General features: G+C 49.7%; 3 protein-coding genes, 2 long non-coding RNA genes and 1 other non-coding gene across 16 annotated transcripts in view; 3 read left to right on the top strand and 3 right to left on the bottom strand.

Moving 5' to 3' along the window:
- Window positions 1-11,941: 11,941 nt before the first annotated feature.
- On the top strand, window positions 11,942-93,892 carry Pitpnm3 (PITPNM family member 3). Of its 3 annotated transcripts, XM_052196564.1 has the most exons (20): window positions 11,942-12,085; window positions 27,441-27,536; window positions 35,684-35,791; window positions 53,601-53,648; window positions 70,645-70,721; window positions 71,062-71,297; window positions 74,037-74,226; window positions 74,607-74,729; window positions 75,117-75,304; window positions 78,354-78,526; window positions 79,485-79,655; window positions 80,843-81,046; window positions 81,871-82,019; window positions 83,491-83,607; window positions 86,042-86,158; window positions 86,465-86,613; window positions 86,827-86,976; window positions 88,694-88,877; window positions 92,894-93,022; window positions 93,494-93,892. In XM_052196564.1, the coding sequence occupies exons 1-20, from the start codon at window positions 12,064-12,066 to the stop codon at window positions 93,797-93,799; spliced, it is 2,937 nt and encodes a 978-aa protein (XP_052052524.1). In that variant the 5' UTR covers window positions 11,942-12,063; the 3' UTR covers window positions 93,800-93,892. The 3 variants fall into 3 exon arrangements, with proteins under 3 accessions (XP_052052524.1, XP_052052525.1, XP_052052526.1); XM_052196565.1 differs by lacking the exon at window positions 74,607-74,729; XM_052196566.1 differs by lacking the exons at window positions 92,894-93,022; window positions 93,494-93,892 and adding an exon at window positions 89,014-89,161.
- Window positions 34,476-38,193, bottom strand: LOC127694846 (uncharacterized). The gene is made up of 3 exons (XR_007979870.1): window positions 38,093-38,193; window positions 37,527-37,719; window positions 34,476-35,559 (listed from the first exon to the last, which is right to left on the bottom strand). It is a non-coding gene; the product is annotated as an uncharacterized LOC127694846 (long non-coding RNA).
- A 3,581-nt stretch (window positions 93,893-97,473) lies between the features above and the next one.
- Pimreg (PICALM interacting mitotic regulator) lies at window positions 97,474-102,677 on the bottom strand. 2 transcript variants are annotated; one of them, XM_052197008.1, is made up of 6 exons: window positions 102,258-102,677; window positions 101,468-101,785; window positions 99,589-99,866; window positions 99,073-99,168; window positions 98,473-98,526; window positions 97,474-98,144 (listed from the first exon to the last, which is right to left on the bottom strand). In XM_052197008.1, exons 1-5 carry the CDS (start codon window positions 102,465-102,467, stop codon window positions 98,493-98,495), a joined length of 936 nt encoding a protein of 311 aa, XP_052052968.1. In that variant the 5' UTR covers window positions 102,468-102,677; the 3' UTR covers window positions 97,474-98,144; window positions 98,473-98,492. The 2 variants fall into 2 exon arrangements, with proteins under 2 accessions (XP_052052968.1, XP_052052969.1); XM_052197009.1 differs by having other exon boundaries at window positions 97,474-98,251.
- A 4,571-nt stretch (window positions 102,678-107,248) lies between these two features.
- Aipl1 (aryl hydrocarbon receptor interacting protein like 1) lies at window positions 107,249-115,534 on the top strand. The gene is made up of 6 exons (XM_052196941.1): window positions 107,249-107,344; window positions 107,894-108,073; window positions 113,074-113,262; window positions 114,023-114,199; window positions 114,290-114,431; window positions 115,332-115,534. Exons 1-6 carry the CDS (start codon window positions 107,249-107,251, stop codon window positions 115,532-115,534), a joined length of 987 nt encoding a protein of 328 aa, XP_052052901.1.
- An 8,893-nt stretch (window positions 115,535-124,427) lies between these two features.
- LOC127695734 (U6atac minor spliceosomal RNA) lies at window positions 124,428-124,553 on the bottom strand. The gene has a single exon (XR_007980093.1). It is a non-coding gene; the product is annotated as a U6atac minor spliceosomal RNA (small nuclear RNA).
- Window positions 124,554-128,720: 4,167 nt separating this feature from the next.
- Window positions 128,721-140,479, top strand: part of LOC127694962 (uncharacterized) — a 12,249-nt gene continuing 490 nt past the window's right edge. Inside the window, exons 1-6 of one of the 8 annotated variants that reach the window (XR_007979877.1) lie at window positions 132,806-132,959; window positions 133,455-133,584; window positions 134,838-135,892; window positions 136,515-136,681; window positions 137,486-137,758; window positions 139,955-140,479. The exon at window positions 139,955-140,479 is cut by the window's right edge and continues 490 nt beyond it. This is a non-coding gene — a long non-coding RNA (uncharacterized LOC127694962). Of the gene's footprint in view, window positions 128,839-132,805; window positions 132,960-133,454; window positions 133,585-134,837; window positions 136,055-136,514; window positions 136,682-137,485; window positions 137,874-139,954 lie in introns of those variants that run through there. The other 7 variants (XR_007979882.1, XR_007979880.1, XR_007979879.1 and 4 more) reach the window with 7 other exon arrangements.

A 140,479-nucleotide genomic window follows, 5' to 3' on the forward strand; every position in this document is an offset into this window, starting at 1 on the left:
CTTCCATCTGGGCACCTGACATGATTTCCCAACGTTGCCTTTTGCTGCCCTGGGCAGCACATCTGGGGCCTCATGGTCACCAAAACTTTCTAAACTGGGTCACAGGTGTAAGCAGTAGATGCAGTATCAATCCCATTTTACAGATGGAGAAATTGAGGCGTATGGCGAGAACCTTGATTAGGGCCATCTAGACAGAGGGACAGATCTAGAACTAGCTGTCTTCATCTGTTATCCCAGATCCAGTGTTGCTCTGTTTTATCACAGTTGTCGGGATACCAGAGTCCAGGGAAGGAAGGACACTGGGTGCTGGAGGGCTTCAGGAGTGAGGCCTCTCCACAGCGGCTCAGGGCAGGTGAACAGGAGAGCTTCATGGCCTGAGGAGGCTGACTCAGAGTTTGGTGGCAGCAATGGTTTCAGCCTTATTCATTTCTTCCTTCTGGAAGGAATTTCATCCAACTTCAAGACGATGCCCTTGAGCCAGAATAGGCAGCTTTCTCCACCTCTAGTCCCCCCCTTCCCTTGAAAGCAAGGTTTGCCCTAGATTGCCCTCCAGCCCTCTAATCTTTATTCCTTGTCTAAATGGGGGAGTATACTGGGAGCCCCTGCCCTTGCCAAGTGCTCCTTCTGTGTTAATCAATCCCTGTGAAACCAGACCCGGCACACACTCCAGCTTCACAATAAACGTGGAACTTGTCTGCAGGCCCCTGGCGTTTATAGTGAATGAGAAAATGGATCGAGAACAATGGGAACTGTGGAAGTCCCTGTAGAGGGGCAGATACTGAAGGCTGAATGGCTCTGTCAGGGGCAGGTTAGGCTGGTCACAAGCCTCCCCACCAGCCCCTGCAGGCATATCCTGTTTAGTCTTTGGCTTGTGCTTCTGCTCTGTGTGATAGAGGAGTCTTGGCAAGACTCCGACCTGCCCAATCTCCTCCCAGCCCTCCAGCCTCTGTCACCCAGTTAGAAGACTCTCCGGCTAGCATTTGCTTTCAGAAATTCCAGGCCTGTGTGCTACAAAAAAAAAAAAAAAAAAAAAAAAAGGTGGAGCCACCTGGATGGCCAGGTTTTTGTGTGACCGGTTCAGGGCTTCAAGACCTGAGCTTTCTTTTGTCAGTGTGTCTGGTCCCCCTTCCATTCTGAGCTGGGGCCCGATACCAACAAGGGAATGTTCATTATTGTCTTATGACTTACGTGTGTCATAGGCCACCTGAGCCTGGGAGATGGGTTGCTGTCCAGAGAGCTTCCCAAGAAGCTTTTAATTAACTGGTGCATGTTCACAGCTCTAGTCAGGAGCAAGACCCAGATTCCCCGTGTGGACTAAAGGGACTATTCCATCTGAACAAAGGGATTGAAGCAGGGGTTACTGCTAATCTGAAATGTCAAGATTCCTTAAAACCTGATCAAGCCTGATGTGCTGGGGTACACCTGTAATCCCAGCTACCCGGGAGGCTAAGACAGGAAGAGCACAAGTGGGAGGAGTCTCGGGCAACACTGAGTTCATAGCCAGTCTGCACAACTCAGCAAGACTCTGTCTCAGAAGCAAAGAGGGATGAGGGAGACCTCAGTGCTAACCAGAGCCGTTCCCTATCACGCGTGTAACAGTCAGGGTTCTCTAGAGGCACGGAACTTATGGAATGTCCCTGTGTAGTAAGGGAATTTATTGTAATGACTTACAGGCTGCAGTCCAACTAACCCAGAAATGGGCAGCTGGGAACGGGAAGTCCAAGATCTAATAGTTGCTCAGTCCCCAAGGCTAGTTGTTTCAGCTGGTCTTCTGGATAATTTGGAATCCTGAAGAAATAGGCTCCAACAAATGTGCTGGCAAGTAAGTGCAATCAAGAAAAGTGAGCCTTCTTTCTTCCAGTGTCCTAATGTGTAAGCCTCCTGCAGAAGGTATGGGCCAGATTAACTGCGTACCACCACACCTGGATTTGGAACTTGATCTGTCCCAGGCTGGTCTTGAACTCAGGATCTGCTTGCCTCAGTCTCCTGGGATTAAAGGTGTGTACTAACTTGCCTGGGCCTAAGCTTTTCATGGCCACTATGCCTCAAGATCTGGATCAAAAGCATGTATCATCATGTGTAATAATCTGGGTCAGAAGCCTGTGTCTTCCAGCCTCAAGATCTGGATCACAGGTGTGCCCTCCATTTCTGGATTATAGTTCATTCCAGATGTAATCAAATTGACAACCAGAAATAGCCATCACAACATGCAAAGCCCTGGGTTGGATGACAATGCTGAAAAACAGACAAAAATCTGACCAAAGCCCTAGATTCTTAGGAAACACACACATACACACACACACACACACACACCATGTACAAATAGTGACATAAAAATATCCATATATATAACATGGCACATGCAAAAATATATATGCAACATGAATACATGTGTTTATATATATATATATATATATATATATATATATATATATATATATATATATATATATGGCCCAGGTAGGCCAAGCCCCAGGTTATGCACCAATGATTCCAAGTCCTGGCCCCATCCCTTCAACAGTCTGAAGTTATTTATTCATGTCCTCTGCACCCTGAGGATAAAGCACTCAGAGGCAGAGGGGAAGTTATTATCTTCTTGTCTGCAGATGAGAACAAAAAACCCAGAGTGGAGTGGGATTCCCAGGAAATCACAGAAAGTAGTGAAGTGTGTGTGTGTGTGTGTGTGTGTATGACAAGACCTCCAGTCTTCTTCCCAGCTTGTGGATGGTTTCTCTGCCTCACAAGCATTTCCTCTGACTGGTTAGCTATTGCTTACTCTCCATGCACAAAACAAAAACCACTTCATACCCCTACCCAGGAATTTATCATGTTTTCACTAACAGGAGAGCAGAGTGGGGGTTGGGGGAAAGGAACAGGAGGGAGAAATCTACTTCCCAGTTGAGGCCTACAAGATCTTGGCTGAGGGCTTATGATTAAGTTCTACTTCAGACAGCTTGACTCTGAAAGTCCTATATGCTTTTATTTCACAAAGAGGAACTATTACAATGTCCTGATAATAAAAACTTCGCAGCTTGGAGGACTTCAACATAGCATCCATGGCCCCTTTGCTGGTCACGCTAGGGTGACAGGTGCTAGACATTGGAGACCTAGATGTGGCAGCAGTTTCCTGGAGTCATACTAGATTCCTTCCTGCAGAGGGCGCTGTTGCGTGCCCACTGCAGGCTCAGAGTACCTGGCTCAACTCATAAGCCCTGCTATAAGGCAGGGGCTGCTGTTGAAGCTTGCCGTGACCTTCAGTCTTGGCAGGACTTTGGGAAATTGTTGGGTCTACATAATGAACCTACCCACAGTGTCTTCTGTTTGGAATTCATGGCTAGCTCCCATCACAGTTTGAATGGTCATGGCTGGACTCCTCCCTCTTTATAGCTCCAAATTTCCAGGTCCCCATCCTGGAATGTGCTCATCCAGTCTAGCACTGAGCAGCCAGGCCTGGCCTGAATGAGCAATGCAAAAACGATGCTCCTTTCTGAGCCACTGGCTTTCAGATCCTTTCACTGGCCTGGTGTGGTGAGGAGAGGTGCTATCTGACCAACATCTTTATTCAAAGATGGCTGCAGAGCTCTGGCTCCTGGCCTTTTCAAGCTGCCTCAGTTAAGCCAGTTTTGTGGGCTTCCTTTTACTCTCTGTGAGACCCTGACAGTTCCTTTGGGTTCCTGGGGGCCTGAGAGTGGTCCTTCCAATAGGGGGCACACATGTCATCTGGACCACCCATGACTGCTGCAAGCCAGGTAGCCTGAGCACCAGTACACATGAGGCGTCTCCTGCCAGCAGGGGCTGGAAAGTAAACTTCTTGGGGATAGAGAGGGAAGAAAGGAGAGAGGGAAGGAGGGAGGGATTAGATAGATGGATAGACAGACAGAGACAGAGACAGAAATATCAACATCAGCCAGGGCTGCCTATTACAGATTCATGGGTAGGTGTGAGCTAGAAGACTCTTCTCTCAGATACTGTGGTTTCATTGCTGGGGAACCTAGTTCCAGTCCTCAGCATCAGCCAGGGCACAGCAGCACCTGGTCCCCATGCGTTTTGCCGGCAGAGCTGTCTCCCCAGCCTCAGGTTTGATTTGGTTTACAGTCACAGCTTGCTCAACCATACAGCATGGCGCTGGGCACAGTGGGCTGGGGTGAGATACGGTGGGCAGAGTCAGGCTATTTATCCTTACTAGACAGCTCCCTCATTAGTGTGTGGAGGAGGCCTCCCCTGCCTACAAGGGATTTAATCACCAGGTGCTCTGAGCCAGTCAGAACACAGGGCCCCTCCTCTCTCTGTGTCCCTCGTAAATTCTGTGACTGAGATCTGAAGCGCCGGCACTTTCTTTTTAGCCTTGCTTCCTGCCCTTAGAGACAGATTTATATAAAATAACCTGGAGGGATTTCTAGAACCACATCTCTATTCCCCAGCAGCCTTTCTGGGCCAGGATGTTTCCTTGATGGACTATGATCCTTCAGCCTACAATTTAATTGGCACCTGCTTGGTGAAATGTCTCCCACCGCTTACAGAGTGGCTGGGAAAGGGGTGTTTCCATCTCCATGATACCATAAGTCCCTAGGGTGTCCTTTGCCTCGACATGTAATCTAGTATATCTTTAATAAGTGGAGTCAATTCACTCTCAAAACCCTTGTAAAATTCAGCCTTTTAGTCATTCTGACCAGAAGCATTAAAATTGCAATATGAATAGATAGCCCTGCAGCCCGGGAGATCTGCCTGGGAGACGGACTTGGCAGTTGCATTGATAGCCCTGGGAGGCCTCTGCCCAGACAAAGGCACTCACGACTGTGCTCCAGAGGATCCTGCTGACTCAGAGCCCCTACCTGCCAGGGCACCTCCCCTGGGGATTCAGAAAACCGCAGGATTGTCACCGAGCTGCCAAGGTTCTGAGAACCCTGTGGGAGCAGTGGGCTCGCAAGCAAGCACAGACAGGAAGCACACAGATGCTGCACACATGGGGTGAGCAGCCCAGGCTTCAGAGGAGCTGGTGGCAGAGCCCTAGCTGCTTGGTTTCCTGTGTAGTGTGTGTGTGTGTGTGTGTGTGTGTGTCTGTCTGTCTGTCTGTAGGTTTGGAACAGGTGTGTGTGGAGATCAGAGGGCAACTTTCCATCTCAGATTCTGAAGACTGAACTCCCGTTTGAGTAAGTATGCAGCAAAGGTGTTTATATGCTGAGCCATCTCACCGGTCGGTCCTCCATCTTCTTCCCTTCTGTGGCTAAAAGGAGAGTGAGCATTGGAAGCTTTGGGTTTGCTTTCCTCTGAGTACTGACTATCTTATCTCTAAAACGAGCCTGGTCAGGATGCCTATCTCATTTCTTGCTATCAAAATTAAAAGAGATAAAAACACTCTTAAAACATGATCTCTTTACCCACAGACACCTGTTACTCTTACTGTTTTTATTACATAAAAATGTGTTGTTACAGTAGACACTGTAGAACAAACACAGCCAAGAGCATCCCAGCTGGCAGAGTCAGGGACCCAGGACAGGCTCCGTACAGGTGAAGGGATTTCTTCCCCAACAAAGCTTCAAGGTGTGTGCTCTCTCTTCCCTATCTTAGATTAGTGTTTGGTTTTGCTTTGTTTTTATCCCCTGTCAGACTCTAATGTATCTCAAGTCGGCCTTGAACCTAACAGGTCTTGGAGGATGACTGTGAACTTCTGACCCTCCTGCTTCTGTCTATAGAACCACACCCCGGGCCTTCACACATGCTAGGCAAGTTCTCTGCCAGCTGTTTTCATTTGTGGAAGGAGAGAACCAGCTCTGGAAGCTGGTCTTCTGACCTCCACACTTTGTACCGAACAAGCATGTGCATATCCACATACACTGACTAAAGCTGTGTTAAAGTGAAAGTCCGAGGCAGACGGTAAAGCAAGAGGTATCCCTATAAAATGTCCTCCTTCCTTCCTTCCTTCCTTCCTTCCTTCCTTCCTTCCTTCCTTCCTTCCTTCCTTCCTTCCTTCCTTCCTTCCTTTCCTTCCTTTCTTTCCTTCCTTCCTTTCCTTCCTTCCTTTCTTTCTTTCTTCCCTTCCTTCCTTCCTTCCTTCCTTCCTTCCTTCCTTCCTTCCTTCCTTCCTTTCTTTCTTTCTTTCTTTCTTTCTTTCTTTCTTTCTCTTTCTTTCTTTCCTTGTTTGCTTTTTGTTTGTTTGTTTTTAGGACAGGGTCTCACGCTATAGCCATGGTTGGCCTGGAACTCATGAAGATCTGTCTACCTCTGCCCCCCCCCCACCCCACTGTCTATGTCCTGTCTTAATGCTTGATTGTATAGTGTCTCTGCATGTATATGGGGAAAGCTTTTGAAGTCAGACTAGAAAGCATCACACCTCAGAATGTGGGAGGGGATTTGAAGGTAAGGAAAAGAGGATGCCCAGACTGCTGGGAGATGCCAGGCTGCCAGAAAGCACCACAGATCCTATTCTACCCAACCATACTCATCTTGGGCAAATGCAAAAAGACTAACAGTTCGTTGGGCCTGCATAGTCCCCTGGGTTCCTCCATTCTTAGTGTCCCTGTCCTTAACAAGAACAGTCAGAGCTTGAAACAATGGAGGAACCCCGAGCAGCAGAGCCAGAGAGGCAAGCCTTACCTGAGGCAGGTGGACGGGAGCCATAATGTATGTAGATAGCATAACACGTGCTGATAAAGCCCCATCTGTTATGCAATCTATTTACATAATCTGATAGTGAATTCTGCCCTGGCTGATAGTGCTGTATTAGTAAGCACCCCCTCCATTTATGTACTGTCTCTTCAGTGCCTTATCATCTACAACTACCTTTGATTTTCTGCATTCTGGAATCCATAATAAATAAGTGGTGTGTGTGTGTGTGTGTGTGTGTGTGTGTGTGTGTGTGTGTGTGTGTGTAAGAGAGAGAGAGAGAAACGATGCAGGCTGGGGGTGGGGGTGGGGAAAGTGTGATGTCAGATGTCAGAACACTTAGATGTGTTGGTCCCAGCACTGTGCTGCTGGGTACTTCCAGGTGTACACAGTAGAAAGCCCATGCTGCCAGGATTTTGAGATTTTTACCCAGCACCAGACATAACTGGAAGACAACAGGACTTGCCGGAGGCCAGTTTTAACATCTGGACCTTAAACAAATGCAAAACAGAAGCCCACCTGCAGAAAAGCATGAGGGGGTAAAACTGTGGGAGTCATTCCGTGGGCAGGGGAGAGGGCATCCTGGCACAGCCAACTGGACAGCTGCGTGAAGTAAACTCTCCCCTGCCCTCCCTACCATCCTTTATTTATGACTGCTGCATCCTTCTACCCCTGTCTCCCTGGACACCTCTTGTTTTGAAAAAACTCACCCATCACCTCTTGAGACCTCCTCTCCAAAATCTTATCTAGCAGCACCCCCCACTCACTAAGATGGAAGCCCACTGATGTGGAAAACAAATCCCAGGTCCTGAAGTCAAAACCTGACAGAGCACAGGTGAGATGGGTAAGAGAATGCTTGCTGGGTAAGCTGGGTGACTGCAGTGTGATCCGTGGACCCCGCACAATGGTGGAAGGAGAGAACTGTCTTCGGATTCCCACGGGGTGTGTGGCATAACCATGACAATTAAGAATATTTATGTGAAGCAGTTTACACTTACTTTCATTACTTTATTTCATGAGTGTGAGTGTTTTGCTTGCACGTGTGTGTGTGTGTGTGTGTGTATGTGTGTGTCTGTGTACTATGTATATTTGTGGTACTCACAAAGATAAGAGGGCATCAGATCTGCTGGAAATGGAGTTATAGTTGTGAGCCACTATGTGATGTGAGTGCTGGGAACCTAACCTGGGCCCTCTGGTCATATATATATATATAAAATATTATATTATATATATTTTAAAATCTGACAAGATTCAGCTCAATGGATCCATATTCCTTCCCTTTCTTTTTCTTTCTTCTTCCTTTCTTCCTCCACTATCCTTAAACTCTTAGGATGGTAAACACATTTGGCCAGTTCAACAGACTCATCAGGTTGTCCCCAGCATCCTTTGAACACAAAGGTGCGCATGTAGCTTCTAGTGTCTGTAGTCCACTCTGGTGGGAACAGTGTGAAGGAAGACACTAATCAGAAAGTACATTTGGCCTCTCTGTGAGGTAGGGGTCTGCCTTGCCTGCAATCCTCACACACCAGGATCTTGGTGTTGACATTAAAGAAAAGTTTCTGCTTCTTCAGAGGCCCCTGGGTGCCACACGTATCGTTTCTGCCTTGAGGGTAAGTCCATGGATGCCCACATAATTAGGGAGATGGCCCCGACCATGGAAATTGGGACAGGCATGGTTCTGTCCTTTGGGATGAAGATGGACACACACAGTAAGTCCTAGCTGCCAGGAAGGAGAGGAAGGCAGGGCACAAGGATAGGACACACTACACTGTGTCCTGGACTCCAGGCAGAACCAGGGCAGCCTAGAGTGGGAGACGAGCATGAGAGCAGGCTGGCCACCCCAGAGCTGAGCTAGGAGTCTCTGAGAGCTACTCAGTGTGGGGCCGTTCTGTGACTGAGGCAGTCCCCATAGGCATGGATGGTCATGGAAGGATCTGAAAGCACATGAAGAGCAGTGAAGAGAGGCTGACAAGGCCTGAAGCCGACTAGAAGAGCCCTGAAGGAAGGGAGCTGCCAGGGATGTGCTACTGGCAAGGAAGGTCACTGGGGGAGATGAAAAAATGGGTCTGTGGAAACTTCCAAGTGGCAGCACAAGCTGGGAGTTTGGGGGAGACATGGAGAAAGGGTACCAGACCTCAAATATGCTTGCCTCACCTTGCTGGTCTCATCTTGTCTCTGGCTCAGAGTCCCAGCTGCAAAGGCCATTGTGAGTTGCCATGAATCTGTCACGTGGCCTCCTACTTCCTGGTCGGGTAGACTTTTGCTAACAGGCATGATGGGCCCCAAGGCCACCATCCACTAAAGCCCATTCCAGGGTGACAGAGTCACATCATGAAACATCTTGTCAGCTGCTCACTGTATTGCTCTTGAAAGTTGCCATTGGAAAGTTGAGCAGATGCTGTGGCCAAGCCCAGATGGTGTGGTAAGGCCCAACTCTTCTCAACCTTTACAACCAAGTCCAGAAAGAAAATGAGCTAGACCCAGCCTGGCTGGCTTTCCTTGTGGTCCTGCTGGCTCCCAGCTCTTGCTTGTTATTCCAAAGGCTTGAATACCGTTTCTCCAGGACTAGTCGTCAGGCCTGGAGTCTGGCTAGTGGAGGAATCTTCCTGACACCACATCTCCCTGCCCATCTACCTGGATCTCTACCTTTGGATCACATCTGTGCCTGAGTCTAGTCTGGCCCTGTTCACTTTCCCCAGTTATCCAGGTTTTAATATTTGCTTGGGCTGGCTGGAGAGTGGCTGGCCACTACCTTGGCAGAAGCACTGTGAACCCAGAGAAGGAAGCCCAGACACAGCCGTTCCCCCTTTTGGAGCTGGAGGCCTAGGAGACACCACAGGCTCCTGCTCCTCTCTCCACCGGGCTGTGAGGTCAGCTGCTGCAAATTGCTAGTTCTTCTTTTCTTCAATTAAGGACAATTCTTGTGATACAGGAAGTTAACTCCCACTAGCTAATCTACCAGCCGTGAGGCTCGATGTGTCTGCTAGGTTTGAAGGCAGGCTGAAGCTGCCTGAGAGGCCAGGCTGTGCAAGACGGGCACCACACCCACCTCTCAGGGGAGCTTCACACAGGGTGGGGTTGCAGGGGAGGCTTAGAGGGGAGTCAGGTAGCTAGCTTATAGAATGGGAAGGGTAGACTGTGAGATGCGTTGCAAGTACCTATCTGCTTGGTCATCTGTATGGTCTGCCCAAGGTCAATAGTCTAGGATTTGGGATGACCAGACTCAGAAGGGAGAGTCTTAAGGGGCTCCTATCACCAGTAAGCAGATGTGATTTTCTGGGATTGTGTCCATGTGAATATGCACACAGATATTCCTATATGCATCTATGCATGTACATACATATGCACGTGTAGACACGCGCGCGCGCGCGCGCGCGCACACACACACACACACACACACACACACACAGAGCTATGCCAGGAAACAGCCTGTGGTCACTGTTCCTGCTGAGAGCCTCAATCTGGGGTAGTACTTAGGCCTAATTGTGTCCTTTCTAAGACAGGTTCATTATGTCTTCTGTAGTCAGTGGTGCCTGCTGTCACCATTTATGGACCTACAGACCAGGTGGCCAAATGGAGACATTGTACAAACTGCTAAGCTTCTGAAATTCCCAGAGCCTCAGGGAAATGTAAAGATGAGGAGACCCAGAAGGTCTGAAATGGAATTTGGTGGGACAGTGAATTTTCTTAGCCTGTTTCCTCTGCATAAAGTAGGGATGACACAATACACCCCAGAGGGCACATCCAGACCTAACAAAAGTTCCCACAGGAAGCCACACCCAGACTGCAGTTCCAGTATGGGGAGCGCTCCAGGGTTAGGGGTGGAAAGGAGGTGGGTATCCGCGTCCTCCCTGGTGGTAGCCATTGGCCTGAGGTGATGAACAGCTTTGAATTCATGACTTTGGGGCTTGTGAACTTCCATGTCTACAGGATGTGTTGCTGTCCCGCTCTGGAATCCTTGGGACTAAAGGGTTTCTTGAGAGTCAAGACAGCCACAGCTAAAACTAAGATGGACAACATCTTTGTCAAAGCGTGGTGGCCAGCTGTCATGAGTAAAGGCATGTTTGGTCTGCACAGAGGTTCCTAAGAAACTCTGGTGTGGCAGATGAGGCATCAGAAGGCAGGGAGAGGTCTTGAGTAGTTGATACAGGATACAGACTTCTGCTGAGGTGAAGAACAGTTTTGCTGCTAGCTCTGCAAAAGTTCTGAGAAGGCTCTTGCCTGAGGGACTGAGCCTTTGATAGAATCAAAAGGGAAAGTAGGGTTGATTAGCATGGATAGACTGAAGGAGTCAACGCCCAGAAGTGGATGTGTCCGTGAAGGCCCCTGTGTACTTTGTTTCTGTGGGACAGTGGACACTAAAGTCCTGGCTGGCCCAGGGGTGGAACTGTCTAGTGCCCAGGATGGGTGCTTGGCTGCAGACTGTGGGAGAAAAATAAGCTTCAGGGAAGGCCCAACAGTCCTCTGAGGAGCCTAGCCCTCACCCTAGCAGGGAGGACGTGGCTTAGCCTGGAACTGAGCTAGGGAGAGGACTGTTCTCTCCAGGATCCTACCTTCTGGGCCCCATCTAGAATGACTGACCATCTCCTGTGGGTCACCTGACTGCAGTGGGCAGAACCCACAATTTAAATATCTCAGGAGGCCTGATGATTAGAATGTCTGTACTGTGAGGAAAGTGTTAGGGAGACACTGCTTTCTGCCAGGTCCCCCATATGCCCTGCTTAGCATGGACTTCCAGGTGGGGTTTGCAGGTTTAACAGGTCCTTTGGTGCTAAATAGGACGAAAGCTTTCCTCTTTTGAGACTACAAGAGATCCAAGCATCCAGCACCCCTGGAGTTGGGAGCTGATGGAGAAGTCCCCTCTCATCTCTGCTGAGACTTCATTCTAGGTTTCTAGGTCTCTTGGGTCTTCTTTGCTCTCTCTGTCCACACGGACTCAGCTCCAATTTCCTTGAATTTCTCTCTCTCCCAAGGGTGTTTCTGCCCTAGGAGCGTCTCTTTCTGTTGGCGTGTCTCAGGGTCACTGCGCCCCAGGCTCGCAGTCCACGTCTCCATCCCTGCCCGGCCCGCAGCGTCTCCAAGCTGTAATCCGGAGTCTGTCTACGTCCGTCCTTCCGCGAGGGTCGGGGTCTCAGTGGCCGCAGCCAGTGGGCTGCGCCTCCCGCGCGCTGCGGTGGCCGCGGGCTCGGGCGGGGGTGCGGGCCCACGGGGGCGGTGTCGGGCGCCTTCCGTCGTCAGTCCCTCCCCGGCGGCGCGGAGGGGGGCGGCGCGGTCGCCGCTCGGCTCCTTTAAGGGAGCGGGAGGGAGCGGCGAGGCGGCGGCGGTTGCGGTGGAGGCGGCCGAGCGAGCGGGGCGGGGGCGCGGGGCGCGGCGCCCGGAGAGTCGGCTCCGGCCGAAGGCGCCGGGGCCGGGCCGGGAGCGAGCAGCGCCGGCAGCACAGCGGAGCCCGCCGCCCGGGACATGGCCAAGGCAGGCAGCGCAGGTGAGCGCGGCGCGGGGCGCGCGGCGGGTGGCAGGAGGGACCGCTCGGCCCAGGTGAGCCACCCCCCCCCACCAGGTGGGCGGAGGCGCAGTGACCGCGGCGACCCGCCCGGACCCCGGAGCGTGCATAAGGGGCTCCGCGCGCCCTGCGTCCTTCCCGCGCCCCCAGTCACCTCGCGGGACACTGCATCCCGTTTGCCCCGCTGCACTGGGTCAGGGCTGCGGCTCCTCAGTCCAGTACCAGTTGGGAGCTGTCGCTGCCCTCCGGGAGACCGGGGAGTAGACCCCGGGACCGGAACCCAAAGGGGATGTCCCGCGGCCGCCGATCCATCCCACGCCCAACAAACCAGGACGCGCCCCCTTGTCCTGTCACTCTGTATTCTGGATGCGACAGTCCCCCGCCCCTGCCACCAGCTGGGTCAGGAGACCCAGATTACTGGTCCCGCCGCTGGAGGGGTACTCTACGCTGAGGAGCCGCCCCGCCCCCACCGACCCAGAGGCAGAGCCTCAGGTGCCGGGCTAGGCAGGCGGGGCCTCTGTTGGGGTCCCATGGGCTCGGCTCTCCTGCAAGCTCAGAGCGGTAGCCCAAGGTTCGCAGAGAGTAGGTGTTAGTCGTCCCTTCATTCATCCAGTCAGGCGTTCATTCACCAGTATCTGATCTGATGTCAGGCCCTGTGAGTTGGCTAGGACCTGGAGGGGACCAGATTTAGCCCTCGACTCCCCACTCTGTGCCCTGGATCCCCCCCCTCCCCTCAGTGCGCTAAAAGGCTAAGTTAAGGAAAGCCTATGTTCATAGGGCTGGCCACAAACGGGTGAGGCTGGTCTCAACACTCCTGAGCTTGGGAGCTCTGGCGTGTGAGAATCTGCCATGAACTCACACCCAGCCTGTGACGTTGGCAGGTGCCATGCCATCCCCGTGGGGCCTGGTGTGAACCCCACTTCTCCACCCATAAGCATGGCAAAGATGGAATGAACATGGTCACCTGCCCACATTCTAGATGTGAGTGCCATTGAACTGCCTGCGACCCTGGGACAGGTCCCAATCCTTGCCATGGACTGGTCTTGTGACTCAGGTGCCTGCAATTATGGAGGAATCCTGTCAGGGAGAGGCTGGTTGTGTGAGACAGCATAACCAAATGCAACCAAACACCCCTTTTCCCACTTCCCTCCTCCCCCACCCCCACCTCCTGAGGGAGGCACAGTGCGATGACACCAGGAGGCTGGAAAAGGCTCTCTGCTCCCTTCTTTCTCTTGCCTTGGTCCCTCCCCACCCCTGCTCTTCATAAGGGAAGAGCATGTGTCTGGACCGCCCATTCTACATGTGCTCGTGTGTAAGCACAGGTCTGGATGCCTGGATCCAGGCCCCTTGCCAGGGCACCACAGTAGCAACAGTCATTGAAATCTCTTCTTGACCTGTGTACCAGGTAATGTACTCAAGCTCTTTACTGCCCGATGATCCTGAGCAGTAGGAAGGCACTCCCCTTTTAAAAAACCGGCTGGAAGCAAATTGCGCCCTAAAGGTGGCTGGGAGGGCAGGGTCTAGGCAGTGTCTGGATCCAAGACCAAGGTTTGTTTCTTTGGATGCTAAGGAATCTCTACTCCCCTCCTCATGCTGGGGGAGGGGCAGCCCTAGGTCCTGTGCACTGGCTTGTGGGTCTTTTGGTCCCTGACTGAGATCCATGGGAGAGTGGCCTGTGGAAGGTGAAGAAACAGGCCAGGCCTTCCAGCACTGCTGCCTGGGGCTGCTCTACAACTTTTCCATTTCACACTCTCAATCCTTTCCCTCAGGGCAAGCCAGACTTCCCTCCTCTGTGACCACCTGCCTGGTGCCTCTGTCCCTTACTCAACTGCCACCCCAGGAGCTCTGCAGATGACCTCTGGCAAGATCTGACCACTCTTCCCTTCTCAGCTCTTCTGGTCATCTTGGCACCCTGCAAACATCCCCTCTTTTCTTTGGCTGCCTTAAACCCAGCGACTTGAAAATGCATAGTATTGAAAATGTCTGGTCTCTCTCACCAAGCACATTTATGTTGAATTATATAGTTAAGCTTTACTACAAAGGTGGCCAAGTTCTTCTATTCATAGCTGGGGAAACTGAGGCCCAAGAGAGAAGGATGGCAGTTCAGTACCATACACAGACTAAAAGGTAGAAGGATCAGCCTTCTACCCTGAAAGGAGAGACTAGACTAAAGGAAGGTTGTGGGAAATCTTGCCGGCAAGTGAGGGGGTCTCCTGATTCGTGTGGGATTTCCTATGAAAACTGGCCAGTGGTGCAGCTGCTGGGGGAGGAGATGGGCTTTGGATCCTGGGGCTGCTGTGTCGACTCCAGGCTGTACAGGGTACAGTTCCACCATTGCATCGTGGTGAATGGTGGTGCTGGAGCGGCACGGTGTATATCCTGAGCAGCCAGCCAAGGCTACGCCAGCTGTGCCAGGCAGGCAGTTCAAGGACTTTCGTGTAGCTAGGAGAATCCAGGCACAAGAGAAAATGTAATCAGATCCCAGACAGGATGAGACTCATTTGCAGAGAGTGGATCCAACTTGATTATTACCAGTCTTCAAGCTTTGGGGCAATCTCAGCTGCACAGAAATCAGAACAGTTGGCCATCTCCAGGACTTGGAAAGGAAGAGCGCTCCTTGGTCTTGCTCTGTGGACAAGAAAAGACAGGATGAAAACCAGAGAAGGAGGTGGGGAGAAGAACAGGACTGGGACTCTATAAAGGAAATGATAATTCTCTGCATAGAGCCACCCATGGCCAGAGGAAGTAGCAGGTTGGAGCAGCCGAGGCTGGATCTTCAAGGCTAGCAGAGTTTAGACAGAATGGTGGCAAGGCCAGGCTTCCTGTTTCTGCAGAAGCTTGAGCAAAAGCTGGGAGTCTGGATAAAGGGGAGAAGAGTTGAGTTGCAGGGGCTGCTACAGAAAAATCCAGCCGGTCTGGGGTGCCAGGTTCCTAGAGGCTTGGAGCAGAGGTTAGAAGGAACTCCAGAGAGCACAGGGTGGAGGGTTCAGCAGAGAGGTGGTAAGCCTTGTGCGGCTGGATAAATCCCTCTGGCACAATGTGAGGGCTCTGGAGGCTGGAGGGCTGCCAGCCTGGGTGCTGCCTCTGTTGGGAAGGGCTTGCTCTGCCTCTGCCAGAGTCCTGCCCCTCCCTTCCTGTGAACCTTGCAGTGGCCCTTCTCTCTGTACCCCAGCGGGACAGCAGGGTTGTTTTGTCCCCAGCCAAGTGCGAGGAGGAGGAGTCAAGAGACCTGGATCCTTGGTTGGGCCAGGCAGAAACACAGCAGACAGCCAATGGAGTTTGTGAAGCTCTAGGAGAAGGGCAGGAATGTTTGGAGAGCCCAGAAACCATGCTACAGGGCTGGGCAGGAATTCCAGGCTGGAGGAACCAGCTTATGCCATTTCCAGGTGTTGGCCTCTGCTCTCAAGAGGAGGAACTGGCTGAGGGGGACAGCAAACCTAGTCACCAACAGCAGAAAGGAAAAAAAAAAACAAAAACCAATCTGATGTGTGGGGACTGGGCAGGGGAATCACTTGCAGATCCTAAGGTTCAAAGCCTTGATTAACAAGGAGGATACTGAGGCCTAGGTGTGTGCTCAAGGTCAGAGGAAAGGGTGACAGCAGGCACGAGTGCTCTAGGAGGCAGACCTGCTCTGTCTGGCAGGGACCAGGGGGTCTGTGGCCCAGGAGAGGAAACAACCAGAACTTAGGGGAAGGGACCAGGCCTGGGATTCTTTGCACTTTGGAAAGATGCCAGAAGAATTGAGGCACATGGAGAAACTCCCAGGCCTAGGGTACCAGGATAATGTCTCTGAATGTCTTGAGAAGGCCATCACCTCTGCAAAGGGGACTGCAGTCCCACTTTAGAGTGTCAGACTCCAGGACTTCCTCAAACTCTGCCTCCAGGAAGCCCTCCAGGACTTGCTGAGGTCAGGCAACATATAGGTTCACAGCGGCTGACACACAGGCTGCAGTTTGAGACCCTTCCCAACCTCTTGGTCCTGGCTCTGCTTTTAGCATACCTGGGCGTGGAGATCCTCAAGCCCGTTGGAGACTCCTGTGCCTTGGTCTGCAGAATGGAGGCCAGGACTAGGGGTTTGCAATTGGCTTTGTTTTATGGAAGCCCTCAGGATTATTTACCTTTTGATGGCCTGACAGCATCTCTTTGCAGGGGTGGGGGGTGGGGTTAGGAGGGGTACGGACAGAGGGGTGGATACACATACAACCCCAGTGTTGTTCCTATTTCATAGTCGGGAAAACTCAACTCCAGAAAGGTTCTAGATTCACCGGTAGACTTGGAGGCAGACTGGAACGAGCAAGCAGGCCTCTTCATCCGTGTCTAACCTGCCCTGGATTGACCTTGGACTGTCCCCTCTGAGACTTAGCCTTTGCATCTGTAAGAAGGAATGGGGAAGGAGAGCGTGGGTTCAGGAGAGGCTGGAAGTTCTGCACAGCTCTAGCTGAGTTCTTTTTTCTCTACCCACCCTCTCCCTGGGGTCTGTCTATCTTTGCTGCTCTGGAAAATGGCCTCGCCTCTCACCTCATGTGGTTGGGATTTGGGGGAGCTGAGGATTAAGGAACCCTGGGGAATCAAGGACTTTCACAGCCTAAGTCTTCTAGGGGGTCTCAAACTAGCCTGTCACCAGGGCCTCAGGGAAGGGTGTGGCTAGCCGCCCTGTGCCCCTAGGGAGAAATTTAGGGGTAGGAGGGGGGGTAGGAGAGAATGCATAGCAAATAAGTTTGGAAATCAAATGAGATCTGAGCTCCCCACCCACTCCCTCAAATCTCTCTACTCGCTCTTTTTAAAAATTCTTGTTTTCTAAAGAGAAAGAAATGCGAAATTGCACCCCCTTTCCCAAGGAATGGGAGCCTTAGTGAGTCACTCCGGAGGTAAATGCCACCTCCAAGGTCCCACGTGTGCCTGAGGAGGCCTGCACAGCTGTGTGGTCACAGCCCCCAGCTAGGGTACACATGTGGGTAGGGTGACAGGGACCTCCTGCTTGTCTTGGCTCTGGGTGGGAGCTGGGTCCCTGCAGGGGAACCTAGTCAGCTGGCCTGCTTTCTGCAGTATAACCCAGATGGGGCCAGGCTTGGAGCCAGTGTGGCAGTCAGCATTCAGTTTGAGGCTGGTGAGGTGTGTTTGGTGGGGCTGTCTGTGGCTGGAGAGGGTTGCGGTATGGGTACATCTGAGGCGCCAGGGGATGAGAGACTGGCCCATGTTTCTGGCTGTGGGAGACTGCTGGGGGTCTCCTGGTATCAAGCTGGCCTCAGCGAGGTCTTGTGTCGGGGTGGGCGGGGCCAGCGAGGAGGTGTGCCACCTCCCCGTGACCCATTATTCTGGAGGGAGGAGAAGTAGTCCGTCTGTTGGCTGGGGACGCCAAACAAGGGTTGAAAGCAAAAATAGAAACTCACTGGGCCCATCTGGGAGGGGCGCTGAGTTCTGGTGGCTAGAGAGTCCTCTTCTGAGCCGGCTGTTGCTGACGCTGTGTTTGTTCGGCTCTGGGTATTTACCAAGTACGTCACTGCCCTCCTGCCCTCCTCAGGGAGAGACTTAGGTCTGCAGACCTAAGGTTTGTGAGTGCGAGTTTAAGGTGGGCTGGCAGCTGGAAGGCTCTGAGCATGTTCTAGGAGCTGTCTTCATGCATGTATTGGTTATACATTTGACCTTTCCTGGATTGTTTCTACATTGGTCCCCAGTGCCTTCCTCCCTGGACCAGAACTCCCCAGGGTTGTGCTGTGGCTTCCACGCGTGAGCCTGGTCTGAGCTAAGCCATTCTGGAGTCACCCCTGGTAGCATACAGAGCTATTTTGAGCCTCCTTTTAGGGCCTGGTGTCGGGAATGTGTTTATCCTTTGCGGTGTTTTGTTTCCTTCTTGTGTATTATAATCTGGGGCAGAGATGGCAGCACTATCCCGCCTGCTGTCAGGGCTTCCCTGCCTCGCTGGCAATTCCTGGCACTGTGATTTGGCACCAAATCGAGGGGCCTGAGGGCAGAGAGCACCTTGAGCTTCATCTTTACAATCTGGGAGTTGCAGGTGGAATGGGGCAGGGGGCGGGGGGGGGGGGGTCCATGTGAGATCACATTGGCTGTTGCTGGGGTGTGTCAGGGAGCCTGTCTCTCCTGTTGTTCGCTTGCTGCCCATGGCAGCCTTGGATGCCCTTATCAAAAGCTCACTGAGGTGGTGGTCCCCGCGAGATGTGCAGCATCCGGAGTCTCTGGCTCTGCCCCGGCTTCCTTGTCCACTGACTTGGTGCATAGATGTCAAATTCTTATTCTCTGGCCCCCACAAAGGGGTCCTGGGATGATTAGGGAGAATGCCATCTTCTGTCTCAGCACTCTGGGCTATCCCATGTCTTCCCACCTGTGGGACAGTGGCAAGTGCTATGGAGGGTTCCCTGTGGGGTAGAGGAGACAGCGTCTGCCTTCTGGAGCAAGAATCTGGCGGGACATAGGGGGGACATCTGGGCCTTGGGGAAATTGTTCCAAAGAATTCAGAACTGTCGGGAGCCTAATTGGCAGAGCAAATGAAAGTACAATAGATAGCCAAAGCTATTAATCACTCATTATCTCCTAAATAAGGTAATTAAGGGGTATTTAAATGGCATATTTATAAGATACCAGCAGGTCTTCAAAAGCACATCGTTCCCAAAGCAATTGGTCTGGCCAACTAGGCCAGGCAGAGACCAAGGTTCTAGTCCTCACGTTCTTCCCACTCCCTCCCTTCCCCCTGAACTTTAGGGATCCTGAGCCCTTCTGCAGGGGCACTGTGGGAAGGTGATAGGTCACAGAAACCCCTGCAGTTATAAAATGTAGTACAGTATCCAGAGTGTGCTGCAAAAATATTCTTTAGGCATGTGCAACCATAGCATGGTGGCATGGCGTTGTCACCAACAAAGTCAGAGATGTGTGCTTGGGATCTATGTGATGGGGTTACAAAATAAAAGTCTCCTAATACGTTTACAATTCTGCCTTAGCACATAATCATAGCTCTCAATTGGCCACTTGTGGTTTGTGGGCCACAGGTTGGATATGCCTACAAATTATTTGATATGGCCCTGGATCTAGACTGAGTGCCATGGCCCGGGCTGGGTTTCTCCTGTACCTATGATTGTCACTTGTCATGTAACTGGATTAAGACTAGGGATGCAGTCTTGGTCTAGTTTGAGGCTGGTCTGTGTTATGGCTGAGGTCACAGTTTAGGCGATGGTTAGTTTAAGGACTCCAACTGCTGTCAGGATGATTCTGTATCTTGAGAGCTCAGCTCCCTTCCTTGAGTGTAATCCCCATGGAGTGGGTCTAGTTGGTTGCCCTGAAAGTGGATCCTTCCTTGGCTCCTTCAGGATGCTGGCTCCGGAGCCTGGGTACCATGGCAGACAGTCCCTTTGGGGTTCCTGGCAGTCCCCTGAAAGAGATCAGCACACAGCTCATCAGTGGCACATCTAGCATTTTAGGAGATAGTTAGGACTGTTTCTATAGCAACCAACCCCCGACCAGCACTGGCTTCCTTCAATAATGCCTTTTTCTGGAAGCAGCTTCTCCTGGCCTCTCATCCTTCCCTGGGTGGCCACACAGCCCCTTCAAGGCCATACATAAGTTGGTTGGCCCTGGATTGTACGGTCCCCATTCTTACCCTGACCCACAAAGGGCACCTGAGGGCACACCTTGATGTCTGCTCTCCAGAGCGCAACCTTCCTCAGGTCCTTCCCGTGCTGTTCCATGTGGAGGCCCAAGAGAACTCTTAACATGCAACCCTGTGCAGCAAGAGGCGATGAGGCCTGGAGAGGGTTCCTGCTAGTGTCTGCTTTGGGGGAACCCGTAGTCCAGAGGGCAGGATGACAGAGATGCAGACGTTAACTTCTATAGAACACTGGTGAGAAATCAGGTACCAGTCTGGCCTGGAAACAGGAAAGATCCCCCTCCCCTTCATCTAGCAGAAATGGGGTGGAGAATGGAGGTCCCAGTAAAGGGCCAGAGGAAGAGGGAGACACATGGAGGATTCTGGTTGGGGCCAGATGGTGGGAGGATGGGCTGGGAGCAAATGGAATGAGGGGAGGAGGAGAGGAGCAGCTCCCATTCCAGGGGCCCCAGGAGAGTGGCCTGCACTTAAAAGTTTCCACTTAAGAAATAAGCAAAGCAAAGCCCTTTGGATAATCACGGTTTCTTATTCCACTTAACACACTCCTTTACTTACTCATTTTTCATCTTATTTATAGTGCATGTGTGCGTGTGCATGCGTGGGTATGTCTGTGTGTGTGCATGCATGCGGATTTGACATGTATGGAGATCAGAGGACAATTTGCAGGATCTGGTTCTCTCATTCCATTATGTAGGTCCTGGAGATCAAACAAGAGTCATCAGGCTTACACAGTAAACTAAGCCATCTTGACAGCCCCTTAACAAGCCCTGTTATGGCAGCAATGGAAACTGGGTACTGCGCTGTACCTTTTTCAAATGAATGAATATTCATTTACTGCCTTTATTACTTGTGATGTAGGCATGGCCATTATCTCTGTTTTCCAGAGGCAAAACTGAGGCACAGAGTAATTGGTAAATATCTAAACTGGGAACCAGGCCAATGGAAGTGGGCAGGTTCCCTGGAGAGAGAGAAAGATAGCAGAGAAAGAAGAGGATGGGAGGAGGAACAAGAAGAGGAGGAGGAATAGGAAGAGGAGGAAGAGAAAGAAAAGGAGGAGGAGGAGAAGAAAAAGGAAGAGGAGGAGGAGGAAGAAGAGGAGGAGGAAGAGGAGGAAGAAGAGGAGAAGGAGGAGGAGGAAGAGAAGAAATGGCAGCAGAACCAGTGGTAAGGAGGCAGCTTCCTTGGAGTTAGTCACCTGTCAGTCTGTGAAGCCTCCCCCAGGCCATACTCCACAAGCCGCCTCCTGACTTTGAGGCCCCATGTCTGTCATGAAGATCAGTGATATGTTTCTAAGTGTGTGTGTGTGTGTGTGTGTGTGTGTGTGTGTGTGTGTGTGTGTGTTTTCCCAGGCCTGATCATTTCAGCTGCACTAATAGCCAGGAGTTAGGTCCTAGTACTGGCCTATAGAACCCACCCATCTGTGTGTGTGTGATGGTGGCTCTGGGTGGGTGTCTAAGGCCTGTAACTTCACCTCCCTGCCACCTTCTCTGCTCACTCACTGGTGCTCAGTTATCTGTGCCACCAAGACAGTTTCAGTTGCAGTGGGGCAATAGTCACTGCCAGGCCAGCAGTGTAGCCCAGACCATGCCCAAAGGCTCTTGCTTCACCCTGGGATCTAGGAATCATATATGTTATTTGGATACCCTAGCAAATGTCCATGGTCCTTCCCTTATTCTGACACACTGACTGACTGGGGAGTTCTATGTCCTCTTTGCCTAGAAATGGCTGTCACTGTGGTCATGCCTTTCCCTGGACCCACTCTGCCTCAGCCTGGTTTGTCTATTTGCTTCACTTTTTCCTTTGAGGTTCAGCTTGGATCTCTTCCCCAAGAAGGGATGTGGTCCACCCCTGTGTGACCCTGCCTGCCTAGGGACTACTAATATGGAATCTGGCCCAAGGACCAAGCACCTTGCCCTGTGCTGTGTGCAGGGCAGAGCAGGGCTGAGCCCTGAGCTAGCACTCCCAAGGGCCAGGATGGCTCCAGTTCCTCTCTGCTCTCCCTTCCTCCCCACAAGCGCCATCTGGCCTAAGGTCTGTCCCAGGAAACACTGGCCTACACTTCTGCTGCCTTCCTGTGAGGTGGCTTCCCCTCTAGACAGGGCTCCTAAGTACAAGGCAGTGCATCCTGAAAGAGGGGCCTCTGCCTTGAGCAGGGCTGATCTGAGGTACTTAGGACAGACCAGAAGGCTCCTGTCTGGCCGTGTGTCTGCCTGTCTATTATAGATGTGGAGCCAGTGATCTGGGCTGGTGTCTGGCTTCATTCATGTAGGGGAAACCCAGGCCTTTCATAAGTTCTAGGAGACCACACTGGACCTGAGGTAAGGGGCTGATGGGTCTGAAGGCAGATTGGAGATGGCTCGAACAGTCCCCCTCCTGCAGGGCCAGCTCCAGGCTGGGAAGCAGCAGTAGTTACTCTATAGTCAGTGCTTAGGTAGCCTCTTCTCCTTGATGCTCATTTTTAGGTAATTGTGGTCCTCAGACAGAGAGACAAGCTGAGCCTTGGCAGACATAAGCAGATATAAGCCTGAGGAGTCCCCTGGCAGCAGCTAGAAGCTTCTTAGATATTCTTTTCCTGCTTCAAGACGTGGTTCTATGGATGACAAAGCCCCCCTCCCCCCAAGCAGTCAGCTAGAAACTCTGGTGGCTGATGTTAAATTTAAACCTTGTAATGGTGAGGTAAAGCTAATGATACCCATTTTAGAGATGAGGAAAATTGAGGATCAGAGAGGTTAATTTGCTTTGAACTATAGAGGAGTGAGTGAATAAGAGGTCGTATCACTCAAAACGTCATGTTCTAAGCTCTGCAGAACTTTTACACACACACTTCGTGTGTCTGGTCCTCCTCATCATTCAGCTCCCAGCTTGCCAAGAGGTCTCCTCCACAGATGACCTCATGGGCTTTTTTTCTTCTTTGAAATATCTTTACCATTTGCTAGAAGTCAAAGTATTGGAGGGTCAATCAAAAGACTGTCTTCTCCCACCAGAAGCCAGCTGCTTCTTTTTCGTATAATTATTCACGTGTATATGTATATACACACAGGCATGCACATGTATGTGTGTAGGCGTGCGTTTGCCATAACTTTGAGGCAGGTGATTCTCTTCTATTGTGTGGGGTCTGAGATCAATCATAGGCTGCCAAGCTTGATGGCAGTTACCCTCACCGGCTGAGCCGTTTTGCTGGCCTTGCCAGTTGCTTCTTAACATGTATGTTGTTATAGGTTTATTTTTTTATTTTTTTAAAGACAGGATCTCTCTAGGTAGCTCTGGCTGGCCTAGAGCCCACTAAATACATCAAACTGGTCCAGAAATGACAGAGATCTGTCTATCTGCCTCTGCCTCCTGAGTACCCAGAGTAAAGGTACACTCTCACACGCTTAATTAGCACCCAGGTTTCTTTTATATTAGGTATATAGAGCTGGGGTTCCCTGTTGCTTTTACAGAGATTGTTTTGTGTAGGCACCCAATGGGAGAGAAGAAAGACCCGGTGATTTCTTTAAACAAACTTACAGCACTCATTAAAAAGCGCAGGCAATGTAGTTTGAAAGCAAGGCGGGTAATCATAAATAAGTCAGAATGTGCAATTGAAAATAAGCCCAGAGATGTATTTTGAACTCAGAGGAGGCGAACGACTCATCAGAGAGGAGAGTTGCTGGGAGCTGCAGAAGAAGGGAGCGGCCGGGTTAGTTCTCAGGTAAAACCAGCATGGGCCACCAAGTGCTTTTGATGAGCAAGGCTGGGTGGGTGACAGACCCATGCATGTGCCTGTCAGTTTCTCGGGCACTGATGGCACTGTAAAAAAACACTTGTGGAAGGAAGAGTTTGAAAGGGACAGCTCTAAGTTGGTAGCACCTTTTCCCACAGGGGTGAGCTTTGTTCCTCAGGCGATCCAAGTGGCCTTTCGGCAGCCTCCAGAGAACGTGTGCATGATGGAAGTCCAGTTTATTCATCTCAGTGTCCCAAGCAGTCCTTGCAGTGCCTGTGGCAGGGAAGCTTCCTTTGATACCCACCAGCCTCTTCATTGCTCTGTTCCAACTAGAAGAACTTGCTGCATCTGAAAGAGCCTCCCTGCCCCCACCCCAGTGTTCTCTGGGGACCTTCAGAACGAACGTTGTCGTGACCACCGCTGAGCTGGCTGGCACTGGGGGCTGCCGTGAGGATGATGAGCCCTCTTCCCTTTTTCTCAGGCTGTAGCACACACTGGAAGCAGGAGGTTGGCAGGAATGCCCATGCCTGTGCACTTGTGCATATGGTATGCGTATGAGAGCCTCCGTGTGCAGAGAGGCCTGTCACTCATCTCTGGCTATTCAAACTCAGGAAACACAAAGACCCTAGCAACTCTCCAGATGGTGACGTCACCACACAAGCTCTTTCTGTTCTTTGTTGCAAGTACAGGAGCTGAATAGACAAGGCTGACACTTTTCTTACCATCTAAGCAAACTCTTCCTTCTTCAGAAGGAAATAGACTTGGATAGGAAGGGATGTTTGTATATCAGTATGTGGTATGTATTCATATGGGCTATAGGATAATATTAATAACTCACATCTATTAAGAAAATTGCATTAATTAAGTTAATGTAAGTTTGGGACAAATTTTAAATGATTTTTTTTAAATTCTTAAATTTAAATCATTGATTTTTATTTGTGTGTGTGTGTGCACACGCAGGGCCTTTGCAGGGCAAAGGAGTCAGATTCCCCTTGAACTGGAGTTATAGGCAGTTGGGAGCCTTCTGCTATGGGAATGGAAGTTGGGCCTTTGCAAGAGCAATATGTGTTTTAAGTTCTTGTGCATCTCTCTAGCCCTATTGGCTGTGCTTTTGAGTCACAAAACTCTCTACAAGTATTTGAAGATGAAAAGACATTTATATATCACAAAAATATTTAACTATAAATCAAATTCCAGCTGTTCACTATTAGAGTCCAGGAACACAGCGGGTTCTTGTGGATTACTACCCATTCCCGCCATCATGGTGTTTATACTCAGGCATTAGTTCTAGTAGATTTCCTGTCTGTAGAGTTTTGACCTTCTGTATAGACAACCATTCGATCTCACAATAAACACGGGTCTGTTTCTTGTTTTTCAGTTTATATTTTCCATTTTTCTTGCCTTATTGCACTAGCTGATAATTTCCACATACATTTGGAAAATAGTCTCGGATGCATGGTAAAAAGTCACAGTTATAGCACACCTAATTCAGACCTCCTCTCAGTAAATGCAGGGTTTACTTTAGGGGGGGTGGGGTGGGGTGGGGGGTGGGTGGGGTGGTGCAAGTGCCCCTGCCCTGCTGAAGTTTCAAGGGGTTCTACAGAAAGTATGGGGCAGACATAACTTTGCATCTAGAGGTAATCCCACACTGGTGCTTCCTGTGTGTTGTAGAATGTTCTCTCTCTCTTGGCTGCAAACTATAGAGCATGATCTGGGTATGTGTCTGGGAGTCTGTGCTGGGCAGGGCAGGAGGGCTGGCCTCTCCCAAAACTGTTCATGCACACAGTAGGAAGTGGTGCTAGCATCCTGGTGGGTAGGGTGAGCTGGGGCTTAGCAGGTCTCCACAGACTGCATCATAAGATGCCCCCTGCCTGAAGCTGGGGAGATATCCACCTCTCACAGTTTTTGGTACCTACTGTGTGCCAGATGGACTCGAAGATCCAGAGTTCATTCTTCCCCCATGGGGGAGGCTCTATTAGGTTTTTCATTCATCATGGGGTAGTGGAAGCAGGGGCATTGTTGATACTTGCACCTAGGTCTCTGTGGGAACAGGATGTGGGAATCTGAAGGCCAAGGCCTCTACCTGAGGGAAGATGTACCCAGGGGCATGGTGATTTCTCTGTTTTTTATTGAACATGCACTGACTGCAGGATGCAGCCTTATTTAAATACCAACAAGGAGAAGGAATAAATGATGCTACTTAGCTCATGGTGTGCCATCACCTAAGTCACCACCCAGTTCCAAAGATGCTAATGTGGGGAAGGTGCCTCTTAGAGCTGATACATCAGACTGAAATCTTGATAGTCATATAAAATTACATATGCAGCATCAAAGCTGAGTTTCCTTTTTCCTCTGCCTCTTATCAAATTCCACTCTGTAGAGATAATGTTTATAAATGGCATCTTGGTGTGTGTCTTCCCAAACATTTTAACAGCTTGGGAAGTATATTTATGTATTAATTACTGTTCCAAACACTGTATCTTTGCAAGACACGATGCTAAGCTTTTCAACGCGTTTTGTTTAATCTTTGCAATAAATTCCTAAGGCTGGCATGGGCTAGCGCCACAGCAGAAGTGAGGAAGTCAAAGCACAGAGAGGAAAAGCAACTTACCTGCCATCACACAGTGTCTAAGAAGCAAGGCCTGAACTTGAACCAGGCCTAAGCTCCTTAAAAAAATGTCGCACATACTCCTCAGTATGCAGGTCTTTGTTATTTTTAAAAAACAAGGTTAAAAAATGTTCTGGACCCTTCTTGTGTGTATTTCTGCTAACCATATTCCATAAGCATCTTTCCATATCAATGCCTAAAGTACTACTTCATCTTTTCAACCATTGCTGGAAATCCTCTGGTATGACTGTATATGGAGTGTAGCTCATCTGCAGATGAACGAACACTGGGGTTTCTCTTGCAGTATAGGTATCGCTGAAATACTATGACAATCAATTCACACCTGTGACTTTTAGCACTTCCCCAGGAAAATTACCAGGTTGTTGGGTTTATTTTTTCTACCTCTTCCATTGTTTTCATTGGATAATGAGATTGCAATCTCCCTGTAATCTCTTGCTTCTCACACACCTCAGAGTGTGTATGCAGAGGACTTCACATGCATGGTGAGCCCATGTGAGCCCCGCATGCTAAGTAAGGAGGACAGAGAATGGGGGTGGGTACCAGCTGTGTTCTTGCCCTACCTCCCTTTGGAAGTAAGTCGGAGCAGAGTTTGGTGTAAGGGACCACACTCGCTGCCCGGTATGGAGGTCCTTTAGCCCTGCATACTCATCTCTGAGGCCTGCATGTTGCTCTCTGAGGAGACTAATAGAGTACCTGCTGCTATTTCTGAGCCTCCTAAAATTCAGGCACATAACTTCTTATCCATTCAGCTGGAGACTGACAGGGCAGTCTCCTCAATCATGCCCCTCCTCACTTGGATGTGTGTAGTGCTGAGTGTTGCTGCGGCCTGCATGTGCTGTGTGTGACTGACATCTCTGTTGGTCATCAGGATGTCTGGGTCTTTCCACATGACTTGCGTAGGCCAATGAACTGTGAGCAAAGCATTCCATTTCTGAGCAGAAGAGTTTAAAACCGGGCATGATTTTCCATTTCTTTGCTTCACTGGACCTTGACATCTCCTTTGGAGATGCTGACATCATAAGGTGGTGGCCCGTCCGAGGGAGCATGATGAAAAGAGCCTTCTCTGACCCATGAAGTGGAAGTGTCACTGTTGCTGTAAGCAGCTGATGATTTCTTACCCACAGTTCAACTGCAGACCCATACACCATCCCCTTGGCTGAGTCTCTCAGCTGCTACCCCCAACTCCTTCCCCATGCAGCTTCCTCAGAGAGAGCTTTTGGACTTAAATGAAAGCACTGTGGTGAGGGGAATTAGTATGGTTGGAGGCTACAGAGAGGGGAGAACTCAGCTCTGGAGGATGGAGCGGACCTTTGTCTGAGGGGCCTGGGCTTGGCCCCATCATACTGGGACACCCCCTCAGTCTTGACTAACACTCATGTTCTTTTTGTAGGTTGCCCTTCCCCGGGTGGCGGTGCCCCCTGGCACCTTCGGAATGTCCTCAGTGATTCGGTGGAGAGTTCAGATGATGAATTCTTTGATGCTAGAGGTGAGTGAACTTCATCTCCACCCCACCGGTTGGGTAATCTTTCTAGAAGTCCTGCAAAGTGGATCAACTGCTGAGGACTAGAGCAGTCTCCACCCATATTTGCAGTTTCATACTTCAAAGACAGTTGGTGGGACTGGGGGCTCAGTACTCACCAGTTCACTCTATGAAATATTTTCAAAGCTCCTAATATGTGCCAGGTGCTTGGGATACCGTGGAATACATTGGGTTTGTTTGATGCTCTTGTAAGCAGATAGTCTAGCTCGAGAGCAAACCTTCCAAGAGGATACAGAGGAAACCCAGTCACTGGTGGGAATGATGTCAACTAGCCCAAAGTACCAGCTGACATGGGAGAAAATGTATCCAGGGCACTGGCTTGGATTTGGGTGAGATAACCTTTCTGTAGAGACAAGAGTTTGGAGCTTGTCAGGTGAGGAAGGAAGGGCCTTCTAGACAGATATGGCAGTAGGTATGGTGACTCTGACCTAGGAAAGACTGAAGAATGTTTCCAGCTCTTAAGGAAGCACTATGTGGTGGCAGTGGGAGGTGTGGTACACCAGGGGAAAAGGAATGAGAGATGATACTGGTTCAGGATGCTAACAGTATCTATGTGCCTTCTAAGATAGGCTTCACAGATATGGAGAGAGCCACCAGTGCTACTCAGGGGAGCTGTGACTGATAGTGGGGATCCAAATGGTACCCAGAGGGACCCCAAGAGTGATATTTTAGGTAGAGAGAACACAGGAGCCAAGGTGTGATTATACTAGGCAGATGCAGGGGCAGGAGGTTAATCCATCTGGATTTAGGAGAGAAGACAGGGTAGCTGTGCTGGGCTAGGCTGGGTGGGAACAGGTCCTAGTGCCTTCTAGCCTTATGAGTCTTACTCTGGGACATCACCACGATTAGGGGGTTGACTTATTTGAGATGGGGCTAGTTTGCGATACTTGGTAAGTATAATCTTAAGGACAGGCAGATGGTGATAAGCAGCATGTGAACCTAGGACAGAGCAGCAGGCACTAGTCTGAACATGACCTCCATTTTGGCTCTAGGCATAGTGTTCCCTTTCTGGGATCTGAGTTTCTTATCAGCTCTGTATGTCCCCAGTTGGAGAATATTCCTCAAATATTTGGGTTCAGGGGATTTCTAGGGAAGCTTGGCTGGATGCCACTGGGAAGCCCCCACTTAAACTTTCCCCATTCTTGGCTCTGGTCAGAGAAGCCTCTCCCCAGTAATGTCCCTCAACCAGCCCGTTGGGGGCTCATTTCCCATCTTCCCTTGGTGTCTGATTGGAGTGGCTGCCAGGGCTGCTATTCTCCATAGCAACTAGCCCACAGTGTGACAACATAGCTTCAATATTTTGATACGCAGAAGAGCTTCATTTCAATATTTCTGCAGTTCATCAGGGCTGTTTGTCCTTAGCTGCTATGGTGGCACGCTGCAGGGGGCAAGGACCTGTGGGTGGCCTGGGGTCAAATCTGCCTTGGGCCTGTCTTCCCTGTGAGCAGCTGAGGGACCTTCCTGTTCCCACCCCTAGGACCACTGTCTCTCTCAGTCTCCCTCAGCTGTGTCTGCCCTCCCTCCCCAGTCTCAGAGAACTTGGCCTTACCATGTGCTCCCAGTCTCCACAGTGCGGACACCTGTGTGTTCCTCCTCCCCTTGCCTTACCATCTCCTTCTTTGCCCTCTCCATTCTTCCAGGATCCTAGACTTTTCCTCAGGGTGTGGCTTCAAACCCAGATCATGTAAGAGCTGGGATGTCCCTCAAGAGTGTGTGTGTGTGTGTGTGTGTGTGTGTGTGTGATTCCTCAGGTGCTATCTACTTTGATTTTTGGAGACAGGGTCTTTCATTGCCCTGGTATAGACCTATCAGGCTAGCCAGGCTAGTCAAAGAGCCCCAGAGACTCTTGCCTTCACCTCCCCAGGTCTGGACTTACAAACTACCCAGCATTTTATGTGTGTGTTGGGGATCAAACTAGGTCTTCACACTCACACAGCTAGCACTTTACTAGCTAAGCCTCTTCCCAGCCCCCAGCCCATTTTACAAGGTGAGAAACTCTGGCAAGGGATTTTACTTAGGGCTTCAGACTATAGCAGAGCAGGAGGTATAATCCTATTTCATTTATCCCTTCTTTCACAAGCATTTATTATCTGTTCAACCAGTGTTAGCTCCCATCCTCAGTGTGGAGACTGAAGACAGGTCCCATTCCAGGCCATATGGGGAACAAGAAGACAGTGCATGAGCAAATGACATATATTGAGAATTGCTATAAAGACAACATAAAGCAATAGATATTTCACTGCAGAGGATGTTTGAATGGCAAACAAACACGTTGCTCATTGTTACTAGTCATCAAAGAAAGGTAAATCAAAACTGCAGAGAGGGGTTGGAAGGGTGGCTCAGCTGGTAAAGTGCTTGCCTTGCCAGCCCAGGGACCTGAGTTCAATCCCTAGCACTCCCATGAAGACACTAGGCATTGTTGTAGTCCTAGAACCAGGGAGGGACGCAAGAGTCCTCAGTGCTCACTGGCTCGTGGGTCTAGTCTAATTGATGTGCTCTGGGACAAGGAACTGGATGATAGTGTTTCTGAGGGTAATGCTGAGGCTGTCCTCTGGTCTACACACACACACACACACACACACACACACACACATGAAACAAAACACAGTTGGTGAGATGACTCAGCAGGTGCAGGTGTTTGTTACCAAACTTGATGACCTGAGTTTGATCCTGGGAGCCAGGTGGTGGAATAGAGTACCCCTCCTCCATATGCATACAAAATAAACAAATATAAATATAAAAAAGTTGTTTGAACTGCAATAATACCACTATGCACCTATTAGAATAATTCGTTGAAATAAATGGCTGCAGTGTGGAAGAACAGGGTCCTTTAAAACTATTCTTGGGGGGCAATGGACATTTTCAGAAAATTGGTGGCAGTTTCTAAAGAAGGGTGGGGAATGCAGCTCAATGTGAGTCTCCCAGCATGCACAGGGGCCTAGGCTTTCCCCCCAGTCCTGTGACCCTTTTATTGCTAGGTGTTTATTCAAATGAAGGGAAATGTTATGCCAGTTTGATTTATTCTAGCCTCAGTCTGAAAACATCCCAAATGAAAATCGGTGAGCGAATGGGTAGGCAGAGTCTGTTTTAGAAGAAAGGGGTGAACCGAAGCATGCAGGAGTGTGGACAACATCAGAATAAGTCACTCTGACAGAAAACAAGTCCGACTGAAGCAGAGCACACTGGATGACTGCCCTGACAAAAAAATTCTAGAAAATGCCAAGCAGCCCACAGGGACAGGAGCAGAACAATGGTCCCAGAGTGGGAAGGAGAGCAAAAACAACAGGAGAGAACTGGGTGTGCTCACTGCCTCGCAGCAGCATCTACACCTGTCACAACATTACATTGGGATTTCATTCATTCATTCATTCATTCATTCATTCATTCATTTCCCTCACATTTTTATTAGGAGATTTAAATTTACACAATACAAGCTAATGAAAGTTGAAAAGTATTAAGATCAAAATAAAAATGGCTAGGAATTACCATTTTTGCGGCCTGTAATGCCCAGGCATCTTCCCTCACTGAGAAGGGACGTGCCTGATCTCTTTGGTTCTCCTCTCTCGCTAAGTACCTCCTTCTATGAATATGCATGAGCAAGCTGAGCTAGTGGCTGGGGAGATGAGGGGACTGGAGCCTGATTATTTTGAGGTACACAAGCACTGGGAAGTCTGGCCAAGAACACAGAAAAGGGACACCTTCCCCCTCACAGGTCACCAACTTTCTGTCCTTTATCCACCTCGGTTCTCTTTTCCTTTGATGTTCCCTGCCTTCCATAGCAACTAGGAAAAGATGGTGCTCAGATTAAGAATCTGAATTTTATAGAAGACTAAGGCAAAGTCAGGTCCCATAGCCGATGAGGGACTTAGACCAGATCTTTCCTCCTTGGTTGGGTTTCTGCTGTGAGCACATGGCTTCCCAGAGACTCCAAGATGGGACAAGAGGAGACAATATAGAGTGGAGTCTGAGGGCCCAGGTCTTCATCATGGTAGTGCCACTGAATGGCTGCCATCTGAGCTCAGACATGTCTCAGATCCCTGGCTGGAGTTCTCCTCTAGAAGATAATAGGGATGTAGCCATTAGCCAATGGGTGAAGAAGAAGAGTGGAGTGGAGTGCTGATCGCTGGACACAGGAGCTATTAGAGATACAAGTCACAGGGGTCTCTAAGGTCCTGCCCTCACCCCACATTAGGGGAGGTGAGAAAGGAAATGCCTTTATGTGTCTGAGGATGGGTGGAGTGGGGACCATTCTCAGTGTGAGAGAGAATTAGCAGAGTTCAGAGAAGCCCAAGGGATGGGTCTATGTTAGGGTTGGGTGAAGGCGAGGAGGACCAAGCAACAAGCACTCAGGTCCTTGGAAAGACTGGTTCTTTGGGCCTGATGTGGATGATATTGGACAACCATTTAGAAATGGTGACAAATAATCTGGTCTATGAGCTGGAAGAACAGGAGAGTCGCAAGCCCTGGGAAGGAAGACAGGCTCCCTAACAGCCCTGGAGACTGGGATTGCAGGGCACTCCCAGGCATTGGCTTAGAGCAGTCATGCTGGGTTAAGGTTAGTGTTGTACTGATGGTGAGTGAGGCTCAGCATGGAGTTTACCACAGAAACAAAAAATACCCCAGGCAGCCATCCAGATGTTCTCTCTGGGGTTCTGTGTATGCTGTGGGGAGGCAGCTCTACTGGGAGAGAAAGAGGAGGGAGGCTAGGAGTCTTGTAGCACCCCTGTTAGGAAACACTTTAAGTGAAGTCATTTTGCATGCTGTGCACGCTCTTCTTGTGTGTGTGTGTGTGTGTGTGTGTCTGTGTTTGCGTTAGTGTGTGTTTTCTCTGTGCCTCACAGGGGACAAAGCCTATTGTTTCCAGAATGAAGGTCTGAAGGATGAATGTGAAGAGTGGGAGGGGCCAGAATTCCAGAGGGAGGGAGAGGCAAGAGACCAAGCACTTTGGAGGGATAGGCTTGAGCAAGTGGAGAGGGAGAACAGAGAAAGATTCCAGGAGAAATTCCAGATAGCAGAGGGAAAGGAAGCAGGAGAGAGGAACACACACACACACACACACACACACACACACTCACACACACACACACACACACACACAGGGGGGGGGGTTGGGGGACTTGGAGAGAGAAAGAGAGAACAGCCTCACACTCCTGGGATGAAGTTCCATGCATTGTAGGAGCCACTAGCTTGTACCGGGCACCTACTGCCTACTTGGCACCAGACCTCACACCCCGCTCTCTCATCTTCCCACACTGGAGTTCTTTATGATGGTATCCTTCACATCACTGGCTTCCTGTGGGACAGAGGTCACAGTCACATCTTAAATGCACAATATGTGCTTAGGAGTCTCTTTGCTGCAGGGTAGTTGTTGGAATGGGCAAAAGAATACCTACTTGCTTTGATAACCAACTGAGCCAAGTGACAGAATTAAGGCCTGTACCACGGTGCCCGGCTTTAACCTCTTTGTGATTCTGTTTCAAGGATAAGTCACCTTATATTTTGCACACTGTTTTTAGCTTGTGTAGTTCTTTCGAATTTATTATATTATTTATCCCTGTGGCAGCTTGCTAGAGGACTTAGAGAGCTAGACATTTTATTGCCATTTAAGGGACAAGAAAACAGAAACAGCAGTGGGTGGAGGGGCATGGACAAGCAAAGCTCACAGCTTGTACAGTCTGCACTGTAACCTGGTCACATCTCCGCCCAGTGTTGGATGCTGCTTACAGGTTTGAACTCATCCCCAGAGGGAGCACATGTGGCTGAGGAGCCTTCCAGGTGTGTGGGGCCAACCCAGGACAAGATGTCCAGGACAGGCTATTGGAGGGTGGGATGTCAGGGCTTTCTTTACTTTTGTGAGACAGACTCTCACTGTGTAGCCTAGGTTGGCCCCAAACTTAATGATCCTCCCACCATAGTCTTCCCGGTGCTGGAATTGCTGATGTATGACACAATAGCAGGCTTAAGGCTATCTGAGCTTACCCAGTACCCAGAATCCTGTTCGCTAGGCAGAACTCTTCAGCAAGGATTTGTCAGCTACTGCTTGCCTCAGTGCCCGTGTCTACAAAATAAAGATAGTAATCATTGTTCCTTGGTGTGTGTGTGTGTGTGTGTGTGATGTTGTGTTGTGTTTGTGGCATGTATATACTTGTTATTGTGGCTTTGTTCATATGTGAGCATGAGGTGGTCAGAGGTTGACATTGGGTGTCTTCTGTGATGACTCTTCATCTTTACTTTGTGAGACAGGATCTCTCACTATACCTGAAACTCAGCCTGGCAAGGCTGTCTGGTTAAACAGCTTCAGAACCCACCTGTCTCTGCCCCACCACTCCAGGCCCGGGGCCTGCAAGCATGTGATGCCATTAATCTTTGTTGTAGGTCCTGAACTCAGGTAGTACGCTTGTGTAGCAGAATTTACTGACAGAGCCATCTCCTAGCCCCATCATTTGTCCCTTTTTTTTTTTTTTTTTGGTTTTTTGGATTTGGTTTTTTTGAGACAGGGTTTCTCTGTGTAACCCTGGCTGTCCTGGAACTCACTCTGTAGACCAGGCTGGCCTCGAACTCAGAAATCTGCCTGCCTCTGCCTCCCAGAGTGCTGGGATTACAGGTGTGTGCCACCACCACTAGGCTCATTTGTCCCATTTTTATGAGAATACAATTAGTGTTTTTTTTCCCTTTGTTTGTTATGGTTTGAGAGAGGATCTTTTGTAGCCCAGGCTGGTCTTAAATTCACTTTGTAGCCAATGCTGCCTTGAACGTAGGACCTCTTGCCTCCACCTCCAGAGAGCTGGGATTGCTGACATGCACTACTACATCTGGCTTAGGAATTAGTATTTGTAAATCACTTGTACCAGTTTCACTTGTAAAAGTTTTATAAGGACTGTTAAATCAATCAAATAAATAACACAATAAGACAGGGATTGTTAGAGATGGGATCTGGATTACTGAGCACTGGTGTGAGTCAGAACGCTGGACAGCTCCCAGAGTTTTTTGGTCTACCATATTGGTTGCTGGAGAAACCCTCTGCTAGAGAGGCAGGTAACAGTCGTCATTCTTCATTATCCCGAACTCGGGGATTCTCCTCAACATCCTTGCTGTCTGTGATGCGAAGGAAGGCACAAAGCTCTTCACCATGAGGGCTCATCTTGAGCTGGAAGGTGGACTGAGAACCAGGTCGACCCCCACAAGTGCTGTTATAGAAACATTCTCAGGATGAGGGACTGTGTCTCGTGTGTGGTGTTGGAGACAGGGTACCCTGTCTGTGTGTCGTGAGAACAGGAGGTACGGCCTCATAAATTCTTCTCAGAATAATCATTAAAGACAGAGTCAGGGATGGAGGAGTTGAGCAGGAAATAGAGGCATTAAAAGGTTCCTGTAGTTGAGATGGAAACTAAGGACTCCATAAAGCTTAGACAGCTTAGAAGCAGAAGGATTTCCCTACTATGCTTACCTCAGAGCTGCTTCTGTACCCATCCAGCTCCAACCAGCCTATGACCGCTGGTGAATTACTTGTCAGGAGAAGAACTGAGCCCAATGGCTCTTATCTTTGGGCCCCCTCTGTACCCTGAGGCTCTGACACACTTCATCTCATTTGATCCTTCCCAGAACTCTATGAATTGGACGTTGCCTGTCTCATTTTACTGTTGGGAAAATGGAGGTTCATAGAAGTCCAGACACATTCCTAAAGGGAAATAATGGGCAGATAATGAGGTTTAGACTTTGGTTCTTTCTTTCCAAGAAATGCTGGTTTTAGTGTCAGCAGTGGATGACCGCCTCCTTCTCACTTTCTCTTGCTGTAACATTCAGGACCCCTGTGAGTCACACAGCATCAAGCCCTTATTGCGATGACGAATTCCTCAATAGTTTAGTCTTCTTACTGAAGTAACTTTCAGCAGCTAAAGTCTTGGGTGGAGGATGTAGATCAGTGGTAGAGTACTTGTCTGGCATGTCAAAGGCCCTGGATTCTCAATTACTGCAAAAAAAAATGTTGAAGTCTATTTCAACTTACGGGTGAATATGTAACCCCTCAGATACCAGCTCTGGTTAGGTCTACCTAACGAGTCTGTCTGCTAACATCATCTCTCCCCATCCCACAGAGGAGGTGGCTGAAGGAAAGAATGCCATCCTTATTGGAATGAGTCAATGGAGCTCCAATGACCTGGTGGAGCAGATTGAGACCATGGGGAAGCTGGATGAACATCAAGGTGAGTCTCTGCCTCTCCCAAGCCCTGGCTGAGCATGTGTGTTACAGGGTAGGGGTGGGGTTGCCTATTGTGCCTGGGACCTAAAGGAACTCTCTGGGTGGCAGAGGGTTGGGGTGAGGGTTGAGGGGGTGGGGCTCTATGGGGCCTGCCTGGTGGTGGTGGTGAGGCAAAACAACTCCAGGACACATCCACAGGATACTTCCTTTGTTCATCCAGATACATTCAGGAGCATGGATAATTAAGGGCAACTGAGACCAAACTGCTAAGTTCCAGGTCTATGGGACTGAGATCATTTAGATATAATAGGCTGCAAGGAACTAACCAACTCACAAAACTTGCACAAATCTCTTCCCAAAGTAGTCACAGCCCAAGCACTTCTTACCAGGCTCCATCTTTAAGAGGTTCCACTGTCTCCATGCTATTACATTGGGGACTAAGCACCCAGCATACGAACCTTTGGGAAGAGACAGACCCTATCCATAGCACTCATTTTCTTTCTGTCTTTTTTTCTATCCTTTCTTAGCCTTGACACTAGAAAATTTTAATCTGGGCCAGAGTGGCTAAGTGGCTATAGCCATCCTATCAGGGGCTGTCTAGTAGAGGTGGCATTGACCTTGCTCAAGAAACTGGTCATCTTGCCCAAGCACCCAATCCTTTTCTTATCCTCCATCCTCTTCACTTTTTCACAGAGCTTGTCCCATGCAGAAGAACCCATCCTGAGAGATGGGTAGGCTCAAGCTGTTGTTTTCACTTTATGAATGAAGAAGCTACAAGAAGCTGGGTCTGAGTCTTATTTAAGGTCCTTCTAGTCTAGGGCACCATCTCTAAATTGGCCTTCCTTGCATGTGACAGTGGTCTAGGCAATATTTAAAGTCTGGGTCCTATTAGCTTGACTTGTGATCTGGGAGATAATGCCCCAGCCACATATTTGCAGATGGCTCCTCAGTCTGCTCTTTGCTTCACAGCCCCAGGAGCTCAGAAGGAGTCCAGAATGGGTCACATGTTCTGGATCCTCCTCTCCAACCATGCTTGGTAGCCACAAAAAAGACAAAGCCAGGCTTGTAGTCATCACTCAGTTGGCCTTCCTTCCCTACTCCCACCCCCACCTGTCTGCTAAGGCTTGTGTGACTCAGACCCAGTGTGAGCTCAGCAGGGGTGAGGGAGAGGCAGGGTGAACTGTGAGGGTGGTATGGTGGTTGGGGGAAGGGTGTAAGGAAACAGAAGGAAGGTCTATTGGACAGGCAGAGCCTCAGAAGTCTAAGGTCTGGACAGGAGCCTCAGTGTCTCAGCACCTTGGTTTCTTCAGCTCTAGTGTGGGATATGATGAGTATTAAGGGTGTGAGAATTATGAGATAATACTTGCAAAAATGCACCCAGTCACAGGTCATTGTAGTGGCGGCGTGAACAATCTTGCATAAGCATAGCTGTAGCATAGCAAACACCTTGTGCTGGTGCTAGATGCAGGGGGAATAGAGATGGGCAAGACTGCATCTTCATCCTTGGGGCCTGCCCCACAGTGGGAGGACACTGTGCAGTGGGCGAGGCAGGCTGAGCAAAGGGTTGAAGAACAGGCTCTGGGGACTGTTCCAGGCAGAAGGACTCCTGAGTGTGCTTGCTGGAAAGAACTGATGATCTAAGGAAGCTGATGCTCCTGCCTGCTCCAAGCCTTCTTCCCTTCCTTCCACCTCATCCCAGGGACCCCTTTCATGGTAGTACCTTGGTTGGCCCACCTTACCTCAGCTAAGGCCTCTTAGGAGCTCCAGACCTCTGACTGTTGGTAGCATCTCTCTGGATGACTCAAAGACCCCTCATGCTCTTCAGCTTCAGAATGCAGTTGACTTTCCTCTGTTTCCGTTCATCGCCATTTCTGTCACACTACACAAGCCCTCCCCAGCCATCTGAACATCCAGTCCTTGAGGGCGCTGACTCTGAGGAGAGTGCACCGTCATGCACATGTTCCATAGTCCCCCCCCCCACACACACTCTCTGTTCCTTCCTTTTGTTCATTCTTTTATTGTGAAAACATCTTGGTCACCTCATTGTTCTGTGAGTTTCTTCATGTCCTAGATCATGTACATGTTCCCAGAGAGACTGGTTTTGTCTATCCTTCCTTCCTTCCTTCCTTCCTTCCTTCCTTCCTTCCTTCCTTCCTTCCTTCCTTTCTTCCTTCCTTCTTTCCTTCCTTCTTTCCTTCCTCCCTCCCTCCCTCCCTCTCTTCTTCCCTCCCTCCTTTTTTGCTTGTTTGTGTTTTGTTTTTGAGACAGGGTCTTTCTATGTAGCTCTGGCTGTCCTGGAACTTACCATGTAGAACAGGCTGGCCTTGAACTTACAGAGATCCTTCTGCCTCTGCCTCCCAAGTGCTGGAATTAAAGGTGTGTGCCACTGTGTCTAGCTGGTCTTGTTTTTCTTTCTCTGAACTGGAGGGTTTCACTCACCTAGAATATTCTTTTGCTAAATTTATAGTTCACAGTTTCTTCTCCCCATGGGTGATGCAAATTTAGACCCCACACCCATATGTGGCACAGGCTTAGGGTGTTAATTACTCATGTGTGACTTTTTCTTTCTCACTGTCTGTGAATGGCTTTTTTGCTGCTGCCCCAAAGGAATGGTGTCTGAGTGTGCATGTATGTGTATGTGAGTTTGTTTGTATGTATATTTGTATATGTGTACATGTGTATATTTGTATATATGTTTATGCTGTGTACATTTGTGTATATGTATGTATGTATTTAAGTGTATGTATGTGTATGTGTGTGTGTTTGTAGATGTGTGTATTTGAGTGTATATGCATATATAAGTGTTCCTTTATGGATATAATATCCCTTCAAGGACACACTTTAGCTCCTCACTATCCACAGACTGGGGTCAAGTCTGGAGATGGCAGTTTGTACTCAGCCCTTAGCCTGGACCCTCAGGCCATGGGACTCCAGGTCTGCTCTGTGCAGCTGTTGTCTTTTTTTCCAGTGCACCTCTGGGTTTGCTTCTATCCTTAATCAGTTGCCAATCTTTATTGCAGGCCTGACTATATGATCACCTACTAGGTGATATGTATTCCACTAAAAAGACCCTTCAGCTTTAGCCCCGAGCACTTTAGTTATTATTTGACCATTACTTGTCCTGTTTTTACTTAGTAATTTTTATTGTAATAAAATCCACATAACTTAAAATATACTTTTAAAAATATATTAAGTGTCTGGTTCAGCAGCACTAGGTCACACTGCTGTCTGGCTGTCACCATGGATCTTAGGAACTTTGTTACCATTCCAAATCCCCACCCCTTCCCCCTGACAAGTAGCAGACTGCTTTCTTCCCCAGGTCCCTCAGAAGTAGGCTCATGCAGTGTTTGTCCCTTTGTGTCTGGCTTTTTTCATTAGCATAACATTTTTGAGATTCATCCATGTTTAGCACGAATCAGGACTTTATTCCGTTTTGTGGCTGGATAACTTTCCATTGTATATGCCATTATATTTATCCACTCATCTGCTGGTGGACATCAAGGCTGTTTCCGTTTTTCACCTATTGTGACTAATGTGGCTGTGAACATTAAAGTACAAATATCCACCTTCTTCTCAAATACATTCTTTTTGGAAGAAAAAAAAATCAAACAATAAAAACAAAGCCAAAGTCTTCTTTCCTAGTTCCTTCCACGGCAGGCCTCATTGACTGGCTTTCTAGTGTGCATAGTTCAATGGCTTAAATTAGACATTAGGGTTGCAAATCACTTTTAAAATACTTAACAGTAGTCTGGAAGAGCTTTTCATACGGAAACAGACTCATCCCATTCTTTTTACTTTTTATTAATCCTATTCTGACTTGCACTGTTGCATGATAGACGCACTGATAAAAAAAAAGTCCTTTTTTAATCAGTAATAAAAAAACATTTTACTTTTTATTAATCCTATTCTGACTTGCACTGTTGCATGATAGATGCATGCATACTTGCATATATACTCTGATGCAATAGACATTGACAAATTTCATTATTAAAGGAGTGTTTAAACTTTAAGATGTTGCATACCTGTGTATGTCTCTGTATATGTGCACATGAGTGCAGTGCCCATAGAGGCCAGAAGAGGACATCGGATCCCTTGGAGCTGGAGAGACAGGTGGTTGTGAGCTTCCTGACATGGGTGCTGGGAACCAAACTTAGGTCCTCTGCAAGATCAGTGTACACTCTGAGCTGCTGAGCCCACTCTCTAGCCCCTCTTCTGAATTCAGCTCCTGTTCTGTTGTTTGTTGTTTGTTTTATTACTAGTGTGTGTGTGTGTGTGTGTGTGTGTGTGTGTGTGCTTAAACAGGGTCTCTCTTTATGTGACCCTGGCTGTCCTAGAACTTACTATATAAACCAGATTGGACTTGAACTCACAGAAATCTGCCTGCCTCTGCCTCCAGAGTGCCTGATTTTCTTAAACATTTTTTCTCATCTTTTATTGGAATAGTTGCCCTTTGCTTCTAATTATAAGGAAGCCTTTACATATCCAGCCTTTCTAGATATAGCTCATTTTCTGTCATTGAGTAGTTACTTTTCTCATGATTGTGACCCATTACCCAACAGGAGGCAACCTAAAGGAGGAAAGATTGATTTTGTGTCAGGTGAGACAATCTATCATGTCTGAGAAGAGACCACATCTCCCTGAACCAAGAAACAGTGACAGCAACATGCTGCCTGGACTCATTTGTTTTTTTCCCTTCTTTCCCTTTTTAAACAAAACAAAACGGGTATATATGTGTGTGGTAGGTACATGTGTGTGTGTGCATGTTTACATATGTGTGTGAGAGACCAGAGTTTGACTTTCGGTGTCTTCCCCAATCATTTTTCTGCTTTATATATTGAGGCAGGGGTTCTTGAAGCTTAAACGCATGTGTTTAGTCTGGCTAGCTAGCTTGCTGGGGGCTGACAGTGCGAGCTGTGGTACCCAGCTGCGTTTATGTGAGTGTTGAGGATCTGAGCTCAGGTCCTCACACTGGCACAGCAAGTGAGCGCTTTGCCTGAACCATCACCCCAGCCTCTCCTTTTGTCCTGTTCATTTTGTCTGGAACCCCAGCCCATGGGATAGTGTTGCCCACAGTTGGGGTGAATCTTCTCCTCAGTTAATCCTTTTTAGAAACCCTTCACAGAGACCCTTCACGACCCAAAATTGTGCCTCACAAATGGCCTAGACTTTGTAGTGCACTAGAATTGACAATCAAAATTAACCGTCACAGCTGTGTATTTGAAATTTTGCTTCTTTGAAAGCTTGCACCAGCACTAACAGTTTGTCAGCAACAGTTTTTGGGTTTTTCAATATGCTATATCATTTAGAAATCTTAGCAGTTATATTCTTGCCAATATTTATACTACTTATTTTTCTTTTTAAATTGCATCGCATAGCTGTCTTAGAGTTTGCCTCCATATTTACTCCTATCTTGATGATAGGGTAACCTACTTTAAAAGGTTTATTTATTTATTTATATTTATGTATATATGTGTCTATGTGAATTTATGTGCAATGTGTGCATGCAGGTGCCTGCAGAGGCTAGAAGAGGGTATCAGATAACCTGGAACTGGAGTTACAGGTGACTGGAAGCTGCCATGTGGGTGCTGGGAACTGAATCCCAGTCCTCTGGAAGAGCAACACATCACTAAGTCATCTCTCCAGTGCCAGTGATCCATGTTTAATGCCAAAAGTCACAATTCACAATTAAAATGTTGCATGTATGAGGCTGGAGAGATGGCTCAGCAGTTAAGATCACTGACTACTGTTCTAGAGGTCCTGAGTTCAATTCCCACCAACCATGTGGTGGCTCACAGCCATCTGTAATGGGATCTGATGATGTGTCTGAAGATAGTGACAGCATACTCACATAAAAAAGTAAATATTTTAAAAATATTTTAAAAATATTGCATATACATACAATAGGAGCCTGAGAGGCTGAGCATCCCTAGGACAGGCAGGACCTAGCAGCAGAGATGCTGGCAGGCTTTGGTTGGATTCTGACTGCAGTGAGGTATGGTACAGTTACCCACTTTACCAGTAAGTACAGCCCTTGACTTACGGTTTCAGAAATGTCCATAGGGTAGAAAAAAAAAAGTTTCTAAAAAAATCCTGTCTTTCCTGGTTTCCTTTGTTATGTCCCCATTCCCCCTTGTTGTTCTTAATCCTTTTTGCCAAAGAATTACCAATTTTGGTTTTTTCAAAAAAGGTTCTTTCTTTTATTTTTAATCAGCTCCACACTCAACTCCTTTTCCTATTTAATTTACATATATTGAGGTTGCTTTAATTTCAGGACATCTCCCCTCTTGTTCTCCACGTGATGCGATTCAGAGAGAGACTAGAGAACACTCACTGGTCCTTTCTGAGCTTCAGAGGGATTATTTTTCAGTGGGAGATTAATTTTACAAGTATCAAACTTTGGATGATTTTTTTTTCTTAAAGGGACCCCCCAAATTGTACGTGTTTCCATCACCACAAAACATGTATCCTGTCGACTGGTCCATCTCACCAGCCTGAATAAGAGTCTGTTCACCCAGTTATGCCCATGGAGTTCAAAGCCTTCATCTTCTTCTTCTTGTTCTATGAGTATTCAGTACCATTTATAAAAGTCTTGGTGAATAGATTATTTTGACTGTGATTTTTAGTATCTTGTGATTTAAATGTTTTAAATGAGTTTTAATTATTATTCCTTTGAAGTTCTTTCTTCTCTAACATGTATTTTCCCCCTCTGAATACTACATACAATTTTTGGTTTTTGAGACAGGGTCTCTCTGTGTAGCTCTGGCTGTCCTGGAACTTGTTATCTAGAGCACACTGGCCTTGAACTCACAGAGAGCCATATGTCTCTGCCTCCCTGGTGCTGGGCTTCCTTACATGTTTTTAAAAATAAATTTCCTCTGCTTACAGGTTCCAGTTTCTCCATTGATTAGGTCAAACATATCACTCAGTACAGTTTTTCCCTTTCAATTTTTAAATGCCTTTGATTGATTATAAATAAATTTCTTACACATTAGTTTTTTTCTATTTCTAAAATTTTACAATTTTAACAGTTTTGTGTGTGTGTGTGTGTGTGTGTGTGTGTGTGTGTATAGACCAGGATACAGTTTCTCTGGATCTGGTTTTTCCTTCCACCATGTGGCTTCTGGGGACTGAACACAAGTTCGACTTGTCAGGGTTGGTATCAAGCAGTTTGGCCCCAAGATATCTGGCCTTTCCCACAAGTCCTTGTGCTTCCAAGCATACCTTTGTTTAGTTTTTGAGTGCAACATCTCTTACAGCCACGAGATCCTTGTCAGTGGCTTCTTGGCGTGCAGTATCTCCGATGAGCAGTTGGAGGTCAATGTAATCCTTATTCCTATGTGGATAGCCCGGAGTTCCGTCCCAGAGCTGTAAATGCTCCAGTGTCTCCTCTTTATGATCGGCTCACACTGGTCCTGAGCGAGATTCCCTGGCTCCTGGCTGCAATCATCCTTGCTGGGAACTTTCCTTTTCATTGTTCCTTCAATCCAAGCACATTTCCCCCGTTTGTCCTTCCAGTGCTTATGCTAGACAGATGCAGGAATTTTTAGAGCAGCATTTCAACTTGTCCTTATATCCCCTCCCCACCCTTTCCCCCTTTTCAGAAGCAGAGTCTCACTATGTAGCTCTGGCTTTCTTGAAACCATTATATAAACCAGGCTGGTTTCGAACTCACAGATCTGCCTGCCTCTGCCTCTCTGCACCACCACACCAGGCTAACGTGTCTGTGTTCTTATTTCTTGGTTCTGTTTGGTTTCTGGGCATTTTCCCTCAGCTCTAAACAACAGCTTGTCCATTTTCTTCTCATTGGCACTTTCTGTTTTGCGGGTCAGCATCTGTGGAGCTGAATTTTCTTTCAGCAATCATCTTTCCACTTTCTTTTCCTCTCATCTGTTTTGTTGCCTCACAACTTGGCATCGACTCAGAGAGAGCACAGGTTCATTCTATGTTTTCTGAAGTTCCCTTTTGACGGCTCTATTACATCTCAGAGTTTTCTGTTGATTGGAGCTGGGTGAGAACAGACCACACACTTAAGGCAGGATTAATTAGCCAAGGATCGAAAGCGAGATTACAGCACAGGGCAGCAGCTATCTGATTCCATTATCTAAGAACGTGCAGCTGCTGTCAACACTGTCCAAGCAAATATCTCTTGCCAAGTTCTATTTTTAAATCGAGGTATAATTCATAGGTCATAGAATTCTCTCTTTCAAAGTGTACATCCTAGTGGCTTTCAGATGTCTGTGCATAGCCATCACTGTTACCTAGTTCTAGAACATTGTCCCGTAAACACCATTCAGAGCAGTAAGCACTACGAGCCTTGTCAGTGGAATCCAGCAGATGTGGCCCTTTGTGTCTGTCTGCTTTCCTTTGTCAAGTTGATGAATCTCGCCTATATTGTAGCACAAATCAATACTTATGGTTGCATGTTACTCTGTGGTGCAGATACTTCATATTCTGTTTATCCATTGATCAACTGGTGGGCATTGAAATGGTTTCCACTTTTTAGCTGTTGTGAATAACTGTTTCTGTGTGTGTGTGTATTCATGTCCCCCCAAGTGTGTGTGTGTGTCTGTGTGCATGATCAACTCTCTTGATATATACTCTCTCTTGAATTAGAATTTTTTTAAATTAATTTATTTTTAATTTTTTTGCTTATTCACTTTACATCCCATTCACTTCCACCCTTTAAGAGTTAGAACTTTTGTACATTTGTTTACCTTTCAAAGAGCTGCCAGAGTCTTCCTGAGCAGCCCCGTTTCCCATCACCTTGGGTGACATGAAAGGCTGGTTCTCCAGCCCCTCATCGGTGTTCCTCTCCTCTGCCTTTTAGGTTACAGCCTCCTAGTGAGCATTTGAATTTTCAGTTCCCTGATGTTTGCATCTTTTCACCTGTTTATTGGTCACTTGCTTTTCCTTTTGGAGAATTTTCTAGTCAAATCCTTTGCCCATTGATCATCTTTATACTGTTGAGCTGTAAGAGCCCCCGACGCACCCCCAGCACTGGAACCTTGCCAGGCACATGAGTTAAGGCTAATGTGTGTATGTGCATGTGTGCACATGCATGTACATGTGAGAGTGTGGTGTATGTCCATATATGTACACAGAGGTTGGTGGATTGTCAGGTGCTGTACTCTCCTTTTCCTCTGTTCCCTTCAGGCAGGGGCTCCCACTGAATCTGGAGCTGGGCTGCTTACAGGCAAGCCCAGCTTCCTCCCGTGTCTGCTTCCTGCTTGTGTGGGATACAAGCACACACTGCCACTCTGTTTTCCACATTGGTGCCAGGATTTGGAATCTGGTCCTTCTGCTCGCACAGCAAGGGCTATTACCTACTGAGCCATTGCTCCAGCTCCCTCTTCTTTAATTTCTTTCAAGGATGCTTTATAGTTTTTAATAAACAAGTCCAAACACTTGTATTATTAAATTTGCTTTGCAGTATTTTCTTCTATTGTAACTGGAATTGTTCCTTAATTTCATTTTCAGACTGTTCATTGCAAGTATGTAGTAATACAACTGACCTTGTATGTTGATCGAATATTCTAAAACTCTGATAGACTTACATCTATGAGCGTGTGTGTGTGTGTGTGTGTGTGTGTGTGTGTGTTTGTAAAAGCATGTGTAAGAGCAGAGGTAGTCTTAGTATTTTTTGTACATAAAATCCTGTCACCTCCAAATACAGGTAGGTTTTGTTTCTTTTTCTTTCCAGTCTGATTACATGTTATTTCTCCTTCTTGCCTAGTTTCCCTGACTAGGTCCTTGAGAATAATGTTAAGTGGAAGCAGAAAGAGCAAGGTCTTCTCATCTTATTCCTGATCACTTGGGGATGTTTTCAGTATCGCATCATTGTATGTTTATCGGCAGTGTTTTTTGATTTATTTATTTTTTTATGCGGATGAGTCTTCATCCCACATTTGTGCCTGGTACCTGCAAAGGTCAGATGAGGGCAACTGGGCCTGGAATTGTGAACGGTTGTGAGTCTCTGTGTGGGTTCTGAGAATTGAACCCAGGTCCTCTGCAAGAGCAGCAAGTGCTCTTAACTGCTGAGCCATCTTTTTTAGCCCCAGTTTTTGCTTTTTTCCCCTCACATTCCTAGACTGTTGGGGATTATTACTATCTGTAGGTATTGGGCTCGTCTGTTGGGAGGTTGCTGGGGTTTCCCACCCTTGGATCTGGCTCTTTGGTATATTTGATTTTTATACATTGAGTGATCTTTTGAGTTCCTTGACAGCTTCTGCCATATTGCTAACCTCTTAAGCCCAGGGTTCATATCTTCCAGAATATTTATAATGATAGTCTTTGAGATATCCCTCAAGAGCCATTCGTGCTCAGAGCTCTTTCCATTCCTAAACAATCATGTCATCACGCATGGCAAAGAAGCAGTCGGTGCCTAGGTGCCCCGATCAAATTCTCTGCTCTGGCTTTGCAGAGAGCACTGCTCCCCAGCTGTTCACTCCCTGGTTTATATTCGTGCATCTAGATACATGGTTTCCAAAGAGTTGTCCCTGGGCCAATAGCATTAGCATCACTTGGGGACTTGTCAGAAATGTGAGGGAGGGAGTCCCACGGAGCCATGCAGAGCCAGCCAAATTCTGGAAGAGCTTAGGAGCTGTTTTAACTAGTCCTCTAAGGGACTCTGCTGCTTGTTCAAACTTAAGAGTGATTAAGGTTTATGATGCTGAGCCGGTTCTGGGGGACGCACCATTTCCCTCTCCCCGCCTTGCTTCAGTCATCGAATTTGATATCTTTCTTGCTCAGCTTTGGCTCTCCTTTCATGTTTAGCAATATTTGGCTTTGTATTCCACTCTGTTTGTAGCTGCCTGTTAGCAGAGCTCTGAGTGATGGAATCTGTCTATCTAGCAAACCTGCTGTCATGTGATTATTAGGGAGGGCTAGGAAATGCTTCGGGGTAGCTCAGCTCCCGATTTATTCCGCCTGTGTATCTCCAGCTTCTCAGGAAGCTGTCCATCTTTTCTCACATATGGGGACGACTGTCTTTGCTGGGCATACACAGGGGTCAGGGAAGGCTTGTTGGACTGGTTCATCCCCTGTGGCTGTCCAACTTCGTGCAGAATTCCTGGGCTCTGGTGCTGCCTCCGGAGCCTGCTGTGTTCTTCAAGCTCCCTCCATGGGCCCCAGTTCTTCCCCTGCAGAGCTGAGCTCAGACCATCTTTCTGCTGAGCAGGATTTCTGGGCACTTGGCCTTTGCAGTCACTCAAGACTCCACACTGCACAGTCCACATTATGCTCCACTGACACCATCTTGAATTCCTTAATGATTTTGAATAATGGGCTCTAAGCTTCTATTTTGCCCTAGGCCAAGCCAGTTTTGTAGCCATCCCTAACTCCATCCTTCAGATCTCTCTGCCTTTTACTGTGTGTGTGTGTGTGTGTGTGTGTGTACTTATACAGTTTGGGTTTTCAGAGGACATTCCTTCTTATTTCCCATTGCTGCTGGAGATTCATGTGGAATTAATTTCTGTCCTTTGTAGAGGTTTGGGGCAGAGGAAGACGTCTGGGTCATGCAATCAATTTATTGTCTTCATTCCCCACTACTGTGCTGCTCCTAAAATAGGAGAGCAGTAACTGCTGCGGCAGAATGGAGCACAATGCCCCCACCTTGGTTGGCATGCATGGCCACTGTGCTCCCCATAGTTGTCAATTCCCAGGGTTAGCGAGTTCTCTGTTACTACAGGAATTAAACATCCTTGGGCAGCTACCATGAAGGACATTAAAAAGCGAGCACCAAACTATTGCTAAGGCTTGAGATACTGAGATCACCTCAGAGGGTCTGGGCATTTCTCCCCGTCTCCTCCGCCCAGGCTGGAGTTCTAGTTCAGTGGAGATGGACAGGCTTGCTGAGGCTCAGGTCCATGTGGAGCGCCTCCCTGCTTCATCTCTAGACCTCACTGTCCTGGACTCTTCCTCCAGGGACCTGCCCTGAGGTCCCAGTCTCCCCACTGTCTCTCCTGCCCAGTATGGCTCATCTGCCCCTCACCCACCCATCTGAGCACCATTGTGTCTTTCTGGCTTGCACTTCCCTTCCACAGCCTGGCATACGAGGCCCTCATGATCCCAGTGCAGTCAGTCAGGTGTCCTGACATCCATCCCTCCCTCCCTCCCTCCCTCCCTCCCTCCCTCCTTCTCTCCCTCCCTCCTCACTCACTCACTCACTCACTCACTCACTCACTCACTCACTCACAGGATACTTTGTGGAGGCAGACCCACCCAGTGCTAGATTGTCAGCTAGGTAATTTGGGCAGGGCCTCAGATTTGATTGATTGCCCATCCTCCAGCCCACTTGTGGCTGTGACACTTTACTTAATTAACCGGCTGCTTTAACAAGATGGGGTGAAATAAAGTGGGGGCTAAGAGGACACAGAGCCAGGGCAGATCAAGGGGCACACTATGTGGGGGAACAAGGGTAGAGGTGGGGAGGAAGGTATGTGAAGCTGGGAGGTCTGGGGAGCATCTGAAGTCCAGATGATTTTCTTTCCTGTTTTTGTGAGTTGGGTCTCATTAGGTAGTTTAGCCTAGCTGTGAGCTGCAGACCCTCCTGCCTGGGTTTCTTGAGTGCTGAGATTACAGATATGTACCACCATGCCTGGAGTTCATTTTCACTCAAGTTGGGGCTTGAGGAATGAAGATAGGGAATAAAAAGAGATAGGGGTGGATCTTGGGGAGGAGGCAGGGAAAGAAGGCCGAAGCTGGAGGTTCTGTATGTAGGCTGAGGAATTCGGGGCTTTCCCAGGAATGACTCTTGGTCTTTGAAATGACCTAAGTCGGCTCACGATGAGCTAGTTTTGGCAGAGCTCATTATGAAGAGCATCTTGCAGAATTAAAGGAGCACACCAGGACCTAGTCACTGTGGGCCAGGGATTGTAGGCAGTGATCTTTACTAACCCAAAGCTCAGTAGTGCTTAGCATTCGGGGAATAGCCCGTCTAGGAGGCACGGACAAGCTTCCCACGCCAGCCTCGTTTATGATCTGAACTAACCCAGCTGGCCTGAGCCTGCTCCCCAAGCCCAGGAACGGGGGCGTATAGGACACATAGGGGCTTCAGGATTCCTGTGCCATGGGATGACAGGCAGGGGACTCCTAGACTCTTCTTCAGGTCTGCAACCCTCCCCAGCTGCCACTCAGCCTCCCCTCGGATGCTGGGAGCAGCTTCTCTTGTTCAGCATCCTCGCTGAAAGAGATCAGTTCACAGCTGCACACTTTGCTTCTCTTGCTGGAGGGAGCTTGTGGTTTTCTGGAAGATGGATGGAAAGAGGACAAAGATTACTTGGGAGGCCATTAGCAAGGGTTGGAAGTGTCTTCTTTCGGGGAGGAGATGCTGTGGCCAAACTCCCCAGAATGTATAAACTTTGGAAAGGCAAGACTTATGGGACTACGGGCCTCAGTGGCCCTAGCTCCTAACTCCCAGTCCCCAGACTCCAACTCTGAGTCCTAAACCCTAAGCCCTAACCACAGCCTCTAACCATGGCTCCTAGTCCGTAGCCTGCAGCCGACTCCACATAACTCTCCTGCTCATTAGAGCTTCTGGCAGCTCCTGTGATAGAAGAAAGCTTAAGCTGAGGCAAAGTGGTTGGGCCCAGGGGCCCTGGAAAGTTCCAGGCCAAGTGGGGTCTCATTTAGGCAACGCTGAGCCAGCTGCACATTTGGTTAATGGGCCATGTCCTGGGAGCCTACTAATCAGGAATCCGGGCTTCGAAGCTAAGATGATTCTTCTGCCACTAGTAGTAGCTCTGAGGGGAGATAAAGCTGATCTGAACTGAGAAGGCAAGGCCGGCCTGCTGCTGTTGCTCCCTCCTCTGTACACATCATTCGTGTTGTGGATAGTAGGCTCACCACCATGGTGACAGGTCTGAAATTATGGTACACTGGGTGGTGGGATGGCTTAGCAGGAGGATTTGAATTCCAGGCAAGCCTGGGCTACAATAGTGAGACCCTGTTTTCAAAAACCCAGGGGTTGATCAGGTTGGAGGGACACAAGGTAGGAGAGGTGACAAGAATAACCAGAATGCATTGTATAGATCTATAAAATAGCAAAGAACAAAATTTATAAAGAAGAAACAAAGTGACAACTACAGAAAGACTCATTCTGGCTTCCCTCAGCATCCTCGGCAGGTTCCTCGGTCCCTGGCTCTAGCATCACTGTGGGGAAGCTAAGTCTGCAGGAGACACTGGCCAGGCTCAACACCCCTTTCTTACAGGGCCTTCTCTGCTCTCTCCCTCCCACTCAGCCTCTGCCTAGAAGACTCTCCCTTCACCACCTGAGCCCTCCAGAGAAGCCATGGCCTAGAGATCCTGAGAGGGAGAGGCTGGGTGATGGGAGTAAGAAGTCATCAGAACCAGGGTGTCATGGCCAGGCGGTGGCCTCCTGAGTCTCCAGCTCGTTCTCTATGAAGGGTCTGTTTTGTAGAGGCGGAAGCCCTAGTCGGTTTGGGTGTGGAGAACACAGGGCAGGACATGAAGGACCTGCACTCCTAGATAAAGCCTACTGAGTCTACATAGGAGTAGCCATGCCCTTGGTGGCTGCGAAATCTCTGAGCTCGTCTTTGATCTCCTTCCTTAACATTCCCTTCTCCAAATCTGGGCACAGCCTGTGCACCAGTAGCTTAAGGCCATGGGCCTCCTGGCTTCCCCAGCTTTCTCTATCCCAGCTTCCCCAGCAGCGAGAGTCTCAGACCCTCTGCTACTTCTTGATTACACAAGCCTGCTGGGGAGAATTCTGCCCCAGCCCAAGGCTTTACTCACTTTGTGGTCAGGAAACCAGCACTGGGACCACAAGCTCATAAAGGCCTAGGCGTGAAACTTCTGTGAACTTGTGCAAACCAAAAGGGCCTCCCTTATCTGGTAGGTGTATAAGAAATACCAGTACATTTTTATTGTAGTTTGGGCTGTGGTCAGTGCGCCAAAGAGTTCTTGGTTTGGGCTTTACTGTTCCCAGTTCTGAATGATTTTATCTCCTATTTTGTGGTTTGTGAGTAAAGTCTGACAGGTCATGTGCCCCAGGCTGAGGCTTTGTCATCAGTCCTGCACTGAAACACCTCAAAGGACTGCCAAGATGGGTGCTTGGCCTTCCTCCATCCCATCTGGCTGTGCTGCCCCACCTCTCCCCTCCCTCCAACAGAAGCCTGGGCACAGGCAGGGCAGGACACCGATGCTTCTTTCCATCTGCTGTACTTCTCTAGGTTGGCAGTGTCACGGTGTATGCTGAGTGTAACTCAGAGGCAGGCTATTACCCATCCTATCAGGGAGTAAATTCTCTCTTCTCTCACCCAGTCCTGGATGGGGGTAGCAGGTACATGGGAGGGCAGATGTATCACTCCACTCCCTACTCCATTATGCAAAATGGCTGGCGGAGGCTAGCGGTGGTGGACTTGGGAGATGGTAGGCTCCCAGTATGTGTGTTCTGAGCCAGGAGGTGGAGGGTTCCAGGGCACGGAGAGTCACTGCTGTGCTCACAAGGAACCCTGAAGAGGCAGGATCACACCCAGATTGAGAGTCTCCAGAACAAAGTCGGCACCTTTGGCGCTTTTCTTGCTTTCTGTCACAGCCATTGCTGTTCCTTTTGCCCAGAACCCAGCTAATTATATTGCTGGTTTCTGGGTGCAATAGAAGCGAGCAGCAGGAGCTTCGGATATGGAGATATTGTGAGTTGCTGTTGCACCGAAGCTTGGCTTTCATACTTATTATATTCATATAAATGGGCTTCCTGCCCAGGGTCACCTGCCCCCACAGCCTGTCTCCCCTGGGCTTAGCATGCCGTGAGCATGATGTTTGCTGACCACTGAGACACCCTGTCTTTTTCTCTTCCTTTGGAAGCTCCAATCACGGCTCTGCTGAAGGCTTCCAGGGGTGTCAGTTGAAACTGGTCCCCGGCCCCCCATCCATCGTGGCTGGCAGCATTCAGCACCGTGCTCCATGCAGAGGTCTTTCTTGCCCTGCACACACTTTGTTTTTCATCTCTGTATCACCCACAGCCCTTGGCACCATGAGTGGGAAACAGAATGTGTGTTTGGAATGTGTGACCCCATTTCTGTGTTAGGGAAAATGATTTTGCCCAGATACACCTACGCTCCATGGCCTTAGGTGATATACAAGAGTGATGCCTGGCATTGGTGTCTGATGCTGGGCCTTCCCAGATTTCTCTTTGCATCTGAGCTACCGTTACTCTCATTCCTCTGATGGAGCCACCTCATCATGCTGGGTAATGGCCACTCCATGAAGGCCCAGGCCTCTCTTCTCCAACTGGACTCTTACTGGACACAAACTCGGTCCTGTGTCCAGTAAGTACTGTAGCATCGGCTCTGGGGAGTACTCTGAGCTCCCACACACATTAGCCGTTGGCTCTGTCCATCTGGTTCTGCCTTGTGTTGGGGGCAAGGACAAGAGACAAGATCACGAGCTAGTTGTCACAAGTAAATCAGTAAGTAAACACTAAGTGCGGACGGGGCATGGCGGCACACAGCTTTGATCTCAGCATGAGGGAGGCTAAGGGCAGGCAGATCTCTGAGTCCAAGGCCAGCCTGGTCTTCATAGAGTTCCATGCTAGACAGGGCTACATAGTGAAACCCCGTGTCAAAAATAAACAGCAGCAGCAGCAGCAGCAGCAGCAACAACAACATCAGTGATCCTAAGGAACTGAGTGTTGGTTAGCTGCCTTCCTGTGTTCTAAGAGCTCTAAGTACTCACTGCACAAGGACCCTCTGAGCAAGGTACTGGTGCAGCCCTCAATTCTAGAAGTCTGTGGCATAGAGGCTATGTAGTTGGCTCCCATAGACACAGTAAGTGAAAGACAGCAGGTGTCTATACATCCAGTTTTCAGTACCCAAAGGGTCTCAAGAGAGCATTGGGTCCATAGGAATGAAGCTCAGAAAGGGAAAGGGAGTTACATCGGGTCACACAGTGGATTGGTGAGAACCAAGTCCTAGCCTCAGACCCCAGCTGGATGCTCTTTTCATTCATAGACCCCTATAAGGAGGTTATAGACCCTTCCAAGGAGGAGGGAAACAGAGACTTGGATCCAGGTGACATGAGGCATGGAGGTAGTTGTGACAGACAGAGGGCTGTGGAAATAGGGGCTCTGAGAATGGTGTCTTAGATCACAAATATAGAGTCAGACACATTTGAAAAAGGAGTCATAGCAGTCCCTAGAGTGCTGGCTTGGAAGACAGAAGCAATTTCTGGGTAGCACTGCCCTTGAGGTCCTGTGGGGAAGGGAGATCCTGGAGGGGGTGTCCCACAGTGCTTGGGCACTTGCTTAGAGAACCAGGGTTGCTTCAGATGCTTTTTTGGGGAGTGCAGTATGGAGCAATGCAGAATTACTTGGGAATTCCTAGTCATGGAGAATATGAAGTGTCTGGGAACTCTCCATAGAAGCCATAGGCAGCAGGATACAAACTGAGAAGTCTGGTTGGAGAGAGGTTTAACTACTGTTGCCTAAACACAGTACCCAGCTCAGACCCTTAGAGGACAGTGTGATGGGCAAGGGGGCAGCATCCAGCAGCTGCTTTATAAGATACAAGAGGAAAGGAGCCAGCAAAGATAACCCTAGGAAAGCTAAGGTCAAGGGCATAACCAAGGAGCCAGCCAGCACTCAGCTATGGCGATGTGGGGGCTCAGGGCTGGGTCACACACACACAGGCCGAAGGCTAACCCTGAGGTGGAGGGGGCAGGGTGGGAAACTTGGGTGGTACATCTGCCACCCTCAGCTCTGGAGGGGTAGTGGTAACTGCCAACAGCTCCCCAGGGGGGTGCGGAGTCGGTGCAGCAGAGCAGTGACCCAGCTGCTCATGTCCTTTTTGTTTCCACAGGAGAAGGGGCCACAGCGTGCACATCCAGCATCTTGCAGGAGAAGCAGCGTGAGTTATACCTGGCTGTACAGAGGCCTTTCCTTCCATTGGATGAATGATGGCCCCTGGGCCTGGCCCCCTCTGAGGCTTAGAGTTCCAAGGGTAGAAGATCTCTCCCATCTTATACCTGGGTGGGAACAGAAAGCCTAGGTCTACTCAGCATGGCTTTAGGCAACTTCCAGCAGTCATCGTTGGTCCTGTGCTGACCAAGATCTGAGCGAATAAGGCCATTCAAGGCTGTGTTCCAGAATGTGGTCCCTTTTAAATACATGGTTCACTTTCCAGATATTGTCATTGTATGTGTGAGCACGGACAAGTGTGACATCAAAGGACATCTCTCAGGAGTTGGTTCTTGCTCTTCATCATAGGTTCTGGGGTCAAACTCAGGCCAGGCTTGCGTGGCAAGCACCTCTACTACTGAGTTGTCTCCAGCCCTGGATGTGCTGGTCCTTAAACTCCCCTCCCAGAACGACTGCCTCTGCACTCAGGCTCCTGGGGTTGACTTTGGGGTTTCCTGCTCTTGTCATTTCCCCCCCTATGTCACGCCAGCCTATCTTGACTTCTGCCAGTTTTCTTAGAAAGATGGGTATGGGATTGGGTGTTCTAAGGTCATGCCAGCATGCTGGCCACATGTCCTGTGGACACACCTGTGACTCGGTGGGCAGCACCTGTGCCAAGTCTTGTCTATGGGTAATGCTGACTTCCTTATGAGGCTAGGTTTGGGGCAAGTGCTCAGAACCGCTCTCATTTCCTGCCTGCTGTTCTGCTTGTGGCTATAGCTTTGAGAAGGTCAACCCATTTGCTTCTTAGCTTCCCAGGCCCCAGCCTTCTGTGGAGGGTGTGTAGACATCAGCATCCACAACACTATGGTCCAGGCCTTTAGCACAGTGCCCCTGGTGCCCCGTGTCACAATGCACAAAGGCAGTGCTTCTCAGAAGGGCTGGCGATCTGGTTCTTCTGTCATAACCAACCTCCAGGGTACTGACAAAGAGAAAGGTGCCAGGAAAGAGGGGCAGACAAATTTGTGCCTGCAGGTTCTTAATTTTTGGAGGTGACAAAGTGGTGTCACAGAGACTCAGGCCATTAATGAAAAGAATTTCAAGAGCTGAGCCATTACACCAGGAAGCAGGGATCGAGAGCTCTGGCCCTGGCTGTGGCCGTGTGTGTGTGTGTGTGTGTGTGTGTGTGTGTGTTTGGCGGGTGGGTAGAAGGTCTTTGGAGAAGGCGGGCAGGGGAACAGTTTGGGAGTGGTGGTTTGAATAATGGCAGGGTTTTCACTCTGCTGGTTCCTAGTTACCTGGCACCTGTCCCTGGTTCCCTTAGGGTACAGGAAGACAGGCTTGGTGGGTGTTAGCTACAATAGATATCTGGGTGTGGATTGGGCTGTGGCTGGCTGGTTTTGAAAGGCACATTCATGGGCAAGTTTGATCTCTGTTTGAATTAGCCCACGTAAGATTGCCAGCTTCTCACTGACCCGGAAGTCTCCAATAAATTGAACTGCCAAGAAGTTAAAACCAAAAACCCAAAACCAAAACAACAAAACAATCACCGAGGGAGGGAAGAGCCCAGATTAGCTCTGCTGGGATTCCTTTTTTTTTTTTTTAAATATTTATCTTAGAGACAGAGTCTCACTGTGTAGTCTGAGATGGCCTCAAACTTTTGGCAATCCTTCTGTTTCAGTTTCTTAAGTGCTAGGAGTACAGGCATGTACCATTATGACTTGCTGCTGCTGGGCCTTTAGCAATAGCTTGTAGGTGAAAGCTAGCCACCTGAAGCAGGCTTTGTCACCAAGAGGCAGGTCACAGCTCCCTTCTCCACGGTTCCCACATCACAATTGAATTGACAGAATGCTTAGTGTCTCCTGAGCCTCCCTGGGAAAAAAATTGCATTTCAATAGCAGCAAAGTCTTTTTTATTTCGTGGTTATAGATTTTGGTCAAAATTATATTGCTGAAAGCTGTTATTATATCCTGCTCCTCAAGGATATTTTTTATGAAGGAAAAAATATCAGTTGATGTTAAGAAGAATTTTAGAGCCATAAAATCTGTGTCTTGGAGGCTGTCTGGGCTGATGCTACCCACGTTGAAACCCAGTATGTTTGGCAGGAAGGAAAACTTACACTCTAACCTCCTTTTCTCTGATGGCAAAAGTCTTTAGCTGAGAGTAATGCTTTTCACATAACTCTATAATTATGTCCTGCCTACAATTTCAGACATTAAAATCATTTTTCTTTTATGAAGTGGTGCTGGTAATTGGTGGTAATGTGTTTGTTTATTTTTAAATCCTAAATGGGCAAGATAAACATTAGTGACCTGAATTTAAAAAGGCGGTATCCACAGCTTACATTTAGAATGTGTTTTTCCACTGGGTACTTTAAGACTCTGAAACTAAGATATTACTCTGGGTGAGGAATCAGATCCCTGCTACCAGGAAGCGGCGCTGTGACGTCTGGGCTTTAAAGGGAGAAGGTCTATGTGTTACATTCAGAAAGATGGTTGAACTCCCTGCTTTCTAGGCCAGCTGAGGGTATCAGAGGCTGTATAAGGGATGCGCAGAAAGGATCCTATAGTTCTTAATTATACCTTGCATTTGCATAAGGCTTCACAGCTGGAACCTCTGGGCCAGATGTGAGGGTGCATCTCACAGAGCTGCGTTGTATTGACTCTCTGCTCATCTTATGGCTGCCTGGCTCACCATCATGGACACAATGTTTCTCCCCTGTTATGGTTGAGATATGAGATATGAGGCCTCACCCCCACCACTGGCCATGGGAATCACAAGAAGAAATCTTGGCCTCCAGCTGGAGGGTCCAACCACTAAGAACTGATAGATTTATAATTTGATGTCACTGGGAGGTGGCAGCAATGACTGCAGTCATTCTCTTGGGGATATCTTGTCTCTAGCTCCTTGTCCTGCCTCTGCTTCCTGGCCACCTTAAGGTGAACAACTTTGTGACTTCACACCTTTCTGCCATCTTTCATCACATCACAGAAACACCTGAACCCCAATAAATCCTTAAACCTTTACATTGTTTCTTTTTGACATTTGGTCACAATGATAAAAAGCTAACTAACAGGTGGGAGGTTACCCAGCCTTATTCTAGCAGTTCTGGGGCTTGTGTGCTCAGGACTCCCTGATCCTTGGTGGCTTCCAGAGTCCTGCATTTGTCTGCTATTGGAAAGATGGCCTAGAATCCCAAGACCACTTGTGCTATTTAGAACCAGGTAGGAAGAAACTGAGGAATCCTCATGTATGAGGACAGGGTGGGAACTTGGACCAGGGAGCAGGGGGCCTGGACCATTTCTTCCAGCTTGCCTTGCAGTTATGACCAGGACTGGGGCCTGTTCTTCTGTTGGCACATGGAGTCCCTGTGAGTCTGTTATTCTAGGTGTTTCTGCTGCTGCGTCTTTGTTCCCTGGTTTCCTTTGTCCACATCTCTTTGTGTTTCTGCCTTTCACTGCCTGGTGATAACAGGGACATTTTCAGATACTTCCCATGTGTCTGAGTGAGCCTTACCCTGGTACTGTGGGTCCTGAGAGACCAAAGCTCACTGCTCTGTTCTTCCCTTCAGAGAGAAAAAGTACCATTCTCCATAAACCGGAAGTCCAAACCTGGCCTCCTTCTAGACATCACCCCCACCATCTTCACCACCACCTTGCCAAATTGGCCCCCAGGGCAGCCCGATGCCTCCAGAAGAACTCAGGCTGCCCTCCTTCTCTTGGCCCCTGTCCCTCATCTAAAGGAAGCTTAGCCTTCTCTTGAATAACCCGCCCTGGCTTCCCACACTGGCCTCCATGGCTCCAGTATCTCCCACACACCTCTCCTTAGGAGTGGCTGGGAGGTCGTTGTAGGAAATCTGGACCTTCTAACCCTGTCTGTCTCACTCGCTCATGCCCAGTGCTCCCTGTCCCCTGTCCCCTGTCCCCTGGCTGTTCTCTCTTTCCTTCCATCGGTGTCTCTGCTGTGTCAGTTTGGATTTTAATTGTGTGTGTGCATGCAAGCCCCTGTCCTTTCTAGAGAATGATCTCTAGTAGCACATGCGTCTCACAGGACAGTGGAGAAGCCTGAGATCCCACCCATCCCAGCATCCCAGTGGGAGAGCGGAGCCATCCCCCTTCCTAGCAGACAGTATGAAGGACGCAGGTCCCTGGGGACCCTCCCCTCCCTCCCCCTCATGGCTGCAGAGACCGGATGTCATGCTACATGTAGAGAGTTGCCCTGTCCTTGCCATGGGCTTTCTGCATTGTCTATAGGGCAGGGAGTCCACTACCTCCATTTACACCCCACACAAGTGTTCCCAAAGGCCTCCTCTAGCCCTCTGCCTCAGTAGCTATTTGGTTTTGCTCTCTGATACCCATTAAATCTGGAGTGTGGAAGGGCTGACACCATGATTTCAGGGTCACAAGGTGAAAACAAAGCTGGGCAGGAGCTGATGACTTCTGAGGAAGGCAGTCATTTTGTCCACTCTGCTTCGCCAACCTCAGAGGTTACCCGTGCCTGGCCAGTTTGGATCTAAGTGCCCTCCTGTCCTGCAGCTTCTCCTTCCCAGGTGCCCCAGGAACCCGGCACGTGCTCTGCCCATTGTGTTGCACAGATACTTTCTGAAGGATATCTCGTCACCACCCACCAACCCCTAACCCCACAACCTTGTCCCCAATCTCTTTGGGTCCGGACTGTTCATAGGAAAGGGACACATGAGGACATCTGGAGCTTCCTCTGCAGGGAAAAAGTTTGCCCACGTGGCTTACAACAGGAGCTTGGCACACGCTGGCTGTCAACTGGCTTTCCCGAGGGGCAGTGCAGTGGGGCAGCTCGCCACAGCCATGTTTTCAGATCAGAGTGCGGTGCTTCCCCTAACTTCCTCTAGTTCCTGGACCAGAACCTGGCAGTGACCAATGCTAAGCTCCAGTTTTCTGGGCCCAGATTGACATTGTGTCTCTATACCCTAGCTTTTGTCAGAGCCTGACATATCCAGGGCCTGAGTTCAGGCTCCAGCCCCTGGCTCTAGTCTGAACTTGGATCCTCGGTTCAGATGTTGAGGGCAGATTGGCATCACCCTCCCCACTGGACAAGGTTGATGTCATACCCCATTGCCCAGGCCTCCTTCCCCATATGTCCCAGATCATAGTCCATTTGGGATGACCCCCCTCCACCAGGCACGGTGTACATAGCCCCTTTCCACAGCTGGCCTTCCCCTCCTCCGCCTGGTAACTGGTATCTTTTCCTGGCCTGTGTGGGCAGCTTGCTGAGCACAGCTGCAGACAGGCTATATTTAGCCGGCTTTAATGAGCTCAGGGTGGCAGACGTCCGCCTTGGGAGCACTTTTTCTTGCATGCGTGCGTATGTTGGGGCCTGGCATGCTTCCTCCCTTTGTGCTCGTGCATGAATTCACTCCCCTACCCCTGTGGCTGTGCGCACTAGTATGTGGCAGTGCATGGGTCAGCGTGTGCCTTGAGAAGATGCAGTTCTCTCTGCGCAGTATCTCTGCTGTGTGGTGGTTGTGTGTAGTTCTGATGCTTGTGGTGCAGAATGGGAGCAAATCATTAGTCTGTTGGCTTGTTTGTTGAAGAATATTTAATGAATACCTTTATTATCCAGGGCCGTGGTAGTCTCTGGGGATAAAACAGAGCAGAGCCAAATGAACACAGTCTATCTCCTCAGAGTTTTATAGTCTGGGAGCTGGAGGAGAGAGTCCTCAAATAACTAAAAAATTACAATTGTGGGCTGAAGAGATGGCTCAGCAGATAATGGTGCTTGCTGCCGAGGCTGACAACCTAAGTTTTATCCTCAGGACGAACATTGTAGGAGAGAATCAGTTCCCATAAGTTGTCTTCTGTTCTCCACATGTGTGCCATGGTATATGAGTGCTGATATTTGTCTGCTTTTGCATGTACACACATGCACGCACGCGCACACACACACAAATTGAAAGCATTTTTGGGCTACAGAGAGTTGGCTTAGCAGTTAAGAGGACTGGCTTTTTTCCCCCCAGAAAACCCAGGTTCAATTTTCAGAACTGACATGGCAGCTCACAACCATCTCTAATTCTAGTTCCAGGGCATCAAGGACCTTCTTCTGGGCTCCACAGGCACCAGGCATGCAGTAGCACACAAACACACATGCGGGCTGAATACATATGCCCATAAAACAAAAATTAAAAGAAAATTTAAAGACCATTGTAAAGATTTGTCCCGGGAAGAAGAGCTATGCTGTTTTGGGGTGGGGTAGGGGTAGGGGTAGGGGGGAGGATGGGACACTCCCACCTCAAGGAAGAAGGATCAGGGATGTTTCTGTAAGAAATTTGTGTACATGGGCAGTATAAAAATGTCCAGGTCTAGGAGGCAGAGGTGCAAGGGCCCTGTGGTCTAGGAGGCAGAGGTAGTAGGGCCCTGTGGTCTAGGAGGCAGAGGTGCAAGGGCCCTGTGGTCTAGGAGGCAGAGGTGCAAGGGCCCTGTGGTGAGAGGAAAAGGGGGGTGTTTGCCAACAGAAAGTCAGAAATGGCTGAAATTGGAAGGAAAGAGGAAACACAGGAAGAGCTAGGTGGAGTGGAGGCTGCAGACAGACTCTGGTTGTCAAAGGAGTGTGGAGCCAGAGCAAAGGCTTGCCTGGAGGATCTGGTGAGCTCACAGAGCTGTAGAATGTAGCCTGGGACTCAGTCAGAGGTCACATGGCAGGAGAGCCTTGCAAAGGGACCTGATGCCCAGATGGGCCGTGCTGACAGCCATGACTGCAGCTTCATGGAGTGCAGGGATAAGGGATCCCTCCTCTTCCCAGTTCTCCTGTAGTGTCTCCCATGGCTTCGTGGAGGGGCTGACGGCCACCATCTAGCACGGACCACTGACTTGCTGCTGAGGAACTGCTCTCTGTTTTTCTGAAGGCTAGTGTGACTTTGACCTTGGGTTCCCACCTGGCTGAGCGATGACAGATCCCTCTCTGTGAATGCGCAGCTGTCTCCTTCCCTAATTTTCCTGTCACTGTCCCTGAGGCTCTGCCTCTCACCCAACGCTGGCTGGTGTGTGGAGACCTGTGCTGCACACATATGGGCAGGATCCTGTGCCCACACTGGAGCGGATAGCGACCTTTAACCCAGTCCCTAGCCTCCCATTTGTCACCATCTATAGCTCCCTGTGGATTCCTGGGTCTCAAGGTAGCCAGGCCTCGTGAGCTCCCCTCCCTCATGGGATTGTGAAGGGCTCGGCCTCTGTCCTCCCCTCACCTGGAGTCACTGGTGAGGTAGGAACCTTTCTTTTTTCAACTTGAAAGGTTCTCCTGAGTCTTCAAATCCTCTTTTCCTGGTAACAAAGGAAAAACAAGAGCCAGGGAGTATTGCCACAAACCTCGAGGCAAGGAGTTGTTGGAGCAGGCAGAAAATATAAAGTCAGATCTCAGAAAGGAAAAAAAAATCACCCTGTTACATGCACTTTGAAAATATTCTTAGTTTTGATCTGTTTTTTTGAGTAGGCCGTGCATGAACAAGGTAAAAATCTCAAAAGATATGAGCGATGACGCACGTACCTCCCTCTTCCCGCTCTGTGCCCAGCTCAGCTCACCCAGCCCTTCTTCCCAGACGCGGAGAGGATGACGAGTGTCTCATGTCCCACTCCAGACTCTGCAAACATGAACATAGCCATAAATATTCACTTCCATATATATTTTTATATACACCCCACACAGATGGGAGCGCTCCACGTGCGTTTTTCCCCCTTGCCTTCTGTGGATAATATACCACGATTCTCTTCCTGTCTCTGAACATCTACAATGCTCAGGTTCATTGATCTTGGCCTTGAGTGTGTGCTAGATCTCTGCGATGCACTTTATTTAGCCTGTCCCCTATAGGTTGCCTCTCACCATTCAGTATTGTAAACAGCATAACTGGGTTAAGGGGGTGCCTGTGGCATGTCCATTATATGGACGTGGCCTTGCTGGCCATGGGCATTTTGTAGTTTAAATGGCACTACCAGATGACCCTCCAGAGAGGTTGTATTGGTTTACTCTCACAGCAATGAATAAAGAAAACCTGTTTTCTCACAGGGTGTTGATAGTAGCTTATCCAAGAAACACAAGCAAGGGATTATGGGTGATCTCAGTAAACTTTAGGGTTCTCAGCACCTTTTTGTGTGTGAGAGTCATTTCCTGTCCCTTGGCTGGGAGCCACTGAGATCGGAAAGGATGACTAAGGGAGGTTTGGGCTGGATGAGGTGGCTGCATTCCATTGTGAGAGTTTGGACTTCCGGGTAGGCAAGCCCAGGATGACTACACAGGGAATAATCAGGCCCCACTGTCCCAGCAGGCGCCTGTACCCAATGACAGGGGCTGCCTGCCTTCCCTCCAGGCCCTGGTTCTTTGTGAGGGGATAGAACTGCAGAGGAGGAGGGATTTGAAGACTGAAGAGATCACCCCTTTCTATTCACTTCCTCATTTTAGAAGGAACAAACCTAGGCCTGACCTGAGGCTTGGGTTCAAATCCTTGTATCAGTTACCTTTTTATTTACTGCAATAAAATATCTGTCAGGAACTTACAGAAGAAAATGGCTTTGTTGTGGTGGTGGTGGTGGTTGTGGTTGTGGTTGTGGTAGAGGTTGTTGTTGTTTGACTCAGTTTCAGTTCATGTGTAGAAGGCCTGGCCATGAAGGCCTTGACCTAGCGGCTGATATCCGCCACCTAGACCCCGGGCCCACAACCTCCCCAAAATGATAATACCAGCTGGAGACAAACACAAGCCAATGGGGAGCAGTCTACATTCAAGCCCTTTACTTCCATCTGGAGAAAGGTTCCCTTAACCCTTCTAAGTCTCTGTTGTCTCTGTGAGGTGTTCAGAAAAGCATGAAGATTGCCCTAGACACAGGGTGATGACTGGGCCCTTGAGACACAGACAAAGGGACCTGTGTTCAGGACAGAGGGCTCAGTAGGGATACCAGGTTGGGGCTGACACACTCTTTTGGTCATCTCACCAGCCTTGGTTCAAGATGGTTGCTTTCTGGCCCTGATATGGCTTTCCTTAATTGAGTTATTTCTCTAAGATGTTCCTATGCACACTTAGCATGACCAGCAGTATGTTCTTAAGAGAGTTTTACTTGGGCCTGGACCCTAGTAAGGGTCAAGGGTCAAGGTTTTATCTGGCTAGTTTCTCTTTAAAGCCACTGATTCACTAAAGACCTCTCTACCTTTTAGCTAAGCAAAGTCAGTTGGGTGCAATTTGATTTTGACTTTGAGAAGATTAATGAGACACAGGAGGACTCTCAGTTTCTAGAGTCTCCTAACCCTGGGTGAAAATTCCATCCCAGCATCCCTACCAAGTGGATATTGCATAACCTGCTTGCATAACCTGGGTGAAGGAGTGATCCCTGCCTACAGGCCAGCACAGGCCACTGTGGATAGCTGTAAACACTTCCCAAGTAGGCACAAACCGGAGATAATCAATCCACCATGACATGCTGCTGTCGCCCTACCCTGTCCTGCCCTCCCTTGGCTTAAACACGGCTCAGGTGCATCTGTAACTGGATCTGCATCATGAATCTGCAGTGTAGATCTGTGCTGTGAATCTTCACTGTGGATCCGTGGTGTGGAACTATAGTGTATGTTTACTGAGTGATCTGTACTGTGGATCTGTGGGCTGTGACTGTGGTATGGACCTATGGAATGAATCTGCAGGGTATATCCATACAGTAAGGAGATCTGTGATGGGCAATCTATGGCATGGGTCTGCATGTACATCAGCCACCTTAATTTGTGTTGAAAATCTGCTATACTAAGCGTGGCTTCTATAGCATGGATCTACAGAGTGGATCTTCAGTGGATTCTGCAGCCTGGGCATGCAGTTTGTACCTGCAGGTCCACTTGGGTCTACTTTTCTCTGGGCTGGCCCCTACACTTTCTACAGCCTTTCTATCAGGCTCTAGATATGTCCTCGATGTGACCTGAAGCTCTCATTTTGAACTATAATTCTGGTTTGAACAATCTCACTTTGCAGCCCTGCATCGTATGACTAGACCTGGTTCACATGGCCTACATAAGTTTTAGATATGTGACTTACACTTGGTCACGTGGCTTGGCTTTGTTCGCGTGATCCTCTGAGTCTGGGATCTTTGTAGCCTTGTGCTGGATTTGTTTGGGTGTTTTCAGCTCTGACCCAAGTTGCCTGATGACCAGCAGCATAGAAGTCAGAAAGGGATACTGAGTTATGTGTTAAGACCAAATATAAGATTTAAGCTTGTCCCCAGCTTGTAGATGTAATAACACACACTTATAGTGTCCAACCAATGTACACATTCATAAATACTTTGAGACTGAAATAAATATGGGCTAACTAAAGAATAGATGATGGACAATCTAGGAAAGTAGAGAACAGGAGGAGATCAATCACTGTCCCAGCATGCAGAAAAAGTCACGTCATTTAGGTGATTTGCTTTGACAACAAGGCTCAGACCCCCCGCCCCACCCCTTCTGCCCACCTAGAATGTTATTTCACAAGGCTGGGAACTGGGACACCTGTAGGGGAGGTGACCTGGAGTCTGGCTGATGAATGAAGCTGAGGGACTTTCCAGTCCAGCTCTGAGGAGCCTTCAGGGATGGCCTAGCAGCAAGACCGGCTAGAGTAAGGAAGAAGGTTCCTGTTAGTCACCTTACTGATAAAAACAAGAAAAAAAAGAACCACAAACAAACCACAAACAAAACCCGTAAAAACCAACCAACCAACCAACCAACCAACCAAACACCCACTTGATAGAATTACCTTTAAAGAAAGATAGGTTGAACATTCAGTGGAATCCAGCCAAACCTAGTTCATTTTCAGTTTTCAATAATAGCCCCCCAGGAAATTTCGCTGTTTTTCTTTTTCTTCTTTTTCTTTTTCTTCTTTTTCTTTTTCTTTTTTTGAGAGCCCAGGAATCTTCTGGAGAAGGTCTGTTATCTTTTCTGCTTCCCTCTATCTTCTTTGCATTCTGCTCTTGGAGATCGGACCTATCTTGGAGTCCCTACCTATTATTTTTGGCTCAAAGTGTCAGAGGTGTCAATCTGTCATTGCCTGGAACCTGGGTGGTACAGTGTTGGGACCCTGTCCTGGAGAAAGCTTTACCTCCTGCTGGCCAGGGAGCCAAGGAGGGACAGGAAGGGCCTGGAGGACCCAGAGACCCTAGAAGGCCACACTCCCTCTTCCTCCCTGACTCTATTTCCCAGCAGGACTACAGCTTGGGGACCAAGCCTTCAATACATGGGCACTGGTGGGACATTCAAGATTCAGTTCAGAGCAAGAGAACAAAGCCATGGGGTTGGTGAGAAGCTATGCTGCTGCCCACACATGTGATTCCATGTCCTTCAGACATTTAGGTCCCTTTCAAATTGGCCTACATGGTCCTCAGCTGGGCCGGGCCCCGCTCGGTTTACCCTGTGGGTAGCTGGTAGAGGTGATAGTCAGTTTGGACACTGGTAGGATGCAGAATAAAACCGAGTAATGAGTATTCGCTCCTGCTGGGCCCCAGCACTGAGTGGCAAGGGAGGGAGAACTGTTGGGCTCTCCCACCAGGGTCGGGTGGTGTCTTGCTTAGGGAACCAAGCATATTGAGTGCTGACCTTGGCTTCTGTCTCTGTAGCAGTGTGGTGCATGGTAATTAGAAGGGCTGATCACGATCTGTGATTTCCAAGGCTGTGATTAAGCAAAAATAGCCTCTATTCTTCAGCCATCAGAGAGCCATGGTGAACTGGGTGGGTCACCATCCCAGGGCTGGGGTGGGCAGGGTACTTGGAGCAGGCACCGTGGTAGCTGCCTGCCTCAAAGGCCACCATAAAACAATGGCATAAAACCAGCTTACCTTCTCTAAGTCTGGCCCTAGTAGGAACCCAGCCTGAACAAGGCCACACAAACAGAAATGAACAGGTGGTAGAAAGAAACAGGTTGCTGATGACAGGTTCCCAGGCCCCTTGCAGGTGGCTTCTCACCACCCAGGATTCTTTGCTAGCTTCTCCTCTCCAGAAAAACCTGGGAACTCCCTAAATGTCAGGACAGGAGGTGCTAACATTCCCAGAGTATCTAACATCCTAGTTCCTCAAAGGACTTACTCAGGGAGTGATGTTTCCCAGAGGAAGAGGGGCTCTTCCCTGAACCTGGGGCCTCAGGGGACTTGAACAGCTCAGAGAGGCTGTGGAGCTGTGAAGACCTAGGATCATCATTTCTGGTTTTTACAAAAATACCAGCCCCTGGAAGTTGATAACTTCTGCTTTTAGTTTGAGGGAAAACAAAGGAACCCTATAATAGCAAGCCATACCCCATTAGGCAAGCTGTGAACTAACTAACCATCCTGCTCTGGGTAGAACTGAAGAGACTTGCCAGCAGGGTGGCTACTGAGTAGGATTTTGCAGAATACATAGGAGTTTTCAAGTTCGCAAAGGGAGGAAAGGCTCATAGGCACAAAGCTCTGCATAAGCAAAGGTGACAAGAAACGGAGAGTTCAGTCTTGTGGGAGAATCAGATCCAGTGATCTTGGTTATTGTGGGAGGTTCTTAGAAAGACTGGGCTTTGCTGGGTGTGGTGGTATCTGCCTGAGGCAGGCTGGCCAGTGGTGGCTCACACCTTTAATCCCAGCCCTCCAGAGGGCAGAGGCAGGTGGCTCTCTGAGTCTGAGGCTAGCCTGATCTACAAAGCAAGGTCCAGGACAGCCAGAGCTACATAGAGAAGCCCTGTCTTGAAGGGTGGGGTGGGGGGGGGGGAGGGAAATAAAGGCTGAGGCAGGAGGATTGCCAAGGATTGGAAGCTAGCCTGGGTTACATAATAAGATTTAGTCTCAAAACAGCAACAGCAACAACAGTAACAATAGCAATAAAGTAAAGCCTTATGGCTTACAGACAGACCAACAGACAGACAGATAGACAGAGGCCTCTTCTATACTGTCAGTGACTGAGGTCCTGTCAGGAAGTACTCAAGGGACCAGAATCTGTATCTACTAGGCAAGGTCTCCTGGTGGCTGAGAGTACAACTTCTGTGGGTCTGTGCATCCAAGGAAGCAAGGCTCTGTCCCCACTGCAGAGAAAGTAAGATATTTCCTGTGGGTGATGAAGGGGAGTCAATGCTGCAGATACCCCTATCCTGCCTCTCATCTCTACTGATTTGAAAACTGCTTCAGCGTCACCTATGGCCAAGATGCCACACACATCCACCAATTCCACGAGTATTGTGTGAGCCCCAGGATGACTGATCCCAGGCAGTTGGAGGATGTGGGGCTCCTAGGATCTATGTCACCAGTGAAGATGCAGAATTTAGCCTCCACCTAGCAGAGGGCATGGTGCCTGGGAGACAGCAGGACCCTCATGTCTTCTCACCGAGTTATTTATAGCCATGCGATGGCAATTTGTGGCAATCACAGCATTTAATCCTGTAATCACACTGCAAGCAGGCACCCAGCCCAGTGAGGTCGGTGAGCCTGCCAGGGCTCACGGAGGTACTTGGCGGCAGGGCAGGGAGTGTGGAGGCGGCGATGCTCCTATGAGCCTTCATCCTGTCTTGTCAGCCATACCCCTACCCCTGCATCCCAGATAATATGAATAACAATGCAGCTACCGGGGACCACGGGTGTCATATCCCATGCATTGTTCTAAAGCCCCTCACGGTAGGAACTCGCTGATCCTCACTGCGGCTCCAGCTCCATAAGGTAATCATAACATTACTGTGGCATTCCTGCTCTCCAGGGGAGAAAACAGGCTGAGGTCACAAGCTGCTAAGAGCCTTTTGCTTTCAAAGCCCTTGGCTTTGGAGACCACAGACTCAGAGGTGGGGCTGTCCCATTCATCCCCTCCCTACCGCTGCTATTGATCTTAGCCAGCTCCTCCCTATACCTGCTCCAGAGGGGCAGACACGCTCAAGAGGCGACATGCACCATGAGTCTACTTTTTACTTCGTGCTGCTGGTACTGGCTTCTTTCCAGACACTCTTTCCCCAGGGACGAGTGGTTTCATGTTGTAGAAAGAGAAGACTTGGGCAGCAGGTCTGGACTCAATTTTTAGATGCTCTCTGTATTTTGCTTGTGCAGGGAGGGATAGCCCGCAGCTTGTATCAGAAAGGCAGGGCACCACCTGGCTGAGTGCCATCTTCAATGGAGGTGGGGCCCTCTAGCGGGGATTTCTTGGCTTATTTGTTCTATGGCTGGTGCAAATGTCCTGGGATGTATAAACTAAAGATTTTAGAGTTTACTCATCTGTAAAATGGGGCCAAGGACAAGAGCCATCTAAACTGAGAAGCAGCTGGGGAAGTGGCTGACTTGACACATGCCAACTCTTAATAAGGTTCAATGAAGTGGGACCATTCCTATTGTCGCTTACTGCCATCCTGCCTGGGTACAGAACCTAGGCCTCCCCTATTTGGGCTCAGGGCCAGGTCTTTTGTAGTTAGAAAAAGACAGAAGGACTAGGGGGAAGGGTGGCATTGGCTTTCAATCTCAGCACCCAGGAGGCAGGGACAGAGAACGGAGAACTCCATGCCAGCCTGTGCTACTTAGGGAGACCTTGTCTCAGAAAAAGTATAGAATGAAAGCAAAAAGCTAGGGTCGAGAAGATGGCTCGACAAACAGAGCGCTTGCCATGCAAGTGTGAGTGTCTGAGTTCAAATCCCCAGAGCCTCACATAAAACTGGACACAGTAAACCATGTGGCTGTAATTCCAGTGCCCTCATTGTGAGATGGGAAATTGAGACAGAACTTCCAGAAGCTTGCAGGTAACCCTGCCTCAAACAAGGGGAAAAGTGGCCAGAGTCTGAGCTTGTCTTCTGACTTTTGCATGCAGGCTGTGGCAATTGTACATGTATACACATTCAGAGCACATGCACGCATGCATGCGTGCATGCACTCACTCACCCTATATAGACAATGACAGAAACAGACAGGAGAATTATAAGGTGACAGGCAAAGCTAGGCCTCGGGAATGCTTGTCCCGGACTCCTCCTCATAAGGAACTCCCCCATTCAGGAAACCATTTCCATCCACACTGAAACAACTCCAAGTTCACAAAGACTTTGCTCCTAGCCCAGAGTTGTGTCTGTATGAACCCAAGAGTTCAGAACTGCTCTTCCCAAATGAGAACAGCTCCTTGTCTGGAATTCTTTGCGGATAGTTCTGCCTAGACCAAGCTAGGGAATGTTGACCCAGACCTTGGTTGGCTAGGGATGCCTACAGAGCCATGGGAAGGACCCCCACAAACCTTGCAGAGGCCAGAGGGGGAATAGGAGAGGGCTATCATCATCTAGAATGGGCCTCTGAGCAAAAAGGTGAGTTCCCCACCAACAGAGCAAACGAGTGCTTCACAGTCCAGTGGTGAGTTTCAGGCACACAGAGGCAAGAGTATCCATCTCCTGGGTGGGGGAGAGGAGTCATGGTGGGCAGGATGACGGAAGGACTCTTGGGGTAGCAAGCATTGCTTAAGCAAAGGGTAGTTGTGGGATGTCTGAGATCTCTTTCCATATGAGAGTCTGATTAGTCTGATGCAACAAGGAGCATGGGCCTTAGATCAAAGGTTGGCACATTGTTCTGGGAAAGTCCAGAGAACAAATATCTTAGGGTTTGAGTTTATCCCACACGGTGGCCTTCCCTTTCTGAGTAGTCACCTCCCCCAGGACATGGTCCTATAGTTCAGAGCCTCGATATCTCACTAAAACCGTCAGATGTGTTTGATGCTTTTATTTATTTTTGGTGGAAATGCAACGCATTAGGCAATTTGCTCAACCTCTAAGCTGCATTCCCAGTCCCGAGCAGATATTTTGTATAAGAGGGCTGGGACCAAAGTCTTGGCACTTGTTGAAAGTGTTCAGAGAGCACTTGTTCTTGTAGAAGAGTTGGGTTTCATTGTGAGCATCCACATGGTGGCTCACAACTCCAGTCCCAGGAGATCTGATGTCCTGCATTCTTCTGAACTTCATGGACAACAGGGATACACATGTTACACAGATATATACATTAAGGCAAAACACTCATAGATATTAAAGAACAAAATACAACAATAAAAACAAGGTTGGCAAAATGGTTCAGCAGATAAAGGCACCACTAAGCCTGATAACCTGAGTTTAATCCCCGGGACACACATGATCAAAAGAGAGACAAGTGATTGCTGCGGGTTGTCCTCTGCATGTGTGCATGTGCACATACATAGACACTCCGGGACACACATGATCAAAAGAGAGACAAGTGATTGCTGCGGGTTGTCCTCTGCATGTGTGTATGTGCACATACATAGACACAAACAAGCAAATAATGTAATAAAATACAGCAACAACCCCTCCCTAAAACAGAAAAACAACTAAAAATGAAAAATTTCTAATGAGTGCTGGACTTGTACAGCAGTAAAGACTGAGAAGTCCTGTGATCTGCCAGTTATACAAAGCCTGTGAAATATAGTAATATAGTTTTTGTCTAATCCCAGAGGCCTGAGCTTTAGGAGAGCCGGGGATGTCAGTCTTTAACTCCAGCCAGAAGAAACATAATATCCTAAGGCTAACACACTGTGAGCATTCCAACCCTTTTGTCAGGTTCAGGCCTCAGCAGAAGAGATGATGTCTGCCTACCCCAGAACCTGGATCTTCTCAATTCAGTCCCTGGGGTCAGAGCTAAACCCTCTTGGAAGCTCCCCAAAGGCCCACCTAGGAGGCACAAGACATCTTTTAGCTTGGTCACCCTCAGATTGAACCACAGCAGCGTTCCAACTGTTCTCAAGGGGCATTTGCCTCAAGTTCCCAAATGTCACAGGACTCTAGCATGACTGCCATTACCAGTGAAGCAAGAAGGACCGCTCTTTCTTAGGACATCCTGTCTGTGGTGGCTGGCCTCAGCTGGCCTTCTTTTCCTTAGAAGCGCTAAGCCATTTTGTGTTGTACATGCTCAAGAGCTGCAGGCCTAGACTGGGGGTCACTCCCTAGCTCTGGACTATAATTCTAGCATCCCAATAAACCAGGGCCCCTCCCCCATGCAGCCAGCTCCATATAGGGAACACTAGTGTAGTGGGAGCCTGCTGCACTCTTCTCTGTCTCTCTGCAGGAGAACTGTATCGGGTGTCTCTTAGAAGGCAGAGGTTCCCAGCCCAAGGAAGCATCGAGATCCATGAAGATGGCGAGGTGCGCTGCGTTTTGGAGGCATCCGGCCAGCATCGTAGGAAGAACCCTAGGAGGCTAGACAGGCTGCCTAACTTCCGTCCTGTTCTTCTTTGCTGTATGACTCTTGCTTGGGTAGCTCCCTGTTGTTCTCTGGGCTTCAGGCTCCCATTGGTACAAGAGTCATTCTAGATCCATCTTGCTATGCTGTCCATTGAGGGTCTGGCCCTCTTAGTAGGTTTCTGGATGCTCCAGAGTCCCACAGTGGTCATGGGATGTCAGCCATAGCCTTCTCCCCATCTGTCCTTGAGCATCCTGGGTGCCTGCTGCCTGCCTGTCTCTATCCCTGCCATATCCCCCTCAGGAAGGCTGCTCACAGCGCTCCTGCAAGACACATGTCCTTCTGCTGGTGCTGCATGGGGGCAACGTCCTGGACACCGGCTCTGGTGATCCTTCCTGCAAGGCGGCCGACATTCACACTTTCAGCTCTGTGCTGGAGAAGGTCATGCGCGCCCACTTCCCTGCTGCCCTGGGACACATCCTCATCAAGTTTGTCCCTTGTCCCGCCATCTGCTCGGAGGCTTTCTCGCTCGTCTCTAAGTGAGTCATTTTGGCTTATTTGCACGGTCTGAGTTCAGTGTGGGAGGTGTAAGATGAGGAATACCCTGCCTTGGGGGCACCTGCTGAGGCCTGTCTGGTGTCAAGTCAGAATTGCTGAGAGCATCTCTAGTAGGATATGGTCATTAAGAGTCTTCTGTCAGGGACCTGGGGATGCCAGGATCCCTGTGCTAGCCCAGATCCACTTCCTGTGAGTCCGTTAGAATGAAACAAGAAACAGGCCTTGAGCAGTTATCCATTTTTTCCTCAGCTATCCAGAGAATGGAGCTGGGAGTCACACCAAGGCAGCCTCACTCCATAGAACAGCCCTGTAGCGATAGATACTCTAATGGAGGTAGCCCAAAGCACGTTGACACTCAGTCAAGCAAGACTTCCCAGAGAAGTTGACTTGAATGTCATAGTGTGGCTAAGTGAATGTCCTCTTTGGTCAGCCTGGTCTTGACACTGGTTGTATGAGCTTGGGGAATTGTGTCACCGCTTCCTACCTCAAGAACCCCATCTGTAAAATGGAGGTGATAATGTTATTGACTGGGTCCTAGAGGGTAAGGAAGCTGGGGCTGGTCTGTGGGTCTAAACCCATCATAGCACGTGGGAAGCATCCATACCGTTCGGGGCTCTCACTGGCTGCCACGGTGACATCCAAGGGTCACATTTAGCCTCTGTTTCCTGTTGGTGGAGAATGTCCTGTCCTAGTTCACAGCAGGGAAATGATGCTACATCAGAATAACAGGCTGAACACTAGGCCACTTCCTGCAAGGGCCAGTACGTGCCTCCCGTGAACAAGGGTAATAGTGAGAGGCATGCTGAGAGACCAGGGGCTTTGTGGGAACTCGGTCCTAGGAAGACATTCCATCCACCATGCCAGGACTTGAGGGCCCCAGTGTTCCAAGTGCCCCAGGTTTCACTACCAAAGTAGCTGAAGGTGGGTACCTGGGGTCAGCTGGACACCTGCTTTCTTTCCAATTGTCTGAAAAACAGGCTTGGTGCACCGTCAGGGCCCACCAGTGGTCTAGAAGATGCTGAGTTATAGCAGGGAGGCCAGATTTTTCTGCAGGTGGGCGAAAGGGGGCTATGAGTGCCCCTCATATGACCTCAGAAAGTCCTTCCTTCAAGTGCCTGCTCTAGGCTTCCTTCCTTGTAGGATACTCAAGCTCTCAAGAGAAGGGACACGTATATGCTCCCAGGGTCTCCAAGGTGAGATGGGCCCCGAGGGCCTTGCCTTGCCCTTCCAGTGGCCCAGGATCTAGCAGGGGTTGGACTTTTTCCCTCTGGCTCATTCCCTGAATGGCGCTCAGAGGCTCAGATGCCCTCAGGTGGATCTCCATCACAGGCAGAAGACAGGAAGCAAGTTAGGTCTGTGGCATCCCAGCTTAGCCAATTGCCCCAGTTCTCCTATGACCCATGTCATAAAGCAAGCCGTGCAGGCTCCTGTGGGGCAGCTGAGTGGGTGGAGCCCTGGAATCTGGTTCTTAGACAAGGGCTTGCTACTGCTCTTCCGCTGTAGGATTAAGGAGCAGCTGAGCTGGTGGCAGGGCTGTCCCCACACTCACAGCAGTCTCTGAGTTAATCTTGTTGGCCCATAATCCATCTCAAGACCCCTGCTTCTCACCCCCACCCCTCCCCCCAGGGTGGCTGACCTCCAGAGCTGGGTCATTCCTATCTCCAGGAAGATGGATGGCTAGGCCCTTTGAGGGGACAGCAGGAGAGAGCTTACCTCTCCCCCAGGCAGCTCTTGCCAGGGCCATTAATCACCAGTAATCACTGCTGGGAGGGAGCTCCTTCCCGGCTAATTAAAATCTCTCTGGCTGCAATCGAGGCCTGTTTCCTGTAATTTGTGTTCTTTGGAGATGAGAAATGGTTGGTGGGAACCTGCCTTGCACATTGCTAGGACTCTGCCACCTGCTGAGGGTGCCCGAGTCCTGTCACTTGTCCTAGATTTTGTTGGTCCAGTCTGCTCTGAGCTTTAGGCACTCTGGAACTAGTCATATGGGGTAAGAGCAGGTTAATAGCCTGAGGTAGGAAGTTTTCAGACTTCTTCTGTGTCTGTTCTAACCAGTCAGGCCCAACAAAGCATCAGGGTGGAGGGTGCCAGGGGACAGAGCCAATTTGGGTAGGGATAGGAAGTCAGGTGGGTCTGAGCTGCCCAGAGAGGGAGGGACGTCCCAGGAGGGAGATGGAGGGATACAGTGTCCTATGGAAGTGGAATTCTGTAGTGCAGGACCCCAACCCTCTCTGCAAAACCCATGAAGCAGAGGGTCTGTCCCCTGAACACAGAACATAGAACATACCATCATGCACGCAGTTAGGTGGCGCCACCTTTACACCAGAGCCATGGTCCCATCTCCCTTTTCAGCTTCCCAAAGCCTCTCTTGAGAGTCTAATTCATCACTTTCCTCCCTCAGGAAGTCTATCATGATGCCACATGCCCACCCTGTTCTACATTAGCTAATTCTCTAACTTCTTTCAGAACTGGGATGTTTCTAGGCTCCTGACAGACAGCATGGCAATGCCACACCACAGGCTGGCATGGGCTGGCATATACAGGGTCAGCATAGCATTGAGTCACATCTTTTTCCCCCTTGTCCCATTGTGATTTGCCTCAATGAACCTTCTCTGGGTCCTTAAATTTTTCTGGAGCTGGGCATGGTGCAAGGATCCCAAAGGCCCATGCCACCCATTTCTTGGTCCTGGCTAGGCTGACTTTGGGCCCCCTGTCTTCAGCCTGAACCCCTATAGCCACGACGAGGGCTGCCTCAGTACCAGCCAGGACCACGTTCCCCTGGCTGCCCTTCCCCTGCTGGCCATCTCCTCCCCACAGTACCAGGATGCTGTTGCCACCGTCATCGAGCGAGCCAACCACATCTACGGCGAGTTTCTCAAGTCCTCTGATGGGATTGGCTTCAGTGGGCAGGTAGGGCATCTTCCTCTCTCTCACTCTGTGTTAGCTGCTACCTAAAAGGGGGTGGGATCTGCTGCAAGGATCAAGGTAGGCTAGACTTGTAGCATGTGAGACTGAAGGAGGCTTTTGGTGGGGAGGAGGGGCTCCCATTGCTCTGATTTAAAGTCTGTGCTAGTTCTTAGCTAGTCCGACTCTTAAGCATGACCTGATGGACCTCTGGCTGACCCCAAAGGAAATCTATTGTTAAGATGAGCCTACCCTCCATTTATGCTTACCTAAGCAATTCATTAAGACAGCTTCCTCATTCTCTCATGGGAACATGCCCCTCCTGGGACTGGATGTGGGTGAGAGGCTTCAACGGGCAAACCTGCCACCCAGTTGTACCTCTGCAGGTGTGTCTCATCGGGGACTGTGTGGGCGGCCTCCTGGCTTTTGATGCTATCTGCTACAGTGCGGGACCCTCAGGGGACAGCCCTGGCAGCAGCAGCCGGAAGGGGAGCATCAGCAGTACCCAGGTGTGGTCAGGCTGGGGGATGGTAGAGGGGGATGTCCCTGTGTGTGTCTCCTGAGAGCAGAGGAGCAGGTGGCTTCCCCAGGGAAGGCAGTTCTGTACGTTCATGTTGGCATATGGCATCTATGGTACAAAGGGTTGTATGGGAATAGCGAGAGCATGTTAGCATAGACAAGAAACAGGCCTAGAAGATGCCTACTAACGAGTGTCTCCCTAGAGAACTGCCCAGTATCAAGACTGGGTGGACCATCCCTGTGGCCATAGGAGGTGGCCTGTGCGTAAACCACCAACTACCACCATGAGCTCATGTTCAGCAAAAGGGGGGTTTTATTTACATCAAGGGGAGGAGGCAGGGCCCCAGGACCCCTGAGATTGCTGTGTTCTGTTCAAGGACACCCCTGTGGTGGTGGAGGAGGACTGCGATCTGGCCAGCAGCAGCAAGCGCCTCAGCAAGAGCAACATTGATGTCTCCAGTGGAGTGGAGGATGAGGACCCCAAGAGGCCGTTGCCACGGAAACAGAGCGACTCCTCCACGTATGACTGTGAGGCTATCACTCAGCATCACGCCTTCCTCTCAAGGTAACCCTCCCTCTGGCTGCATCACAGGAACACAGCATCCATTAGCGTAAGGACCTTGGTTCAGAGTCACCCACCAGCGGGGCCTGTGACCAGCCAGTCCTCCTAGACCCTCCTCCAGGGACTCATGGATAGCTTGGGATTTCTGGAACCAGGGCCACTTGTCATTGGCCCCGTAGCCACACCAGGGAATTCTCTATCTGTCTCTTCTTAGTTCAGACCTGCAGACACGCAGAAGAGTCTATTTGCACCTCAGAGAGGAGGCGTTGGCTTCCTCTCTGCAAAAGGACAGGGCTGCCCAGCTGCTTCTTGTATAGATTGGCGAATCTAGTGAGGTCACAGAAGGGGGGGGGGCGTGCTTGGTGGACACCCCAGTGTTCGTACTTAGTAATTCTCAGAGAAGGAAGAGTCACAGCGCTGGGTCCTGAAGAATGGGGACAGCCTTAGGCTCTCCTGTGCTCCTGTCAGTGTCTCGGACGTGACAAACTCCACAAACTATCTTTTCACTTTCTAGAAGAGATGGCTGAAGAGAAGCTAAACCAACCATTTGCTCATTGATTCAGGAGAGAAATGAGTGCTGAACATGGACACGAACTGGTGTGGGGGAGGGGCGTGTTCTTTCCATTTCTCTTCAGTTCTCTCCTTCCCATGCTTCTCCACTTTCCCTCGTTTGCCCCTAAATGGCAAGTACCATGGCGTCATCAAAACATGAATTTTCACATAATTTATATATAGCTTTACTAAAACACAAAGAACCCCAGAGCCTCTTATACTGTGACCTTCCCCCAATTAATTAAAAATATTTGGTAAATATTCTTAATGTAATATAAATCTGGGTATATAACTACTTCCTTACTCCAACTAATTGGATATTTTGGGGTTTTTCAGATTTTTTTTTTTTTGCTGCTATGCAAAGCTCTATATTTGATACATTTAAAAAAAGATTATTTTTAATTTTACTTATGTGTCTATGTGCCTGTGTATGTATGTGCAAATACCTGCAGAAGTGAGCACTGGGTTCCCTGGAGCTGGAGTTGCGGTTGGTTGTGAGCTACCTGATTGTGGGTGCTGGGGACCAGTTGTCTGCAAGAGCACAGTACTCTTGACCACTGAACCAGCTCCTTAGCTCCTACACTAGAGACCTTTGTGCATGCTTTGTGCATGCATAAACACTAATGTGCATGCTAGACCTAACAGTAATCTTGCCTTTACCCATGGTTTGTACACTGTGCTTCCATGTGTTCACGATCAACTATGGTCTGAAAATATTAAATAGAAGTAAATCCATCCTAAATCGCAAGTTGTCCACCCTGCAGAGCAGCATGGTGAAGTCTCGTGCTGTCCTGCCCTGGGCACACATCACTCCTTTGTCCAGTGAATCAACTCTGTCTGCTACTTACCCACTACCTCCTGGCTGCTAGGGTTTCAGACCCACCATCATGGTACTACAGTGCTAGTGTTCACATGATCCTTGCTTTACTTTGTGATGGTCCCAAAGGATAAGAGCAAATAACTATGCTGGCAATTTAGACATGACAAAGAAGCAGCAGCGTAACCTCTCTAAGAGAAAATGTGAAATTGTAATATTTTGCCAAATATACCTACATAACTTTTGTTACATTATATTGTTATAATTGTTACTTTATTATCAATAATTCTCTTAATTGCCTAACATAAAATTAAACTTTATTCCATGTACATTGACTATAGGTAAAGCACCCTATGCAAAGGGTGTGGCACTTTCACTGAGGTCTTGGGATATGGCCCTATGGATGAGTGGGGACCTCTGCCCTTCCTGCAAATGAATCCCTAGAGGTGGGATAGGAGGCTGTAAGTTCTGTAGGGTTAGCTTTGGATGCTAAGGCTCCTCTATCAAGTCAGCCTCTGGAGTAGCACCCAGGTACAAAGGAGGGTTGAGAGGTGAAAACCTCAATCTTTCTGGTTCATCCTTGAAGCATCCTTTAGGAACGCCCAGATCTGAAGAGTGATCAGCCAGACATCGACGACGACTTTAAGTAGTGAGCACGACACAGCCAGCTTTCCCCTCTGGTGCAGGAACAGATGGCTGTTTCTCTGGCAATTAAGTGGTTGGCAAGTGTCTAGGGACCATGCTGTACATGGAATATACAGTTAAACTTCATCGTCATTGGCTGAGAGACTCGGAGGCCGCGGAGGCAGCGCGTGCAGACGGCCTGCGGGCTCACTCCTGAGGGCGGACCCTTGCCTGCAGCATTTTAGCTGTTACTTTGAAAGTTTTTTCTCTAACTTGAGTATTTTAGATGACTTTGCCTTCAGCATCTTGTGATCCCCTGTCACGGTTTAACCATTTGCTGGCTCCGGTGCCTGTTGAAAGGCCAGGGAGGCAGCTTTGGCTTCTGTTTGCTTTCAGTACTCAGCTCTACATCTGTGGCTAAATACAAGCTGGCTCCCTTGGGGGTGTATCAGGCTCTTGGGATGAGATGTGGGATCCCGCTCTTACGCATCTGTCACAGGGAATGGGGACGACGGGCTATTTGCACCTGTGTCTACCTGTTGCCTGGGACATGAGTTATGGTAAAAGCCCTGCTGCTAACAGCAGCAGCAGCAGCCAGCTGGCCCAGGTGCTAACCAGGCTCCTCCTGGGGAAAGTGCAGGGATTTTCTGAGTGGCTTTTACCAACAGCACACAGGGAATGCAGGATGTTCAGTCGCTCTCAGGTGCTCAGGCAGGTTTCATAAGAAAAGATCCCAGCTACACAGATTGCTTACATGTTCTGCAGATGTCTGGCATGGCAGAGTAAGTCCAGGCGGTGGGTGCAGGTGGCCCATAAGATCTTTCAGACTCACCACCTGGCCCGTGCAGAAAATGTTTGCTGAACTCTGCTCTAGCCAGATGCTGTCCTGGGTGACCTAAGTCACAAGCCTCTGTGGATAGTGTCAAAAGTAGTCTTTGGTTCGGAGTCCCATTCCAGTAACAGGGTTGGGCACCCTGCTCTCAGAATACATCTGTGCTGCAAAGTGGACACTCCCACGGTCCTGGCCCTCCTCTGATCTGCCACCCCTCCCTCTGGCAGCATCCACTCCAGTGTGCTGAAGGATGAGGCCGAGGCTCCTGCAGCTGGCACGCCCCAGCTCTCTGAGGTCAGCCTGGGTCGCTTTGACTTTGACGTATCTGACTTCTTCCTCTTCGGCTCACCCCTGGGCCTGGTCCTGGCCATGCGGAGGACAGTGCTGCCTGGGATAGATGGTGGGTATGGGTAGGCCAATGGCTCAGGGGATCAAACTGGGGGAGTGGGAGGGCGGGCGGAGTGATGGAGGCAGGTGGCACACAGAGAAATGATAGAAACTGGGGGAGAAGATAGGTGGAGACACCTGCTGGCCAGTGTAGGAATTGCTTCACCTGTACTGACTAACCTTGAGAGCCTGAGTAAGGGGCCATTCGTTGTCCTAGCTGAAGGGACTTGGGTTGGCTTAATAAATCAGGTAGTGGCTGAGTGTTGGTTAGAGGAACTCAAAGAAGTATCTCAGTGTGAAGAGTGGAAGGAGGGCCTTGTAGTCTGAAGGAGGTCCTGTTTGAACACAGAGGAAGGAAAGCAGCAAGCTTGCAGGTGTTCCCCAGGGCTGCAGTGCTCTTTGTTTACAGTGGTGGCCCTAGGTGTGGCAGATTGACAAGGCTTTCAGGGACAGACTGGTCATCTTGTTTCTGGGTCATGTGATGGCTAGTTTTCTGTCAAACTAACACAAGCTAGACTCATCTGAGAGGAGGGAACCACAATTGAGAAAGTGCCTTCACAAGATTGGCCCGTAGGCAAGACTGTGGGCCATTTCATAGCCCACTATGCATGGTCCTGTCCCTGGGTGGGTAGTCCCCGGGTGTATAAGAAATCAGTCTGAGTAAGGCAGTAAGCAGCATTCCTCCATGGCTTCAGTTCCTGCCTCCAGGTTCCTGCCTTGAGTTCCTGCCCTGACTTCCCCCAGTGATGGTGTGTGTGACCTGAGAGTTGTAAGATGAAATAAACTCTTTCCTCCCCGCGTTGCTTCTAGTCATGATGTTTTATCATAGAAATAGAAACCCTAACTAAGATTGGTAGCAAGGACCCAGGGGAGGTTCTTGAGCAGGAGAGAAGGCTACTGAAGACTGCCTTCGAGGGAGCCCTTTAGAGCTACTGGAAGGGCCATCTGCATGTGTCTTCCTTTTCATCCAGGTTTCCAGATGCGTCCTGCCTGTAGCCAGGTCTACAGCTTCTTCCACTGTGCAGATCCCTCTGCTTCACGGCTTGAGCCACTGCTGGAGCCCAAGTTCCACCTGGTGCCTCCTGTCAGCGTGCCTCGCTACCAGAGGTTTCCCCTGGGCGATGGACAGTCTCTCCTGCTCGGTAGGTCCTGAGGGTATGAATGTGTTAAGTTGGAGGTTGGTAGGTTCTGGGAATGTTCTTTCTGGTTCAGCCTCTCGAATTGTCATGTCAGCGATGGGGTGGCTCACAGGAGCCAGGTTGTAGAGGTGTGGGCAGGAAGCCAGCTGGCTTCAATGCTCTAGAGTAGCTGCTTGTGCCAAGAACCTTCTCTGTGCCAGGCATTTTGGTGCTACCCCACCTACTGGCAGGCTCCCATTTGAGCTTCTATGGCTAAGGCTGGAATAACAGTGGACTTATTAATCTGAGGGCAAGTCAAAGGTGCCTGCCCAGGGCTGCTTCCCAGTGCCCACCCCAGACCCTGCAAAGGCACAGCAAAGAGTGTGTCATCCTGGTAGGGTTCATGGAAGTGGTGACCTTTGGTCAGAGCTTGGAGGAGGATTGTATTTGGATAGGCAGAGAGGCATTGGAGGGGCAATAAGAGCTGTTGGTTAGTTCAGAGAATAATCAGTGGCTTCTGGGTTCAAAGGAATATGTGTGTGACTGGGTATGATGTGGCGAAAGGCAGGCCCAGCATGGACAACCAGGCACTTGGCAACCAGTATTGGCTCCATAGCTCTGTATCGCCATTGGGGAACTCTAGCCTAATGGTTTTAGAGGTTTTGGTCAGAGAGGAGGTGATGCTGTACCTGTAACTCTTTTCAGGATTAGAACTTACTGGTCCTTGTTCCTTTTCTCAAAGAGATATGTTTGCTTAGGAGTTTCATGAGGAACTCTAATGCCTGCTTCTGTTACTTTGATGTTCCCTCTAGAAGGGGGATTCCCAACCTTAGAGGTTTTCCCCACCCCCACCTGGCTGGCTGAAGTCATTTCCATCTACTTTCACCTCAGCCATGCTTCTGTGGGTCAGGGGAAGAATTTGATGAGAGGACATGGTTAGCCGTTACATCATGACTACAGCTAGGCCATAGGGCCAACCTTCCAGGCTTCCCTGTAGCATTTGGGAGATAGGATGATGCTGAGCTCACCACCTATGTCTATATCACTCACAGTTTGTACTATGTTTGTGTGTGGTATGGGGTGATGGTGGCCTGCTGGGCCTGGCCTGGCTTCTCTGCATTTCCAGTCTCTTGCCCAGCATGGGGCTGGCACTAAGTAAGCCCTCTGTTGGATACTCAATGCTTGCCCTGACCTTGCAATTCCCCCTCCAGCTGATGCCCTGCACACCCACAGCCCCCTATTCCTGGAGGGAAGCTCCCAGGGAAGCCCCCCGCTTCTGGATGCCCCTGCCTCGCCCCCTCAGGCCCCAAGATTCCAGCGCACAGAACGCACAGAACGGAGGCTAAGTGAAGGCAGCTCCCATAGCGACAGTTCAGAGTCCTCGGACAGCCTGGCGCCGATGGGTGCCTCCCGCAGTGAGTGAGGCCCTTTGGGGGCCCAGCTTGCATTTGAGGGGCAGGGGCTTTCTCTGGGGGTGGTGGGCCCCCGGCAGGGCTACTGTGGGCAGGCTCCTGGGTTAGAAGGGGTTGTGAAAGAACGTATGATGACATTCCTGTCTTTGGGGAAAGGGGAGAAAGTGGGAGATGGGGTTGGGTGGAGGAAGGACTTATCTGGTTTCTCTAAATCCTCACTGATTTCCTCAGCTGGCTGAGCTCTGATCCAGGATAGAGCCCTGAATGTACTAGGCTCTAGGCTAGTCTAGATCATAGGCTAGGACTATGTTTTTCCCCATCCACAAACTCACAGCTGGATGTTAAGCCAAAGGGCCTCCCGCACACATGCTAGGCAAACACTATCAGCTTAACCTTATTTCCAACCTTTGAGTCTGCGTTCTGATTTGAATGGAGCTTTGACCTCTGAGTATGGCCCATGACTGAGTTTTGACCTCATGTATATTCTTGATCTCTGACCCTATACAGGCCTCTGATCTCTGATCATACACTATGCCCCAACCTTTGCAGGCACAGACTAATTTGTGACCTTAGAGTGAGCCCTGGAAAATCACTATGGAGCTGTACCCCTGGGGTATAACTATGACTATCTCCATGGGGTTGTCCCTCCTTCTTGTGACTAGTTGGAAGCCCATGTCTTAGTGGTGGATGATCAGGAGGGCTGGTGAAAGGCCAGGAGTCACCTCTCCATCCAGCTCATTCTGGGCAGGTGCTATGGTCCATCTCCACCGAGTCTGTGCCTGCTGGATTTTGGCCTTTCTGTTCTCACCCTCCTCTTGGCCCTACAGTCACAGCCAAGTGGTGGGGAACCAAGAGGATTGACTATGCCCTGTATTGCCCGGATGTCCTCACCGCCTTCCCCACGGTGGCTCTGCCTCACCTCTTCCATGCCAGCTACTGGGAGTCTACTGATGTGGTCGCCTTCATCTTGAGACAGGTACTGTAGCTCTCTTATTGGGCCTGGCCTGTTGGCCCCTCTGGGAAACCCAGGCTTCTCTTGTGGTCGCATGGAGCACTTGGCCTCTGACAGTGGTGGGAAAGCACTGGGACATGGATGTCAAGGGAACTGAGAGTCCAGAGAAGAGGTCCTTTAAGAACCCTTACTTTCTAGATAATCAACCTACAGATGAAGCCATGTCTCTGTGTCAAGATGGAGCAGATGGAGCAATGCATGCCTGGTCGCTCTGGGTCTTAGTGTCTTTGCCTTTAAAATGGAACAGAGGACGCCCATAATGGAGGGAGTGGGGGCAGAGAGTTGGGGACAGTTCTGAAGGCCTGGTGTGGTTTTACCTGGATATGGCAGGGGTGTGGTCAAGGAAGAGCTATCAGTTGACCTGTGCTTTGAGAAGGAAGCTTTGGGGCTGCCATTATGGGGTCCAGGAGAGGCTTGGTATCCCTAGGCAACAGAGATAGCAGATGAGGCCCATCAGGAAGTGAAAGCTTGGACTAGGTGCCAAGGGCTCTGGGGTCTGAGCTGAGGGAAGGAGCTAGCTAAATGGTCCTGTCTTCCATTGAGCAACCATGGGAACAATTTCCTAGGACATTGGCCAGAGGAGATCTGGGTTTGGGAAGTCAAGTCTGTGCTTTTGCAGGGTGAGGCACATAGTAGGTGTTGGGGGCAGTGAGTCTAAAGCTTAGGGAAGATATCAGGATTGGAGACAAAAATGTGCTTGTCATCAGATCTTGGCTATTCTTGAAAACTTATAAGGATACCAGTGAGGTCACCACAGAAAGCTGTTCAGAGACAAGCCTGGAGCTCCTCAGGGAGACAGGAAAGATCTGTTTGATGGGATGGGAGCGATCATCCCCATAGGTTGGAGGAGAACCTGGAATAGGTAGCCAGGAGAGATAGAAGTCTCAGGGATATAGCAGAAGTGGTCCAGTGGAGTGCTGGGGACAGAAGCTGTTGGGGTAGCCAGAGGAGAGAAGGCAGGTGAGGGTATGGAGATGGAGTGGAGAAGTCTTGTGGAGGACTTGGTGCCATGAGGGTCTCCAAGGAGAGGCTGTTTCATATGAAATGAGCAGTGATAGGCATTTTTGGATGTTGGGAAGAATGACCCAGCAAAAGAGGTCTAGAGCAGGGAATGAAATACTGGGGCAGTGCAGTCAGTCAGGGGTCCACGACTCCAGCTGGAGGGAAGGCAAAGAACAAACAAATGATAGCTAGGTAGTCACAGGATTCAGACATGAAGGTCAGAGGCTGCCCCAAAGCAGAGCGACCAAGGGGACAGTTCTCTGGTTCCGGCTGTCCAGACAGGTGTGAAGGGAGACAGCTCCCAGGGCTGAAGCAGGGTCCAGGCGATGTAATAGGGAGGCCAGAAGCAGGCCCTGGCTGGCAAGGGTTTGGGAAAGCAGAAGGACCACTCATGAGAACGTGCTCCCAAGCCCCTCCTCCTCGCCTTGGCCAGGTGATGCGTTATGAGAGTGCGGGTGTGAAGGAGAGCGCCGGTCTGGACCCCACAGCTCTGAGCCCCGCTAACCCCCGTGAGAAGTGGCTGCGCAAGCGAACCCAGGTCAAGTTGCGGGTAAGCTTGCTGCAGCTGGCTTTGCTGGGCAGCTGACCTTGGGGGTGTGGGCAGCCATGTGCCAGGTAAGAACCCTGGTTTGCGGGGTAGAGCTCATCTCCATCCAGCCGGGCTGGGTAAGCGCTCCGAGGGAGCAGGTGTGAGCTTCAGGCTCTGACTCCTCTGTGAAGCTCCATCCAGGGCTCCGGGGATGGGCCGAGTAGAGCAGTTGTGGAAAGATGGCAGCATGCCAGGCTTCTGAAAACGTGGACTTGACATAGATCTTGCCTGTGCCAGGGCTCTCAGCTATCAAGTAGGACTTGGGGTGATCCTTGCCACACTGGGGGTGTACATACCAGGATGAAAATGGATAGGATTCCCAGGAACAGGTCCCAGCAGGCTTCTGTAAAGATGGGGCTCCTCTGTAGGGCACTGGGGCTAAAGAGGAGTCTGGAAAGCACACACCCTTTCATTCTCTCAGCAAACCGTCATCATTGCCTACTCTGTCTCAGCCCCTCTGCTGGATGGCACAGAGTCTGAGACTATACTGACGCAGTGGTGAGCAGCTCCAGTCCAGTGATGCAGGACAGTAAGCAGGGTCCTAAAAGCAGTCTTAAAAGTTAGCAGGGTGACTAACACTTCATGAGACAGCTTTTTGGTGTCATGAACATACTTACTGAGATATAATTCACCTATCACATAATTCAAACATTTGCAGTGTCAAATTCAGTAGATTTTAGTATAGTCACAGTTGTGTGCAACCCAACCCATGGTCAGCTTTAGAACACTTTGTCATCTCAGAAAGGAAACCCCTTTCCCTGCAGTCCTCTTCTCTGCCGCGCTGCTGCCGACTCCTCCGAGTAACCAACCAATTGTCTAGTGTCAGCCTCTGCAGACTCGCCCGTTCTCAGCATTTCACATAAATGAAGTCACACATGTGTTTGTGTCTGCCTTCTTTCATTTAGCATGTTAACATAGGGTCACCCATGGTGTGTCATGTGTAGGAACTCTTCCTGACTGGATACTGTTCTACTGTATCCATATGTTCTGTTCATCCAGTTGTCAGTTGATGGGCATTTGGAGTGTTTCTACCAGTTGGCTATTTTGAATAATTTACACATTCATCTGCACCTTTTGTGGATGTATATTTTCATTTCCCTTGGACATAGATAGGGCGTGGTGATCTCTTGATTAAGTGTACCTTCCACAGTGGCTGCTCCATTTTCTTCCCCGCAGCAGTGGGGTTCTGACTGTGGCATCCTCTCCTCAGCACCCTTTGTTGTCTGAGTCTTTGACTCTGGGTATCTTAGTGTGTGATGAGCCCGTAGCTCAGGCTTTCTTCCAAGCACCTATCCATCCTCTGCAGTGTTCCACAGGTGAAGTGCTTAAAGGAACCTCCAACCCCATAGTAGAGCAGGTCCCATGAGGGGTGTTATAAGGACTGGTGTCAGTGAGTTCTGTAGAGGTGTATTGGGGTGAATCACACGGCCTTCAAGTTGAGAGGAGGTGGACTTCACATTTTTGGGGAGCCAGTAGGAATAAGGGAATGGACTGCAGTTTGGGAAAAGGGATGTCAGAGCAAGAGGAGGAGAGGCACCAGGAAAGCAGAACTTCTGCAAGGCTTGGCTCCATGTGCCACACTCAGGGTTTACAAGGTACGGGATGCTGGCCAGGTTGGGTCAGATCTGTGTCTTGTAAAGGACACAGAGGATCTGTCTGGAGGCAGCCCTGAAGTACAGAGATTCATTAGGAAGCTTCTAGCAGAGTTTAAATGACACTTGTGGGCAGGGCACACACAAACACTTGACTGGTATGCAGTATAAAGGTGACCAGATTGAGGGGCCATGATCTCAAAGGCTAGCCTATGAGTGGACATTTGGGGCCAATACAGGACGTGGAGCTGCTGAATGAATGGGGGCACAACTGAAAGACAAGGGCACTGAGATATCGAGGGAGGGGATGACTCACCATCCAGGATCCTATGAGGGGCTGAGGCTTCAGGGTAAGGAGAGCTGGATGACCATCAGCTGATCAGCGTGGATGCTCTGGCCAGGCTCACCAGATCACCTATATTATTCTTGCTATTCTTGAGTATTTGAAAATTTCCATTTACAAAAAAGAGCTATGTAAATGGCTGTTTACGCAGAAGGAAGAAGCAAAGGTGGCTGGACAGATTCCAGCTCAGAAATCTAAAACTGATTGTCAGGCTGTAAAGGCCAGTCGTCACTTGAGGGGGTGTGCAGAAGCAAGAGCACTGGGCACACCTCTGTGGGCAGCCTAAGGAGCAGTTTGGTATTTCACAGTCTGTTTCTGGGATTCTAGTATAGGAAGCTCATGGGACAGCTGATTCAGTTTGGCCACGCCCTGGAAGTCAGCCTTGCAAGGCTTTACTGACAAAGCAAGCATGAACCTTGTCCGCAAAAGCTGAGCTGGGTTCTTTCTGTCGTCCTTGCAGAACGTTACTGCGAACCACCGTGCCAATGATGTCATTGCTGCTGAAGATGGCCCCCAGGTCTTGGTGGGGCGCTTCATGTATGGCCCTCTTGACATGGTAGCTCTGACTGGAGAGAAGGTACCAAGGGTTGAGCATCTATCTCCTCCTTGGCTCACTTGCCCCACGTGACTCATAGGACCACAGGGCAGAAAGGGTGATGGGACACAGAGCAGAGTGCACTCCCAGATCATCAAATCAACAAGGCATAAGAGGAACTTGATACCTCAAAGAGGTGGGGAAGCCAGTGTGGCCGCCACACAGAGGGAGGGTGATAGAAAGCTCTAGGATTCAGCAGGCAGGAACCTGTGCCAGGGGTCTGTTGTCTTGGCTGTTAAGCATGTTTTCCTTCAGCCTTCAGCAGGTCCCTTGCTCCCTTCACTGCAGGTGGATATCCTGGTGATGACAGAGCCGTCGTCAGGCCGCTGGGTCCATCTGGACACAGAAATCACCAACAACAGTGGCAGAATCACATATAACGTGCCCCGGCCCCGGCGTCTGGGGGTTGGTGTCTACCCTGTAAAGATGGTGGTTAGGTAGGTTCAGGATGTGTGTGAGAACATTCACACGGTGGACTTTGGGGGTCTTTCCCATCCATGCTTGGCTGGAAGACAGAGCTTATTTCTGTTTGCATGGAGAAAGGAAAAGGGAGGAGGCCATCAGCCTTAATACCAGGAGGTGCCACCAAGACCCTGACCCCAGGCTGACTGATTTCAGCTGCAGGCTGACCTCAGGTTGATACCTTTCAGGGGTGACCAGACCTGTGCGATGAGCTACCTCACGGTGCTGCCCCGAGGCATGGAGTGTGTTGTGTTCAGCATTGACGGGTCCTTTGCTGCCAGTGTGTCTATCATGGGAAGTGACCCCAAGGTCCGGCCAGGTGCAGTGGATGTTGTTCGGTGAGTATTACCTCCCCCAAGGAGGGTGTCTCCCCAGGGCAGGAGCCAGAAGTTTTGGGGAAAGTACATTAGTTTTTTTTTTTTTTTTTTTTTTTTTTGCCCCCTAGTTTTCTTTAGGACATCTCTGGGCCTAGGCATTGCAAAGTTCTGACTTTACTTCCAATTCACTGGGAGTCTTTGGGAGGACCAGCCGCTTTTGTCGACTTTAGTTCATTCATTTGTTCCCTCCTCCCCCCCCCCCCCCCCGCCCTGCTCTCTCTTCTCTTCTCTTGGCCATCCCTTTACCTTTCTCTGAGGTCAAGTCCAGACCAGGCTCTGGTTTGGGTCCTGTGTAAAGGCCGCTGCTGGTGGGAGAATTTGAGACCAGTGGAATAAAATAGGTCATAGGGCTGAGACGTGATAGTCAGTGGTGACAACACAGGGCAGTGGTGACAGCACAAGCTCAGACCCCAAGACTGGATAGGAACATGAGTCCACGGCAGATGGTGTGGAACGGTGCTGCCTTGCTTGGGGAGAGAAGCTAGGCTGACTTCTGGGCTCAGAGACAGTTGTCCTCTTTCTGGCTCCTAGGGGAGGTCCTACATAGCCGGCTGGGAGGTTAACTAGGCAGTGGGGGATGGAGCTGTGCTCTCTTCCTCCGTAGCTCCTGCCTCCTTCACCACAGCACTGCCACACCTTGCTAGTTTCCAGAGATGGCTTTTTATGAGCTCAACACAGATCTGTGTGCCTGGAGGTTTATCTGGGGTCTCCCAGCACCCCTGGAACACCCGCACTATATATCCTCAGTTTTCCAAGTGTTCAGATCACCATCTGGCTTTAGAAAGTCACTATGGCAGCCAGTTGGTGGCTAGTGCCACAAAAATACCTAACCAGGTCTGGGCTTATCTGTACCCTGGGCCATCCATGGAAAACGGAATAAAGAAACAGAGTAAAGATTCTACCTGAGAAATGGGGAGAGCTTCCTGGAAGAGGGGTCTAGAAGGATGTTGGGTGTCTAGAGGAGGGTCCTGAGTCAGGAGTACAGGGCTATTGCAGGGGTGATAGAACACTCCCGTGTGGCTAGGAAGAGCCCACTCACCAGGACAGAGTCCAAGAGCCGAGGGAAGCCTTGAAGTATTACTTCAGCACTAGGGAGCCAAGTATGGTTTCAAACAAAGGAGCAACAGGGTTGGGTTTGTGGTTTACGGAAATCTCCATGGAAACAGTCAAGGATGGCAATGAAGACTCTGCCAGGCAGACTATGTCAAGCTGCTTTGGGATCAGTGCCTTTATCCTTGACATAGCCCCAGGGGGTGTCTGGAGGATTACCCCATCTGTAAGATGGGACAACTGAGCCTGTGGTGTGTGTGTGTGTGTGTGTGTGTGTGTGTGTGTGAAGTGGCCACTAAGGACTTTGTAGTGGTTCAGGGGAAAGAAAATGCCTGAGCTAAGGGCCAGGCACTGAAGGTGGGTGCGAGCCTGTGGCCTGTGGGTATTGGAAGCTGTCTTGTTGTCTTGTTAGTGGAGAAGGTGGAAGCAGGAGAGGAAAGGGGAGGTATCAGGTAGGGCTAGTCCTCACAGGCCACCCAAATGTTCACCACTCACCAGGGGCGAGCACTTGAGAGCCCCTTACCGTTACTGTTGACTTCTCCGGAAGGCAGCAGCAGTCAGGGCAGAAACTTGGACAGTGGGCAGCCTGTAGCGGGCTGAGGTGGACCAAGCGATGCCATCTCGCCAGGCACTGGCAGGACCTGGGCTACATGATCCTTTACATCACGGGGCGGCCGGACATGCAGAAGCAGCGGGTGGTGTCGTGGCTGTCCCAGCACAACTTCCCACAGGGCATGATCTTCTTCTCGGATGGACTGGTACATGACCCACTGAGGCAGAAGGCCATCTTCCTTCGCAACCTCATGCAGGAGGTAAGTGTGAGCGGGTAAGGAGGTACAACCAACCACTTGAAGGCGGGGCCTCTTGGGGTGGCAGGCCTTCATTAGCCAGTAGAGGGGCTAACCCATGACCTTCTCCACGGTCCTACCCTTCTCTTTCAATGTCAAGGGACTGCGCATCGAGGTCCTCAGCTGGTGTAGAGGAGGGAAGCACATTTTGTTGATCGAGTGTGTGTCTCTCACTGGGATGTCTTAGAAGAGCTAGGAGGCAGGTATTATTTTCACTGATAGATATTCATGCTTTATCATTTCCTGACTCCAAGGCCTAAATTCTTGTCTCTACATCTGGTTATTTCTTCAATAGATAATTTCAGTGCCTATTGAAACATTTCAGGCCTGGTTGTGTTCCTCACTCCCTGGTGCTGGCAGTTCTAGCCTGCTTTCTTTGAATCTGCCACCCAGAGCTGTAATTCTTGTATCTGCACCTGGGAATCATTAGATGGGCAAACTCCTGGGTTTAGCAAGGCAGCAGAAACTCTGGGAGAAGGCTGGAACATCTTTGTGTAAAGCCCTTCAGGGCTCTGGGGGATTCTGATGCTTTGGAGATGGGTTTGGGGGTTGGGGGAAAGAAGGGAGAAAGAAGGGGGAGGAGGAGGGGAGGGAGGAAGGAAGGAGGAAGGGAGGGAAGAAGGGAGGGGAGAGAGACTCACATGGAGAGCAGGAGCAGACAAATGAAAGCTACACAAGTTCAAATTTCGGTGTCCATAAATAAAGTTCTCTTGGCACCCAGCCAGGCTCATCTGTTTATGTATCGTCTGTGACTGGCTTTGCGACGCAGTGGAAGAGTGGAGTCTAATCGCTGTGGCAGAGCTCAGAGCCTAAAATATTTACTATTTGGCTTTTCAAAGAAAAAGTCTGCCAATCCCTGATCTAGAGAAAGAAAGGCATGGAAATTGACAATTACTGGTGTGTGGCAGACAAGGGGCCATATTGGCAAACAGAGGAGGAAGGTCTTAGGTCCGCCTGGGGAAGCCCGAGTGGCTGATAGAAGGTAATAACTTGTGGGCTTAGTCTTGACATATGAATGTGAGTTGTCAGTTAGCTGGCGAAGCAGTGTGTGCTGGACCTGGGGAGATATAAAGAGGTTAAGACGGACATGAAATCAAGCTTTATTTGGGAATAGGAGCATACATGTGCCACAGTGGTTTATGGACTATTCAAAGAGATTGAGGCAAGGGGAATTTTTAAAAGCAGAAAAAGGAGGAGTATGAAAAAAATATATCCTAAGACAATACTGTTTGTCTGCAACAAGCAATGACAATGACAACCTCAGTCTGAGGGCGAATGGACAGTTACTGAGCAGACAGAGGTGGAGGCGTACTGCTTGTGTAAGATTACAGTTGACTTTTTACATTTAAATTTTTATATTTTAGATCATGCCTCACTGTCTAACCCTGGCTTGTTTAGGAGCCCCAATGTAGACCAGGTTAACCTCAAACTGACAGAGATCCATCTGCCTCTACCTCCCAAGTGCTAGCATTAAAGGCATGTGCCACCATGCTTGGAGGCTGCAGGCTTTTGTGTAAGGTTGTGGTCCTGGCAGTGTGTGTGTGTGTGTGTGTGTGTGTGTGTGTGTGTGTGTGTGTGTGTGAGAGAGAGAGAGAGAGAGAGAGAGAGAGAGAGAGAGAGAGAGAGAGAGACAGAGAGAGAGAGAGAGAGACAGAGAGAGACAGAGAGACAGAGAGACAGAGAGAGGAGTTATTATCAAGCCATCACGACTAGGACTACTTCTTTCATAATCTCCTGACTTTGTATCTTTGATGGGGGTGATGATCCAAGTGATTCCACTTTGATTCTTGACAACTTTCACCAGATGCAAAGGTGCAGGGATGAGAAGTAGCTTGGTTGGTATGATCTCACGGCTGCAGGGATATAGAATGGGATTATGTGCAGGCAGGGTCAGATCAAGGACAGATGAGAGCTGAGGCTCTAGATATCATGGGACACCCAAGGTTGGTGGGTCTTATAAATTCTGATAATCAGATCAGCTCTTGGGCTCTCTGCTGAGGGCAGTGCAGAGCAATGGGGGAGTCTGAAGTAGGGCAGTGACAGCATCTAATTTGGGTTGTGGAAAGATTCCTCTGGCAGCTCACTGGGGAACACACCGGCAAAAGGAGGGTGTAGTTAGGAGGCTGTTACTCCAGCAAGAGACAGAAGTCTAGAATCCAGATAGTAAGCATGAGACGGAGAGGAAGGCATGCACAGTCAGGAGAATCAGTTGGTGGCATTATCAGAACTTGGGAATGATTACAGGCAAGGAGCTCTCAGATGTCCCATTGCATGGCCAGGAAAGATCAAGGGGTATCTCCAGGATCTGGGGTAATGATAACACACAATAGGTACTCAATAAGTGCTAGTAGAATGAATGCACAAATGAATAAATAGACGAACTAAGAATGGGTACAGGAGGAGGAGCCAGCAGGCAAGAGGGAGGAGGAGGAGCAGGGAAAGATGAGGTCAGACATGAGCATGGGTCACCAGCCATGCGACTTCCAGCACGTGGATCAGAGGCTGCAGGCTGGAGCTGTGTGGGGACAGGCATCCTCAGGAATGGCTGGATCCAGGTGAAGCCGTGCTTGGGCTGCTGAGAGCAGAGTGGAAAGCCAGCTGACAAGAGGGAGGACGGTTGGAGGGAGGAGGGCCATGACGGGGAGGGTTTCCGGCAGAGAGAGAAAGAGAGAGACCCTTTCTTGTGAAAGTGGGACAGGGACAGCTGTCCACCAGCTGCAGCCTGGGCAGTGGGTGACCTTGGTAAGGAAAGGACAAGGGGATAGAGCAGGAGGGTGCAGAGTGAGGTGGGTTGTAAGGGTGGGAGGCATCAGGCTCTCCGTGTGGACAGTGCACACCACCTCTTTTCCTTGTGACAGACACCTGAGAACTTGGCTTGAGGGAGGAGAGTCGTATTCGGCTCATGATTTCAGAGGTGTCAGCTGTGGTCTGCTGGTTCCATTGCTGTCGGCCTGCCGTGGGGGTAAATTATAGTGTTGGGAGTGGGTGGCTGAAGAAAGTCGCGTGCCTGATGGTGGCCAGGGAACAGAGCAAGCCAGAGCAAAGCTTTACCTGAGTCCATCTAGCTAAGAACTCATCAATGGATCAACCTCATTGATGAAGTTAGCATACATCAGCTAGTCACTTCTCAATGGCGCCACCAACTGGAGAGCAGGCTTACTGCACATGTGCTTGTGAGGTACGCTTCACTTTTGAACTATAGCTGACAGTAAATCATCCCAGTGATGACAGTGCATTTTAAAGGAAAGAAACTGCAGCTCAGACTTACGTCCGCTGACTTAGCTAGGGTTACTATTGCTGTGATGAGATACCATTGACAAAGGCAAGTTGGGGAGGAAAGGATTTATTTATCTTATCCTTCCGCTTCCTAGTTCCTCGTTGAAGGAAGTCAGGACAGGAGTCTGGAGGAGTGCTGCTCACTGGCTTGCCCAGCCAGCCCAGGGATGGCTCCACCCACAATGGGCTTGGCCTTTCTCCATCAATCACTAATTAGGAAAGTGCCCTGCAGCCAGATCTGATGGAGACATTTTCTCAATTGAGGTTACCTCCTTTCAGATAACTCAAATTGTGTCAGATGGACATGAAACTAAACCAGACATCCTCAGTGAACACCATAGGACCAAGGGTGACACGGATAGGAGACATACTGGGTGGTGAGCACCACCAGTTGGGGAGGATTACAGTGACGAGCTAAAAGAAAGCACCCCTAGCAAGGAGGGCCAATCTCTACATTGGATCTGAACTTTTGGAGAGCTCATCAGACTAGCTATCAGGAGGCACATAGCTAGCCTAGAGCTTGCCTCCACTTTAGGGTCCTTAATGCAAAGAGCTCTCTAACGTCAGGAACTGGGGCAGGGAGGGGCAGTCATCTGGGGGTGGCCTCTCTCAAAGGTGGGATGATGGCTTGGTGTCTGAGTGTAGCCCCAGCAGGGGCTCCCTATGTCTTCCTTCCTCTTCACCAGCTTGCTTTTGTGTTTCAGTGTTTCATCAAAATCACTGCTGCCTACGGCTCCACGAAAGATATCTCTGTCTACAGCGTGCTGGGCCTCCCTGCCTCCCAGATCTTCATTGTGGGCCGGCCCACCAAGAAGTACCAAAGCCAGTGCCAGGTGTGTGAGGGCCAGGGAAAGCGGCTGGGGTAACTCAGATACCTGCTCATCCTTTCTTTTACTTATTCATTCATCTCTATGGAGCAGTGCCTTGGGCCAGGCCCCCTGCTGGACGCATGGGAGAATCCAGGTGGCGTCAGATGTAATGGCATCTAGGGGAAGGGAAAACAAAATGGCATAGCAGTCCTATTCTGAATGACAGAATGATGGGGCTTTGGAGATGAATCGCAAACTTAGACTCTTGGGCAAAATTTGCATCCTGGGAAGGTGGTGGCGTGGGGACGAAGGACAGTCAGGAAGAGCTTGGGGGTACAGATATAGGTTAAGTGCTCATCCCACGGGAACCCTGTTACGTTAATAAGCCTCCCTGTTACTGGCTTTGGGGTTCCGGAGAAGCTGCGGACTCATGGAGGGTGTTTTAGGGGACAGGGACAGGGACAGGTGCTAACCTGACGCTTGTTCCCTCCATAGTTCCTGAGTGAAGGCTACGCAGCACACCTGGCGGCACTGGAGGCCAGCCACCGCTCTCGCCCCAAGAAGAACAACTCGCGCATGATCCTGCGCAAGGGCAGCTTTGGGCTGCACGCGCAGCCGGAATTTCTGCGCAAGCGCAACCACCTGCGCAGGACCATGTCGGTGCAGCAGCCGGACCCACCGGCCGCCAACCCCAAGCCCGAGCGGGCGCAGAGCCAGCCCGAGTCCGACAAGGACCACGAGCGGCCGCTGCCCGCTCTCAGCTGGGCGCGTGGGCCCCCCAAGTTCGAGTCGGTGCCCTGAGGGAAGGGCGGTGCTCAGTACGGTGGGCACAGTTAGGCGGCCTGCAGGGATGGGAAGGGTTGCCTTCTCCCCAGCACAGGCTTTTCCTGCTTTTTCCCTCCCGTGTCTGTCCAGCAGTGTCCGACCAGAGCAGGGAGGGACCTTGCCCTGACATTGGGGAGCTCTCTGGGCTGTGATGGGGTGAAATCTGGGGTGTCTCAGTGAAGCTGCCGCCGCCTCCCCACTCCTGTGCCCGCAAGCTGGAGTCAGGGGTGATGTTTGTGTGTGTGTGACCCTGGGGCCAAGCCTGCCTGTACCAGTGTTTGGGTAAAGTTGACCCATCTTTCTGCGTGCTAGGTTTCTGTAGCCGCAGTAGGCAGGCTCTAACAAGAGAAGCCCCCCAGCGCTGGGCACGCGGCCAGGCAGGTGGCCGATTGCAGGCGGGTACAGCAACTGTCTGTAGAGGAGTGAGTGGCATTTGTGTCTGCCCTCCTTGGGATATCCGGGGCATCACTTTGGGGCTGTCTGTCTTATGACACAGAGAGATCACTTTATGGGAGAAGATATTCCCTGGGTCCAATCTATGTATGTGGAGTTTATCCACAACCCTGGAGACCGGGCCTGGTGCTGACTGTTTGTCTTGCAGCTGTCCTGTCTCCTTTCTTGTTCTCAGTATCCTTATTCTACTGTGGCCCTTGAAGACAGTCCCCTTCCCTGAGTCCTGCCTTGTGCAGCTGTGGACTCAGCCCCCACTTGGTCTGGCTGTGTGCCCTGGAGTCTGTAGTGCATCTCACTCTTTGGGCCCTGCCTTTTATTCTGTAACTAGAGGGGACCTCCTGGCTGAGATGCGTACTGGGTTTGACTCCTAGGCCGTCCAGCATTTCTACTTTCTGGGGTTTTACAGAATTTCCTGTGGGCCTTCTTCTCAACCCACCCCTCCCCATCCTTGGAGAGGGGTTCTGGGGATGGGGTTAAAAGGGAGTCCAGCATTTCAGAGGAAGGAAGCCACTATTTCATGGAGGACAAGTTGATTTGTGTAACACAGAGGGCAACAAAAGGCGACATGGCTACCCTTCCTGTAGCTCTGCTGAGACTCATGGTTCCTGTTAGGTTTCTGGAATGCAGAGCTGAGATCTTGGGTTCTGGAGGTTCATAGAATATTGGCTCAAACCACTGTTTTCTCTTCCTCTCCCTGACCACTCAGTTTGGTTTGAGCCTAGAACCTCCTCTAGGGTAGATAGACCCCTTAGGGTGGTGGCAAGGGGTGTGTGTCTCCTTGCTGCCAAACCCCTGGCCTTGGCACAGGCCTTCCCTTGCTCTCTGGCCCAGGCTGATACCAGTTGCATGGCCACCTGGGTGTCTTGGGGCCCTCCGGGCTGCCACTGAGGCCAGGGCCAAATACCTGTGTATACTGCAGGCACATGTCAGCCCAGTGTTGCTTCTGCTCAATGTCTACCTCTTGCAGCTCCCACTATTGCGGCCCATGGTGGCTGCTGATGGGGGTGACTGGCACCATGTCGTGAGTTGCCCAGCAAGCTGGGTGCCTCACTGGGGCTGGAGGGGGCGAGGGCTCCCGGGACCCACCCTGCTCTTTCCACTCAAATGTCCTCCTCTCCAGCCTGCCAGTTCCTGTCCCCTCTGCTCATCCTGTCCCACCTGCCAGCTCTCCACTGCACCGTCAGCACTGCATTCAGCAAAGGGAAGCCAGCACTGCCAGGGGGGCTGCAGGGCAGGCAAGAAGGTGTGGGACCAGCTTCTGCATCCTCCTCCTATCCTGCCTCCTAGTTCATACCTGCCCCCGGCCGCCCAAACCATCCTTGCCTAACTTTTGGCACCAGCTCATATGGCAGAGGCACCTTATTCCCACTCCTTTCCCTTAAGTGCTGGGATCTGAGTTTGGACAGACCTGATTCTCTCTCAGCTCTTTATCTCCGCTCAGCGGGAGCCACTGAGTCTAACTTTTAAGTGATAAATATTCAGCTTTCTCCTTTTCTGAGAACCCCAGGCTGAGTGCACGTGTGAGGGGGAAACCCCCAGGGAGATTAGAGCCTGTGACAGGGCTCTGTGTGGGCCAGAGCCAGCCAGAGGCCCCACCCCTTTTTTTGCTTGGACGACCCCTTTTGTGAACCATCACTGGCGTACAGGTGTTGTGACCACCACCCTAGGAGCTATGGCTGGCCTGTGAGGCATGCTTCCTGGCAACTACTCTGTGTGATTCCTACTAGTGCTTTGTTAGGTCAGACACAAGAGGAACTGGTTCCTAGTGCTCTCCAGGGGGAGTGCTGGTGCCTCCTCCAGGATTCCTGTGACCCTCCTCCATCCAGCTGTTTTTCTAGTTACCTCTAGCTCCTGGTGTGCCTGCTCTCCAGCTGCTGGAAACACGTTCCTGCTTGACCAAAGTTCCCGTGTCTGAGTGGCATGTTTGTCCTTCCAGTGTGGTGGCTGTCCTGACCTGGCTGAGGGATGCCTGATACCTTCCTTCACCCCTTGTCCTGTGGTGGGTTGCTGGAGTCTGCTCTTCCAGCTTCATATCCCCTCCCCCAAAGACTGGCCTCTCCCTCAAGCACCATGAGATATTTTTTAAAAAGTAAATTATTTTCATGCATTCAGACAAACAGCCTTCCTGCCTGGGTGCTGGGCTAGGACATATGTATCTGAACCCCAGTATTCCCAAGATTACTGGGGTGCTCCTCTGAAGGAGGGGAGGCTGTATCTAATGGTTTTAAAACTGTACTTTGGGTACTTTGCAACCCAGAACTGTGCCCCAGAAGTGTCCTGCAGACAGAACATGGCACCTATGGAGGACTGGACCCTGCCAGACCGGTGCCCCCAAGTCTGGAGGAGGTACCACTCTTGCAGGCATGCTCCACATTCCGCTCAGGTGAGGCCCCACCTGGGAGGGGCACCCTGACTGTAGGGGCTCTGCAGCTGACCCCGCCTTAAACAACCAACTTTCCAGTGGAATTCCCAGGGTTCCATTCCAAGTGCTCTGGAAAAAAAAAATCCCCTTTTCTTTCCTTCTGGGCTTGGGAGGAATTTCTTATACACCCAAGTTTAAACTTTTAGTACAAGTAGCAAGGCCCTGTTGAGTTCTGATCTTGTTGGGAAACTAACACGAAGGTTGGGAAGAAAAATCAGAGTTTGACTCCACACTCTGGAAGAGATGGGGGACACCAGGAGTGGGAGGCAGGAGGGCGGCTAGCGTGAGACATCCCCCCTCAGACTCAGACCCACTGTTCCCTTCTCTGTCTACTCAGCGATGGCGGCCGGTCTGCCCTTGTCTGCGGTCTGCCTGTCCCAGTGTGTAACTTCTGTGGTGGATGGTCCCGTGATGGAAAAGGCTTATTTTAGGCCTCATGGCTGCCTTGTACAAAATCCGTTAGAAAAGAAAATGTAAAATATCTGATTTCTAACAAGACAAAGCATTACAGAGTTAAAAGATTTTTACAATTGGTCTTGATTTTGATGTGAGCTGTTTTTAACTCTGAAACGTTGTCACTTAAATAAAAACCTTATTTGCCTTTAAGATGTGCTTTGTTTTGGGCTAAGGTGAAAACCTTTTCTTTTACTCTGGTTCCCTCTGAGAAGGACAGGGGCGGAGGGGACAGGGGACACAAGGATGAGCTCCAGACCTACAGTGTCACTCTGCAGGGGCAGGGTATGTGTAGATATATATATATATATTTAAAAAAATGTCAAGCATCAAAAGCGAGCTTTTATTATGAGAAACAATGTGATCTACGAAACTGACACACTGGTATCTTTTTAATAGAATGACATAGCAGATGCCTTAAATAACTTACAAAGAGAAGAAACTTTTGGAAGAGTTCCCCTCCCTGCGCCACAGCGCCCCCACACGGAGCTTATCAGAAGGCCCCAGGAGCCAAAGCTCCTGCAAATACCTCCTCTCTTCCTGTGGGACTCTGGGGGTGGGGAGAAGCAGTGGAAATGGGTCCTCCAGAATCTCTGCCCTGGGAATACAGGGGGAGGGTTTGTGGGATGACTCCTGCAGGGCCTGGGTCCTAGTTTCAAGACTCAGAACTATCTAGCATCTTCTGGTACATTTCTAATATGGATGGGCAGCTGTGAGGCTGGAGAACTCGATGAGTATGCCTCCATCCAAGAGTCCCCGGGGGAACATCAGCAGTTCCCATCACCTCTTCAAGGTCTTCCTAAATAATTCTCAGGCTGTGGCCAGTGGTTACCAGTGGGCCCAGATGTGGCTGAAGTAGAAGGGTTCTGGACGCCATGTTAGTCAAGTCCTTGTGGCCTGGGATGCTGATAAACCCGATGCCGTCTCCAGGAAGTTCATGGGTTAGTTGGCATGGACATCCTAGTGGCTTGGTGGTTGGACAGAGCCGGCTTCCTGTAAGACAGAGGTTCCACTGTGCATCCTCTTCTTCTCAATGCAGGGCATGTAGCATACTATAGTCCCCTTCTCCAAATCGAGAGGCTGGGGGTTGACTTTCAGTCCTTTGAAATCACAGGGTATTGATGTGATCAATAAGGGTAACAGCTTTGACTGAGGGAAGTGGATGACTCAGACAGCCTTCCTTCTCTACTTTGTACCCATCTACCCTGTGGTTTTCTTAATCCATTCACTTCTTTAGCGCCCCTGCAAGTGTGTGTGCAGACTTACATGTGGAAAAAGGAGAAGGAGGAAGAAGAGACTGAGGAAGAAGCAGGGTCGTTACCTGTAGGATGCTTGCTGTCCTCATTCACGGATGAGGGAGACGGTCATGTCACCGCTAGGGAAAGAGAAGGGGGAGGGACTGATGACCTGGGGTGCTTCGTGTTCTGAAGGCACAGACTAGACAGGACCAGAACCTGTAGGAATGGCGGCAACATGGCCACTGGGGACATATGGCCCAAGAACCCTTTGTGGCCCTTATACAAGGGGGAAAACAGTTCCCAAGTTAGGGCAGATTCAGAGCCACGACTCCACCCCCGGATCGGAGTCCTGAACAGATAGACCAGAGGCTCCAGAGTAACCATGTTGCTTTTGCCAAGTTATGGGTAGACAGGGTATAGAGGGGCCATGAAAGGTATTGGAGGAAGGGGAGGTTTCTCAGGAAGCAGGTGAGGTTCACGGTGACTGGAGAAGGTGGGAATCTAAGACCAGGACAATTCGTAGTGCATCCTTCACCATCATCCCAGGAAGTTGATGCACAGACGGACAGGGACTGCTCTTAGTCATGTGGCAGGCTAGTATTAGAACCAGCACCCTCTCTAGAAACACAGTGTGGCTCAAGGGGCCCACGGCCATTTCACCCTGACCCCAGGAGGCAGCTCACCTCTCTTCAGCCTGGATGGCTTTGTCCAGCTTTTGAGACAGTTTCTGAAGATGCTGGATTCCAGCTCCCACAGGCTCTAGGTCGCTGTCAGACTCACTGAAAACAAGGAGATACCACAGCAGGGATTAGAAAGAGCCCTGAGCAGGACCCAGTTGACCCCGGGGGACTGGGACAGCTTCACTAGATCCTTACTTTGGGGTGTGACATGCAAGCCTGTGAGGCGGAGCAATGGGTGGTTATTTGACAGTTAGGTGAGGGCTGCTGCTGGCCTTGCACCTGTGCTTTGGTCTTCTAGATGTCTCCCATCTAGAAGGGAGTGATGCTCATCTCCTATTCCTTTTACAGCTAGGGAAGCTAAGGTTCAGAGAGACTTTTCCTCTCAGGTCCTGACCAGCTTTGGGGCAGACCTGGACTAGAACCAGGATGTGACAGGTCAGGGTGTTCTCATCCCAGGGAGTACTGAGGAGACTTGTGGGACAGAAAGGGACATCATGCTGGGCTCAGATGACTACTTGCCTGGGAGAGCAGAGAGGTTCTGTGGAGGAACAGGGGCTCCGGAGGGTAGCCTCCCTCCTCAGCCGCTGACGGCGATGGGCATGTGGACCCATCTGGCCAGAGAGGCGAGGGTGTGCCCCGACTCTAGCATCTCGGTTGGCCTTACACAACCGAGTGTTCTTCTGGCTCAGACTGGGTGGTGGCGACCCTCTGTCTTTCTGGGCTCCTCGCTTCCTCCTCACTTTCACCTGTGTCTCCATCAGCCACTTGGTGCCACTTTGACAGGACTCCTGGATCCTCTGTGATGGGTTCGTGTGAGAAGGTTGGCACAGATAGGACCAAGGTAGGCTACCAGCCTCCAGCCATCCCTCCAGCCCAGGGCTTGTCCCACAAACACAGTCTACTGTTACTAAGCAGCAGCAACAGTACATCAAGAGCAAGAGCGTGACTCCCTGTGAGATGGTACTCTCCTGCGAGACCTTCTAGAGACCCAGTGTAGGAACTCAGCAGGTAGCAGCAAGACCACTGTATACCTGAGCCCTCACGCAGAGACCCACCCAGAGAGGGGAGGGGCTCAGGTGTCTGGATACCAGCTCATTTCTCATCCCCCCCTGGCCTATTCCTTCTCCTCCCTCCTTCATCCATCTCCGTCTAAGACGCGTCGATGACAGGTCTGATCACAACACTTAATTGCTCTGAGCCCTTCTATGACTCCCTGTAATCTATGGGGCTGAGTCCCAACCCTTGGATCTTTGACATGTGGTTGGATCAAACAGTTCTGCTAGATTGTTTTTGCCTTGGCAAACCACAACCCAGAAGTTGGAGCAAGACCCAAGATAAGTTTTCCTGAGTTGGGTGACCTTAGACAAGATGTCATATTTCATTGTTCTGAGCTATAGATGTTGAAAGCAATCTTAGGGCTCTTCCAAGTCAGAGTTAGACTTTGGCAAGGAGATCTCTCTGTGGAGTCGTCAGAAGCCTCTGTTCTCTCCCTACGCTGTCAGAATGCCAGCAAGATGCCAAGGAGGGCCATTCCCCCTTCTCTTCTTAGAGGTCTGTTCATTCTCAAAGCTTCTGTCTTTGCCAGGGGACACCTGCCACATCTCCAGCTCCAGGTTTAAAGACCTATGTGGGGTCAACATGACAGCGTAACAGGTACAGCTTCTTGCCACCAAACCCGACAACTCGTTCGATCTCCAGAGCCCAATGGTGGAAGGGGAACCCTACTCCTGTCCATTTTTCTCTGACTGCCAGACAAGTACCACGGCATAAATGCCCTTCCCATAAATAAATATTAAAAAAAGATATCTGCCCAAAGGCTCCTGGACATACCACACACAAACACCACCCCTCAGATCTGCCTTCTGAACCGCTCAGGAAGTTGTGCCCTTCTGCAAGCCCTGCTCCTCTGCCTTTTCCTATCAAATAGCTGACAGCCAAGGTGTGATAGTGTGACGGGGAGACTTTACGTGGGGGTCAGCACACAGGATCACCTCCCTCACTGTGCTGACTGCTTAGTCCTCACCCTGAGGCCTCACATCATCCCACTGGCCTCCGCCTACACGTGCCTCCCCTTTCCTGACTGACCTAGTCTGGAAGTCTTTATCCACTAAGCTTGGGGCTCGCGTCTCTTTACAGATAGCCATTTCCTGCAATTTCTCATCATAGGACCTAGCAAGCCACCTAGCACGGGGAGCACCAATCTCTTCCATGATCTTACTCACTCACTGATTTGTTGGGAAACTATGATGTGCCAGAAAACTGGGGCTCTGGGAAAATGACAAGAACCTAATCCAACCCCAAGACCCCACAGTCTATATTCCTGGGGCCTCCCTGAGGATAGAAACAGTCAACACCAAGGATGCGTCTGTAATCAGACAGCCAGTGGTGTCATTGTTACCTGGGACATGGCACCCAAGGCACTTTTGGCTGAGCGGGCTGCAGCCTGAAGACCTTGCTGCTCTGGCTCTGGACTTTGCAGGCGTTTCCAGGAGGGGCCATTACCGAGGTTCAGGCTGACTGATCTCAGGGGCAGCCTCCTTTGGAACTGTCTGCACAGGGAGCCCAAGGGACCGGTCTCCAGATGACACCCAGCAGAGCGGGTCACCTCCTTCTCTAGCTGTTCTTCCTTTAGGAGTGATCGTCTGCGCACGGAGGTCCTCATGCCCTGCCACTGAGACGCCATGTGCTCGGTCCAGTTTCCTCTGTCCGCTAGGTCCTGGAGAGGTCAAAAGGTCACCAAAGTACTTCCTGGCCCCATTCCAAGGCTTCGGGGACCCTGGGAACTGGGGAAGAGATGAAGTGGAACCTCTCGGGATAGGCCTGTTGGTCAATTGTGGATGCCAGAGAGATGACCATATCAGTCAAGATCAGCAGCTGCCCCAGTTGCAAGGCGGCAAGTTGTCCGTCTTTCCATCCCAGCCTATTCCCCATAGGCTAAGCGGAGCGGCACACAGGTCACGGAGCCTCAGCGCTTATGCAGGGCACCATCAGCAAGCTGTTTTGACAAAATTTCCTCTCCGGAGCAAACTTGGCTATCCAGCCAAGGCCTCGGATCCGATGGGGCGTTTGCAACTCTTAGACATTCCCTTTGTGTTGAGGGTCCTATCTAGAGCCCCTGACCCGTTTCCCATCCCGAGCGTCCCATGAGACCTCCCTCCCCAAGCCCCTCAGTGCCCCCGCGTGCTCACCTCCCGCTTGATATCGGGACCCGAAGATAGACACTCTCTCCTAGCCCACCGCAGCCGATTTGAAATTCCGCGCGGCTCCGCCCCGACCCGGCGCTTGCAGCCCATTGGCCCTATCAGCCATCCACCGCCGCCGCCCCTGGATTTCGATTGGTCCTTTTCTCTCGTGACTGTAAATCCTGCTTTGGGATTGGCCTGTCCACGCCCATACATCGTTCCTGGACCCCCAAGCCTAGCCTGCAGCCGAGGGTCCAGATTGTTATCTGACCGCTGTTACCATCCAGCCCCTCGTCCCTACATCCCGGCTGCTTGGTTCCGGGTGGCCGCGCCTCGTCCATCGTGCTCCCAGGCTCTTTCCCTCCAGCCTGCCGGTCAGGGTTTTATGCTGGATGCTGCGGGGGCTCAGGTCACCGCCACCCAGGGTACCGCTTTCAGCCCTTCCCTCCCCCCGCCCCCCTCCTCCCGCCCCTCCCCCTTCCCCCCCCGTCCCTCCCCCCCTTCCCCCCGCCTAACTTCTCTCCCACGTCCAGTAGTTTTGTCAGAGCCACAGGCTGGGACAGCTGAGCTTTGCGTTCCCTGGGAAGTTTTGTTTCAAATTCCCCGCCTAATCCTCTTCCTTCCTGCGAGACGGCCCTGCCCCTGTCTGTTCCTCAAACCAACCACCCAGCTGGCACCCAAGAAAGCACGTCTCAGAGGAAGGGACCCTCTCCACCCGTTAGGTCAGTTCCTCTGCCGGGTCTTGCTCCAGGCATCTTTCAATCTTTCTTTCCCCAAGCTAAAACAAAACAAAACAAAACAAAACAAAGGCGATGATGACAAACAACAACCCAGCCTGGATCACGTTCTCCCATGCTTTTATTTTTATGGTTTTGACTTTTTAAAAAAAATATTTTTAATTATGTGTCTCTGTGTATGTAAGTGCCTGCGGGGTGGGGTGGGGGGGGGACGCAGAAGGGGAAGTCAGATCCTGGGGGGGGGGGGGGCTGGAGTTAGAGGTGATTTGTGAGGCACCCCACGTGGGTCTGCAAAACCAAGCTTAAGTCCCTCTGCAAGAGCAGTAGGCTTTTAAGGGATGAGCTATCCCTCCTGCCCACCCCTGTTAAAAACAGGGCCTCCCATGTAGCTGGGAAGGGGCTCCACACTTCTGGCTCAGCCTTCCCAATATTGAGATCAATGGGTCCCGTGTGCTGCCACAATGGGACCTTCTTACCTGGTCCTCAAAGAAGCTTTTCTCTTCTCCCTCCTCTCTCCTCTTCTCAGCCCGGAGCAAGACTCCTAGAGACTCTTCAGACCTCTTCCTGGTGTCAGGATTGTCTGACCCTCTCCTTAAACGTCAGTGTTCACCTCCCAACCCCCCTACCATGATGGCTGATTTGTATGTAGCACTTTCAAGCACTCCCTGTGTATTCCAGAGCCCATTTTATCCCCAGTGCTCTGCAGCGCTGTGAGGCAGCTGAAGTGTCTGAGGTGGCTGGACACTTCGCTCACTGCAGCAGTGTGAAGGATCCAAATGCTGTGTGTGCAGGAGCATCGTCTGTGTGACCAGGGTTGAGCCCCCTCACTGCTGCCCCTCAGACATTACACTCTCCCAGCCAGGATCTCTCTCCTGGCTCCTGAAGCCAGCACTCTTATGGGTCCTGTCACCCCCTGCTGGCTACTTCAAGCCAGCAGACCCAAGGTGAAGACGCTCTGGTTCTCTGCTCCCCCAAAGTCTCCCTGATCTCACAGTGGGAGCTTGGGAGTTATTAAAATCCGTGCGTTCTTCTTTCTTACACCCATGGGTCTCAAGTTCAGCGTGTGTGGAGAGATTAGTATTTCAAGATCAAATCTCCAATAATCCGTGAGAGACTTGCATGTTTATCTAAACACGAGACCCAGGCAATGAGCTGGCCAGGCAGAGGGGTATGTCTTTGTGACTGTGTGCTTGTGTTTGTGTTTTGTTTTGTTTTTGCACAGGGCATATCATATTTAAGGCCATTCTCTGAGAAAAACCACACACACACACACACACACACACACACACACACACAAATAAATCTTCCCAAATGTGTGATGAGCTCAGAGAAGCCTTAACAGAGGGGAAAGGCTGAGGTTGGCAAGCCTGTGAGGTTTGCTCTCCTTTGCTTGATGACGTTGACCGCCCCCCCCCTCTCCTCCGTGGTGGGATTGTTTACCAGGAATCATAAATGCTTGCTTCTTGACCTGTTTGTGTTAGACCACTTGTGTTTGTGAGCACAATCAGGAAATACGTGCAATGAATCAGGGGGAGGAAGACAGAGTGGTTTCTGTGAAGACGGAATTCGAAGTGTGGGTATGACTCAATGAAGACGGAAACACTAGGAAATGAGTCTCTCAAACAGAGAGCTTCCCCGCACTCAGCTCCTCGGCATCTGCCACAGCGCCTGGCGTGTGAGGCATCCGTAGCAAGACCTTATAATTTCTGCGCCCTTACCACGTGTCAGACGTGGAAGAGTATCGACATTTTCCTCCTCCATTCTCACTGTATCTCTAGGGAGTCGGATCTATTTTTAACCTCATTACTGATGACGACACTGGAGATCGAGACAGGCGAGATCCTGGGTCTCTGGCTCTGAGCCCCGCGTTCCTCCCTTTGGGTCGCACATCTTTGCTAAGCATCTAGAGTGTGCGCATGCATGCAGAGAATTCTGAACACTTGCAGCTCTCGACCCTTTTGCCACTTGGAGACGTAACTGGCGGACCAGGTTAATGAAGGGACGTCTCCATGGCAACGAAAGAAGGCAGAAGAAGTCTTTTCTTCTGAATGGGAAGCTGCGCCCCTCAGCCTTGCGTCGACAGTGGCTGGAGGGGGCTCCACACAGGTGGAGCTCTTTGATGAGGGCCAGGGGCAGGGTCTCCTCAGCTGGAGGAGGACAATAAAGCAAGGAGCGAGGCTCAGCTCTATCTTTTCCTCTGCAAAGGGAGCGCGCGGGGGGTGGGGTGGGGGGTGGGGGTGGGGGTGGGGGGAGGGTAGAAGAGGGGTGTTCCAGCAGTGCCCCCCTCCCCTAGCTTCTACTTCAGCGTCAAAGCTCTCACTAGTTCTGCCAACCCCCAGAATGATCAAATCTCATAGGGGGAAAAAAAAAAACCAAAAACAAAAGACATCCAGCGGTTGCTATGCACAGAACGTCCCGGACATGAAGCACCAGGGACATGGGTAGTACACGGGGCACTGGGACCTTAGCTGGGTTGGAGGGTGGGTTTCCCAGATATGTGGCATTTTACCTGAGGTACTGGGTGTAGGGCGATGTCAGAAACACTGCCACATTCCAGGACTGACTGGAGTAAAGGTGAGAGAATCAGAGCACGCCTAGGGTGGAGACCAGGACCAGAGACTTGAAGGTTAGGGCAGGGGCTTAGAAAGGCTCTGAGGAGAGTGGAAGTCAGCTGGATTTGAAGCCGGGAACAGGAGACTGGGATGTATTCCAGTAAGGCCTTGGGAAGATTTGAGGCTAAACAGGCAATGGACCAGCCCCCTGCCCCCTTAGCAGTGAAACTGGGCCTCTGCAATCCCTTTGCTGTGTGCCATTTGACTCTGCAAAGTAAGATATGGAAACAGTAGCCAAGTGTGAAGTATGGAGATGGGGCATGAAGGTCCTTTTCTGCCACTGTGCATCTGATCAGGAGAGAGAAATGTCCCAAAGAGAAACCGCATTGTAACGAGTCAGTATAACGCACTCACAGACCACTCAGCAGGTCAGGAGTCAACACAGCAGGAGCTCAGCGTCAGTGCCTGAGCCTGGTTGGTGTGTGTGGCCGTGGCAGTCATTGATTTCCCTGATGGTCCCTTCTTTCCCCTCAGGAACATGCCCCTTTAAGCTGCTGTGTGGCCGGAGAGAGATGGAAAAGGAAAAAGGTGTCTACGCCTCTCTAAGGCTGGGACGGAAACAAGCCCGAGTGGGGCTGCTGGCACTCAGGTAGGGCCTTCTGGAAAGTCAGGTCACATCCTGTGCCTGACAAGTTGGCTTAGGTTTGTGCTCCTTTAAGGCAAGGACTTCTCATGGAAATCAAGACTATTGAGGATGCTGGGTATCCCCAGGATTCCAGAAGGGAATTGAGGAAGGGTGACTGGGGACACCCAAGGCCATGAAGTCATTAATGTGGAGCTAGGAAGCTCTGGTTGGCTTCTAGCCAGTTATAACGTCTCCCTGTGTCAAAATCAGTGTTATCTCTCTTGGTCACACGGCAATGCCCATTGGGGACTGGTGGTGGTGTGCTCAGAATCCTTCATCTAGCTGCGAAAGAAGCATGAGAATTTGGGCTGGCCACAAGGTGGCGCCAAACGCCAAGCCGACACATGTTTTCTCTTATATCCCCCAAAGGGAGTTCCTTGGACTCTAAGTGATCTCTGCCTGCTTCTCAGGACAAAGGCCCTGGAAGCACTCATCCTCCAGCCAGACCTTAGGGTGGAGGCAGAAGCTTGACGCCCAGAACTTTTCAATTTCCCCCAGAACTGGGGTAACTCTCTTAGTCACCCCACAGTTAGAAATCTCCCAGACTCCAGGAGGAGAGGAACAGGGAAAAATGGAGATGCTAAGGGACAGAGACTGGGACAAGGCCAGCACTACAGGCACAGGACGGGCAATGGTGGCTTTGGGCCTCCCTCCTTTTCCCCTCAGATGGCCTCAACCCTCTCCTGCTGCCTGCTTTCTTTTCTCCCTCTCCACAGAAACATTTTTGTTGAGGTGGCACAAAAGCAAAGGCTGAGGAAGTCATTATGGGTGCCAGACAGGGACTCTGCATCTGCTGAGGGATCCTGAGGAATGTGGACCTTGGAGTCTGTAGAGGCTAGACTACCTTCCTTCCACCTTCCTTCCTTCTTCCTCCCCTGTCCGGAAATCCTCTGGGTGTCAGCTGCTGTCCACCCCTCTAGGGATTATCTAGGCTTGCACAGGCCTCTTCCTGGGCATCAGCAGACTGTTCCCTGCTTTGGTAGGATTATCTAGGCCTGAACAAACCTCTCCCCTACCTGCACCATGGACATCTCTCTACTCCTCAATGTGGAGGGTGTCAAGAAGACCATTCTGCATGGCGGAACGGGAGAGCTCCCCAACTTCATCACTGGCTCCAGAGTGAGTATTTGCCCCCATGGTCCCTTTCTCTGTCTTAGCTGTGCCCAGAGCATTGAAGGAAGCCCTACTTCAGCCAGGCAGGCCTTTGCTGGAGCTGCCCACCCAGCACCCAGACTGCCTTGCTTTGGAGTTTGCAAACAGGCCTTTTTGGTAGTTTTCAAGGTAACTTTAACTAAGAGGAAGGGTTAAAAATTTTTTTCCAGAGCTGCAAATGTCAAGTGAGTAGGAAGGAACTTCAGGAGTTGTGGATTTTGTCCTCTTGGGTTTGATGGGTCTCTTGGGGGTAGATGGACACATCCCGGGACACTGGAGCTTATTGGAGAAGGAATTCCTGGCACTTGGCTGTGAGAAATAGGCATAGGGTTTGCTGGAAAGGAATGTATTTCTTGTGGGGACTCATAGGTCTTGGAAGGGAGCTGAGGCACCATATCTTACAAGATGTGGGTAAGTTGACTCCAAGGACAGCCTCGGTAGCCTGCGGTGGTTGGGTGACAGCTTCTGGAACTGTGGAGATGTGTCTACACCAAAGCCCTCTGTTCTGGGGACCAGGTGACCTTTCATTTCCGAACGATGAAGTGCGATGACGAACGCACCGTGATTGATGACAGCAAGCAGGTGGGCCAGCCCATGAACATCATCATCGGCAACATGTTTAAGCTGGAGGTGTGGGAGACCCTGCTGACCTCCATGCGGCTCGGCGAGGTGGCCGAGTTCTGGTGCGACACCATCGTAAGTGGTCCCCTGACTCACTCTCGGCGTTCTGTTCCCTCACAGTCTTCCCAAAGCTGTCACGGCTCAGGAAAGTTAGGGTAAAAGGAGACGCTACAGGCGAAGAAGCCTCCATTCCTATGCTTTGCCATTACACAAGGGCCCCAGCCCTTCAGACAAAGCAGGCCTTAAAGGGGCTGCGCGAGCTTGTGGCCTTGCGTGGTAGGCCAGGCCCCCTTTCCTTTTTGCTCAGCATCACAGATCCTGGAGACTCATGCCACGGGCACTTCTTCCTCCTCCCCATTTCTACCAACACTAAGACTCAGTCCATATTTATGTCACTCATAAAACATCTTTACACCTTCTTTTGTGATTTGAAGGGATAGATATTTCTTTGAGAAACTCAAAGTTTGTTGAGTTCCTGCCACTTGTCAATGTGTGCATTTCTGTCCGGGGAACTTTCTTCCGTATCTTACATGGTGCAGGGGAAATTTCAGACATTGTGCCAACTCATAGAGGAATACTCTAAAGCTATGAGACATTAAACACACACACACACACACACACACACACACACACACACACACACAACCATGGCATCATTATTACATCTTCAGAAAACCCAAATAATCCCTTCACGCTCACAGTTAGGACTCTGACCATATAATTTATTCCATTTGAAAAGATTTTAAGTATGTATATACATCTGTGTATCTATGTGCATCCATTTACAGGAGTGCAGGTACCCCAAGAGTACAGAAGAGGGTGTTGGCTCTGATGGAGCTGGAGTTGCAGACGGCTGTGAGCGGCTTGGCAGGGGGACTGGGAACTGAACTCCAGTCCCCTGAAAGAACAACGCATGCTCTTAACTGCTGATCCATCATCCCTCTGGCTTTCTCGTTTGTTCTTTATAAACGAGTGGCATTTCCGTGTTCAGGCAGGATCCAAATGAGGTCAACGGGTTAGGCTTTGGCAGTGTGGCTCTGGGTCTCCTTTCTCCCTGGGGTCTCCTGCCTCTTCTGGGTCATGTCAGGAACTGAGTTAGCAGTCCTGGAGAGATGCACATTTGGATTCAGTTGGTTGCTTCTGAATGTATTTGTCTGGTATATTCCTTTATTTCCTGTATTTTTGAAAAAAATGGGCTTTTAGCCTCAAGGGCTTGAAAATATTCTAGTTCTTTCCTCTCTCCTTCTCACCCTACCTCCCTTATTTTTGTGCCAAGTTTCATGTAACCTCAGACTTCTAGCGTAGCTGAGGATGACTTTGGAGTTCTGATCCTCCTGCCAGGTTTCAAGGGTTATAGGTATGCACCACTACATTGGTTATGTAGTACTAGAGAGCGAATCCAGGGATCTGTGCCGGGTAAGCGGTAAGCACTGACCTTTGGAGTCCCACCTCCAGCCTCTGTTTAAAGTTACAGATAGCTCTGTGAACTTCTCACAGAGAGTCCCACTGTGCCTGCCTATCTCGTGCAAGATTGAGATTGATGGGTGAGTTCAGGTGTTGACAAGCTGAGTGTCTATCACGACGCTCCCCCTGGATTTTCACAGCGGATGGTAGATAGATACTCTTTATTTCATGGGGAGCTAATGACCTTTTGAAAGAGCAGTTTGTAGAGAGATCGACTGTATTTGAGATGTGTTCTATTAGTGTGTAGTGACCTGGGAGGTCCTTTCTCCTCCTGCCACCCTCTCTCCTCATCTGTAAATGAACGTAGACATGTCCAGGGCTATTTTGGGAATCACAGGATATGACTGATAGAAATGAGCAGAAATCGCAGTGTTTATAAAGTGATCACAAGGTAGAAGCTATTATTTTGAGCTAGAAGAATGTTGAGGATTCACACCTCCATTTTACTGAGGAGCCTTACTGTGGGTAAGATTCTGAGAGAGGAAGTAACCTGCTCTGGTTCAAACAAGTTGAGGGGCAGGATCCAAGTGGGATCCTTAGCCTTCCTGTTGGATACGTGCATCTTTCAGTAAGGCCAGTCTACAGTGCCAACCAATAGGGATGCTGTGTAACACGTCACACCTGGGTGTACCTCAGTACACAGGAGCCCAGCATCTATTCTTTGCCACAGTCTGTTACAATTTTTAATAAAAATTAAAAACTTTAAATTAACTTAAAAAAACGTGTGTTTGCCAGTTCGGGACTTCGTCTAGTTGGCTCATTCTGTGATGTGTTAGTTTAGAACCATCTCTCTTGTCTTTGCTCTCAGAGACACCCCTGACCTTGTGAGACCCCTGTGTACCCACTTCAGGCTTTCTGTTCCACGAGGCCTTGTCCTCCCAGAACTGTGCTCCTCAGGGTGCATATTTCATAATGTGGTAGGCTATACGAACAGAAGGCTACCAATAAGGTCTTGATTAGTTGATTGATTTGCTGTTTGCGAAGTCCCAAGCTGCTGCTCCCTCCAGGAGCTGTCCCTTGCCTCTGGTCTTCTGGCCACTTCAACAGTTATTCAGAGATGTCATGTGATGTACATCTCATAGTGGGCACGTTTTAGACATAGTGACTGCTGGTTTTCCCAGTGCTCGTGGTTTTCACGAATGTGCGTATGAATCACTTGTCCGTGTACACAGCCATACTTTATCAGTACGTCATCCACCCAACCCCATTTATCCAGGCACGATTTCATTTATCCTTGTATTCAACCAGTGTTCAGTCAAAATTTAGACTTTCATCACTAAACCTCCCACACCTTCATACATTTATCCATCTGTCCATCCACCCATCCACCCATCCATCCATCCATCCATCCACCCATCCATCCATCCATCCATCCATCTATCCACCCACCCATAAGTTCTCCTAGGCAGGTCTCAATTCAATCACTGTTCATTCACAATCAAGACTCTGTGTTTCTGTTTTCGCCTGTGTGTCTGTACATGTGTGGAGATGGTCAGAGGTCATGACCAATTTCAAATGATCAGCCTCACCTTCCACTTTGTTTGAGACAGTCTCTTGTTGCTCGCTGCTGAGTACACCAACTGACCTGTGAGCTTCCAGGGACTAGTTTGTCCCTGTTTTCCATCTGCCTGTAGAACTGCTAGTATCATAGATGAACTTCCTACCATACCTGCTTTATGTGGACTCGGAGATCTGAAATCAGATCCTCACACCTGTGCAACAGGCGCTTTCCCCGATGTACCATCTCCCTAGCAACCATATTCCAGTTTTGACCACTACCCTGTGATCTCTTCTTCCTTCCCCTCCTCTCTTCCTTACATTATCAAGCATTTACTGGGCACCTGACTTGGCCTATTCTGTGTTAGGAATGATACAGGTGGTCTCCAATCTGGGTGGGGGGACTGAATTGTGGAGGAGCACACCCTTAGCCCCTCAGAGTGTGAGGTGACTAAGACATGGCATAGAGAACAAGGGCAGGACACTTTGGGGTCACAAAAGGTGGAAGGCTAACTTCTTTAGAGTCTTTGGGGGGAACTTCTTCAAGTAGGTGACATAAAGTTGGGTCTTGAAGAATGTGTAGGAGTTCACACTGTATGCTGACTAGTTCTATGTCAACTTGACACAAGCCAGAGTCATTTTGGAGGAGGGGATCGCAATTGAGAAGCCCACTAGATTGGCCCATTGGGGCATTTTCATGATTGTTAGTTGTTTTGGGAGGACTTAGACCATTGTAGGTGGTGCCACCCCTGGCCTGGTAGCGGCAGGATATTGGCTCTGGACTCCAATACAACTCCGCACTCACTTGTTAGTAATCTGTTTAAATTGCTGCCAAGCAATTTAAAAACCAAACCTTTAAACTCAACCCACTGTCTGTGGACAAGTGACTCATATGCACAGGTGGAATCAAGCTGGGAACTGGTGGATGTGGTCTGAGACAACGCAGGTGGCATCTTCCAGTGCAGACTGGGCCTTGATCTCAGAGCTCCCTGATTGGCTGAGACCTCAGATGTCCATGAGTGACTGTGGCTATGCTTATAGCCTGTAACTTGGAAGGAGTGATCCAGGACCCCTCTCTTTCTCAAAGTTGCTGCTAGGAGACTAAAGACCTGCCCTGTCCTCAGCTAGTCTTTGTCTCCTGGATTCTATCCTGTTCCTGATGTCATTCTACAACCCACACACAGGATGGGGCACTGGGCCTTCCAGGTTGACAGGTCTCCAGCAGAGTTCATTCAGCCTTTGTCCTACTCAAATGGCACCCATGGGTTTCTCCTGGAAGCAAGTTGGTGGGGGCTTGGTGCTCCCCCCCCCCCCAATCCTAGCCTTAATCCTCAGGCACCTGCCATCTGGCCTTGTCTCTCAGAAGTCAGCCCAGGGCATCTGGGCTAATCCTGGCCAGTCAGGGTGGGGAAGGTGACCTTCAACCCTCAGCTTCTGTCTTTCCTAGCAGCAGCAAGGCAGTAGAATTGCTATGTAGGGGCCTGAGCAGGACAACTTCACCTCTGTGGAGATGGGCTCTCGGCTCAGCTGAAAGTTGAGGCTTAGCATGGAGCAGGCCTGGTTGAGCTCCAAGGGCCAACTCTGCGCTGGATGCAGTTGGATCAGACCAGACATGCTCTTGCACGGTCTCATTTTATGTCTCTCTCTGATAAGGGACCCTGCTTCCTCCACAGCTGCATGCTGGGAGCTGTGGGCTTGTGAGGCTCAAGGGTTCCTTGGTGTGTGTGTGTGTGTGTGTGTGTGTGTGTGTGTGTGTGTGTGATACTGACCACAAGTCTATAAAGAGGCAATACGTGGCTAAAAGCACAGCTTGGGGAGGCAGGTTTGAGTCTTGTTTGTGTCATGCCTAGCTGTGTGGCCTAGAGAAAGTTGCTTAACCTCTTCAGGCTCCTGTTCTACATCTTCAGCACAGGGATATCCACAGTGGCTCCTTTGATGGGTGGTGACAAGGACAAGAGGTGCTGACAGATATAAAGCTGTGGGTGGTACACTGAGAAATATGGTTATTCTGGGGGTGTCCTGGGACATCAGCACTCTGTCGTGAGGGGTGTGGCCTGGACTGGGTGTGGCCTGTAGGCTCTGACAGCTGAGGTACCCCCTCCATATCTCTACAGCACACAGGGGTCTACCCTATGTTGTCCCGCAGTCTGCGGCAGGTGGCTGAGGGCAAGGACCCCACAAGCTGGCATGTGCACACGTGTGGGTTGGCCAACATGTTTGCATACCACACGCTGGGCTACGAGGACCTGGATGAGCTGCAGAAGGAGCCACAGCCTCTTGTCTTCCTGATCGAGCTGCTGCAGGTGGGAGCCAGGTGTGGGAGCGCCTGGCCCAGGTCAGGAGGAATGCTTCAGACCCCCTATCCCATGCCCACTTCCAGTGTTTCTATAGAAAATACCCTGAGGGTGGTCAGAGACCCCACCAGGAAAAAACCCATTCAGAGACGATGTTTGAAAACGGATTTACTTTCATTTATTCAATTGGTCATCTGCTTCCATTTCTGCAAGATTTAGAGTTGCAGCCTCTTCCTTGGTCCCTGTGGTTTGTGGCTTTGGACTTGGGTCTGGCACAATAAGAGATCCTGCATGGATCTAAGGAGCCAGGCTCAAGGTCAAGGCCGGGCCAGAACTCAGCTTAGGAGCAAGGTTGAAGCCCAACCTGGGGTTGTGTGGGGAAGGGAAAAAGATCAGTTGTGTCTGTGCACTGAGCAAGGACAGCCCTTCCAAGATGCTCTCTGTACATACTGCATGTTTGTGTTACTGTGATGATGAGTTCCCTCCAGATGGCAATAAGTGTCTTGTGCTAACACAGTGAGTACTCATGACAATTTATAACTATTGAAAGCAAACTTTCCTAAAGACGGGGCATTTTCCTGATCTACCCAGAGGCTCTGACTTACTTAGCACAAGACTGGGCCTTGTTGCTTCTTTGCTCTGTTCTTAAGGTCTTAACCAGCAAGCCTTATTGTGGTCCTCACTGCGGGACATAGCAAATCCCTTCAGAAGGACACTGGGGGCCATCTTGTCTGGTCTTCGCCCGGCTAACCTGTAGCTCCTGGCCTAGGTGGAGGCCCCAAACGAGTACCAGAGGGAGACCTGGAACCTGAATAATGAAGAGAGGATGCAGGCTGTGCCTCTTCTTCACGGAGAAGGTAACAGGCTCTACAAGCTGGGCCGCTATGATCAGGCCGCTACCAAGTACCAGGAGGCCATTGTCTGCCTGAGGAACCTTCAGACCAAGGTGTGAGGGGCTACCTCTGGCTGGGTGGGTTGGGGCGAGCCTTAAGCGGCAGGTGACTGAGCTTCTGTCCCGCCCTGCCCCGCCCTGCAGGAGAAGCCCTGGGAGGTTGAATGGCTGAAGCTGGAGAAGATGATCAATACCCTGATCCTCAACTACTGCCAGTGCCTGCTGAAGAAGGAGGAGTACTACGAGGTGTTGGAGCACACCAGTGACATTCTCCGACACCACCCAGGTGCAGCCCTGTCAGGGGTGAGGGGGTAGGGTTAGGGGTGGGGGATTGGGAGTGGGAATGGGGGAGTGGGAGTGAGGGTGGGGGGTGGGATGGGGGTTGGGGAGATAGGGGCAAGCCAGGCCCCAGCTACCTTCAAAGGTCCTAGTAGACCTTTCCTACCCTGCAGGAAGCTTGTGCATTTCCACAAGCCTGGAACTGCACATTGTATGTGCTTCCGGGTGGGTGATATTTTATGGAGGGAGGGGTTTGTTTCAGACTGGAGGCTGGTGATCTAGTCCAGGCTCACTTGGAATTTGTGATGCTCCTGCATCAGCCTCCAGAGCTCTGGGCTTTACAGGTGTGTGCTGTTATACCCGGCTTTAGGGAGGTCGTTTGAAAATCGTTATTATATATATATATATATACACACACACATATATATGTATATATATACATATATGTATATATGCATATATATGTATATATATACACACATATATATATACATATATATTATGTTTTTCAAATGTGCATATGGCTGCGTATTCCATGAATTTGGGAGTAGCAGTCAGACTTTGAAAGGAGGCAGCAATCTAGGGAAAAATATGAAGCCGACACTGAAAGCAGGTCTCTGGCAGTATCTGCGAAGGCACTTGGCTAATACTGAGTATGAGTAAGAGCTCAGACTTGCTCCACGCACCTCCACCTTTATTGCACTGAGCCTCAGTCAAGCAGGTGGGTCAGGTATGAGGACAGGGTCTGATGGTGACAAAGCTTGGGTCCTCAGTGGGAACAATGTGGAGTTCTGAAAGTGAAATCGGTCACAGGATTTGGAAAGAAACCAAGGCTGGGTGGCTGGGTGACTTAATGCCAGGGCTTTCTGGGACTAGCAGGGTGGGTGCAGAGTGCTTCTCCCCGCAGGGATCGTGAAGGCCTACTATATGCGCGCACGTGCTCACGCGGAGGTGTGGAACGCTGAGGAGGCCAAGGCGGATCTGGAGAAAGTGCTGGAGTTGGAGCCATCCATGCGCAAGGCTGTGCTCAGGGAACTGCGGCTGCTGGAGAGCCGCCTGGCTGACAAGCAGGAGGAGGAACGGCAGCGCTGCCGGAGCATGCTGGGCTAGCCTGGGCTGCATTCCACTGGGTTAGACTGGGTTAGGTTGGGGTTTAGGTTGGGTAGGAGTTGTGGGTTGAAGCACTGGGGGTCTGGGGCAGTGGACTGGGGCCCTGTACCCACATTGCTGCACTTGCTGCAGGGCGCCCCAGGGGAGGTGTCCTTGGCTGCCAGGAGGCTACCAGTGACTTCTCTGCGTTCCCACAGCCTGTGGGCCACCTGCGCGGCAAGCAGAGGTTGGGAATCCCTGGTTCAATTAACCAGGACTTGGATGTCACTTTTTTTTTTTTTTAGCATATATTCATATTAAATCACATTAAAACTAATGTCTTAGGGCTGGGGATATACCTCAGTGGTAGAGAGCTTGTTTAGCAAACCTGGAGCCCTAGTGTTGATCTCTGACATAAATAAATAGATATGCACATAAATAAATGTGTTTTGTGAGATTAAAGTCATATATGTCCATGGAAAAATCACCCACCCCAACCCCAAATTAACAAAGGGCACAAGACAACTACCATTCGTGGCATAATAACCAAACTTATTTTAAATGAAAAAAATGTAAAAGATTTATTTATTTTTATTTGTGCGTGCGTGTGTGTGTGTGTGTGTGTGTGTGTGTGTGTGTGCCACATGTGTACAGGTATCCAAGAAGGCCAGGGGAGGGCTTGTGATCCTACAAGCTTAGAATTACAGATGGTTGTGAGTTGCCCTACCTGAGCATTGGGAACCAAACTCAGGTCCTCTGGAAGAACAGCAAGTACTCTTAACTGCCAAACCATCTCTCCACTCCCAACTTAAAAGTATTTTTAATTAGCACTCACAGTATTTTCATTATGATGTTTTCAAACAAAATTAGCTTTTTTTTTTAATTCTCCCCCTACCCTTTCCATCACGTCCATTTATATTTTTCTGATAGTTTTATTTTTTCCTTGATCTCCACACAAGTTTCAATTGCAGCCACTTGTACCACTGCTGCTTACAAACAGGGTTCCCCTCTTTCCTGGGCTCAGGTAGCTATATTTTGGGATTTCTGATTCTCTTGGTTCCTTTTTGTTACTTCATCAATAGACCCCCTCCGAATGTCATTGACCTCGGTGGCTCTGGGGACTCCTGCCAGCACTCCCTGTGCTCCTCTCTCCCTGATAACAGGGGACACAGGGCACAGCCACGATCATTGTACTTCCCTTCCACCAGGCAAGTGGTTAACATCCTCTCCGAGCTCTGCAAACAAATGAGGTCTGCGCTCTGTGCTCAGGTTGACTCGAACATCTGAAAATCAATAAACAACATTTACATGATTGTGGCTGTGCCCGTGTGTTCCCTGCTGGCTTTGATTGCAATTTCCCCAATTCTTCCATCCCCAGGCCACCACAAGTGAGGATGTTCCTGGTACTGGGTCCCACTGTCAGCCCTCCTAGCCCAGGAGAAAAGGTCAGGCTTTTTTTAATTGATTCTCATCCGAGTCTTGTAGATCACCTACCTAGGGTGAGCAGGAGGCAGGAGAGGACAGAGGAAGGGACATCATGACCTGCAGAAGCACAGGAGGGAGCATCGTGAGGCCATCGAGCCCCGAATTGTGGAGTGGGAGGGAGGACAGAGACCTTCAGCGCCTCCTCCAGCAGTGCTGCCCCAGAAGAAGCCTGGATGGCACACAGGACCAAGCACCTGCCTGGCAGCTCTGAAGTGCCCAAGGAGCGTAGCAGGGAGCATTGTTGAAGGGCCAGGAATGATGGCCCCGACTTCCTCTTTCCTCTCCTCCTTTCCCACCCCCTTCTCTCCTCTCTTCCCTTCCCTCTTTCTTCTAGGCTCTCACCTCCCTTTCTGGTGTTTTTGTTTGTTTGTTTGTTTTTGCCTTTTTTTGTGGATACAATGTCTCACTATGTAGCAATCCTCCTGATTCTATTTTGCAAGCGCTGGGATTGCAGACCTGAGATTGCCTAGCATGCTTTTCTGTGTGTGGTGTTCCCTCCATTGCTTTTCCTTCTGCAGACAGACAGGATCTCAATCTCACAGCTTCCCAGCATGCCCCATGCCCCAAAGCATCTTAGGGCCCTCCGCTTGGTTCTGTCTGGCCTCCCTAAGTGGGGATCTTCTCTTCTGATACCCCAGCACATTTATAAGCCCAGAAACAAAGAAGGCTGGGACTTCGGGCACCTGTGGACTACATAGGAGTTACACTGGAGAAAGTCCTGCTGTCACTATACCGGAAGATGAGGCAGGGACACTAGAAATCACTTTTTACCCACTAGTGCAGAGGGTGTGGTGGGGGACTGGCAGAGATGCAGTTAGGTCCCATCCGGGGTTCTGGAGCTTGCCTGGGCTTCCTTAAGCGCTCTGGAAGCAGTCTTCTATGCGGTCCTGGCTGCGGGGGAGGGTTGAGGGGGTGAGCATATATCACAGGTAGCCTTCAGAAGGCTCCTTTCACAAAATCTATCCAGAGGGTGCCGTTTCTGAGAGGCCAGCAGGGGGCACCAGACAACAATCAGCTTAAGGTGCTTGGGGGTCTGACGTCATTTATTCTCCGCCTTCCTTGATCATCCCTGACGCCTACAGAGTGGTCCTACCCAAGAGGACACTTAGAACCACAGAGCAGAGATCACCGGAAGCCTAAGGACCCAGGGACAGCCTGGTTCCCACTGGCTTTATAAATTCTGGGAAACCGAAGCTTAGAGTGTGTCCAGAGCCAGGAGGTCCCAGAGAAACACGCTGGTTTCACACTGCTGACTGCGACTTTCTGTGCTACTCTGGGCTGCTGGTCCACACTCGTGGATTAAAAGGGGAGAAACATGTAAAACTTACACAACGAAGGGAACCAGCCTACCGGTAGCGTTTGCATGGGAATAGTTAGAAAGGCCAAGACAGGGGCCCGTGCTGGTTCCTCAGCCGTGCTCCCTCCCTCCGAGAGTCAACTGCTTAGTCAGGGCCTTTGGACCAGGCCTGAGCTGCGCTAGAACTGTGCCCCACACTGTACAGGGCAAAGATCCAGGGACCAGAGAATGAGGTGGGAGTCTGTGGGTTTCTCCTACCCTCTACAGATGCCTTAGGCCTTACAGCTGCTGTAGCAAAGTGCTTTACACAGTGGCTAAGATGACACAGCTCTCCTGTTCCCAGGGTGTTAGGTCCTGGAATGGATCAGCCTGTAATCTGTCTAGACTTTCTTAGGAGAATCTGTCTTGACTTTTCCAGCTTCTAGAGACCCCTGTGTTCCTCAGCTTCTGGTCCCCTCCTCCCCTTCCAAGCCGGATATGGGAGCATCTTCCAGTCTCTGTGTCCCCAAGGTCTGTCAACCATCTCTGTGCCTCTGACTGTTCTGTCTCCCTCTTAGGGGATGCTTGAAATGATTCTGGGACTACCTGGAAAGTCCAGCAGATGGCCCCCACCTTCCCACTCTTGCCTTAACCATACATACCACCACAGTCTGTGCTATCATGTAAACCATATGCAGTCTTTGGAAATGGGGACCTGGTCATAACTATCAGACGTCACCCACCTAACCTCAGTGAGCTGATTGTCATCATCGGCTGTGCTCTGTGTCCTGAAGGCTATACATACACACCTCGGTCATGTTGAATAGACATCGGTGCAATAGCTCTGGTGCTTTGCAAGGAGGCTTGCTTAGCAGTGGAGAAGCATAACAACCACAGCCCCCTGACGGTTTCCTCCTCACCTCAAGGTGGGCCTCAGAGCTCTACTTTCTGCGAGGCAGGTAGCCTGCCTGGAGCTGTCACACAGCTATAAGTGACAGAGGCCAGAAGTGGTGTATAGGGATTAGAGCCAAGCCTCGAGATGTGTCTGATGGCCATCAAGTGGCTGTTGGGTGAACAAAGTGTGGTCTCTCTCTCTCTCTCTCTCTCTCTCTCTCTCTCTCTATATATATATATATATATATATATATATTATAAAGTGAATGCATTCATATTCGTTTCAGTGCTATCCTGATTGTAATCTTAATCCTAACCCTAACCCTAACACTAATCCTAAACCTAATGCTAAGGAAAACACTATGCGTTTAATATGTTGTTGGAGGAGCTGGAGAATCAGGGGCTAGCTGTATCTTACCTATAGTAACTACTGTCACATGATTTTCTGGGGTGCATAAAGAAATGTCTTATTCACCCCAAATAGAGAAAATATTGACAGACTAAAGAGAGGATTCTGCTTCGTAGACCAAAATGAGCATTCTGGGGTTACTGAGATGGCAAGGGGCACGCGGAGGCAGCTACTCTATGGGGAAGTCCCCTGGGCAACTCCTGGGCATCTACATCACTGAAGAGTCTGACTCCGTTCAACTGTTTACCTCAGGGAAGGGAGGGGCCCTTGATCTCTTGAAGCCGATGAGCCCCTCTACACTCAAGATGCTAACAATTCCAATCTTGTGAAGGTCTCTTGGGAGTGATCACAGTTCAGATTCAAGATGGCGTGGGTCCCATCCAACCTGGAGATAGCCGAGGCACACACACACACACACACACACACACACACACACACACACACACACACACAGGTGTGGGGTGGTACATGTGGCATACTCAGGCTTTCCTCACCACGGTCTCATGACAGTCTTGAGGAGGCTGGTTAGTGTCCAGAATTACTTTCTTGAAAGCGGACACCTAGACTCTCCCTCCCAGGGCCTTGCCTGGCTTTGTAGCTGGAGGCACCGTGTTGAACCTTGATCCACCCGTCCGTGAGTGGTGGCATCAGGCTGCTTGTCTGGGAGGCCATTTGGAGCTCCCCTCCCCCTCCCACCTCTCCCCTGAAGGCTAGCACTCAGGCTTATTTCCCTTGCCCCGCGTCTGTGCGGCTCCTGGCCTAATTCCCACCGCTCCATTCCTTCTCATTAGTGAGAGACCCTGATGAACAAGGGATCTCACCTTCCCTCTCACCAATGATAAAAATATCACCTGAGGATAAACCTGAGTGCTTGTGTTTCCTCAGAGGTGTCAAGCTGGCAGCCCCCGCTGGCAGCACATCTGCGGGGTAGAGGTGTGTGTGTGTGTGTGTGTGAGACACTGACATGTCTCCCCCAGTGAGAACCATGGGCACCCCTTGAAAGACTCACATCCATGCTGCCTGGTGAAACTTGGTAGTCCAGCCTGCTACTGTGCAGAGGGGGAAACTGAGGCCCAGAAACAAGGGACCAAGGTGGAAGCAAAAAGCCTGGCAGGACAGGGCCAGGGTATTTGCTGGTACCTGGTCTGTTGTCATCATCTCTGTCAACCCACTTGTGAATTTTAGTTCTTTTTTTTTTCTCTTTTTTCAGATGACAGCATTTCTGCTTAGGTTTTGGATGCTGTCATTGCTTGTATGCGGGGGGCGGGGGGGGGGGGGTTGTCAGAGGACACCTTGTCGGTCTGTTCTCTCCTTCTACTGTGTGGGTCCTGGGGGATCGAACTCAGGTTGTCAGGCTTGGTGCCAAGGGTCCTTTCTTACTGAGCCATCTTGATGGCCTGGACTTCTTTTAAAAAATTTATTTTATTTTTAATTATGTGTCTGTGTCTGCGTGGAAGTGTGTGCACACGAATGCAGGTACCCTTGGAAGCCACAACTATCAGACACCCTGGAGCTAGAGTTATGGGCAGTGTATGTGTAGCCTTGGCTGGCCTGGAACTCACTTTGTAGACTAGGCTGTCTCTGAACGCAGAGGCTTGCCTCTGTCTCCTGCCTGCTGGGTTTAACGGTGTGCATCATCACCAAGAAGGTGGAGGTTCTGGTGATTGAGTTTCACTAAGCTTGATGGTGGTTGGAACCCTCTAGCTCCCTCTCTCTGCAGAGGGCTGTAAATACAATTTCTGTAGCTGCTCTTCCTGTCAGTGAGCAGTTGCTCTCCACGGATGCATTCATGATCAATAGAAAAAAAAAAATAGTGTGAACTTAAACGTCTTCCCACCATCCTTGGAAGGACACAGGTACCAGAATCGCATAGTCAGAAGCGTTGCTCGCTCTACCTCCGTGTGTGTTCAGCTGGGTTGGAGATGTCCTTCACCAAGGTTTCTCATAGGCCAGCATGCACAGTCGAGGCAGAAGCTGACGTGGCCATGCCTGTTTTCTGAGCATTATCTAGAATCTCTCTTCAGCTTTTTTTTCTTGTCACCCAAAAAGGGAGAGTTGTCTTTGTGATTTTCAAGGGTTCTCCTCATGACGAAGGAGGTAAGCTTGAGACCCAGGGAAGCCAGAGGCATAGGTCTGCTCCAAGACGGAAGGTCTGGGACCCAGGAGAGCTGCTGTATAATCCAAGGCCTAGGAATCAGGACAGCTGGAGTGTCAGTTCTATGCCCCAAGCCTGAGGCAGGCAAGCGGGAGGGAAGGTGGCCTTGGTTGTTCCAGTCAGACCTTCAGCTAACTGGCTGAGACCCACCCACAGGAGGAAGATTATGTGCTGTGCTCGGTCGGCTAATTTAAATGTCAACCCATCCCAAATGCCCTCATATGAATACCAGGGATAATATCCACCAAACATCTGGGTACTCAAGGGCCCATTTAAGTTGGTACAAGAATTTCACCTGTCAATTCTGGAGGCCAGATCCTGAATATCAAGATATCAGTGAGTGGTTCCGCTAAAGTTTAGAGTGAGAAGACCATCCCGTCTCCTGTGTCTTGAGTTCTAGACACTATCCCTACACTTTCTTTTTAGAGCATTCTGAAGGCACTCACCTGGGGCTGTTTTACTGTCACCAGACCAGGCATTTGTCTTTCATGCTGTCTGGGACAGAACAGGACAGATAAGATTCAGAGTAGGTTGGACACGGGACTGGTCTATGGTCTGTCTAGGTGAGGACAGGGTTGGGGTGGGCTGGGAAACCTATATATACCACGATGTCTTATGAGAAAAGCTGGGTGCTCAGACAAGGCCATATCCAGAGCATCTTGGAAACCAGTGAGGAGTCTCTGGGAAAAGAAAAATGATCAAGTCGTCATTCTAGGAAGATCTTTCTGTGGCAAGTTTGAACTTGTACTGAACAGGGGAGAAGCAAGCTTTGAGACTCCTGCAGTAGTTATGGCAAGAACAGTGTTGGAGGAGAGGAGACTGGTGAGGTGTGTGCAGCTAACGTGATAGAGAGGTTTTGTTTGGGATGGGCTGGTGCAATTGTACACAGCACCATAGGCAGAATCCCAGTCTTCCCATCTTAACCTCATTGTGTCTACCTTAGACATGTGCAGTGCTTACTGGTTCCCAGTAGATGGCAGGCAAGGGCTTGCAGCAGGTCCCTCTGTCTGATTTGCATAGTTCCTATGCTGACCAGGTCGGAAGCCTTGAGTCATTTCAGTTGGCCCACGGATTTTATTTTGAAGCACAGGGCTTGAAGACGTCCAGTTCTGACTCTAGACAGTACCAGGGGGACAGAGTCAGTGACAGCCAGATGATGTGGGGACCTGTGCCTTTCTCTCTAGCTGAATGTTATTCATTAAAGCAATTTATAAAAACAAAGGGGCTGGGGCTAGGGTCCCTGGTTAAGGTAGAAGGAGGGGAAGTGTCCTCTGGGCTGGACATCCTGACAGTTCAGAGGGATTGATTTTCATTCTCGCTTCCTGGAGTTCTGTCTTGTAGGCAAAGAAGAGTCTCACCTTTTAGCTGCAACACAGGCTTCCTGTTTCTCTTTGTAGTTTATATTTTATTTTTACAAACCTCGATACTGATTTCTGTAGTTTCTGTAGAGGTTTAAACTCCCGCCACATTTTGTTGATGACAGTCATTCTGACTGGGACAAGAAGGGTTCTCAAGGCGGTGTCAGTGATTATTTTCCTAATGGCTGAGGATGAGAACACGTTTTCACTAGTCATGGGCCATTCGAGTTCCCGTTTTTTGAGAAGACGTGTTCTTTTCAGCAGCTCATTTGTCCATGGGACAGCTGAGTTTCTGGAGGGTTTCTGCTGAGCCACCCCCATCATGTTCCTCAAGTAGCCTGCAGGGGGCACTGTTGCATGCTGGCAGTTTGGACCTCTAATGAAGCCTGAACTGTCACTGTTCAGCTGATTTTTATCTCTTCGGCTTTTTACAATGTATCTCCCGCTCTGTGGTGAGAGGTTTGATGTAACCCACTCAGAGCCAGGTCTTACAGCAGTGCACTCACGGGCTTCAGACTTGAGCTGCCATTCCTAGAGTCCTGGCCTCTCACAACTTGACCTGCAGCATTGTGCTCCCAAACGTTCCCCTCTGCATGGTGACTGACAGGCCAGTGATTTCCAAAAACTATGTGTAACTGTTCCTCTTTGGTTCTCTTGCCTGTCCCCTTGCCTCCAACGAGGGGTCACTATTGCCAGTCGGTGTTACATTGGTTATAAATCACTGGTGATAATGATTAGGCAGGGTTCCCCTCAGATACCATCTCAGAGACACCTGTCCTCTGTCTCCACATCTGGGGCCAGAACAGAATGGAGGCTGAAGAGCAGGGAATACTCAGTCAGACAAGCCTGTGTTCCTAACCAGCTCTCAACACTTACCAGCTACATGGTCACATGCACGCACGGGTGCACACACATGCGCTCAATTTAAAATCTAGACTCCTTAGGTGAAAGAACACGATGTGATGTTTGTCTCTCCAAGTCTGGCTTTTTTCAATTGACATAATGATCTCTGGTTCCATCCATTTCCCCGAGAATGCCATGATTTCATTTTTCTTTACAGATGAATAAAATTCCACCATGCATGTGGGCCACATTACCTCTATCCAGTTATCTGCTGATGCACACTTAGGTTGGTTCCGTTTTTTGAATAGGGCAGTAATGAACCTGAATGAGCAGGTTCCTTGTGTGTTGTGGTGTTTACCCAGGGGCACAGCAGGGTTGTGTGATAGTTCTATTTTTAGCTTTTTAAAAGCATGTATTTATTTAAGACAGGAGAAGGGGCTTGCCGCAGCACATGTGGCAGTCAGGACAACTTGTGGGGTTGTTTTTCACCTTCCAAAAGACAGTGGTCAGATATCACATAGCCGGCAACAATGCCTTACTGGTATGCATGTTATTAGGCCTAAGGGCCTTGTCCATTCTTGTGAAGGAGTGTTCTAACTTACTCCTCTTTCACACAACACAAATTTTTAGTTTCATTCCCTCAGAAACCTCCATATTGACTTCTATAATGGTTACGTATGTTTACTTTACAATCAGCGGTGTGATTTTTGTACAATTTGCTTAATGTCTCGGAGCTACTGTCTCCCTTGTACACAGGAGTCTGTGACTTTTGCTATTTCATTGAAGTATCTTAATAGGCTGACCATTGTGATGCACAACGTCTGCTTCAGTTACAGTGACCTTTATGCACAGTACCCTGGGGTCACTTGTGAGCTTACCTTGTCACACCTAACATCCCTAGCCTTCTATCTTCTCAGATGTCCTCTGTATTCCCCACTCCCTAGCTTTAGCTGAGAGTGACTATCTCAGCTCCCTGCGCTGCCAGCTCCAGAGAGAGGGAGATCCAGCTTCCTGCCTGTGGAAGCCGCTTCCTGCGCTAACAGTGTCGCAACCTTTCACTCTTGCCCCCATTCTGTGAGAAATATTCCAGGTGGCCAGCACTCCCGGCTTGGTACTCATTCTGTTAGTGACTTCACATCTGTCTCTTAGAAAGGCTGCTGTTTCCTGTTCTGGGAAGTCGCAGCTCTAGCTAATGTGTGTGTGTGTGTGTGTGTGTGTGTATGTGTCCACTGCATAGGAGCTCCCAGTAGCCTGCTGTCCTGGGATGTGCAACTGGCCTGCCGATCAGAGGGAAGACCCTGAAGAGACATCCTTTAGCCCCGCAGGAGCAGGAGGCTTGGGAGAAGGTGATGGCAGCCTCTTTCCACATTGCGAGGCAGCCACAGGAGATATTTGGGCCAAGAGGACTTACTTGATGGACTGGCCCTCCTCCTCAGGGTGTGGTGGTTTCTCACTAGCAACTTCTTCTTACAAGGGGACCACAGTGAGGCTCTAGAGCCAAGCTACCACAAGAAGGGTGAATTTATGAATGAATACATTGTTAGGTCATTTTCTTTTCAGATGGTCTAAGTGGCTCAGGCTGGCCTCAAATGTGCTACGTAGCCAAAGGTAGTACAGGACTATACCCAAGGCATTTGGCATGTTTGGTAAGCTCTCTGCCCATTGAATTTTCTATGCAGTCCCTATATGAGGCAATATTTATAGCCTTTCTGGTCTAGGTGCTGAGGCTTTGGGTGGATCAGGTGAGAAGGAGTGAGACTGTTTCTTGGTCTCAGTGGGACTGTGAGATCCCGTGGGGAACCAGTCCAGGTGAATAGCCTGGCAGGTCCCCATCTGGAGGGGAAGGCAGCTGTATATGAAGCCAAATACATGGCAAAGCTTTGGAGACAGTCAGTTATCCCAGCCATCAGAGGACAAGGCTAAGAACATCGGAGGTTTAAATGGTTGACATAGCAAAAACAAATCCAGAACTCATAGAGAAGGCCAGGGAGAGTAAGAGGCATCAGGGCTCCCTGGACAGGACATGTGCGTGATCTGCAGCAATGTCAGAATGGTAGAGAGTTTAGGAGACAGAGTGCAAATGCTGATAAGCACTGGCAGGAGTGGGGGAAGAGGAGGCCATAGGTTTGTGGATATCTGCCTAGGGAGACATGGAGCTCTTAGCCGAGCTAGTCACTCTGTGGGGCAAACTTGCCTGTGGGGAGGGAAGGGAGGCAGGGGAAGGGAGGCAGGGGAACGGGGAAAGGACAAGCGGGTGGGATTGGGGAGGCCCACACAAGTGATTCAACCTTTACTCATTGTTTGGTAAAAGGGGCCTACTGAGCATGAAGCCGCTGCTGCCGTGAGCTTCTGGGCCATCCTCCTGTGTCCACCTCCCATCTCACCATAAGGACGGGAAGGTTACACACTCACTGCTTTCCCACTCACTTTCTGGGCATTCTGGGTTGCCAGGCTTTGGTGGTCTTTACCCACTGAACCACCTGGTCTACTCTGCACTCACTTGTTGAGATGCCCCTTTCGTTGTGAGGTGGTGAGCCCCTTTGCCAGGTCCTTCTTACTGGGAACACCTCTGATATCCACTGCCGGAAACCCTTTCCTCTCTTTTCACCATCTGGCTCGGTCACTACTTTGGGAGCCCAGTCCCTATTATTGAGGAAGAGTGAAACTCTCTATGGGGGTTTGAATGAAAATGGTTCCAACAGGCTCATAGGGAGTGGCTCTATTAGGAGGTGGAGTCTTGTTGGAGTAGGCGTGGCCTTGTTGGAGGAAGTGTGTCACTGGAGGAGGAGGGCTTTGCGGTTTCAAGCGCTCAGGCCCAGGGTTTCTCTCTCTCTCTCTCTCTCTCTCTCTCTCTCTCCCTGGTGCCTGCCAAGCTAGAAGTAGAACTCTTGACTTCTTCTCTAGCACTGTGTCTACCTGTGTGCTGCCAGGCTTCCTGCCGTGATGACAATGGACTAAACCTCTGAACACGTAATCTAGTTCCAATGAAATGCTTCCTTTCTAAGGGTTGCCTTGGTCATGGTTTCTCTTCACAGCAATGGAAACCCTAACTAAGACATTCACTCTATGATGAACATGAATAAGGTGCCGTGCATTGTCCACGTAAGAATCCCTAGTGTCTGTGAATTAGGACATCTATAGGAAAAAAACATATTGTGTTGTTAATGAGCTGATTTAAAATTGGGAATATTTCCCTGAGTTTTCTGACTGTGCCCAACATGCACTGAGAGTCTTTAAAATGGAAGAGAGAAGGAAGAAGCAGTCACATGGAGGCATGGGAAAGACTTGGCTTTGAAGATGGAGAAGGGGTGTGGCCAGGCTCCCATTGCTGGATCACCAAGGAAAGAGTCCCCTCACCCCAGCACAGCCAGGTCCCAGCAGGAACCCGACTCTCTCAGTACCGGGGCAGTCCAGGGAGTCCCGACTTGGACTTCTCTCTCCCAGAACTGTGTTTTGCTTTAAGCCACTGGTTGCCAGTTGCTACACCAGCCACAGAAAGCCAGCGTGACTCAGTAGTGTGTGAAGTTTCTGTCTTGGGGAGAGAGAGTCACGAGCATGGAGCCCAGACAGGAAGTCTGTGGCCGAGCTTCCAGGGTGTGAGCAACCAGCAGCCTCCGGGGCAGGGCAAGGCCGGCCTGAGTGTCATCCCGTGGTGGATTCTTGTCTGGACTCTCTACCTTCGTGGACCACAGAAACAGGGCATTTCCACGCACTTGACACATCTGCTTTTCTTCCTGCCTTTCCTGCATCTTTATTGCCTCACTTTCCCCTCCCCTCTTTTCCCCATCCTTCACATCCTCCCTTCCCCTCCTCCCCCTTCTCTTCCCTCCTTCCCCTTTCCTTCCCACCCCCACCCCCCGGCTTCCCTCTCCCCTTTCTTCCCTTTCCTTCTCCTTTTCCCTTCCCTTCTCCTCCCCTTTCATTTCTTTTTCATCCCTCCCTCCCTTCCCTTTTTCCCCTCCCCTCACTATCTTCCTCTTCCCTTCCCCCTTCATTTCCTTCCCCCCCATCCCTTCCTCTCTCCTTCCCCTCCCTCTTCCCTTCCCCTCCTTCTTCTCTTATCTTCCCTTCCCCTCTTTCCTTTCCTTTCTTCTCTCCCTTCCTCCCCCCCTTTCCATTCCCTTTTCTGTCCCTTCCTCTTCCCTTCCTTCCTTTCTCCTTTTAAGACAGGATTGCGTTCAAACCATCTTCTCACTGTGTAGCTCAGGCTCTGACCTCAAACTCACCATCCCCCTGTCTCAGCCTATCATGTGCTGGGACGTAGGCATGCATTCTCCAGAAAGGCAGGCTTTCTTGTCCTTACATTTCCTAGCTGTTCTTCTGTGAACCATTTTACACCCCCAATATGAGTTTCCTGGCTCTAGTCAAGCCTGACACTTTCTGGAGAGTCCTGACATTTGCACTCACGCTGCTAAAAACTCAGATCAAGAAAGCCACTTAAGTGCCAGGCACAGCAACCCAGTCAGCCAGGGTAGAGAGGTGTCGGGATCAGACTGACAGGAAGACTGCTTCCCGTTCCCCACCCCCTACCTGTCATCTCCTTCACAGTGTAAAAACCTTAATTTCCACTTGTCTTTGGAGCCCTCAGGGCATTTGAAATAAAGAAAGAGAATAACAGCCATTGTACTCCCCGGGGATTCCACTGTGCTCAGTCAGCACTTCGGCTTGGTAGCAAGAAACAGTAACCCTGCCTCCAAGGCCTTGCAGCCTATCGCAGGGTCAGCCAGACTCCACAGCTTGGCCCCTTGTTTGAATGAAGGCCAGAGCCATTTGCGGTTTGCGTTGGGTAGTATAAAGTTTGTTTATTGACACCGTTCTTAGCTATGGGAGCTGGAGAGAGATGGCTCAGCAGGAAGAAGCCAGAGAAGAAGTAAGGGCACCTTCCCATTAAAACCAAGTTGCTCTGTAAGTAAATCTGAGTGGAGGGGGGAGGAAGCATCTAATTAGAATGATAATGACATCCCCAGCCTGCCCCCCCCCCCCCTTGTGCTGTATTGTTCAGACTGATTTTATTTTTCAAATTGCCAGTTTAAAAGGACGTTACTTGAAAGGTACACAAGATCAGCCCTCAATTTTCAGTTTGGCTCCGGTCTCTCTGTAAGGGAGCATCCTTTGCCAATGGTGCTTTTTGTTTTCCCTTTCCTCTCAGTCTGCTGCAGCCGCGTTAAAAATCCACTCGGGGAGGGAATACATATTCAGGTTTGTGTGAAGAAAAACTAAAATGACTAAGTGCAGTGCGAACCATTTAGAGAGAGGAGAAGCTGGGCCAGAAGGAAGGAACCTGGGTACCCGCTGTTCCTTACAGCCTGGTAGATCACAGGTCTGCCTCTCCTGCAAAGAGGCCTGCCGTGCATGCGTCATCAGGATGGTTGAGCCCGGAGTCAGATGTGGCTTGCTGTGTGAGTGTGAGGCCTCACGAGTCACCAGCAGCATGTGTCCTCTGTAGCCCCAGTGCTGGGAACAGGGAGAAAGGGCGATTGCTGGGGTTTTTGGTTGCAGTTGAATTGGTAAGTTTCACACACACACACACACACACACACACAGAGAGAGAGAGAGAGAGAGAGAGAGAGAAGTCTTTGTTCTTGAAAGAGTGCAGAATTGTAGAAAAAAAAATACTACATTTCTTTCTAAAATATCCTACCTGGCAATTAGCGTGTAATAAAAGAAAGGGAGTGTTTAAACTGAAGTAGCTCTATAAACAGATACTCAAACATTAATTCTAATTTAATTGCTTTACTGTGGGCACCGTGGAGATTTCAGACCACGGAGCAAGCATCTTCTCTGCACTCATTCAGCTGAACAGCTTGCCGAGCACTGCCTTGGCTGAGTGATTGGATGACTGGTACACACAGCATCCTACCTCCAGCAATGTACCCTTTGCCAGGCCCACGACCCCCACCTTCTCCTGGGGCTCAGGCCAACTGACCAGTGCTGTGGGCGTGGCTGCCGAGGCCAGGTAGCTAACACACAGAGGAGGTACAGAGGTTCAGAATCAGAGCCTTCTTACAGGGCATCCAATTTTAACCTCTTCCAGACCAGTTGTCAGTGTTGCTAACAAGCCTGGAGCGGCAGATTTCAAGTGCTCGCTGCCTATTCCTGTCCCGTGAGAAGAACAGACTTTGCCTCCAGACCCCACTTCCCAGCTCCTTCACACTCCATCCAGCTGGCACAGTGACATCATCATTTTGTCTGTTGGCACTTCCTGTTTGTGCCATTCTGACTCATTACCGAGCTAGAGATACAGGGCCACCCTTGTTTGGGGTCCTGTCCGTGTTTGGGGCTTTCTTCTTCCATTTCGTTTGATCTCACCATGTCTCCATAGCTTTGAACAGCTTGGATAAACCAATGGTTCCCACATTCCTATCTCTAGCTCAGGCTTCTCCAGTCTCCAGACAGCATGGATATCCTGTCAGCTACCCAACACACCCATCTGGCCATCTAAGTTCCTGGTCTCAGTACTCTGAAAACACAACCCTTTATTATCCGCCCACCCTTTATCCTCCGCCCACAATTGCGGATGCTCTCCTCACTCTCCTCACCGCAGTTCCCATGGCTCCACCTATTGGCTGTGCAGAAGCATGGCTGGGGAGGAGGCTTTTTCTCCCTGGCTCTCAGCCCCTCTTCACTCACCCTCTGCAAATGCCATCCATTATCTGTCTATCACCACCTCTTTCCGCTGCCCCCTCAATTCATGTCCCATTGGCTCTCCTTGCCAGGTGTCACAGTGTGCCCCCAGAATTGGCCTCTCCCTTCACCACTACTCTCTGACAGTCCATTTCAAGACAGCCGTTGAGCAGTTCTTTTGGAATATGAATTCAAGTATAGCAGTTCCTCTGGGTCTTTCTGTAGCCATGTGAGTCTCCACAGTGATGCAAAAGGCCAAAGGCATGGTGTGTGTGTGTGTGTGTGTGTGTGTGTGTGTGTGTGTTGGGGGGGATTTCTGACCTGCTGAGTGCTCTCCTGTCTTAGTTTGGATTTTTATTCCTGGGAAGAGACGGCCTGACCACAGTAACTCTTGTAAAGGAAAGCTTTTAGTTGGGGCATGCTCAGAGTATCATGGCGAGGAGGGAGCATGGCGGCGCACGGGCAGACAGGATGCTAGAGAGGTAGCGGGGAGTTAATATACGGATCCTCGGGCAGCAGGAGGACAGAGACACTTGTCTGGCTTGAGCATTTGAAACCCCAGAGCCCACCCGAGTGACATGCTTCCTCCAACAAGGCCACACCTCCTAATACCTCTCGAAAAGTGCCATTCAACAATGGCCACCAACTTCCACTCCCTGGCCCCCATAGGCTGGTAGCCATATCATAATACAAAAATGCATCCAGTCAAAAGTTCCCATAGTCTATCACAACCTCAATATTGTTTACAAGTCCAAAGTCCACATCTCCCTTCTTAGAACCTCCTCAGTCACTCTGCACTGCTGCTCCCAGACAGCCACAGAGGTCCCTGTCCCTGCTTCAGGACTTTTCCAGCTGCCTTTTCTGATCACTCCCCTCGAAACCCAGCCTCCATCCACCCCTAGTCACTCCCACCCCCACGTGATTGCCCCCCTAACACTAACACTACCTCTGACTATCACCCAGGTCCTTAAACTGTGGGTCATACTGTGTGGGGTCCTTTAAATGTGTGTGGAGGCTGCAGACAATTTGTCAACAATAAAATGTTTCTGAATACTCAACAGTCAAATTCAGTTCAAAATCAAATGCTCATCGAATCTGAGGGGCTTCTGGCAGTGCTCAGCTGCGTTGCCCACATGACTTGGCTCTGAATACACAAAAGGCCCACTCACAATTCAGTGTTGTAGTGTCCCATGACACCAATCAACACTACTCCACCCCTGGCTCAGATCTGAGACTGGTGTAGATTCTGCATTGCAGTGTTTTAACTGTACATACAAAGGGCTCTGCTCTTACGGAAACACAGTGGTTTGCTCATAGAACACAAAGACTTTTCATATTTTCTGATCCTCATTCCTTAGCAAGCGTCAAAGCAGTGTGGTTTGGAATGTATAGAGTTAGAATGTTTACCTTTAAAAAAAAAACTCTCTTTGAGTGGTTGAGTTGAATTCCATTAAAAAGAAGTTGTTCAACAAAATTCAGCTTCGTTAGGACAAAATTCCCAACAATCTTTGAAGTGGCCCTGAATATATCTCTGGCATGTTGGGCTATGTGTTTATGCAAATTGACATTCTCAGCATTGATTGTAAAACACTGATCAACTCCGAAAGATCTCGAAGATGCCCTGTGTCCTGCACTATCAAAAATTCAGTCAAGATTTCTTGGTGTAAAAATAAGCCGCACATCCATCATCAGTGTGCAAACTTGCTATTGTGTTACCAAATGCTTAAACTGTACATACCAATAAGGTGCCTTAGAATAAATGTCTTTATGATGTATTATTGTTAAATGCTTCATTTGCATACCTATTTTACATGCCTACGGATCTGGACCCTATACACATTTCCTGGGTGAAAAGAGGCCATGTGTTGAAAGAATTTAAGGCCCTGTTCTGACGTGCTGCAGACTGCTGGCTTCCAAACTGCCCAGTTTGCTAGAAGGTGCCATGAAGGAAGACATATTTTTGTTTTATACATTTCAACATTCCTTAGTGCTTAGGATGGGGTCTGGTCCTTAGAAAGGGCTCAGCAAATGATGGCCAAGAAGAGATTTTCTGAGCTGTGGAGACAATCTATTGGTAACTCTTACCAAATATTTCAAAATACTCTACACGGAGAAAACCCAATGTGATATCCTGCATATTCAGTAATTCAGTAATCTTCCCATTTAAAATAAGTTCCCTATGTGATTTTATTATTTGTATATGCATGAGTGTTTTGTCTGCATGTATGCCTGGCACCCTATGGGTACAATGCACTCAGAAGCTAGAAAGAGCATTCAAAACCCTGGAGTAGAGTTACAGATGGTTGTGAGCCACTGTGTGGGTACCGAGAATGGAACCCTGGGCCTCTGGAAGTACAGGCCATGCTCTGAAAGACTACCAAGCTACTTCTCCAGATCCAAGGGTGAGATGCATTTTAAAAATCATTTTCATATGCTTGTTGTCTGTGTATGTGAATGCAGTGCCTGCAGAGGCCAGAAGAGAAGGTGTTGGATCCCTTGAGTTGGAGTTACAAGTAGTTGTGAACTCCCTGAAGTGGGGGCTTGAACCCAAACCACATTCTCTTTAAGGACAGTATGCACTCTTACTGCTGAGTCAACTTTTTAGGTATCTGGTGAGGTCTAAACAGTTGACTATATTTCTGCAGATGCAGGGAGCTCACAGTGATTAGAAAATCAGTAATAGGGGCTTAGCCACAGAATAATTATAGAATAGGGTTAGGGTTGGGGTCTTGCGGTGTCTGCATCTTATAGGCTTCCTGTTCTGGGCCTTTCAGGTTATGCAGAGCCCTTTTTGAAAGGATGTGTGTGGCTGTCAGCAATTGGGGCAGTGGGCTGAGGCCTTGTTTAGCATTTAGTGTATGGACTTCTCTGACCAGCCACTGTTCCTTGTGTCCTAGGGTCAGATGGCCGTTTGTGTGCATATCCCTAATCAACCACCTCTACCTGCAAATGGAAAGTTCCCTGCAGCCCGGGGTGAAGAAGGACCCTGGCAGGCCTGGGCATCCTCACCTTTGCCCACCACCCATGGTTGGTCCAGGCTGGTTCAGATGACCAAAGTCCCCTATCTAATTCCTGAAACTTCTTGGGTGTGCAGCTTGCTCCTTCCCTTGTTCTGAGTCACTGAGGGTCACTGAGGCACCATCTCTGTCTCACTGCCTTACCACCTGCTTCAGTCAGCCTGCCTTCTGTCAGTCAGCATTACCTGCCTCCATCCTCATTTGCTGCCTGCTGATTTCAGAAGGTTTGGGGAGCAGCAGGGATCATTTTGTGGGATAACTGTGTCCCTGAGACACCTCCCTCCATGTGGGGGCTTAGTTACTGTTGCCTTTCTGATGATTTCAGCTCCTCTTCACGGGCTGCTTTTCTCTGTGTTCTGAGAGGCTGTCTGTCTTGGGTCACAACCGTCATGTACTTTTCTGCCTAGACAGAGGCTTTGGGAGGTGGAATGGGGAGAAAAGATTTACTTTTTCCTCCTTTAGCTTCTTCCCCTTATCACTCTGGGCTAGCTGTGGGACCTCTTGGCTTGGTTGCAGCCTTGCCTCCAGGCTTGCTCTCTTCCCATGTTCTTCCTCTTCCAGCGGCAAGAAAGCAAAGGTAGTCCCTGGGGCTGACTGGTGGAGTCCTTCCGGCATCGCATCATTGTAACAATGTGCTTTCCAAGAGCTATTGCCTCCCCTGGCTTGGGCGATTTGTTCCCAAGGTCGTTTCGCAATACCCCTTCTCCTCCTAACTCGTTTCTCCCAGCTCAGCCCTCTTGTAATTCCCAAGATCAGTTTCTGTGTTTTATTTCTCCTCTTCTTGCCCCTCCAGGGAATTTGGGGCGGGATGGGTGGGGTATGTTTGATCTTTTACTGTCTTCCCTACCAAGCCGGCTTCCAGACTGTAGTGACCAGCCTTCTGTTCACTCTCTAAGAGCAGCAGTAAGTCGCTACTCTGAGCAAGTGATGGGAAGACTACATTTCTAAGCCTGTTAGGATAATGTCTCAGCATCAGTGGTCCAGCACCGTGTACTACTCTGTATCTTGTTCTATGGATGCTGGCGGAAGCATCTGCTGCATGTCCCTGTGCTGAATGATGTAGCAATTTTCTTTTGAATGCTGTAGGTGCCCAGTAAGAAGTTGGGCCATCAATAATGTCTGACTACATGGTTTCGAGATAGACTTTGTTTATCTGGGGCCGGAGAGCAGATGCCCACACGGGCTTGTTCAATCCTGGGTTCCCAGTGAATCCTTTGTTGCTTTATTTTAGTGTTGTTTTTCTGAAGAGCTGTTTCTCCCTAGGCTTGCGGAAGTGACTTTGAACCAGCTTGATCAAACTCCAAGCAGCTGTGTGAGGTGAAAACTCACCACCAAGGGGAAAAAGAAGCTGGAGGCGGGGAAAGCAGGCACCATGGAATGAAGAAACCTAAGAATGTTACTGCAACATCACCGGCCTGCTGAGTGGCACTGAGGCAGAGCTACAGTTTCTCTGAGGAGGGACAAGGGCTAGCAGGGAACTGTTTGGTCAGGACTAGTGTCAGCTGCTCACCTGTCTCTGGCGCTCCTATCTCACACCACCCTGGCAAGCCAATCATCTCCACGCTTTTCCATTCCTTCCTCCAGAGGCAGAGGGGTGGCGAAATATTTGGGGTTTGGGGACCAATGGGATGGTACTAAGTGTCTAATCTCTCCAAGTTGCAGTGCCCTCACCTGCAAGGCAGGAAGCACACAAATGCTTGGCACTGGTGGTCGTGAAAGTAGGAGCTTATTAATGGAGACAAGCAGTTGGTGCAATACAGAGGGATCCTCTCTGCTGCAGGTAATGAACCCTCCAGTATTGGAGGTATGCAAGGCTTGACGTTTTGTGGTGCTTCCAGCCCTGCATGGGGAGAGTGAGGACTAGTCTGGTCAACCTGAATTAATCCCACAGCAGTAGCAGAGGGGAGGTTTTGATTTTGTTAAACAGAGTCTGGGATTTCATGTGTCAGCGTGCTGCCTGGCAATTAAAATCAGGAGAGTTTAATCTGAAGAGAGTTCCAGCTCTGTTGTTTGCCCTTTTAATCTTGTCTGTTACCATGGGAACGGCAAGTGATTGCAATCACCACTGTTTGTATTGTGAGCCTGCTCCCATCAATGTGGCTTTTGAAAAACAAGAAATAAAAATCTTGACTTCTGCACACCACTCATTACTATTCAGAACGAACCAGGAAGTTCCGTCAAGCGCTTCCTTCCCAGCACATGCTCTGAAATCCCCACCAGCCCCATTTCTGGCCTGCTTTCTTTCCGCTCCTCTCTCCTTGAGCCAGGTGGCTCTGCCACGTGCTGGGAGAGCGTCACCAGGCAGGATGAGATCCTGGGTGAGCTGGGGACCCTTTGCTGGGGAGGAACTGGCTACCGAGCCTCCATCAAGGAGTGACGGGTGTGCAAGGGCTGTTTACGTTCCTCCAGATCATGGATGTTAGTTTTTAATTTTTACTTTTCTTCATTTACTTTGCATGCCTGTGGTTGTGCACACACAGGTGAGTGTGTGAGTACAGGAGAATGCTTGCCACAGCCCACGTGTGGAGGTTGGAGGATAACTTTGGACCTTGCTTTCTCTCTTGTTTGAGACAGAACCTTTCTTTTGTTGTTCTTTGCTGTGTGATCTGGGCTTGCTGCTCCTGCAGCTTCTGGGAATTCTCCTGTCTCTGCTCCCATCTCATTGTAGGAGTTCTGGGATTACAGATGACCTATCACTGCCAGACTTTATGTGGATTCTGGGAACTCAAACCCAGGTCTTCACACTTGAGCATCGAGCACTTTACCCATTGTGCTATCTTCTCAGATCCTCATGGACGTTGTGCTAGCTGTGCTCATCATCTCGACTGTGATTGCTTCCCGAAGGAAGAGAGATGCTGTCCAGTGCCATTGTGAAAGGAAGAGTTGGGACCAGCAGTTCCCAGTGTGTTGGGCTGAGAAGTGTGTGATTTTTTTTTTCAGGGGCCTACTGGTCACCTGCAAAGTTACAGCAGTGGCCTGCCTGTCTCCTGGCTCCTGCTGGCCTTGAGACCCAGAGGCTCCATGGCCTAGAGGGAGATGACTTCAGCCTTCTTTCAGAGGACTCCCAATACCTCTGCCTCCTCCTACAGCTTACAGAATGCTTTATGGTGAGAATGTGAAAATGTTGGCCTCGTGCCCAGACCTAATTGATTAAAGCATTTTTCTTCGAGTAGAGAGAGACTCCAGTGAGCATTGATCCCACTCCGGTGTGTAACAGCTGAGAATAAACTGTTGGGTGAGGAAGGAACGTGCCAGAGGTCAGGGGATGAGAGAGCGTCTCCCAGCCCCGGTGGCTTGTTTTGCGTAAATCCGACCTCATTGCAAGACATGCCTCAGGCGGTTTCATTTCATAAACCTTGAAAAATTGAAACTCCTTTTTTTTTAAATTTGGAATACATATGCCTCATATTATGTCTCTTTAGAGAAGATACAAGCCAGTTCAATGTGTATCAAATTCTAGAAATGCATACTGAACGGCCACAGTGTTTTCAGGATAGAACCACAGGCCAGGAGAACGTTGAACTCTCACTGATTCCAACATTAGCTCCGATCTCTAGGTCTTCTAGTCTTGTTATCTTGAGGGACTACTTCACGCCTCAGGCGTGCTCTGTAATATGAAGAGAGTGGGTGCTTCGGTTTGATGTGAAAGGTCCCCACAGTCTCATATGTGGTGATGTGTGGAAGGCAGTGGAATCTTCTGGATGTAAGGACCTACTTTCTGGAAATCATATAGGGGCATGTCTTTGGATGTTACATTCACCTCTGGTGACCCTCTGCACTCTCTGCTTCCTGGCTGTACCACATGAGGAGTCGGTGTCCCCAACTTAGTTAGGATGTCTATTTTGTAATAATAATAATAATAATGATGATGATAACAACAACAACAACCAAATGTAACTTGGGGAGGAAAGGGTTTATTTTGTCTTGCAGATTGAAGTCACCATGCAGTGATGTCGAGGCAGGAACCTGGAGGCAAGAACTGATGCAGAGGCCGTGGAGGAGGCTGCTTACCAACTCACTCAGCCTCCCTTCTAATAGCACCCAGGACAACCAGCCCAGGGGTGGCACAGTGGCAGTGAGCTGGGTCTTCCCACATCAATTATCAATCAAGCAAACGCGCCACAGACTTGCCCACACATTAGTCTAGTGGGGGCATTTTCTCACCTGAAGCCTCTTCTTGCCAGGTGCGTCCAACTTGGGTCGAGCTGATGTAGAACTGGCCTGCGTGGTCCCACACTCCCGTAGCCACCACCTTCACCAGGCTTTCCCATCAGGGTGAACTCGAACTCCTTTGAAACCGTGAGCCTGAAGTTGTGTCTGTCAGATGTCACGGTCCCAGGGAAGGCAATGAATGCAGAGGGCTTGCCTGGTCCACCTTGCACCATCCATGAGGTTTTGCACGAGGTGCACTTGAAAAGCAATGGAGAATCATGTGTAATTATCCTGTGGCTATTGTCGACACAGATTCTTAGAGTTAGGTCTTCCAGCTCTCAAGGGGGACTGGAACTCCTCAGGTAGATCTGGAATCTAGCTGATGGACTGAAGTTTCAGACCTCTCTTGATGTTTTCTTATTTATACAGACTGAGTCAGATTGTAGCAAAACCCAGAGTGAAGTCCCTTCCAGGTACAAACCAGCTCATTCTTTCCTGCCTCAAAGCCTTTCCTGGGGCTGAATACTGAAAGATTCAGCATTTTTCACTGATGGCCATAAGCCCCCGCTCTCTGACTGTGTCTTGTATTTTCTTCCTTCAGAGCAACCTGGCTTTCCCCCGTTCCTTCCTTCCTTCCTTCCTTCCTTCCTTCCTTCCTTCCTTCCTTCCTCTTCCTTCCTCTCTCCCTCCTTTCCTTCCTTCCTTTTTCCCTTCCTTCCTTCCTTCCTTCCTTCCTTCCTTCCTTCCTTCCTTCCTTCCTTCCTTCCTTTTCTGTCCCCACTCCTTCCTCCCTCTCCCCCTTCCTTCTCCTCCTTCTTTGAGTAAGTCTTATCTATATCCAGCCTGGAACTCACTATGTAGACCACGCAGGCCTTGAACTCACAGAAATCCACTTATATCTGTCTCTGGCATGCTGGGATTAAAGGTGTACACCACCATTCTCAGCTTGCTTTTAAAAAACCCAAAAGAACAACAACAAAGCAGGGTGTACGCAGGGGCTCAGGCTAGGCTCTAACTCCTGCACTCAAGCTGTTCTCCTGCTCTTGCCACCAGAATGCTGAGCCCACAGGTGAGCACCGCTATGTCTAGGTGTTCTTACACATAAACAGCACTCTGGTAAATAGAGTGTTGCTAGGACACAGCCACTTCCTCGTATCTCTGTCTTGTCTGTAACTGAATTTTCAGAACAATGATTGAGCTGAATCATTGCAACAGAAGCTGTGTGGTCCACACAGAATAACATAGAAAGAAATATCTGGCCATTTACAAGAATAGTCTGTCTCAAGGGTCCTCCCCTGACAGATGGTAGCCACTTCACCTTACAGTTGTGCTGCCCACAACTGGTTCAGGACTACAGCAGGGGGCAAAGAAGTGTCTCATTCTGTATCTTGGTAGGGCTGATTCTTGGGTATAAGCTACACTGCATAGTTCAGCTCCTCCAGGGCCAGTCTGAGGATGGACCGACTGCTACTTATCTGCTGAGCCTTTCCCCTGCCCTCTCCTGGCCCTCTAACCATTTGGTGACAAAATATAGGTACTAGAACTCCCCCTTGGGCTATGTTCCTAAGGGTCTTGCCTTTTATTTTGGTAGTTCTAGGGGCCAAGATTAAGGTGTCCTACATGCCAGCTAAGTACTCTATTATAAGCTACATCCCCTTCAAGCTAAGTACTCTATCATCAAGCCACACCCACTTTGTGCTTAAGTGCTCAATTATCACGCCACCTACTCACCCTGTGACTTTTTAAGTCACTCGAACCTTTCCCACAGTCTCTTGAGTGGAAGCCCAATTTTCAAACAGAAAGAACCGTGTGTGTGTGTGTGTGTGTGTGTGTGTGTGTGATAATGTATGAGTGTGTATGTGGTGTATGTGTATGTATGAGTGTGTATGTGGTGTATGTGTATGTATGAGTGTGTATGTGGTGTATGTGTATGTGTGGAGTGTGTGTGTGATGTGTGAATGTGTGTGGTATATGTGCAAGTGTGTGTGTAGTGTGTGCATAGTGTGTGTGTATGGGTATGTGTGTGTGTTGGGATCCAGGTGCTTTGTCTACCCCTCTCCCTTTGTCAGCCTCATCTCAATGTTCCCAGATCCCAAGGATTCATAGAGCATTGATAAATGATGCCTGGACAGGTGTATAGCAGAATTTGACAATGGAGACTATTGTAACCACCAGTGTCCCCAGCTTTGGCATTCCCAGGAGAGTGTAAAGAGCCTTTGTGTTTTCAGCAACTGCACGTGGGAACTTCTGGATGAGATTCTGGAAAGCCTGAGACCCTGCTGCCGTGTGTGAGGGTGCCAGTCTGCGACATATGCACATGGTGGGGTTGATGTGTGCCTCAAGTCTCCCTGAGGTGGACAGACATGCAGCAAGATGGATTAAGATAGAGGAGACACTTCAGCAGCCAGTGATGGGAAATGAAGACCACTCCCTTCACTGTGGCAGTTGAGACATCTTTCTGTGGGATGGACTGGGATACTCTGAGAGTTCTGAGAAGAAGGTATTTTAAAACTGCCATCCCTTTTAGGGTAAGAGCGGAACCCCTGGCTTCAACCCTCTCTTTCCAAGGCAGATAATCCTCCTCCTCTTTGCTAATCTCAGAATTATATGTGTCTAGAAGACAACCAGGAAGACAGTTTATTGTTAAAATGACCAAGTTCACTTTGGTCACATTGAAGAGAGAGAGAGAGAAAAAAAAAAAAGAGCTATTTTCTAGTGTCTAAATCTCATTAAAAAAGCAATTTTGCAATCAA

The sequence above is a fragment of the Apodemus sylvaticus genome, chromosome 10 (assembly GCF_947179515.1).
Source record: "Apodemus sylvaticus chromosome 10, mApoSyl1.1, whole genome shotgun sequence".
Lineage (NCBI taxonomy): Eukaryota > Metazoa > Chordata > Mammalia > Rodentia > Muridae > Apodemus > Apodemus sylvaticus.

Coding starts and splice junctions, on each gene's coding strand:
- Pitpnm3 (XM_052196564.1), top strand. CDS start 12,064: ATGGCCAAGGCAGGCAGCGCAG. Junction 35,792..53,600: donor GAAGCTGGATGAACATCAAG/GTGAGTCTCTGC, acceptor TTGTTTCCACAG/GAGAAGGGGCCACAGCGTGC. Junction 82,020..83,490: donor TCGCCTTCATCTTGAGACAG/GTACTGTAGCTC, acceptor CGCCTTGGCCAG/GTGATGCGTTATGAGAGTGC.
- Pimreg (XM_052197008.1), bottom strand. CDS start 102,467: ATGTATGGGCGTGGACAGGCCAATCCCAAAGCAGGATTTACAGTCACG. Junction 101,786..102,257: donor GTCCCGATATCAAGCGGGAG/GTGAGCACGCGG, acceptor TGACCTCTCCAG/GACCTAGCGGACAGAGGAAA. Junction 99,169..99,588: donor GAACCTCTCTGCTCTCCCAG/GCAAGTAGTCAT, acceptor CCTTGTTTTCAG/TGAGTCTGACAGCGACCTAG.
- Aipl1 (XM_052196941.1), top strand. CDS start 107,249: ATGGACATCTCTCTACTCCTCAATGTGGAGGGTGTCAAGAAGACCATT. Junction 107,345..107,893: donor ACTTCATCACTGGCTCCAGA/GTGAGTATTTGC, acceptor TCTGGGGACCAG/GTGACCTTTCATTTCCGAAC. Junction 114,200..114,289: donor TGAGGAACCTTCAGACCAAG/GTGTGAGGGGCT, acceptor CCCGCCCTGCAG/GAGAAGCCCTGGGAGGTTGA.